At 45.2% G+C, this 121,896-nt stretch overlaps 1 protein-coding gene across 4 annotated transcripts; it reads left to right on the forward strand.

Moving 5' to 3' along the window:
- Positions 1-49,762: 49,762 nt before the first annotated feature.
- On the forward strand, positions 49,763-111,676 carry PRIMA1 (proline rich membrane anchor 1). 4 transcript variants are annotated; one of them, XM_081174547.1, is made up of 6 exons: positions 49,763-50,091; positions 50,950-51,093; positions 74,005-74,152; positions 95,575-95,704; positions 102,123-102,372; positions 106,249-111,676. In XM_081174547.1, exons 2-5 carry the CDS (start codon positions 51,001-51,003, stop codon positions 102,307-102,309), a joined length of 558 nt encoding a protein of 185 aa, XP_081030673.1. In that variant the 5' UTR covers positions 49,763-50,091; positions 50,950-51,000; the 3' UTR covers positions 102,310-102,372; positions 106,249-111,676. The 4 variants fall into 4 exon arrangements, with proteins under 4 accessions (XP_081030673.1, XP_081030676.1, XP_081030674.1 ...); XM_081174548.1 differs by lacking the exon at positions 49,763-50,091 and adding an exon at positions 50,501-50,572; XM_081174549.1 differs by lacking the exon at positions 49,763-50,091 and adding an exon at positions 50,640-50,757.
- Positions 111,677-121,896: the final 10,220 nt, after the last annotated feature.

Genomic DNA, 121,896 nt, shown 5'->3' on the forward strand with positions numbered 1-121,896 from the left:
AGGACTACATGGACAATATAGTCTGATCTGGCATTAGAAAGCTAATATTGGTTAATAACAGCAGCAGCAACAAAAGGTCAAAATGACCTTGCAGAAATGCAGGTTTGATGTTTCCTAAAATGAAAGGTGTTACAGAAAGAAGGATACATACCTTGAGATCTGAATCTACCCTATCATGATGTACTCTGAGATTTCCCCCCATATTCTCTAACTTTTAAATGGTGGAAAGAATTGTTTGACAATGAAGTTGTCTCAAAGTGCTAATGCAAGTTTAATGGCTAGCTAGTAATAGGACATTTTGTTTTGAAAGAAGGGAAAAAAGATGACTCTGTGAGACATCATGAGCCCATAAATATATCTGTGAACTTTGTGTTCACCCATAAAATAAAGACTACATGAATCGTAAACTAAGGAGACAACTGTAAATTGGATGAAAGCGAAATCTGAGCAGTGGGACTGAAAATTATGACTGTATCACAGAATATATATGTGTGATCAAAAGTCACAAGAATGCGCCACTTCCTCGGTGCTGAGACATTCTGAAGAATGTTCTAGAAGAGGTTGCATTTGCCTCGTCCAATATTTCAGGGCTCTACTGAGCCAGTGCCTGATTAAGTGAAGTGTAACCTATCAGTATTTTTTCACTCTGAGAAGATTTGTAGTAGAGCATCATCAGTGTTTTATTGTCATCTCAGGGCAAAAAGCTAAGCTGTTCCAGGAAGAGGAGTGAGACAAGGAAAATGGAGCAACGGCTTTAAATTTTAACACAAGGTACTAGAGGTCCTTACAGGTCACTAAAACCCAATGAATCCACTCACTCTCTGTTTGATGTGCATGAGTCATAGGTGTGCATAAGGTTGGTGTGTATGAGTTATGCTTGCTTTATCTCTCTGCAGCCAGCCTTTGGGAGAATTACATTATTTAAGTCTTCTATAAATAACCAACACTAAATCGCCTTTGTTGGGTAAGAGGTCAATAATGCTCTTTTGAAGTGGAATCTTCCGTTTAGACCAAATAACCACCAGCACGTTGAAACCACAAGGACTGAGTCTATTTGTTGGTGTGTTCCCCTGCAATAAAATAAAATAATAAAATAAAGAATAAAATAAAATAAAATAAAATTGGTGCAATCTAATAATAATAATGAAAAATGGAGCAGCAAAATGGAAAGGCTAAGATATGTAGGGAATAAGAATGGATGTGGAGCAAGCAGAGATCTCTAAATTCCCTAACATAAAAATTGTGACATTTGTGTGTGCTGTTTGCCTAAGCGAAGTGTTGTGATATAGGGGCCCCATCTGCACTGTGTATTTAAAGTAGTATCGTGCCACATTGAACAATCATGGCTTCCTCCAAACAATACAAGGAACTGTAGTTTGTCAAGAATGCTGAGAGTTGTTAGGAAGCCCAATTCCCCTTACAGAGCTACAATTCTCAGTGTTCCCTGGGAAGAGGGGTTGATTGTTAAACCAATTCCCAACACCCTTAACAAATTACAGTTCCCAGGACTCTTTGCGCGAAGCAACGGCTGTTCAAAGTGGTATGGTACTGCTTCGAACGCCTAGTGCAGGTGGAGCCAAGGTTTAGAGGCAATGCATTCTTTATAAAACTTGTCTAGTTGAATGTGTATTGACTAGGCACATCTATATATGCCCCAAGGAGCAGGGCAGGCCCTACCCATGAGGCAAGGTGAGGTGACCACCTCAGGTGGCAGGATCCACAGGGGCAGCAGATCCAGCCTCCAAGGAATTCTATGCCTGTTGCTGCTACTGCAATGCCAGCAACTGCTAAAGCATCCTCCTTGCAGGCCAAATCTGCTGCCTCCTCAGCAGGCCATCCTGCCTCTATAGCGGCCTCTTGTCAAATAGGAAGCACTGCTGGTCTCCTCCCAGCCTTGTTCCCGATGTAGATCTTTATTCCCTTTATTGATTCTAGTGTAAATATTCGTTCATCACTTCTTCCCTGAATAGGGGACGCCATTTTGTTTTTTGCCTCAGGTGCCAACATGTGTTGGGCTGGCCCTGATGAAGGGCCACTATTAAAGTCAACAGAACTGATAATACAGTGGTGCCTCAGGTTAAGAACTTAATTTGTTCTGGAGGTCCGTTCTTAACCTGAAACTGTTCTTAACCTGAGGTGCCACTTTAGCTAATGGGGCCTCCTGCTGCCGATGCCCGATTTCTGTTCTCATCCTGAAGCAAAGTTCTTTTTTTTAATATAAATATTTATTAAGGTTTTTACAATGTTACAAAATGAAAAAGAGAAAAGAAAAAATACAAAATAAAAATAGTTAAAAACAATTCAATCTTTTCATCACTTATCTTTCATTTACTTGTTTCCCGGACCACCTCATACCTCCCCTTTTTGTATTCCAGTTCAATTTATTAGTTCAGCAATTCCTTTCCCTCCTTATTTTATCCTGATCTTTAATCTTGATATATTGTAACCTAAATTTACCTGTTAAGAATCCAATTTTTTTCATATTCTTTTATACCATTACAGCTAGAAATCCCTTAACTTCAATCCAACATCATTCTAACATTCATTAATTTTGCAATATTTCTGTAAATAGTCTTTAAATTTCTTCCAATCTTCTTCCACCGACTCTTCTCCCTGGTCCCGGATTCTGCCAGTCATTTCCGCCAATTCCATATAATCCATCAGTTTCATCTGCCATTCTTCCAGAGTGGGTAGATCTTGTGTCTTCCAATAGTTTGCAATAAGTATTCTTGCTGCTGTTGTAGCATACATAAAGAAAGTTCTGTCCTTCTTTAACACCGATTGGCCGACTATGCCCAGAAGAAAGGCCTCTGGTTTCTTCAAGAAGGTATATTTAAATACCTTTTTTAATTCATTATAAATCATCTCCCAGAAAGCCTTAATCCTTGGGCACGTCCACCATAGGTGAAATAATGTACCTTCAGTTTCCTTACATTTCCAACATTTATTATCGGGCAAATGGTAGATTTTTGCAAGCTTGACTGGGGTCATGTACCACCTGTATATCATTTTCATAATATTCTCTCTTAAGGCATTACATGCCGTAAACTTCATACCTGTGGTCCATAACTGTTCCCAGTCAGCCATCATTATGTTATGTCCAACATCTTGTGCCCATTTAATCATAGCAGATTTCACCGTTTCATCCTGAGTATTCCATTTCAACAGCAGGTTATACATCTTTGACAAAATCTTAGTTTTGGGTTCTAACAATTCTGTTTCTAATTTTGATTTTTCCACCTGGAAGCCGATTTTCTTGTCCAAATTGTATGCCTCCATTATCTGATAATAATGAGGCCAGTCTCGCACTTTGTTTTTTAGTTTTTCAAAACTCTGCAATTTCAATCTATCTCCATCTTGTTCCAAAATTTCCCAATATTTCGGCCATTTGACCTCCATATTGAGTTTTTTCTGAGCTTTCGCTTCCATTGGTGACAGCCACCTTGGAGTTTTATTTTCCAATAAGTCCTTATATCTTATCCAGACATTAAACAGTGCTTTCCTGACAATATGGTTTTTAAATGCTTTATGCGCTTTGACCTTATCATACCACAAATATGCATGCTGTCAGGGAACTGCCATCGGAGCATCAGGCGGTGGAGGGTCTCAGGGAGGAAGAAAGAGACTCAACAGCTGAGGCAGGAACCAGCAGGGGGAGGAGTGGATCTCCGAGGGAATGCGAGCAGGAGGGAGGGCTCAGAGACGCTTCCAGCGAGAACAGTGGGGAGGTATCGGAGTCTCCCATAGGGAGACCCACACCTCGCCGGAAACTGTCACGCCGTGAGTCCAGGAGACGCGTTTCCGTTAAGGAGCTTCTTTGCTGGAAACGCTTCCGCAGACAGCCACTGTCAGACTCTACGAGTGACTAAGAGCAGACATGTTTGTGGAGCTCTGTCACACACAGAGGTTTGTGGAGTCGCACAAACTCTGAGGGAGCACGATTTTACGCACAAGCAGCTAATCATCCCATTACAGCAGTCTGACAGTCTCTGTACGCTGCCTGTGCAGGAGAAAGCATCATGAGCGAACCAGCCGGAACCGGAGGAGCAGGAGTTGGAGCTGGTCCAAGCTTGGAAGAAAGGTACCGAGCGTTGGAAGTCCAACTTGCGCTGCAGACGGCGAGGCTTGAGGAGAGAAGGGCTCAGGATGCAGACAAGAAGGGGAGAGCCACTCAGTTCCCCAGAAAGGTACCAGGATTGGTGCAGAAGTTTGGGGGGGACCCCAAGGATTACCATGCCTTTAGGACAGAGATGCAATATGCCCTTAATGTGCAGTTCGATGAGTTCCCTGATGAGGAATCGCGAGTTGCTTTCGTAATTGGGCATCTTGAGAAAGGGGCGCGGGACTGGGTTCGACCCCTAATGGCAACGCACAATGACGTCCTAAAGGACACGATGAAGTTCTTTAGAGCAATGGATATCATGTTTTCCAGCGATATTGAGGAAGGGGTGGTGCGCAGACAGCTAATGGCTTGCAAGCAGGGAAGCCGATCTGTCCGTGAGTACTGGACTGAGTTTACCATGCTGATTCACAGACTGGGTTGGGATTTATCGGCGGCACCTATTCAGATGCTATTTGAAGAAGGTCTTTCTTCGGCTGTGAAAGACGAGCTGTCCCGGAGCCCCAGGGCGGTGTCTATGGATCAGCTGACCAAATCTGCGCTGACCATAGGAGCGCGTCAGGAGGCAAGAGCCTTGGAGAGGCGGGAAGGGAGAGGGGAACGTTGGAAGGAGTTCCGCATTCCAGACATTCCTGAGCCAGCTTTCCCGCCGGCAGAGCCGATGGAAATCGGAACAGCGCGCGCGCGCGCATTTTCAAAACCCAGTGAGGGGGTTAAGAAGGAGGGAAAAGGCGCCCGGAAATGCTATCTCTGCCAACAGCCAGGCCACTTTGCCAGAGTCTGCCCCCAGAGGAAGGAATGGCAAGGGATGGTGGGAGCTGTTGAGGGAGGAGAGCAGGGAGAAACGGAGCAGGTAAAAGCCAACGCCTGGTTGCCACAGTCAGGGCACTGCAGCCAGGCCAAAGAGCAGTGAACGTGCCCGTGCCAGAAGCTCCTCAACCTGCTCTAGTTATTGATGTGTCGCTAGAGCTGCAAAATGGACACCCCCTAAAAATAAAGGCGCTGTTGGACTCAGGCAGCTCCTGCAATTTTATGAGCAAGGAGTTTGCTGCTGAACACCAGATACAGACTATCCCTTTAAGCAACCCCCTGCAGGTGACCACGATCGATGGCAGGGAGTTGTTGGGAGGAGGAGTCAGCTTGCAGACCGTCCCAATGATAATGAGGGTGGCAAGGCACACAGAACTGATAGCGTTTAATGTGGCCACCTTGGGAGGCGCTCCCATTATTTTGGGAATGAGCTGGCTAGCGCTACATGATCCGCTGGTGGGCTGGCATCAAAGAGTGGTTTCCTTTGGTTCAGCACATTGCTTAGAACACTGCAAAGGGGAAAAGGGGTCAGCAGGGGCCCAAGCCACCCTAGCAGGGACGGAAGTAATGGAGAAGGTGAAGGTACCACCACAGTATGCAGATCTCAGCGACGTGTTCAGCGAGAAGGAAGCTGACCAACTACCCCCTCATAGGCCCTTTGATTGCCAGATCAATTTACTCCCTGGAGCACAGCTTCCTGTGGGCAAGTTGTATGCCATGTCAGACAGAGAAATGCAGGAGTTGCGAGAATTTATTGACAAGAACCTGAAGAGGGGCTTCATCAGAGAGTCCAAAGCAGCGGGGGGTAGCCCAGTGTTTTTTGTGGATAAAAAGCACACGGACAAGCCGAGACTTGTATGTGATTTTAGGAGGTTAAATGCAGTGACTGAACCAGTGACTTTCCCTATGCCCAGGATTGATGATATTTTGACCAGGGTGAGGAAGGGAAAGATTTTTACAAAGCTGGATCTAAGGGGGGCGTACAACCTGATACATATAAGGAAAGGGGATGAATGGAAAACCACCATGTTTACCCCTTTGGGGGCATTTGAATATCTCGTTATGCCTTTTGGATTACAAGCAGGCTCAGCGTGCTTTCAATCTTTTATGAACCACGTACTGGGTCCTTTGCTCTACAAGAATTGCGTTGCCTTCCTAGATGATGTGTTGGTGTATTCGGAGAATGAGGAGCAACATGTGAGAGACGTCAGAGAAGTGTTGAGCAGGCTGCAAGCCAACAGGCTGTGGGTGAAACTGGAGAAGTGTCAGTTTCATACCAAGGAGGTGGAATTCCTGGGGTACCGCCTGTCAGACAAGGGATTGGCCATGGATCCCGGTAAGGTGCAGGCAGTGCTGGACTGGAAAACACCCAAAACCAAGAAGGATGTGCAGAGGTTCCTAGGGTTTGGAAACTTTTATCGTAAGTTCATCCGAAACTTCGCCCACCTGACGGCGCCCATTACGGACTGTCTCAGCAGTAAAAAGAAATTTGTATGGACGGCGGAGGCGGAGCGAGCGTTTGAGGAACTGAAAAGGGCCTTCGCCTCGGAAGAACAACTTCTGCATGTGGACTTACAAAAGAAGCTGAGGGTCGAAACAGACGCATCTGACAGAGCCATAGGGGCGGTGCTTCTTCTGCAGTCGGGGAAGGAGGGGTCAGAATGGCGACCGTGTGCCTTCTTTTCGCGAAAGCTGAACAAATCCGAAAGGAACTACACGGTGTACGACCGGGAACTTCTTGCTATTCATGAGGCTTTCCGGAAATGGAGGCACCTGCTAATTGGTGCACAACATAAGGTGCAAGTGTGCACGGACCATAAGAATCTAGAGTATTGGAGAACTGCTCGAGTGCTCAACCAACGGCAGTTGAGATGGGCCCAGGAGTTCTCCAAATTTAACTTTGAGATTTGTTACGTGCCAGGCCCAGAGAACGTTAGGGCGGACGCTCTCTCACGCAAACCTGAATATTTGGAGGGGGAGGGAGCACCCGAAGAGACCCATGTCATTCCAGAGGACCGCTGGGTGTGTGGGGCGGCATTGGTGGGGCAAAGGGAGTTGGTAGAGGGTACGGTGCATGATGAATACGCCCAGGACAAACTCAGGGGTCTCAGGAGGGAGGGAGACAAACCCGGGGGTTTTGAGGAGAGAAACGGGGCATTGTACTACAAGGGAGCGTTATATATACCCGAAGGGGAATTGAGGGAGAAGGTACTCAAGCAACTGCACGATAGCCCCACAGCAGGGCATTTTGGGCAACACAAAACCATGTGGCTGGTTACCAGGGAATTTTGGTGGCCCAAGGTCAGGGAAGATGTGCGGGAGTATGTGAGAGGGTGTGAACAATGCCAACGAGCCAAGGGGGAGAGGCGGGCACCGGCAGGTTTATTAGAACCACTACCTACACCTGAAAGACCGTGGGAAGCAGTGGCCATAGATTTTATGACTGATCTGCCAAGGTCTAGAGGGAAAACAGCCATCATGGTTGTGGTAGACCTGTTAACTAAAATGGCCCACTTTATAGCCTGCTCACATGCGGTCACAGCAGAAGAAACAGCCAAATTGTTTGTAGAAAATGTGTTTAGGTTGCATGGCGCCCCCTTGAGGGTGGTTTCAGACCGAGGGAAACAATTTACTTCCAGGTTCTGGAGGAAGCTCATGAGCTTACTGCACGTTGAGGTTAATTTCTCAACGGCCCGTCATCCAGAAACCAACGGGCAGGCGGAAAGAGCTAATGGTGTTCTCCAGCAATATTTGAGGTGTTATGTGAATGACAGAGAGAATGATTGGGTAGAGAAGCTGGCGTTGGCAGAATTTGCCTACAACAATGCAGAGAACGTGTCCACGGGGATGAGCCCCTTTTTGGCTAATCACGGGTGCCATCCCAGAGCCTTCCCAGGGGGGGAAGGGGAGAACTGGAGCGTTCCAGCTGCAGAACAGTTCGTTGAAGAAATGGAAGCGATCCATCGCCAGCTCCAACTCAACTTAAACAGGGCTAAGGAGGAATATAAGAGGCAGGCAGACAAAAACAGAAGGGAAGGTGAAAGCCTCAGGGTGGGGGACCAGGTGTGGCTGTCAACCCAAGGGTTGCCATTCAAAGGGGGTTGTAAGAAGTTAAGACCCAAAAGGCTGGGACCATTTGAAGTCATGCAGCAGGTCAACCCAGTGGCTTTCAGACTCCGGTTACCGAACCACATGAAGCTGCACCCAGTTTTCCACAGGTCATTGCTGTCACCGTATAAAGGGGACAGTGAAGGGAGGGTCACTAGGGGACCAGCAATGGAGGAGAAGGAACACAGCTACCATGTAGCGGAGATCCTCGATTCCAGGTGGAAGGGAGATCAAGTTGAGTATTTGGTAATGTGGGAAGGGGAACCGGAGTCGGAAAACACCTGGGTTAGGGCAGAGGATGTCAATGACGAATTTTTAATAGAAACTTTTCATCAGAGGTTCCCACACAAACCTCAGCCTGTAGCGAGGTTCCGAAGGGAATACTTTGCCACCACCGACGAGGAAGAGGAGTTGGAGGGGTTCACAGATTCCGAAGAGGAGGAGGATTCAGCGAGCCAGGACGGCGATCGATGGAGGGAATTGTTCGAGACGTCTGAAGATGAAGAAGATTCTTTTCGGGGTTTTAACCCTTCACCTCCCAGGGAAGAGGAAATGGGAGGGGGTGAGGGGGGCCCTGGAGGGGAGGTGGATGTCAGGGAACTGCCATCGGAGCATCAGGCGGTGGAGGGTCTCAGGGAGGAAGAAAGAGACTCAACAGCTGAGGCAGGAACCAGCAGGGGGAGGAGTGGATCTCCGAGGGAATGCGAGCAGGAGGGAGGGCTCAGAGACGCTTCCAGCGAGAACAGTGGGGAGGTATCGGAGTCTCCCATAGGGAGACCCACACCTCGCCGGAAACTGTCACGCCGTGAGTCCAGGAGACGCGTTTCCGTTAAGGAGCTTCTTTGCTGGAAACGCTTCCGCAGACAGCCACTGTCAGACTCTACGAGTGACTAAGAGCAGACATGTTTGTGGAGCTCTGTCACACACAGAGGTTTGTGGAGTCGCACAAACTCTGAGGGAGCACGATTTTACGCACAAGCAGCTAATCATCCCATTACACATGCCATCCAAATACGTTGTTAAAACCTTCTAAATCCAAAATGTCTGCGTTTTCAAGAAGCAGCCATTCTTTCAACCAGCAAAAAGCTGCTGATTCATAGTAAAGTTTCAAGTCTGGCAGGGCAAATCCACCTCTTTCCTTTGCATCTGTTAGTATTTTAAATTTTATTCTAGGCTTCTTGCCCTGCCAGACAAATCTAGAAATATCTCTCTGCCACTTCTTGAAACAGTCCATTTTGTCCACAATTTGCAATGTTTGAAACAAAAATAACATTCTAGGCAATACATTCATTTTTATCGCAGCAATACGGCCTAGCAGTGAAAGCTTCAAATTTGACCAAATTTCTAAATCTTTTTTCACTTCAACCCAGCATTTTTCATAGTTGTCTTTAAATAAATTCCCATTTTTTGCTGTCATGTTAATCCCCAAGTATTTGACTTTCTTAACCACTGTTAAACCTGTCTCATTCTGAAACCTCTCTCTCTCAATTGGTGTTAATTTTTTCTCTAAAACCTTGGTTTTTGACTTATTCAGTTTAAACCCTGCAACCTGACCAAATTCTTGAATCAGTTCTAAAACTCTTTTAGTACTAGATTCTGGCTCCTGTAACGTCAATACTAAGTCATCTGCAAATGATCTCAATTTGTACTGTTTGGCTCCGACCTGTATACCTTTAACCAACTGGTCCCTTCTTATCATATTCAGCAAAACCTCCAGGACCAATATAAAAAGCAATGGGGAGATTGGGCAACCTTGTCGTGTCCCTTTTTCTATCTTAACTTCCTTCGTCACCACATTATTTACAATCAGTTTAGCCTTTTGTTCAGAATATATTGCACTTATACCATTTTCAAAGCCTTGGCCTACCCCCATACCCTGTAAGTTTTTTTTTCATAAAAATCCAAGAAATGTTGTCAAAGGCTTTCTCCGCGTCCACAAAGATTAAAACTGCCTTAGTGTTTATGTTCACTTGCAGTTTTTCTAAAATATTATTTATGTTTCTCACATTATCAGATAGATGTCTTCCTGGGAGAAAGCCTGCTTGGTCCTTATGTATCTCTTCAACTAGCACTCTTTTTAGTCTTTTAGCCAAAATGTCTGCAAAAATTTTGTAATCCACATTAAGCAGTGATATGGGGTGGTAGTTCTTGAGCTGCGTCTTTTCAGTCTCTGTTTTCGGTACAAGTGTGATATATGCTTCTTTCCACGATTCTGGTGCCCTTTTCCCCTCCATTATTTCGTTACAGACCTCTTTCAAATGTTGTATTAATCATTCTTTTAGGGATCTATAATATCTAGAAGTCAATCCATCCGGTCCTGGAGATTTACCCAATTGCATGTTCTGAATGGCACCTTCTATCTCCTGTTCAGTTATTTTATAATTCAAGATTAATTTATTTTCTTGAGAGATTTTTTGTAATCCATTTGTTTTCAAAAATCGATCTACATCAGTTTCTTTCTGTGGCCCTTGTGTATATAGTTGTTTAAAGTACCTCTGGAAACAATTTCTGATCTCTGCTGGGTTCTGTATATTCCTTCCTTCCACTTCTAAATTTGTAACTGTATTTAATTTTTGTCTTTTTTTCATTTGCCAGGCCAACAGTTTCCCACATTTATTAGCCGACTCGAATGTCTTTTGTCTCATTTGTTTAATTTTCCATTCTATCTCCTGATTCATCATTTTCATATATTGCACTTGATATAATTTTATTTATCTCAAAATCTCTTGCGACTTTGGTTTTGCTCTCAATTTTTTTTCAATTTCCTTTATTTTCTCCAAAATTTTATCCTTCTTCTCATTTTGGGTTCTCTTCTTTAATACATTCTGCTGTATCAAGAACCCTCTCATAACAGCTTTACTTGCGTCCCAGATTACTCTTTTTTCCACATTGGTGCTCATGTTTATCTTGAAATAATCTCTCAAGGTTTTTTGGGCCTTCTTAAGCAGTTCTTCATCTCTAAATAAGGTGTCATTCATCCTCCATCTGAAGGAGCCAGTTGGTGTTAGTTTCATTTCCATCTTAACAGCATTATGGTCGGAGCAGGTTTTTGGGCAGATTTCCACTTTAGAAAGTGCCATTCCTCTAGTTACCCATATTTGGTCAATTCTTGTTGTGATGGGATGATGAGCTGCTTGTGCGTAAAATCGTAGTCCCTCAGAGTTTGTTCAAGTCCACAAACCTCTGTCTGTGACGGAGCCCCTCAGACATGGCTCCTCTAGTCACTAGCAGATTCCGACAGTGGCTGCTTTCGGAATCGCTTCCAACATAAAAGCTCCTTAACCGAAACACGTCTTCTGGACTCACAGCGTGACAGTTTCCGGCAAGGAGTGGGTCTCCCTATGGGAGGTCCAGAACCCTCCCCACTGTTCTCGCTGGAAGTATACCTGAGCCCTCCCTCTTGCTCGCTTTCCCTCAGAGACCCACCTCTCCCCCTGCTGGTTCCTGCTTCAGCGGCTGGGTCTCTCCCAACCTCCGTGAGCCCTTCCACCACCTGTCCCTCCGATGGCAGTTCCCTGACGCTTGTCCATGTCATTTTGGCTTCAGAAAAGAAGGTTCCTTCTTTAACCAAGGGGTTCTTTGTTCTCCAAATATCGACTAAGTCCAAGTTGTCTGTCATCTCAAAAAAAGTTTTCGGTAGTCTACCATCCTTAGTGACTACCTGTCTTTGTGCCTTGTCCATATGTGTAGATACCACTCCATTCATGTCTCCCATCAAAATCACATTATAATCCAAATAGTCCATCAGGATCTCGTGCAACTTTTTTAAAAAATCAGATTTCCCCTCGTTTGGTGCATAAACTCCTACTATCAAAAAATTTTCTCCTTGTATTTGAATTTCTATTGCCACAAATCTTCCTTGGTCATCTTTAAAGATAAATTCGGTAATAATCTCTCCTTTGCATAAATCACTACCCCTCTTTTTTTAACCTTGTCCGATGAAATAAACTCCTGACCAAGTCTTTTATTAATCAATAGTTTCCTGTGTAACCTTGTTATATATGTCTCTTGTAAACAAATCAAGTCCAATTGTTCCCTTTTTAGTAAATGAAACACAGATCTCCTTTTCTGAGGGGAGTTCAAACCATTACAATTCCAACTTAGTAGTTGCAGAGCCATGATGTAGTTACTTTGCTTCTCCTCCAACTGCACCCAGTGTCTGTTCCTGTTCTGTTGGTGGTATTACCTTCTTCAGGCGGTCTTTTAGTTCCGGAGGTAAATCTGGTGTGTCTAGAGTTTCACTTACAAGTGCTCTTAGCTCTCCTGTAACTTTCTTCTGCAGGTCTTCTCCGTGGTCTCTCCAAAATTTGTCTTTGTCGTCCTCTGATCTTATTTTTATCTTCTTCCCTTTATAACTGAAGGATAGGCCTTGGGGGAATTCCCACCTAAAAATAATTCTGTTACTTCTCAGCAGGCCAACCAAATCTCTATAATTTGACCTAAGGTCCAAAAGATGTTTTGGAATATCTTTAAATATCTCCACTCTTGAATGATGTATTTCCAAGGTCTTCTGGAAGTGCAGACTCAAGATTTTGTCTCTCTCCTCTTTTGTTTGGAGGGTGATCAAACAGTCTCTCACCCTGTTCTTCCTCCCTCCTTTTCCAAGCCTAAACGCACTCACTATCTTGAAACTATCCTTCTCCGAATCTGGGTTCCAAAAGTCTGCAAATTCCTGCGTAAGAAATTCAATCAAATTGTCTTTCTCCAGTTCAGGTACGGCCCTGACCCTTAGGTTCACTTGTTTCTCCTTCAACTCAATCATGGACAATATTGACTTATGGTCTTCAAGTTGTTTTTGTAACGGTGGTATCTTCTCTTCTACAACAGTGGCTGTAACAGTTGCAATTTCCTTTGCCTCTTCGGCTATCTCTCGTGTCGAGGTGGATTCCTGTAGTAATTTCTGAATAGTTTCTGTATTAGTATTTACCTTCTGTCCCAAATTATTAATACTTGTGGTGTTTTGATCAATTTTGCCCGATGCCTCGGCTACTTGTTTACTTATTCTTTCCAAAGATTCATTAATTTTAGCTAGTGCCTGAGCCAGGGCATCATCAGCTGCTATACCTTTAGGTTTAGGTTGTGCAGATGGGGTTGCTATTGGTAAACCAGCAGGGCCAGATGTCGATGCTCTTCTTTGCAGCCCACTGTCTGTGCGAAATACTCTGCCAGACCTCGTTGTTTGTGACAAGTCTATCTTCTCTTTTCCATCTGCCATAACCCTCAAGATATAGCCCAAGGTCAATCTCACACTCAAAGCCAAAGTTGTTTTGAAATGGAAAATTCCCTTTGGCCCAGCTGGTGTTGTAACAATTTCAAACTTCCTCTAGGGGGACACAGTAGCAGTCAAAAATGTCTTTAGGTAATTAACTTTCCCCTTTCATCCCCCAATTCACAAAAAGGACAACAGGTTCTATCTCAGTTGTTTCCTGTTACTTTAAAACCAGGAGAAGCCAGTCAGAAATATTGTATCTTACTTGTATCTCAGCTGCAGAGTTAACTGTCAAAAAGTACTTTCAGCAACAGCGCGATTCTCAATACGGCTTTCTTACTGTCACTGGGAACCCGTTCCAGGGTTTTAAGCGGTGGATTTTAGCTCCTCTTCCTCTCTTTTTTGCAGGGAAATAACGTTCAAACCTTTACCCCCCTCCTTCCCTGCAATCAAGGGGGGAAATCACTGTTTTGATGCTCAAATTATAATCCTTTTCCAACGTCATTTAAAGCTTCCGCTTTCAAGTTCATTGCTTTACTCCATTTACAAGAACGGAAGGCAGACTTCCTGTTTATGCCTCTCCGCTTCGGTGCCAAATTATTCATAAAATTTGTAAAGTTCCTTTAATTCCGAAGTTAGCCTACTCACGGATCGTTGTTTTACAGCCAAATTGTCCCAGGAAAAAGGCAGCGCTCTCCGGTAACAGCTACGCGGCTTCGCTCCACGGAAGTAGCAATTGACTCACAGCACTTCCCCGCTCCGCTCCAGAGCCCATTGCCGGGTTCCTTTGCCAATTGGGGGGGGGGCGCAAACGGTGCCCGCCGAGTCCCACGGTCACAGGCTTCCCCCGCCTGTGATTTTTGAAGGGTCCCCGCTGCGCCGTAGCGGTACAGACCCGATTTCCGTAGAGCCAGTTCCCTCCAAGTCAGAGGGAATCCACCATTACCGATGGCGCCACCAAGCTTATTAACTTAGATTGCCATGAATTGATCCTGTGGGTTTTTCTGCAGAGACAAGGAGCAGGTTAACGGATTTCTCAAGGCCAATCTGGAAGACTTTAAAACACATTAATGGCTATCAGTGAAGCAGCAGGAGGAAGAATGGGGTGCTTTTGTTTTGTTTTTAAACTGTCTTTGCTTCTTGAGCTTTTTATATGTTCATTCATTCATTCATTCACTCATTCATTCATACTGCTTCTTGGTTGCCGCTCCAGCCAATAAGTGATGTACAAAAATGTTTAAAAACCAAGATTGCTTTAAAAGCACGGAGCAGAAAACACAACAACTTAAACAACTTAGCTGGGACAAGAATACCATATTAACAGCAAGTATATCCAACACCAGCAGATGTCTGGGAGAAAAGAACATGGGGTGTTTTATTTTTAAGGTATTTATGCTGAAAGCCACCCAGAGAGGCCGGGGCAACCCAGACAGATGGGCGGGGTAGAAATAATAATAATCATATCTGTCAGGGGTTTAGGAGCAGAGGCACGGGCAAGGGAGGAAACAGAGAGCGAAGGGGAGGAGGCAGAAGAAAAGATGAGTGATGACGACGACCCGAGATCTCCTAGTCTTTCCAGTGAATCAGAGGATTCACAGAAAGGAGCACCAGTGGCCAGGGCAAGGGGGGCACCCCAGGAAGATAGAGCCAGAAGGGACTCAGGGGGGAGCAGCTGGAAATCGGGACCAGCGTCACCGCCAGGAAGCAGGGAAGAGGAAGGGAGCCAGGGGGGAAGCGCTGGCAGCTCACCACAGGAGGGAGGGCATGAGTCAGGAGTGGCCACACCTCCATCGGGGAGCGAAGAAACGGTTAAGAGGAAGGTGGAAGGTTGGGCGCGCGCGCCAAGTTCAAATGCAGAGGAAGGCGGCGCAGTAAGCAGCCCCGAAAGGGAACCAGGTCCTAAAGCCCGGCGCAAGGAGGCAGGAGGGTCCGGGTCAGCGTCAGAAGAATCCCGGAAGGAGGAGGCCCCGGGGGGTAGAGGGACCCAGAGGAGGACAGTCAGGCGGAAAAGGTGGAGCAAGGCTAGGATATTAAGCTGGTGCTCACGGGGCGGAGACTCAGACGGAGCTTCGCCGATCTAGCTACTAGACGTAGAGTTTGCGCGCAGCAGCGTGAGAATGGAAACTGTAATTCAATAAAGACTTTTACTTAATGATCGCTGGCTAGCGTGATCCTCTGTGAGCTAGGATCTTCAAGCAGCTCTGACAGTAAGCTCCGTCTCTCCATTGTGGGCATCTACAGCCTCGAGGAGGGGAGAGAAACAGGTGCCTACTAGCGAGCTCACGAACGGCAGACGACATGACGGCTGAGCAGCAGATAGAGGACCTCAGAAAAGCAGTGGCACAACTGAACGCCGAGGTTCTCGCATCCAGGAAGAGAGAGGAGGAGGCAGCTGCCACCTGCAGGGATCTCCAGGTCAGGTTAGACGTGCTGACAAAGCAGACACCCCGGCAGGAGGGAATTGGGTTGGCGAGACGGACAGGCGGGCTGGTCTCTCACTTCGATGGGAACCTGCAACAGTATCCCAACTTTAGAGCCGACGTACTGTGCGCACTGCAACTGCTGCATAAAGACTTTAGAGATGAACAAGAGAGAGTGGGGTTCATCATGTCCCATCTGCATGGGGATGCGAAAGCATGGCTACGCAATTTATGGAGAGATAAGGATCCGGCGCTCCAGAATGCGGATGCCTTTATTAAAGCGATGGATGGGTGCTTTTTATCAAGTATTGACGTGGATCTTGCACGGAAGGAGGTGCATGGGCTGAGACAAGGGAGGGCCAGCGTCAGGCAGTATCATGCCCGCTTTTTCGCCTTGGTCAGTGCCCTGGAATGGGACAGAGATTCGGCTCCTGTAAGTGACCTCTTTTGGGAGGGGCTGCACAACTCGATTAAAGATGAGATCGCGAGGGGGGAGAGACCCCGAACCACCCAGGAGGTCGTTCAGAGGGCACTGGCAGTGGGGGTGAGGCTGGAAGGACGTCCGTGGAGCAAGGACGAAGGGCGTGGAGGGCGCGAACCAGCCGGGGGCCCCTCCTTCCTTCCCAGAGAAGCAGCGCGGGCGCAATCCACGCCTCCGCCAGGAGGAGGAGCCGAACCTATGGAGGTTGGAGGTGCAAGGGCTCAGTCAGCAACCAGAGCCCTAGCACCGGCAGCAGTGAAAGCGAAGCCTCCTAGAGGGAACAGGAAGTGTTACGTCTGTGAGGAACCAGGGCATATGGCAAAAGAGTGTCCCCAGAGGCCCCACAAGCTCACTGCAGCCTCAGCAATGGTGACTGCAGCAACGCAGCAAGGAGGACCACAGCAGGGAAACGACGCGGTCTGGCTGGAGGAAGAGGCACTGGGGCCCAGCCAGACGTGTTAGTGACGCAGTCCCCAGAGATTTTACAGCCCGTGAACCCCCTCCCGCCCAAACCAGTAGTGAGGCTCACAGCATCTCTCCAGCTGCCCAATGGAATCACCATAGACGTGCCAATCACCATTGACTCAGGCAGCAATGCGGACTTTATAGGGCAGGACTTTGTCGACAGGCACGCTGTGCAGTTGCTGCCGGCCACACTGCCCCTGCAGGTTGTCACGGTGGATGGCAGGGAGCTGCTCGGGGGGCAAGTGGTGAAGCAGACGCCACCAATGGTGATGCGACTTGGGAATCACAAAGAAATCATCAGCTTCAACGTCACTCAACTATCTGACACGCCCGTTGTATTGGGCATGAGTTGGCTGGACAAGCACAGCCCAACGATGGCTTGGTACCAGAGGCAGTTGATCTTCGGCTCTTCCTTTTGTGCTGAACACTGCATCGTGCCCAGGCAGGAAGGAGAGGGAGAGGAGTCACAGCTGCTGCTCGGCACGCTGCAAGCGATTCCCCACAAGTACGCTGAATTTTTGGAAGTTTTCTGCGAGAAGGAGGCAGACAGGCTACCCCCTCACAGACCATATGACTGCAAAATTGACCTGCTGCCGGGGGCGGCGCTGCCTAAAGGGAGACTGTATTCCATGTCAGAGGACGAACTGCAAGAACTCAAGGAGTTCATTGATCATAATTTGCAGCGCGGCTTCATCCGGGAGTCCAAGGCAGTGGGGGGCAGTCCCGTATTCTTTGTTAAGAAGCGGGACACGCCCCAAAAGAGACTCGTAGTGGATTACAGGATTTTGAACAGTGTGACTAGGCCATCGGACTTCCCCATGCCCCGAATTGACGACCTCCTCGCAAAGGTACGGAAGGGCAGAGTGTTCACCAAGTTGGACCTGCGGGGGGCGTACAACCTCATTCGCATGCGGGAGGGTGATGAGTGGAAGACAGCCATGTTCACGCCGCTGGGGACCTACGAATATAGAGTTATGCCTTTTGGATTGCAAAATGGCTCCCACGTTTTTCAAGCTTTTATGCATCACGTGTTGGCGGGACTTCTCTACAAGACGTGCGTCTGTTTCTTAGATGACATCCTGATCTTTTCGGAGTCGCAGCAGGAGCATGACAAACACGTCAAGGAAGTGCTGAGCAGGCTAAAGCAACATAGGCTCTACGCCAAGCTGGAGAAGTGCCAATTCGACGTGACGGAGGTGGATTTTCTGGGCTACAAGCTGTCTGACAAGGGGCTCGCCATGGACAGTGCCAAGGTTCGAGCGGTGTTGGATTGGAAGAGCCCGCGCAACCGGAAGGAGGTCCAACGGTTTGTCGGTTTTGCGAACTTCTATCGCAAGTTTATCAAGGGCTTCGCGATGCAGACGGCGGCCATCACTGACACGCTTAGCTCCAAGAAAAAGAAGTTCATTTGGACAGAGCAGGCGGAGCAGTCCTTTCAGGCACTCAAGCGTCTCTTCGCGTCGGAAGAGCAGCTGCTTCATGTCAACCCCAGCAAGCCGATGAGGGTGGAGACAGACGCTTCGGACAGCGCCGTGGGGGCGGTCCTGCTGCAGAAAGACCCGCAGGGGGTGTGGCGACCGGGAGCGTTTTACTCCAGGAAGCTCAGCAAGTCCGAGCAGAACTACACCATATGGGACAGGGAGTTGCTGGCCATTCACGCAGCGTTCAAGGCGTGGAGGCACTTTCTGATCGGCGCCAAGCACACGGTGCAGGTTTGCACGGACCACAAGAATCTAGAGCACTGGCGCACGGCACAGTTCCTGAATCAGAGGCAGATACGTTGGGCTGAGTTCTTTGCGAACTTCGACTTCCGAATAGAGTATGTCCCGGGGGACACCAACATCATGGCAGACGCTCTCTCCCGTAAGCCACAGTATCTGGAGGACGCAACACCAGCAGCCGCCATGCACATCTTCGCACCGACAGTGTGGGCGTGCGCCGCGGCGACCGTGGACCTAGAGGCGGTGCGACGAGCGTTGCAGGGGGACTCCTTCGCACGAGCAAAGATGGCAGAGGTGCAAAGGGGCAAGGCAGCGGCCGACGGTTTCCAGCTAAGAGATGGATTGCTCATCCGTAAAGGGGCCATCTACGTGCCGGGAGACGAACTTCGAGCCAAGGTGCTGCAGCAGCTGCACGACGCGCCCACGGCCGGGCACTTTGGCAAGGAGAAGACGGTGGAATTAGTAGCCAGGGATTTCTGGTGGCCTGGAATGAGAGGGGAGGTCGCAGACTACGTGGCGAGGTGTGACACCTGCCAGAGGGCCAAACCGGTGCACAAACCGCCGGCCGGACTGTTGGAACCGCTGCAAACTCCGGTCGAACCTTGGGAAAGGGTGGCCCTGGACTTTGTCACGGATCTGCCCAGCTCAAGGGGCAAGACGGTAGTGCTGGTGGTGGTGGACCTGTTTTCCAAGATGGCCCATTTCATTCCGTGTGCTAAGGTGGCCACGGCGGAGCACACCGCCAAACTGTTCATAGACCACGTGTTCAAGGTTCACGGTCTGCCACGGTCTATTCTGTCCGACCGGGGGCGGCAGTTCATCTCGAATTTCTGGCAGAAGCTGATGGGCTTCCTGAACGTCAAGATCAACTTGGCGTCGGCGAGACACCCGCAGACCAACGGGCAAGCGGAGCGGGTCAATGCCATCATGCAGCAGTACCTGAGATGTTATGCAAATCAACAGCCTGCGACGTGGGTGGATTACCTGCCGCTTGCCGAATTCGCCTACAACAACACGAAGCACGTGTCCACGGGGGTCACGCCGTTCTTCGCCAACAACGGGAGACACCCCAGAACCTTCCCGGGACTGGAAAGAATGGGGGAGGGGGAGCCGCAGACAGCAGATGCGTTCGCGTCGGAGCTGCAGGAAGTCCACGATCAGCTGAGGCGCCACCTGGAGCTGGCCAAGCACGCATACAAGGTACAAGCAGACAAGCACAGACGGGTTGGAGAAGAGCTCCACGTGGGAGACTGGGTTTGGTTAGCAGCCCATGCAGTGCCGGCCAGGTCGTTGGCCAAGAAGAAACTAGGGCATAAGCAACTGGGGCCCTACCAAGTCGAAGAGCAGGTCAACCCGGTAGCTTTCAGACTGGCACTTCCGGAGGGTTCCAGGATGCATCCAGTATTCCACAGATCGGTGCTCACTCCCTACAAGGCACCGCACAGGTTCCAGGAACCCGGAACGGCGCCGAGTCCGGCCAGAGACAGAACAGGGCACGCGGGAGTGGCACAGAAGGAGCGCATCAACGAAGTCACGGAGATTTTGGACTCCAGATGGGGGGAAGAGGGGGTAGAATACTTTCTCGCCAAGGAGGGCACCCCGGCCAGTGCGAACAGCTGGGTGCCGGGATACGCCTTAGACGAACCTCTGCTCAAAGACGAGTTTCATGCCCTCTTCCCACATAGACCTATGCCAGCAGACTTTTTCGACGACTGGCTTTTCACGCCCACGCTTTCGGCCAGCACGTTCCGGGGGTTCGACTCGGACGAGGAACCGACACGAGACGTCCGTTCCCCGGAGGGGTCACCCTCGGGATCTGCCTCGGAACCCTCGTATTGGTGGGACGATAGGCCAGAGGAGCAGTTCCGCAGAAAGTGGCTGGAATGCTCAGGACGAGCAACGCCGCCAGGAGGAAGTGAGGGAGAGACGGACATGGACATTTTCGGGGACGACCCTGGTTTCGAGCACGGCGGCACAGAGATGGAAGCGGAGGTGACCGTCGTCGACGAGAGCAGGGAGGAAGAACCGGAAGACTTCAGATGGAGGCCCGCCACGGGAAGCGACCGATATCCGACGTTCGTCCCTTTGCAACAGCAGCCCCCAGCTCCAGCACCGGAAGGAGGGGAGGGGGGAATGGGGGGCTTCGAGGGGGGGATGGATGTCAGGGGTTTAGGAGCAGAGGCACGGGCAAGGGAGGAAACAGAGAGCGAAGGGGAGGAGGCAGAAGAAAAGATGAGTGATGACGACGACCCGAGATCTCCTAGTCTTTCCAGTGAATCAGAGGATTCACAGAAAGGAGCACCAGTGGCCAGGGCAAGGGGGGCACCCCAGGAAGATAGAGCCAGAAGGGACTCAGGGGGGAGCAGCTGGAAATCGGGACCAGCGTCACCGCCAGGAAGCAGGGAAGAGGAAGGGAGCCAGGGGGGAAGCGCTGGCAGCTCACCACAGGAGGGAGGGCATGAGTCAGGAGTGGCCACACCTCCATCGGGGAGCGAAGAAACGGTTAAGAGGAAGGTGGAAGGTTGGGCGCGCGCGCCAAGTTCAAATGCAGAGGAAGGCGGCGCAGTAAGCAGCCCCGAAAGGGAACCAGGTCCTAAAGCCCGGCGCAAGGAGGCAGGAGGGTCCGGGTCAGCGTCAGAAGAATCCCGGAAGGAGGAGGCCCCGGGGGGTAGAGGGACCCAGAGGAGGACAGTCAGGCGGAAAAGGTGGAGCAAGGCTAGGATATTAAGCTGGTGCTCACGGGGCGGAGACTCAGACGGAGCTTCGCCGATCTAGCTACTAGACGTAGAGTTTGCGCGCAGCAGCGTGAGAATGGAAACTGTAATTCAATAAAGACTTTTACTTAATGATCGCTGGCTAGCGTGATCCTCTGTGAGCTAGGATCTTCAAGCAGCTCTGACAATATCTATTATTATTATTATTATTATTATTATTATTATTATTATTATTATTATTATTAAATAGGCAGAAAAGAACCCTGAGCTCCTTGGAGGAAAGGTTGGATAGAAATGTAACAATAAATAAAACAATGGGAGCAGGTGATACCATTTGATCCTTAACAACATAACAGAAGCCTAAAGGTAAAGGTAAAGGACCCCTGATAGTTAAGTCCAGTCGCAGATGACTCTGGGGTTGCGGCGCTCATCTCGCTTTACAGGCTGAGGGAGCTGATGTTTGTCTGCAGACAGTTTTTCCGGGTCATGTGGCCAGCATGACTAAGCCGCTTCTGGTGCAACAAAACACCAAAACCAGACCAAAGCAGGGAAACACCGTTTACCTTCCCGCCACAGTGGTGCTTATTTATCTACTTGCACTTTGATGTGCTTTTGAGCTGCTAGGGTTGGCAGCAGCAGGGACTGAACAACGGGAGTTCACCCCGTCACGGGGATTTGAACCCCCGACCTTCTGATCAGTAAGCCCAAGAGGCTCAGTGGTTTAGACCACAGCGCCAACCTGCTCTACAATAACTTGGAGCAGGACTTTGACTGTGGCCCCCTCAGTCTGTGAAACAAAATTCCTGTTGAGATATGACACAAGCCCCACTATCTGCACTTTCTGGAAATAATTGGGAAACTTTTTTTTATTATGATGGGCTTCCTCAGCTGGATAAATGGGTCCTTACCAGGAGTGTCCACTTGTTAATGTTTTGGTCTGTTTTAAATGTATTGTACTTTCCCATGTATTAGACGAGGGTTTTTTTTACTCTAGAATAAAGTAAAAAATGGGGGGGACGTCTTATACATGGGTAGTGCGGGGGGGGGGGGAACGATAGCGGATGATTGGTTGCCTCCGTGAGCAGGATCTAGCGATTGGGTAGCTGAATGGTGTCTGCTGCAAGGGCTGCTTTGTATTTGCTGCTGCTTTGTCAAATGGGCGGGTTATTAGCTGATGTGGCAAGGGCTGCTTTGGATTGGCTGATGTTTCGGCAATTTGGCTTGCGTCGCTTGTGATCATTAGCGTGTGCCAGCTGGATGAGTGATATTTGGTTCAGCATTCCCTCCCCCCAAATTGCTCATTTTCTTAAGTTTGAGCCCCCCAAAATAGGGGGTGTCTAATACATGGGGGCGTCTTATAGACAGAAAAGTACAGTATGTCTTGCTTTTGTGTTTGTAACTGCTTTTAATCTATCTTACCTTGAGATGGTGGTTAAGGAGGCGAGTCATTCATTAATGATTGCGATATTTATTTATTTATTTATTTATTGGTTGGTTGGTTGGTTGGTTGGTTGCATTTACAATGATACCTGGGGTTAAGAACTTAATTCGTTCTGGAGGTCCGTTCTTAACCTGAAACTGTTCTTAACCTGAGGTACCACTTTAGCTAATGGGGCCTCCCACTGCTGCCACTGCACGATTTCTGTTCTCATCCTGAAGCAAAGTTCTTAACCCGAGGTACTATTTCTGGATTAGTGGAGTCTGTAACCTGAAGCATATGTAACCTGAAGCGTCTGTAACCCAAGGTACCACTGTAGATAGATGATAGATAGATAGATAGATAGATATAGATAGATAGATAGATAGATAGATAGATAGATAGATAGATAGATGATAGATAGATGATAGATGATAGATAGATAGATAGATGATAGATAGATAGATAGATAGATAGATAGATAGATAGATAGATAGAGAGATGATGATAGATAGATAGATAGATGATAGATAGATAGATAGATAGATGATAGATGATAGACAGACAGACAGACAGACAGATAGCATTTCTACCACAACTTTCCTCCCAGAGGAGGTGAAGTGATTTTCCCCAATTTGTTCATTCTGACAGGGATGACACAGAACATGTAACGACTGCAACAACTGTATTGTTGTTTTTACAATGGGTTTGATAGCCCCTCTTTTAGCTAATATCTCGCTCAAATATTTGAAACATTACCTTCCTGAAGTTCTGCAGCAGAGACATGGGGAGCTGGTGTATACTAGATCACACTAGGTAGTAACAAGTCATGTCACCTGCTAAATTATCTCCGAGGGGAGAAGCTCTAAACTGAAGATGTCAGGAATTGAACTTGGGACATTCTACATACAAGGCACGTGGTCTGCCAGTGCCATTGAGCTTCAACAACCACAAACAGGATAGCAGAGAGGACAAATATTTTGTACTTCAAAGGTTCTCTGTGAAGGCATCACTCCAACTATCACTAACAGGGAGCCAAGAGGACTTAAAAGTGGCCAGATTTACTCATCTGATTGATCTGAAAGGGACTAGACTAACTAGATGGATGTATTAGTTTTGTCCTATAAGCACTTACCTGGAAATTGCTGAGTCCTATTGGTATGCAAAGGATTGCATCTGTGTTCCCTCTTACTGGTGAAATTTTATTGTGAACATTTTTCAGTTGCCTATTTCCTTACCCAACACTTTAAAAAATGGAGAAGAAACTATCTGAATAAACACATGATATATTATTAGCTTTGCTTCTTTACCTGTTTTGTGTGATTTTTTTTTAATGCTGTGGTGATAGCTAACCAAGCATTTACTTGTCCTTTAGCTGAATCCCATACTCACTTATCTGAGAATAAGCCCCATTAAACTCAATGGGACTTACTCCTGAGTGGATGTGCATAAAATATAATCTGGCCCCCCACAAGGTCTGAGGGACAGTGGACTGGCCCCCTGCTGAAAAAGTTTGCTGACCCCTGGTGTACCAGCTCTCGTGAAAGCCCATTCCACCGTCTAAAAGTTCTTACTGTCAGAAAGAATATGCAAATAACTAATGCACTAATTGTGTGCCATAATAGTGTGTTTTCAGGCAATACTGATAATGCTGATGTGCAATATTATTTGAAAGGCAAACACAGTTGCCGTGGGTGCAGAAAGAAAGCAATTGAGCTCATTTGACTGTGGCAACAGATGAGATGAGAAAATGTATTTGCTTTCTGGAGAAAAATTCTTAGGGCCTGTGAGTGCATGGAACGAGTTGCCCTAATTGGCTACTCATCACTTCCAGGTACTTAACAGGCTCTTGTATAATCAAGCTTGAGAATCTACTGCAACAGCAGCTTAAAAGCAATTGCCATAAGGCTTATAGCACCAATAGAGAGTACTGGGAAGAAATATTATATGTAGATGATATTTTATTATTCATGACTGGGTGGGAAAAAAATCTACTGAAATTTCAAACCTGATCAATCTGCTGTTATTTTAAGTTCTCATGTTATAATGCTTTGCATAAAATGCATATCATCAGAAGACCTTAAAATGCTTAGGACACCCTGGGATAAATGCCAGCATCAAATAGATGATTCAAGCAGCCTTTTGCAGATTTATGGTGAAATCTTTTGCCACTCGACTTCAGTTGAGCAAGGATTTCGTACTCAGACATTAAACATGCAGCTGAGGAGGTGACAAACTGAGAAATCAGAAAGGGACTAACTGAATATATAAACTGACATCTAGTAATCATTAAAGAGTAATTTAGAGTCCCTCTCTGAAACAAAATTGTTCTTTTTTGTTTTTTAATAATTATTATGTAACAGTCAAGATTACAGCCCTGTTTCCTGAGGTTCTGTCAGAAAATTTTGGGCAAACAGAGCCCAGAATCAAATCACAAGTCTAGCATCATGAAGGGAAAAGATTGGCATTTTGCTTGGTAATAAATAGCTCTAGCCTAAAATGATTTATAATGGTGATGGATGATAGCGGCTGGAGAAATTCTATGTTCAATTCTGCTTCTTGGTCACTTTCTGCAGAAAACCATCTTTCAGTCTGAATTTTTTGTATGTTAATGCTTTAATAATTAACTATAATTTAAGACCTTGGCATTTTCAAAGCATACATGTTTTGCTTGTGATGGACACTTGCCCCTTCCACCAAGTGGGTGGCTGTTGCGAATCCTTGCACTTGGTCACCATCCGGGGGCAGAAAAAAGAAAACAGAACACACATGGCTGAGTGGCCATTTATGGAATTCCCCTTGGCTGCCTGGGCAGCTGGCTCAAGTTCCTGAGCTGTCCTGGCAGCCAGCGGGGCATAAACGTCGGCAGTGCCTTCCTACTTCAGGCAATTTCCAAGCATACATGCTTTGCCTGTAATGACACTGCCCACTCATCCTGGTCATAATTTCTTGAAAAATCTATCCCACTTTACAGTGGGAAGTACTCAGAGGGGTTACAGAAGCTCTCAAGAAGCTTTGAGAATGCAAGGGGTTTCTCATGAAAAGATTAAAATATCACAAGAATGCAGATATCACAATACAGAAGTTACTTGTTCATGTAAATGAGAGAAGGATTAAAAGTTTCCAGCTCGCAGTGCATATATACAGAGATCGAAAGAAACCCTGGAGGATTTCAGAGCAGAAATGTTAGAGAAACTGCAATCAGTAAGGCACATATATGCATATGTGATGGCCAGGTCCTGTTGTTCTGGAATATATTTGCAGAATTGGCAAACATTACACACCACACAGTATGTGTTGCACTAGAATTAACTCTTTTAACAATTTGGGAGGAGCAAAATGAGAGAGTGGCATCTAAGGAACTAATAGTATCTTTGTTGATGGCCGCCTACAGGGTAATAAGGAAAAACGGGAAAACTGCAGAACTTCTGACACTGAATTCTTGGTACAGCGAGTTGTGGCAAACAGCTATGGCAGAAAAAATTGACATACCAACTTAATATAGTGTGATATGATTTTATCTCAAATAAAAATCAGGGACATATGGAACAATATTTATTAAAGCCTTTGCGTGCCGAGGTCCCCAAGCCACCCCCCAAATAACTCACAACGCACACTTAATTTTTGTTTTAGGTTTTGGGCATAATTTTGGCCACAACTTTATTTAAATACAAAACCGTGAGTAGTTGTTTAGGCATTGGTTAAGACTATCTGTCCCCCCGCCGGGGGACAGAATTGACTTCCGGGCACCACCGAAAGACAGTGCGGGGGAAAGCAAGTCGGGGAGAAATGGAGCTGAGTCACAGACCTTCAATTCTCATCCGCATGCTCCCCGAAGGCTTGCCGGCCCTAGTCCCATTCCAGGGGTTGGAGGAAAAGATGGCAAGCCCCAGGATTCCTTTAACGGAATTCCCTTTCTGCAGCAACCATGGAGGGGCAGGCCCAGCCTATCCTAACCCCTCCTCCACCAATTTATAACCAATGCCTAACCGCAACCTTACAAGTTGTGACGATTTGCTACGCAGAAGGCAAAAACCAAATGGCCCAGCCAATCAGCCAGATGGACAAAATTCCTACCAGGCCCCTGCCCCAATGGCAGACGACCCCATGACAGGCATAGCAAGGTCAATGCAACAACCCCTTACTCAAGGGCAGGTGATCCGTTGCACGCAGCAAGGAGAAAGCTCCAGGCTGCATGCAGAGTACTTAAACATTTTACCCCTCCCACCAAAATTGCAACATAACTTTTACCCCAGCAACCCAGTGAACCAATCATTGCCCCAGGCCATCTTTAGAGACCCTGCCTGGTAACAGAGGGGTGGCTCAGCAGACCCCACCGCAACACGTGCTCTCCATGAAGGAGAACACGCTTTCTCAGGTTATGGAAAAGAGATTAAATATGAACTGTAATACTATGATGAAGTATGTGGAAAACCTCCAAGTTGCCAGAGGAGCTTACATATATGCATACCTAGATAAAGAGGAAAAAATATGTGAAATGCAATACATAACGTATTTATTACTGCACAGGTTGCAAATTTTGCCTTGGCTGCAAATAAGTTGAGAGCTAGAGACCAAGACAAGTATCATAAGGGGGAGTGTGAGAAGTGGAGTGCTTAACTGATGCAAGTGTGATATTTTTTGCATTTTTGTATGTTTGCTTTGGTGTTGTTGCTGTTCAGTTTTAAATTAATTATTTGTATTTTACGCATTGTGATCAATTGTGACGGCTTATAGCTTTTAGAAATAAAGATTTCATTCATTACATGTTGTCTTCTGTTAGTAATTAAAAGATGTAACTCTGTTTTGTTTTAGTGTTGTTGTTGGTTTTTGCATGTGTGTGTGTTCGTATATATGTGTATGTGTTAATAATAAAGCTTACATTGACCATATTTGCATGTCATGGTAAAACACGGTTTAACATACAGAAATGAAAGGCACCCACTTCATTCCTTCCCACTTGCTCCAGGAGGAAACAAACTAGTTGACGACTTAGTGTTGCATCCAAACCAGAGATTTTGGTTTGCTTCAACCCCCCACCCAGCAAATCATAATCTGTAGTGAAGGTTTGCTATTGACTTACTGATAGTGGATTGTTGGAGAAAAAGAAACTTTGATCACAGGTTTGGAAGCAATGCTAAGCCAGGTATTGTGGTTTGTTCCTTCCATGCGCTAGCAGGAAGGAGACAAACAGCCCAGAAAGGTGTACCATGATGTGTGAATGGGGCCAATATCCCACAGTTATTTTTTGCAAATATTGTAAAAACATATAGTGATAAGTCCTACTCAGAGTAAACCCACTGAAATTAATGAACCTCAGTTAGCCATGTCCAGTAACTTCAATAGGTCTACTCTGAGTAAGACCCTAATATACATATGGGATTGTGACTCTCTTTGCCCTGCTCTCCATAGAACCAAAGAGGTGGAAAATACCTCATGAGCAAACAGGAAGAAATCTAAGACAAAAGAGGGAGGCACTGCCAATGGATGGTGCATGTTACAGAGAACTGCAGAAATTTACTCAGGTGTTTCTCTTTTTCTACCTTAAAAGCAAGAACAAAGTGTCTGACAAAATATACCCTTGAAATGCTGACCGTGGCCAACGAAATTGCAATACATTCTGTTGTGTCAGCACTGGCAACTCCAAGCATAGATCACGCAGTGACTTGTAGAGAGGTAACGCCTTCTGGCAGCTTGCATTACTAACAACTGGAAAACAGATGGGTCTCCCTTCTGGGCTTGCAGACAGATCGGTAATATATTTTCTGAATGGAACAGAAAGCCTTAATATTTCAGAGGCACAACAACAACAATGACAGAACGCCGAGTCACAGAACCAAATTCAGACTGGCTGGGACCAGTGGAAGCAACTGCTCTTCAGATCAGTGAGTCTTCTTCAATTATAACTGCTGGAAGGAGCCAGGACCGGCCCTACTGTTAGGCACAATTGGGCAGATACCTTGAATGGTGGATGCTGGTGGATGCAGGAGGGTGGCAGTGACAGCTCCACAGTCCGTCCTCTCTGTTGAAGAACAGAGCTCTGTGTGCCACATTGTCTAGCCTGCAGTCTTCAACTACAGTGGTGGCCCAATTCCAGTGTGACAGTAGGATACAATGGCAAGTCTGGTCAGCTTCTGTAAGTGGAAATGGGAGAGGCACCACCTTGTCCTTCACTTCTGTAGGACCAGCCTGAGATATTTTGTTGCCTGAGGCAAAGGACAAGATGGGGCTTCCCTATTCCATATTGGAAGCCAACCAGACTGGTGTTGGATTCTTCTTCAACATTGGCCTCAGGATAGTGTCTTTTGTCACAGCTGAAGGCAACAGGCTTGCTTAAAGGTTATCGTGATACACACAGCTCCATACCCTCCAATATTTATCCGATGAAAATAGGGATGTCCTATTCCATAATAATAATAATAATTTTATTATTTATACCCTACCCATGTGACTGGATTGCCCCAGCCACTCTGGGTAACTTCCAAAATCTATAAAACATTAAACGTTAAAAGCAGAGACATCACCTTGCTGACAAAGGTCTGTATAGTTAAACTATGGTTTTCCCAGTAGTGATGTATGGAAGTGAGAGCTGGACCATAAAGAAGGCTGATTGCCAAAGAATTGATGCTTTTGAATTATGGTGCTGGAGGAGACTCTTGAGAGTCCCATGGACTGCAAGAAGATCAAACCTATCCATCCTTTAGGAAATCAGCCCTGAGTGCTCACTGGAAGGACAGATCCTGAAGCTGAGGCTCCAATACTTTGGCCACCTCATGAGAAGAGAAGACTCCCTGGAAAAGACCCTGATGCTGGGAAAGATGAAGGGCACAAGGAGAAGGGGACGACAGAGGATTAGATGGTTGGACAGTGTTCTCGAAACTACTAACATGAGTTTGACCAAACTGTAGGAGGCAGTGGAAGACAGGAGTGCCTGGTGTGCTCTGGTCCATGGGGTCACAAAGAGTCGGACACGACTAAACAACTAAACAACAACAACAACAACAACAACAACAACAACAACAACAACAACAACAACAACAAAGAATACAAAGTTGCTTTCAGATGTCTTCTAAAGATTGTATAGTTACTTATCTCCGTGGTTCAGGGGTCACATAACTTCCAAACACTGATGAAAATAGGGACATCTTAAGGAAAAGCGGGACATTCAGGGATCAAATCAGAAACTGAGACGGCTTCTGTAAATCTGCGACTGTCCCTGGAAAATAGGGACACTTGAAAGGTCTGCAATCCACATAAGACTGAGGCACTGTTAGATAGATGGGAGATTGCCTATTCTTGATGGGGTCTCACATTCTCTCTCTGAAGCAGTGGGTATGCAGTGTGGAGGTCCTTCTGAATCCATTGCTGTCACTTGAGGCTCAGGTGGCCTCAGTGGCATGGAATGCCTTCCATCAGCTTTGGCTGGTGGCCCAGCTGTACCCCATCTGGGCAGGGATAGGCTACTCAGTGGTTCTCAAACGTTATTCCCTGGGCCACACTTTCAGAATAAAAATTTGCCAAAGCATGCCTCTTCTCTCAAGTCTTTAAAACTGTGGGGGAGGACATTGTTTTTGTTTGTTACTATGTTTTGCATTTTTGTGTTTTTATATTGTAAACTGCCCTGTGACCCTTGGATGAAGGGTGTTATAGAAATTTTAATGATGATGATGATCATGTCCCAAACATCTGGAGGGCACCAGCTTGGGGAAAGCCGGTATGGACAAGACTAAGGTAAATGGACCAATGGCTTGACTCAATACAAGGCAGTCTGCTGCATTCCTTGTTGTCACCTACAACATTCCACCTCCATAGAAAAGAGAGACTCTAATATTATCTTTTTTGTTGTGCAAACTTCACTACCTCAGGTTGCCTCCCTCTGGAAAGAAATGCAAACAGTTATTTAAATATTTGACAATGAATGCAAATGTTATTTTCATCCAAATGCCTCTGGTTTTTTTTAATGGAAAAAGATCCATTTTCTCATTTTATTTTCTCAGGCTGTTGCTCCTGTTATTATTGCTTGGAATGAAAAATGTCAAAATATCTTTGCCAGGCATCCTGCACACACATGAATAGTTGTCCTCGCTGTGCACACACATTTGTAGATTTAAGGCTGGTAAGTTGGTGTTTTCACACAACAGTCAACATAACAAGCTTAGCCTGAGGAATAGGTTTATTTGGGCTCATTCACCGATATTTGCTTCATCCTTCAATTATGCAGCAATTGGCTTGGAATCACAGAGATTCAGAAGTAGAATAATACAGGATTGACAGTTCTCACAAACTTGCAATGGGCACCATGAACCCTCTTCTCTCTCAATGACCTCATTTGGTTGCAATGATAAACCACGGTTTAATGTTACAGGAATAAACCATGGTGAACCATGGGCATGCATGCTCCCCCTCCTTCTCCACCCCCAATATGACCATGAGGAGGAGTTTAGAAGCTTTTGCACCTTTCCATTTTAGACTAACTACAGTTATTCATTATGTCCGAACCTGAGCAACATGGTTTTAACTATGGTTAGTTGGAACAAACCAGCTTCAAACCACATTTATGAAGCTGACTTGTTTCAATTAGGCATAGTTAAGACTGACTTCAATTTAGGATTCAGCTACAATGCTGAACTATGGTGCTGGTGAGTAATTGAAATCAGAAGTGAAAACTTCACAAAAGCACCAGAGAAGAAGAGGGAAGGGAGAGTAACAATATGCGTGTAACAATAAACCATTGTTGGTATAAACCAGGCCAACATCTGGCTCCTAATTCTTAACCAAAGATCAATATTACATGGACATTTACCAAGCCTTCATCTTGAATGCTGAATCAAGTCTCAAAACCTTTTAAGTACAAGGACATATGTCCTATCACTACAAACCAGCAATGACGTAATTCTAGTCAGCCATTTTTGGATGCAGAAAAGTTTTGGGACTTGTTTGCAAGAGCTAAGAGAAGTTGATTATGTAGATACATGGATGAAATCAAAATCGTATCACCAAAGTCTTAAGACTGGTTGGTAATAGACTCTGCCGTACTGTGTCTCTCCTCCAGAACTACTTGTATAATAAAATGGCTGCTAGGATCACAAACTAAGACAAGAATGGTTATGAGACGCACACAGTTCCACTGCGCAGTTGCCTATGCCACAGGGGCTGGTATAGCCTATTTCGACTTGATTTTCACATAGCTTTTGCTTGAAGGCTAGAATAGGGGCTGCTTGCAGAACTTTGTTTCCATCCTCCTCTAGACAAATGGATGCCCCACATGATGCCACTGGCATCAACGCAAGGATGTGAGTCACTTCACACATGCAGGGAAAGAAGTGAGAAAATGAGTCATGCTTCTTTCTTTCTTTGCTTCTGTTCAACACAGGAAGTGGGACTCACTGGTGTGAAGCCATCTGGGGTTCATGGCTCTCACAACGGGAAGCATCTTTGAGCGCCATTTTCCATGTTGCACATTGGCCAGGATCTGATGAGCTGCTTTAGACGAGCCCAGTAGGAACTTGGATCATTTATCTTCCAACACCAGGACCTTGTGTCGCATCCCAAACTGTTCTAGAAAGGTCCCCTAGCTTCAAAAGTAGTTTTGCGGCACCTAACTGAGAAACGCAAATCCCAATACACAGAACATTTTCAGCTATCGTAACAATTGATAGCTCTATTCTTGGCAGATTGGTCTAATCTAGGGATAGGGAACCTGTTCCCATCCAGATGCAATCATCTGTGACCATTGGCTTTGAGCTAAGCAACCCTGTCTGGCTTGTCCAGATTGGATTGTTCCTGGTAAATCCCCTTTAAAAGGTAAAGGGACCCATGACCATTAGGTCCAGTCGTGACCGACTCTGGGGTTGTGACACTCATCTCACTTTATTGGCCGAGGGAGCCGGCGTTTGTCCACAGACAGCTTCCGGGTCATGTGGCCAGCATGACTAAGCGGACCAGAGCAGCACACGGAAATGCCGTTTACCTTCCCGCCGGGGCAGTACCTATTTATCTACTTGCACTTTGATGTGCTTTCGAACTGCTAGGTTGGCAGGAGCAGGGACTGAGCAACGGAAGCTCACCCCGTCACGGGGATTTGAACCACCGACCGTCTGATCGGCAAGTCCTAGGCTCTGTGGTTTAACCCACAGAGCCACCCACGTCCCTTAAATCCCCTTTAGTTCCCTCTTAAAAACAATAATAACACAACAGTCTTCTTTTAAAAGCAATGATAAGGTTTACTTACATTCAGTTCACAGTATGGTCCTGAAGGCAGGATTTAGCTTGTAGTTAGAGTTACAGAGAAAAGTTGGGTTCATCCTCTGTGAGGTGAGCCCATGTGCTGCTGGCTGAGAGCCAGCAGACAGCAAAAGGCAACAAGATGGAATAAGGTGGAAAAAGGGAAGATGGCTGCATGCCAGGGTCACACCCATCTACCTGGTCACACACAGGGGGAGGATGCTCCAGATCAGGTGTGACAGGAAGTCCTCATGGCTGGAGCAGCAAACAGGAAATGTTGTATTTGACTGCTTTTGTGATGTTACATCCCACAGGTCCAAGAGTCCAAGAGCATCTGGAGGGCTGCAAGTTCCCCATCCATGGTCTAACCCTTTCAAAAGGATTTGTCTAATGATCCTTTGTCCAACGGTTAGTGCCAATCCCTGCAGCAAGTCCATCATGACTTGACATTAACATGGTCATGCTGGAAATGACATTGCATGGCATCAAGTTGCTTGGAACACTCCTGACTTCCTCATTGTCATGTAGAGAGTTGGCCACTGGAGAGAGAGAACAACACACATCTACAGAGGAAAAATACTTACCTTTGGATTGGAGTGAACACCAGTGGAGGTGGTTTGGAGTAAAGGCCCTATTTGCGTTGTTGTTGTTGTTGTTGTTGTTGTTGTTGTTGTTGTTGTTGTTGTTGTTGTTGTTATATCACCCTTCATCATGAGATCTAAGGGCGGTTCACAGAATAAAATGCAGGGTAAAGGTAAAGGGACCCCTGAGCATTAGGTCCAGTCACGAACGACTCTGGGGTTGTGGCACTCATCTCACTTTATTGGTTGAAGGAGCCGGCGTACAGCTTCCGGGTCATGGGGCCAGCATGACTAAGCCGCTTCTGGCAAACCAGAGCAGCGCACGGAAACGCCATTTACCTTCCCTCCGGAGTGGTACCTATTTATCTACTTGCACTTTGACGTGCTTTCGAACTGGTAGGTGGGCAGGATCAGGGACTGAGGAACGGGAGCTCACCCCGTCGAGGGGATTCGAACTGCCGACCTTCTGATCAGCAAGACCTAGGCTCTGTGGTTTAACCCACAGCGCCACCTGCATCCCTCTAATGCAGGATAAAAACAATACAACAAAACAATAACGCCCCAACTGTGCTACCCAGCCCCCAATACTTTGCTTATGACCCCCAGCCTGGAAGAATGTAGGCTGACTGGAGGAAGAATATGGAAGAGAAATTGTTGGCCTCTGTGTGGAGTGAGAGTGTATGATAGCCCACTATATATTCAAAGCAGTACCATACCAGTCACAGCTTCCCCCAAGAAACCATGGGAATTGTAGTTTGTTAAGGGTGCTGAGAGTTGTTGGGAGAGCTTTATCCCATCCCCACTCCTTTGCTACAATTTCCAGAGTGGCTTAACACTCAATCGCTCTTCCAGGGGGAATTCTGGGAATTGTAGCACTACGAGGGTTTCCTGGGAATAGCAGGTGGAGACAGTAAGTGTTGTTGTGCTCACGTCCTGTTTGTGGGCTACCCATAGTCATCTGGTTGGCCACTGTGAGAACAGAAAGCTGGACTAGATGGGCCCTTGGCCTGATCCTGCAGGATCTTCTCATGTTTATTGTGTATAGGCACTCTGCCTCTTCTTTGCCCTTACCTGAAATGAACGGGTTTCACTGGGTAATGTCAGGTTCCCATGTCTGGAAGAGAAACTGTTTCAAAGCACAGAGTGCATTTTTTCCCACATCTCCTTTTATGCTCGATTCAAAGGCTACAAAATGCAAATAAACACAAGTATTAAAAACAGTCATGCAAAAGCTTGTCTCCAAGGCCGTTATCCCAGCTGAGACTTTCTGATGACTGTTATTAATTATTGAACCATTTCATATATTATTCAAGCTTTTCTCTGCTATTTAAAATAGCATTAAAAAAAAAAACTTTAACCAGTTGAATCAATTGGCTCCCACTCTGGCTTTGCCTCTGAAATGATGTTTGGAAAAGAGAGTCTTTCATTGTGTGTTTGGCCTACCATGTTTTTAGCTCCGTGTTTCCCATACTTTGCTACCTGGGGCATCCTTTCTGCCCAGGTAATATTGCTTCCTGGCATCCTTTTTGCTCAGTTAACCAAGACTCAGGGATAGGAATTTGCAGGGCCAGTCCAAGATATTTTGCTGCCTGAGGCAAAGGACAAGATGGTGCCTCCATGTCCCACATTCCAAAGCCAATCAGACTAGTGGTTCTTCTTCTTCTTCAGCCCTGGCCTCAGGGCACTTTCTTTTGCCACAGCTGAGGGCAGGAGGCTCATTTAAGGGCCACTGTGGCACATAAAGCTCTGCCCCTCAACACCATGCTGCTCTCTACCCCACCCAGCACCAGCTGCCTGAGGCAGTTCATTCTGCCCAATGGTAGGGCTGGCCCTGTGCAGCTTTTTCTGCCACACTGTGATGCTTTGGAGATTTCCCCATACCTGCCAGTTATAGTGGCTGCATCTGAGAAGCTTGGTGTATCCTTCTGTCCAGTGTGGTGTAAGAGCGGTAGACTCGTAATCTGGGGAACCGGGTTCACATCCCCGCTCCTCCACATGCAGCTGCTGGGTGACCTTGGGCTAGTCACGCTTCTCTGAAGTCTCTCAGCCCCACTCACCTCACAGAGTGTTTGTTGTGGGGGAGGAAGGGAAAGGAGATTGTTAGCCGCTTTGAGACTCCTTTGGGTAGTGATAAAGCGGGATATCCAATCCAAACTCTTCTTCCTCTTCTTCTCTACCTTGGAATGATATTGCTCTTCATACAATGGCATAGTGACAAGGATGGGGGGGGGGGCAATTGATAATGCCCACGACATTCATTTCACTTCAAGATGGTAGATTCATTTCTCTGAGAAGGTAAGTAGGGTCAGATTAAAGCATTTAGAGGCCCTACGCACTGAAAAAAATATGATACCCCCTCTATGTAATTTAAAATAAAAACAGCACTAAACGGTTAAATAAAATTTTATTGGTTACATTTCATCCTGCCTTTTATCTTAGTTAACTAAAATAAACAAAAACACCAATTACATAACACACACATTCACAGATACATCCCCAAATCAAGTCTGTATCATTAATACCGTATTGGCCCACATATAAGCCACACTTCCCCCCTCCCCAAATTCCGATTGTGAAAAGTTCAAGTACCGCTTATATTCACGACCTTACGCTGCTGGCAAAGCAGTGCGGCTCCCCCCTCCCCCGAAGCAGCCGAGGAGCACGGGGCGATGATGCCAGCCCACCTGCCGCTCCCAAGCCTCCCCCAAGCTGCCAAATTTTAAAGGTGCAGCTTATTTGCGGGTGTGGCTTTTATTCGGGCCAATATGGTAAAACAGAGATTTACACAGAAGCTGATTTCCTTGCATTTTTAAATCTATGTTAGTAGGATGTCCCCTCAGTCAAGTTTTGGGGTGGGGGGGTTAAGTGAATGTCAAATTCTTATTTTAAATAAATGTATTATTTTAAATAAATGTATTGCTTGTGCCATAAGCATGTGTTTGGGTAGTTCATGCTTATGAGAAGCATGTAAACTACTTAGAGGTTTATATGATATTGAGAGGTCTAGGGTTGTTGTTTTTTAAAAAAATAAGCATAATAAGTAAGGGTGCCATTACAGAGAAGGCCCTCGCACTGGTTTTCACCAGCTAGTCTTGCAAAGGTGCAACATAACCAAGAGGCCATCACCGGCAGATCATAATGTTAGCACTATTCATCATTTGTGTCATGTAGCTCATCTAGGTAAAGGTAAAGGGTAAAGGGACCCCTGACCTTAGGTCCAGTCGCGAACGACTCTGGGGTTGTGGCACTCATCTTGCTTTATTGGCCGAGGGAGCCAGTGTACAGCTTCCGGGTCATGCGGCCGGCATGACTAAGCTGCTTCTGGTGAACCAGAGCAGCGCACGGAAACACTCATCTAAAAACATCCAAACACTATATCCATTTTGAATTATATCCAAATGCTTCTGGACAGTTACATCCCCCCCCCCAAAAAAAACATATTTAATATTACACAATAGAATAGATAAATATCATTGGCAGAAGGCCAAGATTAGGAAAGATTTAACCACTTCTTGGTGAACTGACATCCTTCCTTTGCAGTAGATGCCAAACCACAATCCTAATTTCTAAGCTCTTCATGCTTTGTAAATGTTTAAAGAAGTCCGCGGTGTAATTGGCTTGAGGTTTCACACAAAATTGATGTGGCTATTGTGCTATCACAAATATATGGGCAACCATGCATATTACGTTCCAATTTGGTTCTTAAACTATTGCAAGCTCTGAGAGGGAAATGCAATGGAAATAAGTAATGGGTGGACATACAGTACCGAAAGACTAATATTCTGTTGCTTTTTTCATTTTCGTTTTTCATTTCCACAAGCAATTTGAGATGTGGAATCTTCTTCAGGTGCATTTTAATAATTGATTGCAAAATATTTTCCCTTTGCTTTCATGTATAAATTGTAGTTGATGAGGACAAATGAGCGGGAAACAGCTACACAGAAATCTTCAAAAATGGAAGAACAAACCTGCATGGTTTATAGCTGCGCCACAGGAGACCTTTGTCAGGTACTCATGCTGTGCGACCACACAGATTAAGGCAACAATCACAGCGCATCAAATTTGCATTACCAGAAAGGAGATTTTGACTAAACATTAGGAAGAACTTTTTGACGGTGAGACAGCGGCGTAGCGTGGGTTGTCAGCACCCAGGGCAAGGCAAGTAATTTGCGCCCCCTAACCCGGGGCAAGGCAAGTAATTTGCACCCCGTAACCCCTAACCTTCCGCCGCTGCCAGCTTCTTCTTGCTGCTGCCTGGTCTGGTGTGGTTCTCTCCTGCGCTCAGCGCTGCGCTGGGCAGCCGCTGCACTGTCCCTCCCCCAGATAGTCCCTCGCTCTCTCTCCGCACCGCACGCCTGGCACCCACCCCCTCCACAGTGGGCGGCGACCCAGCGGCTCGGATCGGATTCGCACAGCCAGCACTGCAGTGAGAGAGAGTAAGTGAGCCAGGTAGGGGCAGAGAGCTGCGAGTGCGAGCGCGCCCCCCCCAGATGTTGCGCCCGGTGCGGCCGGGGCCCCCCTGCACCCCCCACGCTACGCCACTGCGGTGAGAGCTATTCAGTATCACCTCAAAAGTTGGGAGACTCTCCTTCATTGAAGGTTTTTAAGCAGAGGTTTGGATGGTCATCTGTCAAGGATTTTAGCTGAGATTCCTACACTGCAAGGGGTTAGACTAGATGACCCATGGTCCCCATTTCAACTCTACAGTTTTATGATTCTATGAATGCAGTTAGCCTCTCTACCTCCTCCTCCTCCCTCAAAACTGAGGTGCAGTAGAGGATCTGGTGGCATTCAGACCACAAACAGAGAATTACTGTTGTTTCGCTGTGATGCCACAGTGGTCAAGAGAGTTACCCTGACCTTTCTAGAAAGGTATGTGGGGTGAGAACTGATCATCATCTCAGCTAAAGCATCCAGGACAGGTGGCCATCCAATCTCTGCTTAAAATCCTCTGCTTAAAAGAGAGCCCACAACCTCTCGTGGGAGTCCATTCTTACTGTCAGAAAGCTTTTCCTGATTTTTAGTCAGAATCTCCTTTCTTGTAAATTGAAGCCAATGGTCCGAGTCCTAGCCTCCAGAGCAGGAGAAAACAAGCTTGTTCCCCCTTCCATCTGACAGCTCTTGAGATGTTTGAAGATGGTTATCATATCTCCTCTCTGTCTCCTCTTTTCCAGACTAACATACCCAGCTCTTTCAACTGTCCCTCACAAGGCTTGGTTTCCAGACCCTTGATCATCTTGGTCACCCTCCAGCTTGCCAACATCCTTCCACACATTTCAGCTTTGCCAACATCCTTCCTAAATTGTGGTACCCAGAACTGGACATAGTATTCCAGGTGTGGTCTGACCAAGGCAGAATAGAGTGGTACTATTACTTCCCTTGAACTGGACACTATACTAGCTTTTTTCGGGTTTCAACCACTTGGTTTCAAAACCTGAATTATAAATCTACTGAAACAGTGCATAGGAACACTGAATTAACTGATACCAGTGTCTTGGCAGTTGTAAAGCAGGTCATGTTTGTCCGAACTCATTCACCTGTGTACCTTAAGCCAGCATCCCTGGCTGCTGTGTTGCCTCTTGTATGAATGTGAGAAGAACGATGACCCTTTCAGTTCCCTGCTGTTGCTTCTTTTGAGTCATAGAAATAGAACAGAGAGCCCCGAAGAAGACTTGGACAATTGCTAGCGGCAAGAAGATCCACAGCCCTTTTGACATTAAGTCACTGTAAACGTTGAAAGAAGAAAATCAGTCCTGTAGTCTTTGACTTAACAGTGCCTAAAGCTTTATTTCTCATTCTGTCAGGAACTAAGAAGAATGTACACAGAGAGCACAATTTACTATTTCTGTGCCGCAACCAAGTGCAAAAATACCTTCAGGAAATCTAAGCTTCTCTTGCATCTCTGGCTCAGTATGACTATAAGTGAATCAACCACAATCTATTAAGTGCTACATGTTGTGGGGCAAACTTGGGGGGATGGAGAGGGGTGGGCTGAAAGAGGCTCACTGTCCCACCTGCCTGCCACAACATCATTATGTATTGCAATCAATAATTATATTCAGGGTCATCAGGCTGACCATTTGCTTGCTCAAAGTCCATTTCTATATTTTGGCTGCACAGCCTCCTTCTGTACCTACACGACATAACATGGTGCTGTGAAAATACTTGTGTTCTCTTATTTCTTTATATTATTTATATTTAATGGTTTTATACCCCGCCTTTCACCAAGATGCCACCGAGCAGCTGACATCAAACAAACAAACAAACAAACAATAAAATTCGAGTGTGAGGAAAAAAAATCCGCAACTCCGACACACAGAAGAGAAAAATGCATTTTATTCCATACAAGATTTATATATCTAACTCTTTCTTTCCATGTGTTTTTACTAATTTGCTATATATATAACATACAGCAAAAATTAAAAAAAAAAAACATTGACAATAATAATGTTGAGAAAATGAGTGATAAGGGTCATGGATTCAAATAACAAGAAAAGAGATTCTGGCTGAACATTGGGAATAATAATAATAATTTATTATTTATACCCCGCCCATCTGGCTGGGTTTCCCCAGCCACTCTGGGTGGCTTTCAACAGAATATTAAAATACAATAGTCTATTAAACATTAAAAGCTTCCCTAAACAGGGCTGCCTTCAGATGTCTTCTAAAAGTTTGGAAGCGAAAGGAAAGTCCAATGCTGTAAAGAAAAATATTGCATAGGAACCTGGAATGTAAGAACCATGAACCTGGGTAAGTTGGATGTGGTCAAAAATGAGATGGCAAGAATAAATATTGACATCCTGGGCATCAGTGAGCTAAAATGGACGGGAATGGGCGAATTCAGTTCGGATGACTATCATATCTACTACTGTGGGCAAGAAACCCGTAAAAGAAATGGAGTGGCCCTCATAGTCAACAAAAGAGTGGCGAAAGCTGTACTGGGATGCAGTCTCAAAAATGATAGAATGATCTCGATACGAATCCAAGGCAGACCTTTTAACATCACAGTAATCCAAGTTTATGCACTAACTACTGGTGCTGAAGAAACTGAAATCGACCAATTCTATGAAGACTTACAAGACCTTATAGAAGTGACACCAAAGAAGGATGTTCTGCTCATTATAGGGGATTGGAATGCTAAAGTAGGGAATCAAGAGATAAAAGGAACAACTGGCAAGTTTGGCCTTGGAGATCAAAACGAAGCAGGGCAAAGGCTAATAGAGTTCTGTCAAGAGAACAAGCTGGTCATCACAAACACGCTTTTCCAACAACACAAGAGACGGCTCTACACATGGACATCCCCAGATGGGCAACATCGAAATCAGATTGATTATATTCTCTGCAGCCAAAGATGGAGAAGCTCTATACAGTCAGCAAAAACAAGACCTGGAGCTGACTGTGGCTCAGATCATCAGCTTCTTATAGCAAAATTCAAGCTTAAACTGAAGAAAGTAGGAAAAACCACTGGACAGGTAAGATACAATCTAAACCAAATCCCTTATGAATACACAGTGGAAGTGAGGAACAGGTTTAAGGATTTAGATTTGCTGGACAGAGTGCCTGAAGAACTATGGGTGGAGGCTCGCAACATTATACAGGAGGCAGCAACTAAAACCATCCCAATGAAAAAGAAATGCAAGAAAGCAAAGTGGCTGTCCAACGAGGCCTTACAAATAGCGGGGGAGAGAAGGCAAGCAAAATGCGAGGGAGATAGTGAAAGATACAGGAAATTGAATGCAGATTTCCAAAGAATAGCAAGGAGAGACAAGAAGGCCTTCTTAAACGAGCAATGCAAAGAAATAGAGGAAAGCAACAGAATGGGAAGAACCAGAGATCTGTTCAAGAAAATCGGAAATATGAAAGGAACATTTCGTACAAAGATTACCATAATAAAGGACAAAAGTGGTAAAGACCTAACTGAAGCAGAAGACATCAAGAAGAGGTGCCAAGAATACACAGAGGAATTATACCAGAAAGATATGGATGTCTCGTACACCCCAGGTAGTGTGGTTGCTGACCTTGAGCCAGACATCCTGGAGAGTGAAGTCAAATGGGCCTTAGAAAGCACTGCAAATAACAAGGCCAGTGGAAGTGATGGTATTCCAGCTGAACTGTTTAAAATTTTAAAAGATGGTGCTGTTAAGGTGCTACACTCAATATGCCAGCAAGTTTGGAAAACTCAGCAGTGGCCAGAGGATTGGAGAAGATCAGTCTACATCCCAATCCCAAAGAAAGGCAGTGCCAAAGAATGCTCCAACTACCGCACAATTGCACTCATTTCACATGCTAGCAAGGTTATGCTTAAAATTCTACAAGGAAGGCTCAAGCAGTATGTGGACCGAGAACTCCCAGAAGTGCAAGCTGGATTTAGAAGAGGCAGAGGAACCAGAGACCAAATTGCAAACATGCGCTGGATTATGGAGAAAGCTAGAGAGTTCCAGAAAGACATCTACTTCTGCTTCATTGACTATGCAAAAGCCTTTGACTGTGTTGACCACAGCAAACTATGGCAAGCTCTTAAAGAAATGGGAGTGCCTGATCACCTCAACTGTCTCCTGAGAAATCTCTATGTGGGACAAGAAGCTACAGTTAGAACTGGATATGGAACAACTGATTGGTTCAAAATTGGGAAAGGAGTACGGCAAGGCTGTATATTGTCTCCCTGCTTATTTAACTTATATGCAGAATTCATCATGCGAAAGGCTGGGCTGGATGAATCCCAAGCCGGAATTAAGATTGCCGGAAGAAATATCAACAACCTCAGATATGCAGATGACACAACCTTGATGGCAGAAAGTGAAGAGGAATTAAAGAACCTTTTAATGAGGGTGAAAGAGGAGAGCACAAAATATGGTCTGAAGCTCAACATCAAAAAAACGAAGATCATGGCCACTGGGCCCATCACCTCCTGGCAAATAGAAGGGGAAGAAATGGAGGCAGTGAGAGATTTTACTTTCTTGGGCTCCATGATCAGTGCAGATGGTGACAGCAGTCACGAAATTAAAAGACGCCTGCTCCTTGGGAGAAAGGTGATGGCAAACCTAGACAACATCTTAAAAAGCAGAGACATCACCTTGCCAACAAAGGTCCGTATAGTAAAAGCCATGGTTTTCCCAGTAGTGATGTATGGAAGTGAGAGCTGGACCATAAAGAAGGCTGATCGCCGAAGAATTGATGCTTTTGAATTATGGTGCTGGAGGAGACTCTTGAGAGTCCCATGGACTGCAAGGAGATCAAACCTCTCCATTCTGAAGGAAATCAGCCCTGAGCGCTCACTGGAAGGACAGATCGTGAAGCTGAGGCTCCAATACTTTGGCCACCTCATGAGAAGAGAAGACTCCCTGGAAAAGACCCTGATGTTGGGAAAGATGGAGGGCACAAGGAGAAGGGGACGACAGAGAATGAGATGGTTGGATGGTGTTCTTGAAGCTACCAGCATGAGTTTGATCAAACTGCGGGAGGCAGTGGAGGACAGGAGTGCCTGGCGTGCTCTGGTCCATGGGGTCACGAAGAGTCGGACACGACTAAACGACTAAACAACAAGTTGTTTTTCTCTTTGACATCTGCTGGGAGGGCGTTCCACAGGGCGGGCGCCACTACCGAGAAGGCCCTCTGCCTGGTTCCCTGTAACCTCACTTCTCGCAATGAGGGAACCACCAGAAGGCCCTCGGAGATGGACCTCAGTGTCCGGGCAGAACGATGGGGGTGGAGACGCTCCTTCGGGTATACTGTTTAGCAGTGCAACAGACTCCCTCAGAAGGTGGACTCTCCTTCATTGGAAGCACTTAAAGAGAGGTTGGGTGGCCATCTGTCAGGCATTTTTTAGCTGTGACTCCTGCATTGCAGGGGGCTGGACTAGATGACCCTCAGAGTCCCTTCCAACTCTGGAGTTTTATGATTCCATGAAAACAACAGATTCTATTACAGTGAGCATGGTCATTTCATCACTATTCAACATTTCTGTGCATCCCATAACAGTTGTCCACAATATCCCATGAGTTAATGGAAGGCCGTACAATTTATTTATTTATTTATTACTGGGACACATATTCAGTAGCTTTATTCAGCACAATATGGAATTCATTTGCTTCTGGGCCTTCCCTTTGTGCTTTAATCTCATAAGGGAGGTTTTCCACGAGTGCAATCTGCCAGACTTCTTGGAACCAAAACCCAAACAAATTAGAACGAGAGGTCTTCCAGCAATTTGCCGTTACCATCCTAGCTGCTGTTAACATAATAAGATATTTGAAAAAGCTATGTTTCGTATTGCATTATCAATATCACCAATAAAGCCTTTTGTGGGCAGATTTATATATCTTAAAAGTCTACAGTTGGAGCCAAAGGCTGCACCAGCAGAAGGCTGCTTACTATCATTTTTATGACACTTCACACATCCAGATGGCTTCATAGTTTTTACATTTCTGCAAACAGGTCTGCGCTAAAGATTGCAGCACACTGTGTTGGAGGAGCCTGGCTGAGCCAGGAGAGCTGAGCTGAGAGGGCACCTCCACTCATTACAATCCTTCCCTTTCCAGCCCAGCGTAAGGGGGAGTTGCACACCCTCCATGATGGAAATAGGGGCATCCTATTCAACAACAACAACGATTTTATTATTTATACCTATCCAGCCACTCTGGGCGACTTCCAACATATATAAAAACAGAACAAAACATTAAAAACTTCCCTATACAGGGCTCCCTTCAGATGTCTGCTAAAGGCTGTATAGTTACTTATCTCCTTGGCTCGGGGGTTGCGTAATGAAAATAGGGAATCATAGAATCATAGAGTTGGAAGAGACCACAAGGGCCATCGATTCCAACCCCCTGCCAAGCAGGAAACACCATCAGAGCACTCCTGACATATGGTTGTCAAGCCTCTGCTTAAAGACCTCCAAAGAAGGAGACTCCACCACACTCCTTGGCAGCAAATTCCACTGTCAAACAGCTCTTACTGTCAGGAAGTTCTTCCTAATGTTTAGGTGGAATCTTCTTTCTTGTAGTTTGGATCCATTGCTCCGTGTCCGCTTCTCTGGAGCAGCAGAAAACAACCTTTCTCCATCCTCTATATGACATCCTTTTATATATTTGAACATGGCTATCATATCACCCCTTAACCTCCTCTTCTCCAGGCTAAACATGCCCAGCTCCCTTAGCCGTTCCTCATAAGGCATCGTTTCCAGACCTTTGACCATTTTGGTTGCCCTCCTCTGGACACGTTCCAGTTTGTCAGTGTCCTTCTTGAACTGTGGTGCCCAGAACTGGACACAGTACTCCAGGTGAGGTCTGACCAGAGCAGAATACAGTGGCACTATTACTTCCCTTGATCTAGATGCTATACTCCTATTGATGCAGCCCAGAATTGTATTGGCTTTTTTAGCTGCCGCGTCACACTGTTGGCTCATGTCAAGTTTGTGGTCAACCAAGACTCCTAGATCCTTTTCACATGTACTGCTCTCAAGCCAGGTGTCCCCCATCTTGTATTTGTGCCTCTCATTTTTTTTTTTTGCCCAAGTGCAATACTTTACATTTCTCCCTGTTAAAGTTCATCTTGTTCATATGGTAGGGACGTCCTACCATACCCTCCGACATTTCTCTGATATAAATAGGGATGTCCTAAGGGAAAGCAGGGCATTCTGGGATCAAATCAGAAACCGAGATGGCTTCTGTAAATCCAGGACTGTCCCTGGAAAATAGGGACACTTGTCGGGTCTGGAGTTGGATTGCTCTGCAATCATTTTGGCTGCAATCTTATACACCAAGCCCACAATTTATGTGGTGGTTACATTCCAGGGATTGTGCCTAAAGCCAAAATCGGGTATAGTCAAAACACATTGGGTTCAATTGTGGGTGGGATTGCAAAAATAAAAATAAAAATCATGGACCTGCTTTACAAATCAATCAATCATGATTGATTGCCAAGCTGAATGCACACAAGTTAAATGTGCATATATTGCAGGCTTACCGTACTCACTTACACTGGAGTAAGTACTATTAAATCCGAGGCTCTCAAGACATCTCCCAGTATTTAGCTTCAACTATGCAACAGCATCAGGGTGTCCTTGGACGATTCATTGGCTCAGATAGATAGGCAGATGTTAGCCAACTGAAAGGAATTATTCTTTACATCTTCTCTGTTTTGTGTCCGTGAAACCAGGATGAAATGGAAAGCCAAGTCCATTTTTCAAAGCCTTTACCTGTCATATTTCTCTGGCATTGGATTTATGAAGCAATTGGTTCCCTAACTCAGCAGCATCTGTGCCAGACAAATTAAATTTGATAATCCCAAATTCCACTTTTCAATATGGTGCATTAGGCCCCAAGTCTTTGATCTCATTCCTAAACACCTTAAGCTCATGAGTGCGCAGCACCAAGGTATTTACACTTTCATAGCAACAGTAACCCCAACCATATATATATATATATATATATCCTCAATCCAAAACTGGATCTGATTGAGACTATATGGCTGAAGTTTGAATCCTATGCCCATCAGGTGGAACAAGTCCCACTGAATTCATTTGGACTTATTTTCGAGGAGGCATAAACAGGATCTGCCAAAACATGACATGTTTAATGTGAGCAGAGAGAGTGACATGAAAGCTGCAACTGCAAGCTGTTTGCTAGCAATCTGTAACGTGAGATAAATTTAACTTGCAGCCGCAGCCTCCATTCACACAAGGAAGGCTTCCCTGCAATTTGCTCATTAACAGGCCAGCTAAAAACTCGGCTTGTTTTCCTTTTTCTACATTTGCTCGGCTTCTGTATTCATAATGAGGCAAGGCTGTGGCAGCACTTTAGTAACAAAAGGCTGCGATTCGCTTCCCTGCAAAGATCAGTTAAATGCTCCCAGTGTTTTCATGATTAAACAAATGAATGTCACAAAGTGTCTTTTTCAGAACTCAGATAAAGGGGTATATTGGGAGGCAGGAAGGAGGGTGGGGAAAGGAGAAGGCTGAAGGAAGGGTGAACACCAATAAACGCCATCTTCTTTGGCAAGCATGTCCAAAGTATCAATCTAGCATCAATCTAGTGCTCATGCTACACCAGTGTGGAGTAGTGGTTAGAGTGTCAGACTAGGACCTGGGAGACAAGGGTTCAAATCCACACTGCCTCTCAGCCTAACCAACCACACAGGGTTGTTGTGGAGATTAAATGAGGATGGAGAAAACCATGTATGCCACATTGAGCTCCTTGGAAGAATCATAGAATCATAGAGTTGGAAGAGACCACAAGGGCCATCGAGTCCAACCCCCTGCCAAGCAGGAAGAAAAAGATGGGCTATAAATGCAATTAATATATAAGCATAATGTAACGCATATGGGGCTCTTATTTTTATATTGGGTTTAATCCAAGCTAAGAACGTCAAACGTGGGTCCCATTGAAATCAATGGGGCATGTTGCTCATGTCTTGTTTTAGTTCCCAGTGGAATGTCACGCTCCGCTAACATAGGCCCCATCTGCACTAAACATTTAAAGCAGTGTTATATCACTTTAAAGAGACATGGCCTCCCCCAATGAATCCTGGGAGCTGCGGTTTGTTAAGGAGGCTATAGTGACCCCATTCCCCTCACATAGCTACAATTCCCACAGATCCCTGGGGAGAGAGATTGACTGTTAAACCACTCAGAACCGTTGTCCTGTCCTACCAAAACCTGTCTCTGGCCCTGCACACACCTGGTTCTGAGGCTTGCTGAACCCTCCCAAAAATGTCTTTTAACATGTGGATGAGGAGACATCCGGCTTGAGGGATCTACTTTTTTTTTGTTTACTAGTACCCTGAGAACCACAAACGGGAACCTAGTGCCAAAGGCATGAGGAAGCAGTTTCATTAGCACAAAGACAGAATTGCCCCTCCGTCTCCCCTCCCTGAGTGCTTCCCACCATTTTTTCCCTGGGTTTACCCCCTCCCAACCCTCTGGAGCAGATCTGGGGAGGGCACAGGGGTGCATGGAGAGGGAAGAGGAACAGATGGAGAACCTTGAGACAATGGAACTACTTTTTTGGATACCCCCTACAGACTAAGAATTAAAGATTTCTGAGATCAGGGAACACCAATATTTGGAACATCAACGCAGTTCACAGCCCTTCCACCCAAAAAGCTACTCCTAGTTACCGTAAGCTTTCTTCACTCCAGTAAAATAATTTAAGGTGCTGTTGGGGCATTTTGTTGTTGCTCGTGTTAAGTGAAGCGAGAAATCCTTGCCAGGAAGTCACTCAGAGACCTACCAGTAGATCCAGATCAACCCATCACTTTTTTAAAAACACACGCACACTCTTCTCAAAGTCATGCCAATCACAGCAGGTAGAGTGGAAATGGATTAGACAATTCCACGGAGGATAAATCTTACAACTATAATAGTTAAATGGAACTTCCATGGACAAGGACAGTGTACCTCTGCGTATTAGAAGCTCTTGAGTATCCAGAGGTTACTGGCTAGTCACTGTTGGAAACAGAATTCTGGATTAGATGGATTTTGGACTAGTGGCAGATAAAATGATGGATGGGAATAAGAGCTGCCTTATTCTTACTCCCCATCCATCATTTTAACCTGGGTAAGGGCTGTAGCAAAGTGGTAGAACACTTGTTTGGGGAACAGAACATCCCAGGTTTGATTCCCTGACATATATGTACAGTGGTACCTTGGGTTACAGGCGCTTCAGGTTACAGACTCCGCTAACCCAGAAACAGTACCTCAGGTTAAGAACTTTGCTTCAGGATAAGAACAAAAATTGTGCTCTGGCAACGCAGCGGCAGCGGGAGGCCCCATTAGCTAAAGTGGTGCTTCAGGTTAAGAACAGTTTCAGGTTAAGAACGGACCTCCGGAACGAATTAAGTTCTTAACCCGAGGTACCACTGTATCTAAAAGCATCCTCTGAAGAGCTCTTCTGGATCCCCTCAGAGGTCTACCTATTGCTGTATCCTCCCCACAACCGCCAACCAGATTCCACAGTCAACTGAACAGCCAAAGTTGTGGTCTCGGGTGCCATCCTTGGCACCATCACCAGGTGGCGCTGAAAAAGATCTTTGCGTACAATCCTGGAGAAGAGCTACCAGGCATCCTCACGGAGCTATTTAGATCAATGGTCTGACTCCATATAAGGCAGCTTCCCCTGTTCCCATGCCCATGGGAAACCCCAAACAGGACAGGAGCACCACAGGAACCCACTCCCACATTCAGTCAGGCCATCAGTCCATCTAGCTCAATATTGCCTCCACTGACTGGCAGCACCTCTCCCAGATTTCAGACAGGGACCTCTTGCCAGACCTACCTGGAGATGCCAGGGGAATGAACTTGGGCCCCCTGGCACGCAAAGCAGATGAGCGAGCCACGGCCCTGGCCCCTCCATCTGGTTAGAACGAGCCCGGATTGATTGCTGCTGCCGGTCAGAACCGACAACACTAGGCTCGCCCAATCGATGGCGTGTCCGGCGTTGGTGGTACAAAGGCAGCTGTGCTGCTTGCGAAGCGCAGCTAGCTGGCCGCTTGCAGAGCGCGGTCCCGAGCAGCCCCTTAGGCCCCGCCACTCCAGCCAGCGCAAACTGGCAGCGTCGGACCGGGACTGGGAAGAGGCTTTCGCTTCCCATCCGAGTTGCTTCGCGGGGCAGGGGGAGGCGGAGAGAGAGGAGGAGGAGAAAAAGAACCGGGGGGAAACAACAACAACAACAACACACCTAACCACAACATGGAGTTTCCTCCAGGAGCCCTCGCTAGGTGGGCATGAAAAATCACTGCAGAAGCGGCGGCACCAGGCAGGATTCAATTCGAAGGCGAGCCGGGGAGCCTCTAACCGGCTTCCCTGCGCCCAGGCTCTTCCCACACTCCGGCGCCCCCTCCCTCCTTTCGCATGCCGCCGCTGCTGCTGCTGCTATCCCGCCGTGCCCTCCCCTCCCCTCCCCATCCCGGGAGTCCTTATCCCCCCCCCTCCCCGTTCATTCTCCTCCCCTCCTCCCTCCTCCCGCCGCCGCCGCTTCCAGGCTCTGCAGGGTTGATGGACAGCTGAGGATCCGCTACTCCGGCGGCGCGCTGGGCAAAAAAACAAACCAACCCCGAGAGACAGAGAGCCAAAGAATCTGGACTACTTGCAGCGGCAAAGGAGGGAAGCTTCGCGCGCCTCGGGAGCACTTCGACCCGCTTTTGGGGCGGCGCGGGGGAGAGATTCGCAGCTTCAAGCGGGAGGGGTGGGGGGAAGGGAGGAGTTGACTCCCCCGCCCTCAATTAGCAACCCTCCCTGGGACTTTTTTTTTTTTTTGGCGTGGTGGTCCTTCTGGTCCTCTTTGAGGAAAGAGGAGCCGGGACTTGGAAGGCAACGACCACCCCCAATTTGGGAGCAAAGGGCCCGCTCTGCAGAAGGAAGCAGTCGATCCGTTTTGTGCTCCTTTACCACAACAAGCCTCGCTCCGCTTCTCTCCTCCTTGTGATCCTGCTTCGATCGTCCCCTCCTTCCCCGATCACCCCCTCTCCGCCCCGCCCCGCCCTCCGTGCCTCTGCCGCCCCCCCCCCCACGCCGCTGCTCTTTCGATCCCGGGATACGTGGGAGGCTCCGCTTCGCGCTGCCACGCGTTGGGTCGCAGGGGATCCCTCATCCCTCCTCCGGAAAGGAGTTTCCCCGCACCGGTTCCTCCGGCGAGCGGGCTCCCTGGGCGCTAGGAGGGAACTTCAGGCGCCTCGGCCGCGTTGGAGCAAGCCGCTTTCCTCGCAAACTTTTTTTTCCTGGGCAAAAGCACCCCGAGCCCTGCCCGCGTCAGCGCAACTCCAGCATGTAAAAGGGAGCGCCAGCGACGGCCTCTTCCTCTGCAGACGTGGCCCCTTCCGTCCCCAAGGGTAAGAGAAAGGCGAGATCCTTGTTGTTTTTGGGTCTTTGGTGAAAGCGACCCAAATTGGAGCGGGCGCTGCTTGCTGCAGCGGCGGCAGTAAACTGGGTTCCGTCTGCTCCGAATAGCGCGCGGCCGCCGTCGCGCAGAGGCTGCAGCATCAGCTGCCTCGCACTACCCTGCTTTCAGGCAGAGGGAGGGGGCGTCCCTCGCCCCCTATACCGGGGTGGGGAAACTCTGGGATCCTATTAATGTTTGGTGGGTGTGCTTGAATCATGGCGGTGGGGGGTTGCTAATAGGAAGTTTCGTTTTGCAGCAAGGCTGGTGGTGGTGTTAGACTTCCCCACAGAAATAAGAGCCCACTCCCAACTGTTTTAGGTTTAGCCCACATCCCAGCTCAGAAGCTGCGTGCAAAAGCTGCCCCCTCCCCGCTTTCTCATCACAACCACCCTGTGAAGTGGAATAAGGGGTGCTCTGATTGATTTCTGCTTGTGGGTGCTCTTCCTGTCCTCCTTTTTTATTTCTCTCCGGGGCTTTTCTGGGGGGGGGGGGAGAGAGACATAGCTGTCAACCTTCCCTTTTCCTGCGGGAAATTCCCCTATTCCAGCGCCGTTTCCCGCTGCTTCCTGCTGCTATCCTGGATTGTTAGATATCCCGTAGACTGTCCCTGGGACAGGTGAGGCTGCTGATCCCTTGTTTTCAAATCTGAAAGTTGACAGCTATGGAGAGAGAGGCTCTCCTAACCAAATCCAATCTGAGTTTTGCCATTGCTGGGGAGAGAACGGGAGTCAGCTGTTTGCACTGGGAAGGGGATGTGATGAGGCACCACAGCTGCCCAAACTCTCTCTCTCTTCTTCTTCTCTGCAAGGTAACACAGGTTGCTGCGAGGAGGAGACATCCCCGCTTCCCCGCAGGAGTGATGCTCATCAGAGAAGTTTTGCTGCTCCTTCAGTGCTGCTGGTCTTCCCTGCTACTGCACTGGACCCTCCATCCCATCTGGGGCTTCATTCAGGTAATGTCAGGAACTCTCTCTACTTTCTTGCCCAGGTAGCCCACACCTGTGCTCTTCAAAGAGCACAAACTTCTGCAGCAAAGTACTTCTGAACTGTCCTTATTGCACGGCGTTTGTGGGCAGCGGAGGGGTGAAGTACAAAAAGAAAGTGCTTTATTGCTAGGGTTACTGCTGTAGCAAAGTACTGTGCTTCTCTTTGAGATGTGAATACCTGGCCCAGGTGTCCCAAAATAAAGCTGGTATGATTGTAGTTAGATTTGAGCTTTTTGCCGTACACAGGACTAAGGCAGGGAGGCAGCAGCAGCAAAGAGCTGCCGTGTGTCAGAAGCAGTTACTACATGGTTTTAGCAATAACAGAATGATTTGTGTTGTGAACACACCCTGAGCAATTCTTAAGCTTTGCAAAGAATTGATACAGGGTATGCTTTTTTGCATTTCGTTGACCCTTGAACCTGCTGTTCACTCCTCTCTGTACCCACGTACAGGATACAAACATGAAGACATATGTACAGGATTCTGTACCTGATCAGGATAGCAAGTCATGCATTTGATGAAGTGGGCTACTTCCATGGAAGCTTATCCCATAATAAACCCATTAGATCTTTAAGGTGCCGTAAGCTCTGTTGCTGCTTTTTTTTCTGCTACAGGCTAATATAGCTACCTCTTTGGAAGTCCTATGTGTGACAGTGGTGAAAAAGAGAGGGAGAGCGCATTTCTGTGTATGATCAATGTTTCTGTTCAGTGTGTTTGGTGTTTCTCTGAGCACAGGAAATAAAGGACCCAAGGTGCTTGCTGATTAGTGGATGTGGTTCGAGGTTATGAATGACCACAATCTTTGGTTCCCGGTTTTCATGCATACTAGTTCTGATGTACGGGAAGTGAGCGCTGCTCCTCATGTAGCCAAATGGCACCACCCATGTGCCACCTGTTATCAGCTGGCTTGACAGAAGGTCAACATTTGCAGCAGTTTTAAAAAATAAAAACTTCAGGAAAAGAATTAAGAGCGGTATCCTGCCCCCCCCACCCCACCCAAAGCCCAGTGAAGACATGAAATCCCAACTGACTGTTGGGGAAAGGGGGAAGAAATAGAAAACTGAGGGGAAGCATGGCATGGATGGGAGGGGCTGGAATTTGGACTAGGGGAGGATTCCATACTGCAGCATTTTGTTGCTGGCTCCTCTTGTTCATTCCATTTATTTTCCAATGTGTCTTAAATCTATATGTAGAAGTATCTCTCTCTGGTTGCTGCGTACCTCATTTGTCCGGTAAAGTAGATGGTTGGGTCCCAATTTCTACGGCGTAAATAAGCAAGCCAGCCTCTGAGGCTCAAGCAGCAGACCCGTTCTTTCCTTGCAGGTCTGCTCCATTCACTTGCAAAGTGGAATAGGGGGAGAGATATCGATGGTCAGACTGAAAGGGCCAAAGGGATTATCTGGAGGGTAGGGTGCTGAATCTTCTCCTGCCCAACCCTAATTTCCCCCTGGCTTGGTCCCACAATCTTACTAAGATTATCAGGCTCAGATGTTGGAAGTGAAACTGCCCAGAAGATGGGATTGGGGAATAGTCTGCAAGAGGAAACATAGGCTGGAGGACGGTTTTGGTCTCTTACCCCTTCCTCCTTTAAATTGCACCCCCACCTGCCACTTTACACTTGGGTGAAAAGACCTTAGTTTCAATATACCTGCCTGCTGCGGTCACAGACAATTTGGGCCTGAGATCCTATGTGTTTTCATGTTCCTTTTTCTACTGCAGTCCAGTATAGCAACTCTTCAGGCTCCTAAACTTAACACGATTTTAAATATATCTTCAGTAGGGTTACAACTGCCTCGTAAAACACTTCTTTAAACACATGGAAGATGTAAAAAGTGTTTTGGAAATATCCAGTGGCGTAGTGTGGAGGGTGCAGGGGGGGCCGGCCGCACCGGGCGCAACATCTGGGGGGTGGCGCGCTCGCACTCGCAGCTCTCTGCCCCTAGGGCAGAGGGGGCGCAAATTACTTGCCTTGCCCCGGGTGCTGACAACCCACGCTATGCCACTGGAAATATCGTTTAGGCTGAGGGCGCTGGATGTTTTCAGTTTAGGGAAGAGATGATTGGCAGCATGTTTACTTCCGAGTAAGTGCCATGAATTTCAGTGACACTTTCAACTAAGTATGCTTAGACTTGCTGCCTACCAGGTTGTGAGGCTGGGGGAGGGAATTTCCTTGTACTGTACCTTCAAATTTTTGTTACACTGCAGCCCTGTGCACACCTGCCTGGCCCAGCTGAATTGAATGGGACTTCATTTGAAGTAAACATTCATAGGATCACACAATACAAGGCTGTTGCTAGACTTCAGCTATTTGCAGAGCAGTGCAATGTTATGTTCAAACAAGGTAACACAAATCAGATCTTGGGTGGCTGTCCAGAAATGTTTCCTAATACTTGTGTTGTGAAGAAAGACTGCCAGGAAAGTGATGGAGTTGCAGTGGCAATGTTTTCTCGAGAGTGGTTTAATTCTGGAAAATCTTAAGTGTTACAGACGGGTCTAAGAAGATTATTTTGATCAAACAGAGGGTGCAGTTTAGAGATTCAAACCACTGCATCAAAAGTCAGAATCTGACTTGCTCTCTCTTTGCTCACTGCTCACTGTGCTTCACTGAAAATGAATGTTTAACTTGGATAAAGGAGCTTGTGTGATTTAGGGGTGGGGTGTCAGCTGAAGGCTGTCTGCGCCTTGTAAAAGTTTTTGTCCTTCCAATACTTTGGATGTGGTGAAGGGAGAAGAGCCATAGCTCAGACGTAGAGCTTTGCTTGCAGAATGTTCCAGGTTCCATCTCCAGATTGAATCTATTTCCCTGAGCTGCTGCTGGTCTGTGTAGACAATACTGAGCTAGGTGGCCCAGTGGTCTGACCCAGTACAGTGGTACCTCGGGTTAAGAACTTAATTCGTTCTGGGGGTCCGTTCTTAACCTGAAACTGTTCTTAACCTGAAGCACAACTTTAGCTAATGGGGCCTCCCACTGCTGCCCCGCCGCTGCTGCACAATTTCTGTTCTCTGAAACCTGAAGCACCTGTAACCTGAAGCGTATGTAACCCAAGGTACCACTGTATAAGGCAGCTTGTTATGAGAGTCTCATATCTGCAACCAAAACAACAACAACAAATAGTTGAATTGCACACTTTTGGTGAATGCTGAAGATGCACGTCTCTATCATGGCCTGTACGCTTGAGATGTATATTTAAGGACCCTCCTTATCTCTGTAGTTTTAAGTTGTTTAAAACTGTTTTCAACATTGTGTTTCAACTGAGACCTTGAGGTGAAGGATGGGTAATTAATAGTAATAGTAATGGTGCTCTTCCCAAACATTGTATTTATTTTTTTACTCAAGTATACATCTGTTCCTAGCACAGTGCCAACATTTCAGGCCTCAGAGACATAAAAAAAGCAGGCCTGCCATGTTTGGGAGAAAGCATAATTGAACACATGAATTCCTACATCAACAGTGGTATAGGATGTGTACTTATGAGTGTTTCGTGTTTATGAGCATTTGGTGCCTGTATGTGTGTTTTTCATAATCCCTTCATGCACTTCACATTTCCACATAGGAAAGTATTTATTATTCACCTCCCGCGCCCCACTCCCCCAAAATTTACAACCTTTGCCATTGTCTTCCATGCCGGGTCTCCTAAATAGAATTTGAACCACAGCAACCATAGCTGCCCTACTGAGAACAGTCCATTTTTGTTTGTGTGCTAAAGGGCTTCATCCTTCTCCAATGCATTTAAGCAATCAACGCCATTGAATTTGGTGCCCGTAGAATTCAGCTTGCTAATTCAGAGCAGGATCTGAGTCTTCCTGAATGTGCTGACAGGGAAGAGGGTTTTCAAAGTCTAATGACTGTAGGTGGCAATGTGTGCAAAACTAGGCCTCTCCAAATAGCCTAATTTCATTAGCAGTTTGGCAAGGCGTCTGTGATGTGGCTGTGAACTCGGAATCCACTGAGTGTAGGCTGAATCAGCTTTCCTGGTTCTCTGGTCCTCTGGTTTGCCATCTAGGTTGACCTCTGTGGATATGTGTGGTGACCAGCGATCAAGCTGCATAGACCCAGAGGACAGGGTTCAATTTATACAGATGAGTTATTTCAACCTTGCAGTGATATATGCAACTGTGATATATGCAACCTAAGTAAGCAGGATTGTGAACATTGAAGCCAAGGGGCATAGGAAGCTGTCTTATACTGAATTAGATGATTGGTGCACCTAGCTAGTATTGTCTACACTGAGTGGCAGAGGCTGCAGGGTTTCGGGAGGCTTTCCCAGCCCAGGAGATGTCGGGCACTGAATCTGAGACTTTCTACATGCACAGCAGATTCTCTAGCAGCAAATTATGTGGTCCCCCCCACTCCCTTTGACATGCTACCTTTTGTGAGTTAACGCCTTGCTTGTAACTTAGATCTTGAGGGAGTAACTGATAACCTCAGTACTGTAAGTACAAAGAAAATGCTGTCCTTTCCCTCTGTTCTAAACTTGGCAGATTCCGCATTTTGCTGTGGATGTTGCTTGACTTAACTTTTTGCCTCTCGTCTTAAGATCTGTCAGCCGTCCAATTGCACAACAAGGATCTTGTGTTGCCGCCGCTGCCGCCTGCCACGCTCTGAAATCCGGGTGGCTAAACAAGCTTGTGTAATTGAAACTGTGCATGCTTTGGAGGCAAATGTAATTATGTGAAAGGATCTGCTGCTTCTTTTTTGAAACCGACACCCTCCAATCAATCAGTCAGTCTCCATGACTTACAAAAGCACCCCTTATGCAAGCTTCATAGGTGATGTATATACAAATCACTAATACATTAAATTAGGTTTGTAAGTATACAAGGGTCCTTATTATGCCTGGGCTTCCCTTTCTAGTTTTACCAGGGGGAAATGATTTTGCCTTATCCATAGATTATGCTAGCATTTTTATCAGCATGAATCTGTTTCATTCCACATTAGACGCATGGGGGGGGGGATCAAACCAGAAGCAATTTGGTTAAATGTAGCAACTTTCTTTAGAATTTCAGCAATAGTACCGTTTCCGTGGGGTGATAAGAACACGAGAAGAGCCTGCAGGATCAGGCCGGTACCTCATCTACTCCAGCATCCTGTTCTCTTAGTTTCCAATCAGATGCCTGTGGGAAACCAGCAATCAGGATTCGAACTCAAGAGCCCTCTCCCCTCCTGCAGTTTCCGGCAATTGCTTTTCAGAAGCATTTAGGCCTCCATCTGTGGAGACAGAGCAGAGCCATTACAGCTAGTGGCCTTAGCCCTCTCCTCCATGAATTTGTCTCAACTCTCTTGCAAGCCATCCAAATTGGTGACCCTCACTGCCTCTTGTGGGAGTGAGTTCCATAGTTTAACTCTGTGTTGCTTGAAGTAGTGCTTCCTTTTATCTGCCCTGACTCTTCCAACATTCCTGTGGCGACAGACCCTTAGGTATAATCAGTGCCACACGAAATTGCCAGGTTCAGCGTGGCACAGTAGAGGGGACGTGGGGTCCTGTGCTTTTAACAGTTTCACAGAAGAAATAGTTTCAGCATGTTCTGCTTCTCCTCTTCCAGCTTTGTAGCAAAACAGAAAGATCAGCTCAAATCTCAAACCTTTCTAAGTAGCTATTCGAAACACAGGAACCTTCTTCCAGATCTAGAAACCTCAGACCTGTCTCCCATAGATACAGTCTCCCATGTCATCAGTGTCAACCAAAATAATCAGTTTTGGCAAACAGCAGAGAAAGTCTTAAATTACTATATTCTTCCACAGAAGTCACAAATCTTAGAGAGAGAGAAAGAGAAAGAGAGAGAAACCACCAGCATTCCCAGGGAGGCAGTAAGTGACTTTTCAAAATGACATCATGTTCGTACTGGGATGTAACACCAATGTCATGATGCATACTTCCTATGTAAAAATGCTCAGTAGGTAGTGAATGTGAAAAAGATGTGTCTACTTGGTCTTTTTGGAACAGGAAGTAAAAAAGCTGAGCCTCGTGGGCTACTAGAAATGAAGGTTGGCTACCACGTTTAGGCGAAATGGGTGTCTTTTGCTCACTGCCAATCCTCGTGGCCATAGGGAATTTCTGCAAAAAAGGATGATGATTGGACACTTCATGATTAGACACAGAAACAAGAAAAAGTGAGTGGAGATTTGTTGGTATCATTTCTTCTTCTTTTATTTGCATTATCCCACTCACTGTCTAGAGACACAGGCATCAGAAAGCTGCAGGTAATTACAGGTGCAGGACCTTAAAGATGTAGCAGAGGCATTAACAAACACCACTCCTTATTCAACTGCTGCTTTGGCAATCTAAGACAAGGGTAGCCACTTGACAAACTTCGTGGAACAGTGGATGCAAGACAAGTTGACTAGGGCCATAAACTATATACAGAGGTACCTCAGGTTACAGACGCTTCAGGTTACAGACTCCGCTAACCCAGAAATAGTACCTCAGGTTAAGGACTTTGCCTCAGGATGACAGCAGAAATTGTGCAGCGGCAGCGGGAGGCCCCATTAGCTAAAGTGGTACCTCAGGTTAAGAACAGTTTCAGGTTAAGAACAGAACTCCGAAATGAATTAAGATTTTATATATATATATATATATATATATATATATATATATATATATATATATATGCAGGTTTTGGTGTCTTCGGGTGTCTTCCCGTGTAAGAGTACTCTTACACGGGAAGACACCCGAAGACACCAAAACCTGCATTCCTGTACCCGTGAAAATCTACGAAAGCATATATATATATATATATATTACTAACATTTCCACATATATTACATATATTTCCACATAACAAATTATCAAACCATATAATCATTTACATAATTCCCCCCTTCCCCCCCCCATGGACTTCCCTCAGCTCCTCTCCCTTATTTCGCTGTACATATTTTCTCTGCATATTATAAAATTGTATATATCTTTACATATCTGTCCATCATGTTATTAACAATAAATTTGTGTATTTTTGTTCAAAACCTGCCAAGGAGTCCAGTTCATTTTGTTGTGTTTTTAGATATTTTGTATAAAGTTCCCATTCCTCCTTGAAGTCGCAGTTGTCCTTGTCTCGCAATTTGTATGTCCATTTCGCCAGTTCTGCATACGGAACGAATTAAGTTCTTAACCCGAGGTACCACTGTACATTATTTTTACTATACTATACAGGCAAAATGCAACTGGTGCAGGGATCACATTCCAGGGATACACACCGTAATTTTCTGTGTATAACACGCTCCCGTGTATAAGGCGCCCACTATTTTGGGGGACTCCAAATTAAGAAAATGTAGGGAGATTGCCCAGAGATGCTGAGTTTTTTGGGGGGAGGGCTGGCACAGAGTTGTTGAGCTTTCTTTAGGGGAGATTGCTGAAAATCATCTGTCCCCTCGCCGACAAAAGCCTCCAATCGCCCGCCCTATTGCCGCAGCAACAGCCAATCAACACCAGCCCTTGACGCAGCCACCAATAACATGCCCAATAGCCGATGACAATCTCCGGCTCGCGGCAGAAACCAATCCCACGCCCCCCCCCCCTATGCACTAACCATGTATAGGATGACCCCCAATTTTTTTCTTAATTTCTTAATAAAAAACCCTTGCCTTATATAAGGAAAAGTATGGTAAATTATGCAAGTGGAGGACTCTGAACAGGAAAATGTTCTGTCATATAATTATCTTAACATATTTTAACCTTATTTTCCATTAAAATTAGAATACTTATTTATACTTAATTCCTAAAAGCATTTCTACTAAAGCCATATAATTTCCTTCCAACATTTTTCTAACATTCATTAATTTTACATTATTTCCATATATAGATTTTAAACTTTTCCCAATATTCTTCCACTGTCTCTTCTCCCTGGTCTCGGATTCTGCCAGTCAATTCCATCAATTCCATATAGTCCATTAACCTGGTGATCTTCTGTCCGAGGCTCTTAACTCTTTTCCAAGTCCCTTCTGCGAGTCTTCTTCATGTTTATACATGCACTTTACTTTGTCTTCTCCTGATCTTGTTCTTATTTTCCTTCCTCTGATGCTGAAAAGTAAATCTCGAGGAAATTCCCACTGAGCAATGTTTTTGTTCCTTCTCGACAAATCAGCCAGATCTCCATAGTTAAAACTAAAATTCACAAGGTATTTCCAGTCATATTTCAAAGTTCCTCCAAATCTAGCAGTCCCCACAACTCCAGTCTCCTCCTGGCCGAAGTCCGAGTCCCAAAAGTCAATGAATCCCTGCATGAAGGGATCTCTCCAACTTTCCTTCTCCAGTCCAAGCGGGGCTCCAATCCTCAAAGTCTGGCTTTCTCTAGATTCCGTCATAAAAGGCCTCCACTTATAGTCATCAAATTGCATCTGTGAGGCTGGAGCTCTAACAACTTTCTCCCCCGCCTTCTCCTCAATTTGCCATGTCAAGGTAGATCCCTGTATCGATTCCTGAATAGTTTCTGTATTAATATTCACTTTTTGTCCAAAATTAGTCACTTTTTGTTCCAAGTTATCAATTTTTATAATCGTCACATCCGTCTTCCTATGGAGCTGTTCCAGTGAGTCATTAATCTTACATAGTGCAACCACTAAGGCTTCTTCTGTCAACATTCTTAACAGTCCAAGGTCAATCCCAGATTCTCACGGTCTTGTCTTACAGCTGGAAATTCCCCACTCAGCTCATGTAACAATTTCAAAGGCTTCCTCTAGGGGGAAACAATTTCTATTTGTATCAATCCTTTTAGGCACAATTCAAACAATAAAGTTAGTTTCAATTTACTCCTTTTTAAACTCAGAAGGAGACATTGGAAACAATGTATTTCTCTTCTTTAACTTACTGTCAACAAACGATCTATTCACAGTCAATGAACATATCCAAAACTTCAGTCCTACTAGCAGCCCGTTTCCAGGTTCAGAGCGGTGGTAATTTGACTTTCTTCACTCTCCTGCAGGCTTGCGCGGTCTAAAAATTCCCCCCTCTCCTCCTGCTTCCAAGGGGGGGTTGATGATTTTAGCCGATGGAAGTTTAATCCTTTATGGAAAGCTTTCCAAGACTTTAGCTTGCAGCTTTTTTGCTCCAGTCTATTTACAAAAGGGGGGGGCGGACTTCCTGTTTGAAACCTCCCCGTTTCGGTACCAAATTAAGACGTTTAAAAATCCAATTTTCCGTTCTACTCACGGGTAGTTGTTTTAAAATCGAATTGTCCACAGGAAAAAGTCAGCACTCTCCGGCAACAGCAATGCGGCTTCACTCCGTGAAAGAAGCAGTCAATTTGCAGCACCGCACCACTCACCCCACATCGCTCCGGATCCCTGAAACCGGGTTTCCCCGCGAGTAGGGGAGGCGCAAAAGGTGCCTGCCGAATCCCACATTCACAGGCTTCACCCGCCTGTGATTTTTTGTGGGTCCCCGCCTTCGCCGTGGCGGTCAGACCCTAATTTCCACGAAGCGAATTCCTCCCAGTCAGAGGAATTCAGCCATTACCGGAGGCGCTAACCCGGAAGTCCCCCAGTGAAATGATTCTCGTTCAAGAGTGCAGCAGCTGCTATGTGCCCTTCCATCCTTTCTTTCTTTCAAAAATGCAGATGAAATGCAAATACATTTTTAACATCACATCTACTCTCGTATACAGATAGAAAAAGAGATTAAGCAGCTGGCTTATACTTCTTGTTGGCTACAATGCTAAGATTTAAAAAGGGTCTTCTCTTAGTTCCAGGTTAGTTTAAGTAGCACAGCTTAGCACTGAGGCAAGAGAATCAGAATCCTGCTGTATTTATGAAAGTATGACACCTTCACAGTTATTTGCAATCACTGGCTGATGCAGACAGCTAGTTTTTCTTTTCGTTTTCCTTTTTTGGGGAATTATTTGTCCTGTCTTTTGTCAGTGCAAAGGAAGCCTTGGTGGTCTGAGATACTGAAGCTTCACTTCTGGTTCCAATGTGTGTTTGTTTTTAAGTACATCTGAAACAACAACAACTCTACTAAAATAATTGCATATCATAATAGTGATTCAGATGCTGCAGTAGATTTGGATGAGCTGTTAAGGTACTTACCGTAATTGTGGATGTACTGAAACAGGGTGTCATATTATGTAGCTTGGCAGAAAGATAGCAATTTTTGGGGAGAAAGAGAAAAGCACAGGAACTTCCTTAAAAAACTGAGTTAAACGCAGTCCTACAGTGTTTGAGACTTCACAGTGCTTTTGACTGAGCTAATCTTAAACTCCAGAACCTCATCAATTTCAGCTGCCTGGACTGGCTTCACTTCTTAAAAAAATGAGCCCGAGTTCCATTTCGATTATGGAACACTATTAAAACTGGAACACTATTAAAAATGGAATATTAAAGTTAGTCTATTGGCTCCAGAGGCTTAGCAACAGAGGTGCTGTTGGTGGGAAGGAGTTCAGAGAAGTGACAAAGGAATACAGAAAACTGCCTTCTAGTGAGCCAGCTTGTTTGTCTAGTCCTGCTGCAGATTTGGAGTTCTCAAGAGGAAACTATCCCTCCAGAAAGTAGCAAGACCTTGTATTCAGCACCAGACTGAAACAGTGATGAATTCAAATTCCACTGCAAATGAACTTTCAGGAGTGCTCTGCCTCCTCTAACTTCCTAACTCCTCTGTGACAATAGCTGATACAATTTTCTGGTTATTTTCATAGACATGCTTCAAGCTTCGTTGTAAATAATAGGATGTTTTTGGAGAGTTCCTACCATCTCAGAAAGCATGTTAACAGAGAAGTTTAAATAGCAACAGAGTTGTATCCAAGTAAGCCATGTTCCGTGTAGTCCCATTGAACTCAGTCAACTTGAGTCCAATTATTTCAGTGCATCTATGAAAGTATGATTTGCTTAGATAAAACTCATAGATTGTCAAAATCCACACTGTTGACAGCTGGAGACATTAAAACGGGTAGCTAATGTGGTGAGTCCTGAGTGCTCACTGGAAGGACAGATCATGAAGCTGAGGCTCCAATACTTTGGCCACCTCATGAGAAGAGAAGACTCCCTGGAAAAGACCCTGATGTTGGGAAAGATGGAGAGCACAAGGACAAGGGGACATCAGAGGATGAGATGGTTGGATAGTGTGTTCGAAGCTACGAGCATGAGTTTGACCAAACTGCGGGAGGCAGTGGAAGACAGAAGTTCCTGGCGTGCTCTGGTCCATGGGGTCATGAAGAGTCGGACACGACTAAACGACTAAACAACAACAAATGTGGTGATATCAAGATGTTGTGGACTGCAACTCCCATTGTCCGATGGGCAAGGACTGATGGGAGTTGTAGTTCACAACATCTTGATATCACCACATTGGGTACCCCTGCATCAAAACATTATGGAATGCAAAGTAGATTCAGGCCAAAGGGTTTCTGTCTCAGACAGACCAGTAAGGAAGTAAGGACAACAGTTTAGCCATTTCCTCTGACAGGAATGTCACTGAGACACCTGACAGTAATATCTTAGCAGCAAAGTCCAGGCAAAACAGCTTATGAATGACTATGGAAAAGAAGTCTCTCTCTCTTTCCCTTAGAAGTAAGCTTGAATGAAAGCCAGTCAGATATTGGTTTGGTTGATCATTAAAAGGCAACATGAAGTGTTAAAATTTGTGACAGATCTATATTTATAGCAGAATCTTTCATTGCAGGGCATAGCTTCGCTGCCTTCTCATCTGCCAACCTAGAGGCAGCTTGTATAGGCATTAGGGAAAGAAAAGAGCAATTACACATCATATGAGTCATCACGCTTTGTGAGAGGAGCAGTCTTCCACACATTTTCTAGTAATATCATGTTCTGTTTTGTTTAAAAGGGGCCCACGTGGAGTCTTTTTCATGGCTGGAAAAAAATAAATTGACAGGAGGTTTCTTCACATTTTGAGGTGATATGTACAGAATTTTGAAGAACCTTGGAAATGATGAAGGTCCAATGTAGGCTTTCATTTGTTGTTGTTTAGTCGTTTAGTCGTGTCCGACTCTCCGTGACCCCATGGACCAGAGCACGCCAGGCCCTCCTGTCTGCCTCCCACAGTTTGGTCAAACTCATGTTAGTAGCTTTGCGAACACTGTCCAACCATCTCATCCTCTGTCGTCCCCTTCTCCTTGTGCCCTCAATCTTTCCCAACATCAGGGTCTTTCCCAGAGAGTCTTCTCTTCTCATGAGGTGGCCAAAGTATTGGAGCCTCAGCTTCAGGATCTGTCCTTCCAGTGAGCACAGGCTTTCATTTAGTCTTTGTTAATGGCAGGGATAGCCAATATGATGCCATCCAGATGTTGTGGACTACAACTGTCATCAACCCCAGTCATCATGGCCAATGGCCAGGGGTGATGGGAGTTGTAGTGCAAGAACATCTGCAGGACACTGTGTTGACTGCCCCGATTGAGGATGTAAACAAGGGGTTTGGGAATCTGCCCTCAGTTCCAGCCTCTCCCTCAAGATTGGTTTGCTGCCATTTCCCCAAGTACCACACATTATCTCTCTTCTCAGTCCTCCCATTTCTAAGAAGATTATGCTGTGAGAGAGACGTTTTTGCACCTTCTTCTGCTACCATTTCTGCAGCAGCTGTTTACACAGAGGAAGGGAATACAGTGGTACCTCTGGTTACGTACTTAATTCGTTCCGGAGTCTATTCTTAACCTGAAACTGTTCTTAACCTGAAGCACCACTTTAGCTAATGGGGCCTCCTGCTGCCGCCTTGCAGTTTCTGTTCTCATCCTGAAGCAAAGTTCTTAACCCAAGGTACTATTTCTGGGTTAGCGGAGTCTGTAACCTGAAGCGTATGTAACCTGAAGCGTATGTAACCCGAGGTACCACTGTATATCGGGCATGGAGAACCTGTGGCCCTTCAGTTGATTTTGGACTCCCATCAGCCCCAGACACAGTGTTAGAAACTGGGATAGAAAAGCTAGGAGCCAAATGGTTTCTGGGATCTGGGTTTTGGGGGGCAAAACAGAATGTCTAGTTATTAGACATGGCTTATTTTTTTGATAAGCATGAACTCATACGCAATTCACATAAGTGACACATTGTTAATATAACATTTTTATCAGAAATTTTTAATACATGTTTAATTTGGTGTTTACAATAAAAATGTTGGTGCTATATTTCAGTTTTCAAATCACTCTACTCTTTATTGTTAAAATCCTTAGTATATTGTCTATCCTTAACATATACTTTGAGGCTGCAGAGCACTTACATTTCAGTAATCCTTGAGTGTCAGCCAGGTGCAAAAAAATGGCACCCAGACTTTTTGAGGTGCTCACAAATGGAGAATCTATAGGCACAAAATGTGCCTGGCGCCCTGCTAATTTCAAACCCTGCCCAAAGAGCATGACCAATGGCCAGGGATTTGAAGTTCAGCATCATCTTGGAGTGCCACAGGTTCCCCATCCCTATTATAATGTATTATTTTATATACTACTTACTTGCAAAAATGCCTTCCAAGAGGTTTGCAGGTATAAAATAGACCATAAAGAATATAGCCACATGTAATTAAAATGCAATAAAGCAATTTCATCAGGACTTTAAACAGCCACAATTAATATGTGCAATAAACAAGCCCATTACAACAACATAGCAATTCACACAGTTTAAACAGCAGTTATAGCAGAAGCTCAAGTCAGGGGGATCAGTAGCAGCGAACATTGTTTCCAGGCAGAAGGTCCAAGGTTAATTCCTGGTGACTTCCATCTAGAATGATCTGAAAGACACTTGTCTGCCTGAAAAATTGGGAGTGCCGCCGCCAGTCAGAGTAGATATTACTTGGGTCAAATGACAACTGCTATAACTTATCATGTCTCCAGTGCAAATCTTGCCTCTGCTATGACTGCATTAGATATTATGGCCTCAGTTGCCTTGCACTTCTTTTATATGGGGGTATCTTACATGTAGGGGACATGGGTGGCACTGTGGGTTAAACCACAGAGCCTAGGACTTGCCGATCAGAAGGTCGGCGGTATAAATAGGTACCACTCTGGCGGGAAGGTAAACGGCATTTCCATGTGCTGCTCTGGTTCGCCAGAAGTGGCTTAGTCATGCTGGCCACATGACCCAGTAGCTGTATGCCAGCTCCCTCGGTCAATAAAGCAAGATGAGCACCGCAACCCCAGAGTCGGCCACGACTGGACCTAATGGTCAGGGTCCCTTTACCTTTTTTATCTTACATGTATCTGAGGAATCTTGAAAGCAATAATCAATGTACTATAAAATAAATAAAACAGTATTGTAGATGATAAAAAAACTTACCTGCACTGATGATAGTCATTGTTTGGACAGGGGTTTTTTAATTCATTTCCGCAGTCTCACAGTCAGTCAATCAGTAGCTGAACTGGGTTCCACACAGTCACAAAAACAAATCACAGTAATCGAAAAAGCCTCAAAAACAAAAATGCAAAATAAATAGCAAAAACAAAAGCGCCAAACTTAATCAGTTCCAGAAGTCCATTTGACTTCCAAAATCTTTGAAAACAAAGGCACAGCTTCTGATTGGTGCAGGTGCCCGGAAACAATAGCCGATAGTCGGATGTTCGGCTTCCAAAAAACGCTTGAAAACTGGAACACTTACTTCTGGGTTTTCAGAGTTTGAGAACCAAGGCATTTGAGAACCAAGGCATTTGAGAACCACTGTACCACTGTAGTCTAGTCTAGGGATAGACAGCCTTTGAGATCTTTATGTTCCTAATTACTGCTGAGGGGGAGTTTTTATTGGCTAAACATGGTAAAGGTAAAGGTACCCCTGACCATTAGGTCCAGTCGCAGATGACTCGGGTTGCGGTGCTCATCTCGCTCTATAGGCCGAGGGAGCTGGCATAAGATGGCGGCGCGTGTAGATGCAGCGGCTGGTTGCTCCTCAACTCAGAATTTGGCTTTTTTGTCCTGCCAAAATAGACTTGTTTATAGTCGGCAGGACATGTTATCTATTCGGCTAAGGAGTGAGTGCTGCACAAATTGTGAGTGTCTCCGCGTCTGTAAGGAAGATTTTTTGACTTCAAAGAACTGGGGAGTAAAGAGACACAGGAGAGACCGTAAACAGAAGAGAGGCTGCAGAGGAGGAAGGCGATTAAGGCAATTAAGGTTGAAGACACAACATTATAACTTACCGCTTCCCAGCATTTTCTATGCGAATGTGAGATCTTTGGTGAATAAGCTGGAGGAGTGGAAATTGTGGATAGCAACGGAGAAAACTGTGAGTGAATGCTGTCTTCTGCTGCTTACAGAAACTTGGCTGACACCAATTATTCCTGACTCAGCCGTAGAACTAACAGGCTATACAGTGTTCCGCCATGATAGAACAGAGGACTCTGGTAAAAGAAGGGGGGGAGGTTTGTGTGCATACGTGAATAACAGCTGGTGCACAAACCACGCTGTGATAGCCAGTCATTGCTCCCCAACTGTGGAATTTATGACGCTTAAATGCAGACCTATATATCTTCCCAGAGAATTTACAGCAGTACTGATAACTATAGTATACATTGCACCTGATGCGAACATCAATGAGGCAATGGGTCTTCTGCATGATGCCATCAGCAGACAACAAGGCAAGTATCCCGAGGCTGCATTTCTTGTATGCGGGGATTTCAACCAGGCAGATTTGAAAGTGGTCCTACCTAAATTCTATCAACACATAAAGTGTGCAACCAGGGGAGAAAGGACTCTGGACAGGCTGTATACAAATGTCAAACAGGCCTATAAGGCCGAACCACTGGCACATCTAGGCCAATCTGATCATGTCTCCCTGCTCCTGACTCCTGAATATATCCCATTGAGGAAACGGACTCCAGCTATAAAGAGGGATATTACAATATGGCCAGCTCAAGCATCCCAACAACTACAAGACTGTTTTCATGACACCGATTGGGAGGTATTCGCCCAACAGGATGTAGAGACTCATACTGAGCAAGTGTTGGACTATATTAGGTTCTGCACTGAAAATGTAACACGGAGGCGCCGGATAAAGATCTACCCAAACAGGAAGCCCTGGATGACAAGGGAGGTTCAGGGGTTGCTAAAGGCAAGAAATACTGCTTTCAGAAGTGGAAATAAGTCTTTGTACAGCTTAGCTAGAGCGGATTTAAAGAGAGGTATCCGTGTAGCAAAGGAGGCGTATAGACAGCGGCTGGAGAATCATCTACAAAGTAACAACACCAGGCAGGTGTGGCAAGGTGTACAAGAATTAACAGGGTATAAATCCAAGGATTCCCTGGCAGACGAGGGAGGGGCATCCCTCGCAGAGGATTTGAATGCCTTTTTTGCCCGTTTTGAAGTAACATCTGTAGCAACACCTGCTGAGGCCTTACCACCACCACCACCACTCCCTGTGAAGGCCTTGCCACCATCACCATCATCAGTGCAAAGGAATGTAGTAGTCTCTGTGGAAAAAGAAGAGATGAGGAAGGTGTTGAAGGGAATCAACCCAAGGAAGGCCACAGGGCCAGATGGGGTAGCTGGAAGGGTATTGAGAGACTGTGCAGATCAACTAGCAGGAGTTTTCACTGGGATCTTAAATCGATCCCTAGCCCAGGCTATTGTTCCATCCTGCCTAAAGTCCTCTACTATCGTTCCAATAGCAAAAAAATCTAACCCGGAAGATCTGAATGACTTTCGTCCAGTAGCACTCACACCTATAATCATGAAGTGCTTTGAAAAGCTGGTACGAAATTATGTCATTGCCTGCCTACCAGAGGGACTGGACACATTCCAATTTGCTTATAAAACGAAAAGATCGACAGAGGATGCTGTGGCGATTGCCCTCCATGCCGTTCTTGCACATTTGGAGCAGCGGGGGGGTTATGCCAGACTGCTTTTTTTAGATTTCAGCTCGGCATTTAATACCATTCTACCACAACGTCTGATGTCTAAACTGGAAGATCTGGGGCTTCCGTTATCACTTTGTGGGTGGATATTGGACTTTTTGTCAGACCGCCCCCAGAGGGTTCGGTTGGGCCCTTATACCTCTAGTATGCTTAGGACTAACACAGGAACACCACAGGGATGCGTACTCAGTCCGCTCCTTTATATTCTCTACACGTACGATTGTGTCGCTGCTCACCCTAGTAATAGGGTTGTCAAATTTGCAGATGACACAACCGTGATTGGGCTCATCTCTGAAAGGGAGGGTGAAACGGACTATAGAGATGAGGTGGAGCGGCTGACAGAGTGGTGCAGAGCTAACAACTTGCTCATAAATACAAGGAAGACAAAGGAGCTTGTGGTGGACTTCAGGAGACAGAAGAGCAATGTCCAGCCACTTTTGATTGATGGGGTCTGTGTGGAGAGGGTAACAACGTTCAGATTTTTGGGCATTGAATTACAAGAGGATCTGTCCTGGAGTGTCAACACAAGGGGGCTTGTGAAGAAGGCGCAGCAGAGACTGTACTTTTTGAGAATTCTAAGGAAAAACCATCTTCCGCAGAAACTGCTGCTTGCCTTCTATCACTGTGCCATTGAGAGCGTGCTCACTTATGGCTTATGTGTGTGGTACGGAAGCTGTACTACCCGGGACAGGTTGGGGTTGTGCAGAGTTGTTAAGGCAGCAGAGAGCATTGTTGGCTGCCCACTCTCCACCTTAGAGCAGATTTATGCCACAAGGTGCCATAGGAAGGCACTGGACATAGTAAAAGATCCATCGCATCCTGGTCACTGTCTCTTCGAGCTCCTGCCGTCGGGACGGAGATACAGGACGATGAAGACAAGAACAAGCCGTCTTAAGAACAGCTTCTTCCCCAGAGCGATCTCGGCCCTGAATGGGAAGCCTGGACTTTGAAAGTCATCTAATCTTCCTTGCTGTTTTATACTGTATTGTTTTAATTAGTGTTTTTATAGTTGATTTGATTTTGTGTGGAGTGCCCTACCTGGGTGGATGGAGCAGCCAAGTAATTTCGTTGTCCCCGAGAGGGGGCAATGACAATAAAGATATTATTATTATTATTATTATTTGTCTGCAGACAGCTTCCGGGTCATGTGTCCAGCATGACTAAGCTGCTTCTGGTGAACCAGAGCAGCGCACGGAAATGCTGTTTACCTTCCCACTGGAGCGATACCTATTTATCTACTTGCACTTTGACATGCTTTCAAACTGCTAGGTGGGCAGGAGCAGGGACCGAGCAACGGGAGCTCACCTCGTCCATCATTAATATAACAGTTTATAAGAGCGGGAACCAGAATGCAACCTTGCTTCACCCTACACAAATCCAGATTCCCTGAGACAGTTGGATGGAACTTTGTATGCCTCCTTCCGGCAACTCCTGCAGCCAATCTGGTGCCAAAGTATTGTTCTGCTTTCCTTTGGACCACATCAGTGAGGCCGAGAGGGGAGTCTTGTCATCTGGGCAGCCTAGGACCTCCATACGCACTGTCTAGGCATGTGGCCCCGGGGAGGTCACTTGTTATGAGAGCATGAGATAGGCCTTGTGCAGATGTAAGTCAGCTAATCTCATGATGGTAAAGGGGCCAGAAACAGACTGACCACTCACAAGCTCCTTGCAGTGTGAATTTCCACTTCTTTGTCTTCTTCCCTTTAACAACGTCTCATCTGCACAGATGCTAAAGAGGGTTGATGCTAACCAGTCCTCCCAACTTAAGAAATATATGAAGCGGGGATTTGAAGGAGGTTTTCCAAACCCTCGTCAAAAGCGACTCAGGCCTACGCAACTTGTGATTTACCAACCACTAGTCATGCGTTCTTAGCCGCCATGGAAGGGGAAGGGCTATAGATCAGGAGGAGAGCATTTGCTTTAAATGCAGAAGGTGCTGGATTCAGTCTCTGACATCTTCAAGTAGGGTGGGGAATGTCTGCTCTCTGAAAGCTTGGAGAGCCACTGCCGGTCAATGTGAATGTTTATTATTATGGCTAAACAGCCAACATAACCGGCCAATGTAAATAAAACCGAGCTAAATGGACCAGTGTTGTGACTCTGTATATGTTTGCGTCTTATACTCCATGTAGCCCTTATAAATCTCTTGTTTTTATTGCCTTTCTGAGACTACACATCCCAAGGGGCTGTCAAATACCTGACAGACCACAGTATGTGGTGAGTGGGTCACAAATTGTGTAGGCATGGTTTGGTGTTAACCATGGTTAGTGCCTGCAGTAGGTGTAACCCTAAACTATGGTTAAAAACCAACAAAGAACAAAAGAACAGCTCCAGTTCTTTTAATTGTGGTTGAGCGATCAACAGTATTTACTATGTTGGCAGCAAAGAATCCTCAGAACTTTTTCCAGGCTTTTTAACACAATAGGGATTTGTTATTCTTTAACCATAAGAGGAATGTTGGCATACTCTCTGTGATTAAATTTGGTCTTTCCTATGTATGGTAATAGACTCTGACAAGCTATTTAAAGTACCGAAAGTTTGTTTACATGTGTTGTTTGGAAATTCTTTGCAGTTCAGCTAAGCATAGCATCTTTCTATATATGTGTGTGTATATTTCTTACCCTCAGGCCTTTGAGGTACAAAATGCTATCTCCAAGGCATCAGAGAAAGAAAGCTTTAAATTTCTGCATCTGGGCATATGATGAACTACATTGTACTCATTCTTTCTTTCCTTCTGTCTTTTTTAAAAACTTTAACTAGAGGAGTGTACATTCTATGTATGTAATTTTGATGCTGATAGCAAAAAGGTTGAAGAAATTTTGGTTCCTTTTTCAAAGGATTAACATTATATAATAACCACATGAATGTTCAACTAAAATGACTTGAGAGGTCACTGCTAATTCCATGCTTCACATATTCCTGCCATGGGTCTGAGTTGTGTGTGTTTTAAAATATAATTTCCTGTTGAGAACTGCACTTAATGGCACACTTGCATTAAATAACATACTAAAGTGCTGCCTTGGAAAGGCATATACATAAATTATCTGAGTTCTTGGGTACAATCCCTAATGTGATAGGTATGCCCAAGGCCCATTGAATTCAAGGAGGCTTGAGCTGCAGTCCTCAGAAGTGCATCCCATCAAATTCAATGGGGCTTACGCCCTAGTAAACAAATACAGGTTTGCAACCTGGAATCTTATCCACAATTACCTAAGAGAAAGTCTCACTGAGCACAATGGGATGTACTTCTGGGTATTTGAAGAATAGCATTGCACTGCAAAGCACTACTGCACACCATTAAGCCTGATTGATTTCAGTGGCATTTAGATACATCTACTGTAAGTTCCTTTGAATCAGGCCTGCATTTTCAGGTAACACAGCAGAAAATACAAACCTATTACTGATGCAACTGTGGTGTCCTTGCCCACCCCCCACCCACCCCCGGTCACAGAATATATCAATTCTAAAACCACCCATCAGTTCCATATACAGTGGTTCCTTGCGTTACATACACTTCAGGTTACATACGTTTCAGGTTACAGATTCCACTAACTCAGAAATATTACCTCAGGTTAAGAACTTTGCTTCAGGATGAGAACAGAAATTGTGCTCCGGCGGCACAGCGGCAGTAGGAGGCCCCATTAGCTAAAGTGGTGCTTCAGGTTAAGAACAGTTTCAGGTTAAGAACGGACCTCCAGAACGAATTAAGTACTTAACCCGAGGTACCACTGTATTTTTATTGTGTAGAGTGCTTTTTTTCCAAGAAAAATAGGTGCCAGAACTCGCCAGGCGACTTGAGGCAGCCCTGAACAGATGCTGGCTTGACAACAGCCACGGTGGGAGGGATTTTTTTTCCAGCTGGAACTTGCCAGATCTGAGTTCTGGCACCTCTCAGGTGGGCACCATTGCCATGATAAGAGAACAGGGGGGCATTCATGGTGAGGTCCAGCACCTCTTTTTCTAGAAAAATAGAAATGCGCGGAGGTGTGGCAAGCTGGTTTGGGGGTCGCCCCTGGTTCTGGTGCAGGTCAAACAAATGTGCCCTGGCCTCCTTTGTTCTCTTAGATTCAGGCAGATGGCTAGGACAGCTCAGAAGGGCCCTCATGCAAATGTGCATGCATATAACAGTAGAGACTGAATGGGATATGGTTTGAAGAAAAAGGAAATATAAATTAGCCCCGCCCTATAGCTTAACCAATCGTGGCTAGGAATAGCTAGGAGCTAGGTGGAGTCATGGATCTAAAAAAAAGTGTTCCATTTAGACTTGAATTGTTTGTTTTCATCTTCTGAGAAGTACATAAAGGCAAGAAGCAGGTGAGGGGCCCGCAATGGCACCCACCTGAGAGGTGTTGGCGCACTCAGGCTGATTATATGTATTTTTGCAACTAGATGAATGTTGAATTGATCTGGTTTGGAAGAGGGGCATCACAGCAAATATCTCTAAAGACCTCTTCTAACAAGGCTGAAACAGATCTCTTGGGCAAAGGTTCATTTTTAAAAAAAAAAAAAAATTATTAGTTTTCAATTACAATTCAATAATAGCCTCATTATAACAATACCAATTTATAATACAATTATTAATACCAATCTTTCAAATACCGAATTATATAATTTAGATAAAGTGCCCCCAGTGTGCTAGATTTAATGGATTAACTATTTGCTTTATTTCTGCATTCCAAAATCTTATTAATTTCCATTACATTCCTGTCATCATAATCATCCCTTATACAACAACTGCAATATTCATAACTTCTTTTCATGTTAACACATTAAATGATTTATAAAGCTACGAGTGAGGAACTCAAACTATATATTTGTTTTTCCTGTGTATGGCAATTATTCTGTCTGTGGTGTTTCTTCCTGTCCTTGTAAGATGTTATGTCTTTATTTCCCCCGGTTGTTGCTGTTATCCATCATGCCTTGGGCTGATATCCCGTTGTTGTTCCAGAAATTTCTCCATCGCTCCATCCTGTGCTTCATTGTTTCAAAAGTCACTCTGTCCCAATAAATAACCTGTTTTCACTATTTTTCCTCTCAGCCTGGGAAGAAGAGTGGTCTGTTCATTTATTAACCATAGGAAAATATCATGGGACAGTTTATGACTTTCACAGAATTGGAAGGGACTCATCTAGTCCAACCTTCTGCAATGCAGGAATCCTGCCCACAGCCGTCTCTGAGTAGGCTCGAAGCCCCAACCTTCTGTTTAACATAAGGTTACCAGACGTCCCTGTTTCCCGGGGACAGTCCCCAGATTTACAAATCAGTCCCCATACAAAATCCATTGAAATCCATTGAAGTTGAAAAGTGTCCCCGAATTCACTGGAAAAAATCTGGTAACCTTAGTTTAACATCCAGATGCACTGACCCATTGTGCCTTCTTTCAGGCTAGTGGATTCCCACCTCAAAGACTCCTTAGTGTTACAGCTTCACCACAGTTGTATTGAATGCAATTACCACAAACAAATTGGGATTCAGCAGAGACAGTCACCATCAGCTCTGTTGAAGAGCCAGTTCCATCAGGCTTCACCCTCCTTCATCTGTTGCCTGACAGCAGCTATTCCATCAAGCTGTGCTACAATTTTTGGCTATTCCTTTCTTCGAAATCTTTCAGTTACACTTGGCTATGCTATTATGCTAACACCAAAAGTAAAAACCTGAATTTGCTCCCCACACATCCCTTTTGTGCCATGTGCCTGAGGGCAAGGAATTCTTATTCCTTATCTTTGCAAGTTGCTGGGGGGGGGGCTTCTTCTTTTTGCTGAAGAGCGGAGTAAAAATTCTCCAACAAGCTACATGGTCGGTCTTTTAAAAGAGGCCGCGTGGAATATGTGTACTCTGTATCCACGGGGCCTCTTTTAAAGGACTCACCCTGTAATAACTAAGAGCTGCTCTGGAATGCTTTAAAGATAAGGACAAGGTGGTTGTACTGACCCCAGAAGGAGCAGGAAGCCAGGGGAGGAATTTGAAGAATCGTATCACATGCATTGCCCATGAACATCCTCTGCAAATATGAGGGATGAATTGCTAGCCTTGGATCCTTGCAGTGTGAATGCTTTAACCCAGGAGTCATGCAACCAGTCAGGATTTTTTTGCTATTTTTTCCCTTTTCAGATCACTCAGGGTGAACCCCAGAAATCATGCGCCAAGCCGGTAACAGAGAAAGTTACAGACAGTTGCCAACAGATCTGCCAATGTAGACCACCTCCGCTACCGCCACCGCCACCGCCTCCTCCACCCCCCAGGTTGCTCGGGGTCCCATGTAAGTAGAATGTGGTTATTTCTATTTGTGTCAAAAAAAGGCACACCTGGGCAAAGTGCATGTGGGAAAGTGAGTGGGCCAGAGCTAATGTGGGGCTGCTTGCGCACTATATTTTTAAAGCATTGTGGTACCACTTTCACAGTCATGCTTTCCCTCAAAGAATCTTGGGACCTGTAGTTTGTTAAGACTGCTTGGAGTTGTTTGGAGACACTGCTGCCTCATAGAGCTACGATTCCTCAAGTTCCCTCAGAAGAGGGAATTCTCTGAACTCTGGGGATTGTAGCTCTAGGAGGGAATAGAGGTCTCCAAACAGGCTCTCAGCACACTACAGTTCCCAGGATTCTTGTGAGGGGGCGGGGGCGGCGGAAGCATTTAAAGTGGTCTGATACTGCTTTAAATGCATCGGGTGGATATGGCCTCACTTTCATTTTTCCATTTAGAGAACTGGAACATGTTCTGACTAAAAGAGGGAGATGTGTTTTGGCTCGTTGAACAGGAATTTCTTCAGCGGAGCCAGACGAATTCCCTCTGTTCCCAACCAGGTGGCTGTTTTCTCAAAGCAGCTCGTTAACGTTGGAGCCACTGAGTCGTTCATTTCCTATGTTGCCTTTTGATTTGCATTAGCATATACTAAATATTTTATGATCCCGCCTTTCGGTGGGTTTATATTTCCCCCCAGATGCATCCTAACAAGCTCACCTCCGCACGCAGCTTTGGAAGTGTAAATAGATGTGTGGGTGTGTAAGACTGCAAAATTTAGTTTGCTTATCTTTACAACCTGCCCTTCCCTGGATGGTCCCAGGGCAGGTTACAAAACAATGCCACAGTCCTAACCAAGCAGTCCACCCCACCTTTACACCTTTAGATTCCTTCATTGCAGAGGGTTGGACTAGATGACCCTCGGGGACCCTTCCAACTCTACAGTTCTTTGATTCTGTGTTGTCTGTGTGTGTTGGATTTGGAAGAGGTGTCCTTCCACTCAGCTCTCCTGGTCGCAAGGGTCACTCCACCAGTGCCACACTCCCCCTTCCACATGCAAATAGGCAACCAGGAGTGTCATTGGTGGGATATGCAGCCGGTTGAAAACTGGCTGGCTGAAGGCAGGCAGGGAGAGATGCCTTGGACTTCAGTGCTGCACTGCTATGGGGAACAAGCCCCTTTTGAGATGACCATGCTGTAATATCTGGACTCTCTCCATATAAATTCAGGTGTAAATATGTGGATACATAACAGCTTCTGCCCTATCTTCAGTCCTCCATAGTCAAGCCCCCTGGAATCCCATGCACAGCTCAGCAGAGATTGGGGTGGCCTATAACAATATTTTCACCAAAATAGGTATTTTTTTTCTGGTGCATTCCCCTGTAGCATAAAATATGGTTTTCACGTGCACTTTTTTTGCACACTAAAATACCACTGCAAAATTCAAAGAATTGCACACTGGAATTGGACCAGATGCAGGCCATTTGTCCTGTTGCTTGCTCCCTCCATGACTTCAATGAAAACACCAATGCGTTTCAGAAGCCCACCAGGCTTCAGCTAGGCGTTAGTCATCTAGACTATTGCTAGACCCCAGTTGTGGAATGTACCTCCTGCAGAACTCCTAGGAAGCTCGTGTCAGGGTGGTTCCAAGGGTTTGAGTATACAGGCAATTCCCCATTTGCACAGGGGTTGCGTCAGGGCCAATGCATGTGTCAGCAGGCGCACACAAGCCCATTTGCTGCCATTCCACTTCCTAAAACGGTGTGCGTGTGTATCCCAAATGCACACAAATGGAGAGTTTCTATAGGTGTTTTTGCCTTTACACAGAACTCCTTGGAACCGAACCGCCGCGTAAGATGCAATCGTACTATATTACATGAACGACTTCAGTTATTTCCGTTTTTCTCAGTAATCCCTCTGCTTCTTTCATGTAATTGTTAACTTGCCATTTGTTCCCATAAGCTTCTAATTATCTCTGTTCCACTAGGGCTTATCTTTCTCTCCCCCGTACGTTTTGTATATACTTACCGTATTTTTCGCACTATAGGACGCACTTTTTCCCCTCCAAAAATGAAGGGGAAATGTGTGTGCGTCCTATGGTGCGAATGCAGGCTTTTGCTGAAGCCTGGAGAGCGAGAGGTGTCCGTGCGCACCGACCCCTCTCGCTCTCCAGGCTTCAGGAAGCTATCCCAAGTCTTGCAATCCCGGTGGGATGTCCCGCGGGCTCGCAAGGCTTGCGGGCAGCAGCCTGCACCCAAAAGCTGGGGACAGCGGGGAGGCGCAGAGCCGCCACCCCGCTATTCCCCGACCTGATCTGGAGGCTGGCGGGGGGAGAAGCAAGCCTGCTTCTCCCCCCCAGCCCCACAAGCTCGGGGGATAGGGGGATGGCGAAGCGCCGCCATCCCGCTATTCCCCGACGTGATCTGGAGGCTGGGGGTGGGATAAGCAAGCCTGCTTCTCCCCCCCCACAACCTCCAGATCAGGTCGGGGAATAGCGGGATGGCAGCGCTCCGCCATCCCGCTATTCCCCGACCTGATCTGGAGGCTGGGGGTGGGAGAAGCAAGCCTGCTTCTCCCCCCCCAGCCCCACAAGCTCGGGGGATAGGGGGATGGCGAAGCGCCGCCATCCCGCTATTCCCCGACCTGATCTGGAGGCTGGCAGGGGGAGAAGCAAGCCTGCTTCTCCCCCCCCCCAGCCCCACAAGCTCGGGGGATAGGGGGATGGCGAAGCGCCGCCATCCCGCTATTCCCCGACCTGATCTGGAGGCTGGCGGGGGGAGAAGCAAGCCTGCTTCTCCCCCCACAAGCTCGGGGGATAGGGGGATGGCGAAGCGCCGCCATCCCGCTATTCCCCGACCTGATCTAGAGGCTGGCGGGGGGAGAAGCAAGCCTGCTTCTCCCCCCCCCCCCCACATCCCGACAACCTCCAGATCAGGTCGGGGAATAGCGGGATGGCAGCGCTCCGCCATCCCGCTATTCCCCAACCTGATCTGGAGGCTGGGGGTGGGAGAAGCAAGCCTGCTTCTCCCCCCCCCACCATCCCCACAACTTCCAGATCAGGTCGGGGAATAGCGGGATGGCAGCGCTCCGCCATCCCGCTATTCCCCGACCTGATCTGAAGGCTGGGGGTGGGAGAAGCAAGCCTGCTTCTCTCCCCCCCCCCCCAGCCCCACAACCTCCAGATCAGGTCGGGGAATAGCGGGATGGCGGCGCTCCTGCTTCTCCCCCCCACCAGCCCCACACCCTTCAGGCTTCAGCGCGCCCTTCCCGCTGTCCCCCGACTTGGTTAGAAGGCTGGGGGGGGAGCCTGCTCCTCCCCGTCGCCAGCCCCGCAAACTCGGGAGACAGCGGGAGAGGCGCAGCGCGCCATTCCCGCTGCCCCCGACTTGGTTAGAAGGCTGGCTGGGGGGGGAGCCTGCTCCTCCCCGTCGCCAGCCCCGCAAACTCGGGAGACAGCGGCAGGGGGCAGCGCGCCTTTGCCGCTGTCCCCCGACTTGGTTAGAAGGCTGGCGGGGGGAGAAGCCTGCTCCTCCCCGTCGCCAGCCCCGCAAACTCGGGAGGCAGGGGCGCAGCGCGCCCTTCCCGCTGTCCCCCGACTTGGTTAGAAGGCTGGCCCAGCCCCGCAAACTCGGGGGACAGCGGGAGAGGCGCAGCGCGCCATCCCGCTGTCTCCCGACATGGTTTGGAGGCTGGCGGAAGGCTTCCTCCTCCCCCAGCCCCGCAAGCTCGGCATGGCTCTGGATCCCGTTCTGGGGGAGGGGGAAGCTCGGGCTTCCCCGCCCCAGCCCCGCGCCTGGCGGGGGGGGATAAATTTTTTTTGCCTTTATTTCCCCCCCCCCCAAAATCTAGGTGCGTCCTATGGACCGGTGCGTCCAATAGTCCGAAAAATACGGTAATATATACAAAATATAATTATACTTGGTGCTGTGGGTTAAAGCACAGAGCCTAGGACTTGCCAATCAGAAGGTCGGCGGTTCGAATCCCCGCAACGGGGTGAGCTGCCGTTGCTCGGTCTCTGCTCCTGCCAACCTAGCAGTTCGAAAGCTTGCAGTGCAAGTAGATAAATCGGTACCGCTCCAGCAGGAAGGTACCGTATTGTTCGCCCTATAGGATGCACTTTTTCCTCTCCAAAAATGAAGGGGAAATGTGTGTGCGTCCTATGGGGCGAATGCAGGCTTTCGCTGAAGCCTGGAGAGCGAGGGGGGTCGGTGCGCATGGACCCCTCTCGCTCTCCAGGCTTCAGGAAGCTTTCTGCAAGCTGTGGGAGAGCTGCGTGCCTGCACCCCGAAACCTGGGGCGCGCTGAGCTCAGCACACCCCAGGCTTCGGGCTTCGCACAGCTCTCCCACGGCTTGCGGATAGCAGCCTGTTCTGGAGGTTGGGGTTGGGGGAAGCTCGGGCTTCCCCCGTCCCAGCCCCGCACCTGGGTGGAAATAAAAATTGTTTTCTTTATCCCCCCCCCCGAAAAACTAGGTGCGCCCTATGGGGCGAAAAATACGGTAAACGGCATTTCTGTGTGCTGCTCTGGTTCGCCAGAAGCGGTTTAGTCATGCTGGCCACATGACCCGGAAGCTGTACGCCGGCTCCCTCGGCCAATAAAGCGAGATGAGCGCCGCAACCCCAGTCGTCCACGACTGGGCTTAATGGTCAGTGGCCCCTTTAATCCTTGCTAAAATTAATGCTATGGAGCTGCAGTTTCCATCATCCCCAACTGACCATTGACCATACTGGCTGAGAGGTTGGGGAAGAGGGCTGTGGCACTGTGGCTCTGATGCTCACGTGGAGTTGCAGGGCAGCGGTGCGTGTGCATCCTCAGTGTGCAAATGGAGCTGTTGCTATTGTGAATGCAGAAACACATGCTCTCTGTTGCTTGAAATTGCACTAATTGTTAATAATAGTTGCGAGATTCTTTGCTCTCAGCTCATTGTGTCATCACACTGTGCACCAGGAGGGGTGCCTACCAGGTTAAAAGTGGTGCCTAGTAAGTGAAGGCCTTCACAGGAAAACCTACTTTTTATTACCGAAAATTGCCCAGTTGCCTGCAATTTGGCATTTCATTCATTTGGAAAGAGAGCTCGTACCATTCATTCCTATCAGCGCTCAACTAAATACCTCTTTATACATCATTATGGGAATGTAATATTTATGAAAGTCTCTCTCTCTCTCTCTCTCTCTCTCTCTCTCTCTCTCTCTCTCTCTCTGTGTTTGTGTGTGTGTGTGTGTGGATAGATAGCACCCATCTATGATTGTGCCATTTTTCAACTCCCCAAATGAAAACCCTGTCAGTGTCCTCATTTGCAAAATTAAAAAAGTTAATACCAGTCCTTGCATTCTTTAGAGAAATATATTAGCAGGATTAGGGCTGGAGGGAATGAAAGAAGCAGATTTGTCTTTCTGCTGCTCTCTGTCTTTGTCTTGGAAATGTTTCTTTGCAAGGGGATATTTGTCTGTATCTGTGCCACACCGCAGGGTGTAAAGCAAGGAGCAAAATAACAGTATTTTGTACCATTTGGCAAAGATACTGTATATTGATAGCTTTAAAAATAAAAAGTCAGTAGATTGAGTTTCAGGAAGAAAAAAAGTGTCAGCGTTTAGGAGGACAGTGTACTGACTGAATCACTTTCTTCCATCCCCGCCCCCAAAATAGAGAAAACAAAGGGTATCTGAGCAGCCAGATCTCTCTGGCTTATCTCTCTGGCTTTGTTTTGGGGCCTGTCCAGTGACTACATTGGGCAGAGAGACCTGTACATGCAAGCAGAAGGTGCTTGGATCCACTTTGGGGAAATTCTCTGTAGCAGTTTATGATTTTAGGTGTTTGACCAAAAGCAGGTTGTTGTTTTTCAGGTTGTTGTTTTTCAGCCTTCAGCTGAAAAACTTTAATTTCTTGGTTATACATATTTTCAGGTTTTTCCCCTGTGCTTCCACTTAGGTGTCAAGTTGTTATTTATTTGTTTTGTCTTGTTGATAAGTTGTTTGATTGCTTTTAGATTTTGGAGGGGTCATGAAGTTGGTATTTATTGCATTTTGTGGATTAGCTTTTATTGTATGTATGCTTTATTGTTTTAGGCTGCTATACTCTTTAAAAGGGATGTGGGTGGCGATGTGGGTTAAACCACAGAGCCTAGGACTTGCTGATCAGAAGGTTGGCGGTTCGAATCCCTGCAATGGGGTGAGCTCCCGTTGCTCGGTCCCTGCTCCTGCCAACCTAGCAGTTCGAAAGCATGTCAAAGTGCAAGTAGATAAATAGGTACCGCTCTGGCGGGAAGGTAAACAGCGTTTCCGTGCACTGCTATTGTTTGCCAGAAGCAGCTTAGTCATGCTGGCCACATGACCCGGAAGCTGTACGCCGGCTCCCTCGGCCAATAAAGCGAGATGAGCGCCGCAACCCCAGAGTCGGTCACGACTAGACCTAATGGTCAGGGGTCCCTTTACCTTTACCTTTACTCTTTAAAAACAAATAAGTACATTTGCCCCTGGAGCTTTCTCTGATATTAAAGTAACCAGGATAGCCCCTGCTCATGCAGAGTCTTTATGTGTACATTGTCATACAATTAAAGACACCTTGGTTGCCTGATTATACGGCTTCTGTTTTAGCCCATTAATTGATGCATTCATTAGGCCTTCAAACATTTGCATGAGCATAAAGCAATATTTCAAAAGCCTATTGTTTCCGTTCTTTGATGATGCTCACACATGCTGCACCAGGCTCTTTCAGATTAACACAGGAAGCTGCATTACACCAGATCAAAGTTTTTGTTCATCTAGCCCTGTAATGTCTACTCTGACCAGCGAAACTGTGCTACCTGAGGCAGGTATTGTGAATGTTGCCTCCCCTTCCTTCTCAGTGCTGCACTCTGGGGAATGGGTCCTTCATCAAGCATTGTGGGCAAGGTCGGTCCAGGCAGCATCTGTGCCACTAGTAATTTCAATAAAAATCACAGTCATAATATAATAATAATAACTAATGTTATTTTTCTAGAAAAAGAGGTGCTGGAACTCAACATGAACACCATTGGTGTAGCCGGGGGGGGCAGGGGGGCAGCTACCACCCTAAATCAGTCAAACTAAATAGAAATCAATACAAATCTGAGGTTTGCCCCCCAACAAAAGTCTGCCCCCCCCCCAACAAAAATCCTGGCTACGCCCATGATGAATGCCCTCTTTCTCTTAGAATGGCAGTGGCACCCACCTGAGAAGTTCCGTAACCCCTGAGAGGTGCTGGAACCGAGTTCCTATGAGTTTCCCCTGAAAAAAGCAATTATTATTATTTGTAGTAGTAGTAGTACTCTGCCCATCTGGCTGTGTTGCTCCAGCCACTCTGGGCGGCTACCAACAACAGCATAATAAAACATCAAACATTAAAAACTTTCTTATACAGTGTTGCCTTCTGGTGTCTTCTAAAAGCTGTATAGTTTTTTATCTCCTTGACATCTGATGGGAGGGCGTTCCACAGGGCGGGCGCCACAACCGAGAAGGCCCTCTGCCTGGTTCCCTGTAACCTCACTGTAACCACCAGAAGGTCCTCGGAGGTGGACCTCAGTGTCCGGGTTGAACGATGGGGGTGGAGACGCTCCTTCAGGTACATAGGGCTGAGGCCATTTAGGGCTTTAACGGTGATGTATACACAGTAACAGTGGTGCATATTATAAACCTAGTTAAAGTTACTTTAACTAGCCATGAACTGCTGGCTGGCTTTTGAGCAGAAGGAGCTGGTTGGCTCTGCAGGCAACTGATGTGGTGGTGCATGATCACATTGCATGAGCCACATAGTTCAAGCTCTGCCTCTAGAAGTGACTCTCCAGGTTCTCATGTAGAGATGTGATCCTCTTTTTTCCTTTTGTTTGTTTTTTAATAAAAAAACCCACTAGAAATGCCAGAGATTGTACTTGGGACCTTCTGCATGCAAAACATGAGCTCTCATACTGAGCTAAGGTCTCCCTCAAATCTTTTTTTTAATTATTATTATTATTATCTCTGGAACTCAAGGTCTTCAATCTCAGCCACGATAATGGCCCCAATTTGTTACTGATTTGTACTTGTACCCATGCCAACATAAAAGAGATGGGGGGAAAAACCTTTCCAAGTAACTACTTGGCAAGTATTCCAGCACAAAGTGTACAGTTCAGTTTGGTGGAACTTGGAATGTTTGTGCAGTTGTCATGAACGGAAACTTAATCGGCATGGTTATCTCAAAGCCTTTTGGGTTGAGGCCTAAAAGATCAGGGACTGGGTTGCTAGATAATAACCTTATCAACTTTGGGGCTACTTTTACATGTGAAGCTTTGGGCATTTTTTCTTGACCTGTTGGTGACCTTTATGCTCATTTAAATTTTGTTGTCTGTTAATTCTTCATATAGCTGTTGATTATTATTATTTTAGGGCTGTCTTGTAGTGATACTAAACTTTTAATTATGCTTTTATATTTAGATGGGACAGTATCCAACTAACTTGTTCCATCAGTGCAAGGATTTCTGCTTGTGCATTGGAATTTGACTCCTCCTCTCCCCATGCACCCCCTAAATCTCTGCTTACCCCCCACCAAGCCTCTGTAGCAGAATTGGGGAAGACACATGGTGGGGAGTTCCATTGCACAAGTAGAAATCCTTGCGCTGACAGGATGAATGAGTTGAATAATGCCTCTGTGTTTCATGTGAAGCACTTTGAGCACAGATGTATTTGTGGGAAATGTGGTATGCAAATAAATTGACTTACGGTGATGATATGTAGCAACAAGAGAGCTGTTGGGCTGCAGCTCTGAAAGATGAGAGAGAGTGTGTGTTGCTCTTTGTCTAATCCACAGTCCTCAGCTATGGGAGCAGCTGTGCTCTTTCTTGTTGTTGTCGTTTAGTCGTTTAGTCATGTCCGACTCTTCGTGACCCCATGGACCAGAGCACGCCAGGCACTTCTGTCTTCCACTGCCTCCCGCAGTTGGGTCAAACTCATGCCGGTAGCTTCGAGAACACTATCCAACCATCTTGTCCTCTGTCGTCCCCTCCTCCTTGTGCCCTCCATCTTTCCCAACATCAGGGTCTTTTCCAGGGAGTCTTCTCTTCTCATGAGGTGGCCAAAGTATTGGAGCCTCAGCTTCAGGATCTGTCCTTCCAGTGAGCACTCAGGGCTTATTTCCTTAAAAATGGATAGGTTTGATCTTCTTGCAGTCCATTGCTCTTTCTTACCAAAGGTAAATTCTTCAGGGGAAGAGATCTCAACTGCCCAGAAACAGCTCGTTGGATGGGGCAGAGCCACTATGCAAGTATCCCAGCGAGTGAGTCTTTGTTGCTTACCATGAATGACAGGGAGGATACAAGTATTTCCTCCTCTCCCTCCTATAAGCAGCAGTGACCCACCTGCTGGGAAACCAGCATAGCAACTCCACTCCACTTAGGACTCAGCTATACAGCTGCAAATATAATGTTTTAAGTGTGTTTTAAGTGCATTATAGAAATGTGATACTAGATGGTGCTGGTGAGCTAATGGCAAGTTCCAAATATATTTTGAAACGTTTTTAAAAAGCACTTTCGTAGCATTTTTAAAAATATATGCGTATGTGTAGATTCAGCCCCAGTGAGCTGCTGCCACTGCAGCTGCCCACAAATACATTTTTGAAGGTCACTTTGCCTTCCTCACCTTCTGCTTCTGTAGGGTTTCAAAGTGTGGACCTCCAGATGTACTTGCAGAGAACTTGTGTTGTTGGGTGGATGGAGGTCAGGGAAGGGACTAGGGAGTACAATGCCTCTCTGCATGTTCAGTATATATGGTCAGTGGAACAAGTGAATTAGATTTTTAATGTTTCTTCATTAGACTTTAGCATGAGAGCTCTTCAGGATGAGACCAAAGGTCTTTTTTGTTGAGCATCTTGGCTGATCAGATACCCATGGGAGACCTGGAAGCTGGATATTAGTGCAATAGCCTCTCTTGCTGTTCCCCAATGACTGGTATTCAGAGCCAATCATTATTAGCAGCCATTGATAGTCGTATCCTTGGTAAATTTATCTAATCACATTTTTATTCACTCTGTGTGTGTGTGTCCATATCCTTCCATCTCCAATGAAATGAGCTCAAGAAAACATCTATGGTTCTTCCTTCTCTCCCTTCATTTGATCCTCACATGTGAGGTATGCTGGGCTCAGAGGGAGTGACTGGCCCATGGCTCAAGGTCAGTGAGTGACTGAGTGGGAGATTTGAACCCCTAGCTCTTTGATCCTAGTCCACGACTCTTATCAACACTACACCATGCTCCTATTATCCTTTAAGCCAGTGGCCATCTCCACATCTTGCAGTCCCAAATTCCATAGTTTTAACTATGGGCTGCGTATTCCTTTCTCATTTGATCTCTGTTAAATAGCTAGTTGAAATCCCTCTGGTTTTGCTGTGAGTCCCTCTCTCTTTTAGCAATATTGTTCCATTTGGGTAAAAACGTTTCAATAAAAAGAAAACCCCAAATGTTAGCCCATTTGTCCATGCCCTTTGCTCTACAGACTGAAGACTCAGATGCTTCAGAGAATGTTATTGATGAGTCAGATGCTGCTGATTTTCATCCAAAGTAATCTCTAGGCTCCCCTGGCAGTGGCGGGAACAGAGCTGTGCTTCGTTCTGACAATTCAATAAATGTATCTTAATTGGCACAAGCCCCAACCTGTTAGAAACAAGATCCAAGCCATTGTCCTGATTGCCTGCACAAGCTCATTGCAGAGAGTCATTATGGTTTCAAGCTGCTGTTGCTTTTTTTTTTTTTTTTTGGATGTTGAAAGGCATTATATTGTCTTAAAATTCACCATGCAGAAAAGAGGTGGAATTAGAATACTTCAGATATCAGAAAGCAAGAGTCCCAATCCCCATACAGCCATGAAACTCACTACGTGACTTAGGGACGGTCACTGTGTCTCAGACTAACCTACTTCACAGGGTTGTTGTGACAATTAAACAAGGAGTGGGAAAAGTATGTACCTTACCTTGAACTCATTGGAGGAAACACATGGTGTAAGTGTAGTAACAATGACAACAGAAACAAAAAATATAAATTCACAGGCAAAACATCTGAGGATTAAAATTTCTGCAAGACAGCAATTAAAAATGAATAATAATAATTCCAAAATGCAGCATCAGAAAAAGATGGTTACGTCTTGTAATGACTAACAGAAGATAGTTTGCAAGTAAGCGTTTATGTAGGGTCCATTGGCAACTTTGAGATCTTCTGTATACTTTTTCATAATATTACAGTTTGTGCTTGATCTCTTTTTTATAATCTGAGGAAAGGCTTTGAAAAACATTGCTGCATGTATCCTGATTTGCATACAAGATAAAATTTTACCACACTATATACAAACCAAACGGTAGCTAATTTTAAGTTGGTAAGTCCAATTTTCTGCGCTGGCTATTGGTCATAACTCACTGGACTGAGAATTCAGTGCCAAAAGTTCTGCTGTTTTCCAGTGAGTTAACTTAAGCTACACCCATCCTGCCTTTTCACTTTGTAATGTCTGCTTACATTGCAAATTTATAATAAAAGACACATAACTTAAGAACCAAGATTCTGAAAGCAGCCAGCCCTAAAATGCAAACTACAATAAACAGAATGAGCTGCAGCATCAAAATAGAACCAGAGGTTCTATTAATGCTTGTTTGAAAGCATGAGAAAATAAAATCTTTTTTTAAAAAAATGTATTCAGAAGATGAGGGAGTAGACGGGCACTGGTGAATGTTTCTGGGAAGGATATTATTCCGTTCTTGCAAGGGAGTGAAGAAATACAGATGCTCCCACTGATTTGAACCATTGGCACATGTAGTCTGGTATGATCTAACTTTGGCAGTGCCTCTGCAAGGATTCAAGGCTAAATTACATTTGACATTAAAATGCATTTTTGCACTCGAAATTTACTTTATTAAAAAATGCAAAAAGCAACCCTCCAGGATGCGGGTGGTTACTGAAAATTATTGGGAACTCAGCAGGCTGGATGTGTTTGTGTTAACCCTTTCCTCCCCTGCTGCAGTCCCAGTGAAAATTGCTTCTTTTTCTATTGGGAGGAAATCCCTCACTGCTGACAACGGCTATTTTAAAGAACACTCACATTTAATGCAAAGACACATTTAAGCACCAGGTCTTCCTAGTTAGGCCCTTTCCCTGAGATCCTTTAGCTGGAGTTGCTGAGAATTGCATCTTGGACCTTATACACTGAGTCCATGCCTGGGCTGATCTTGCTTTAAGGCTAGTACCCTCTAGGTTTGCAGCTGGATCCCTTTAATTCACTTGCCATTTGTAAATTTATGCAAGCCACTATTTTCACACAGACGGTGCTTCGAGGTGCCATCCTCCAAATAAACCTGACCTTGCAGAGTTCTCCCTGAACTTTCCAGTGTTCAGAGAACAGAACGGTCATGACTGTAAATAAAAGAGCTATTAGAACTTCTGGTTCAGGGCCTGACACAGCTGAGGAAAGAAATCATTTCTTGCATTCTTGTTTCTGTAGCCCCAGGGGCCTTGCTGTAGTACATTCCGTTTTGACCTTGGATGAAACCACTTTTTAAGAAAGTGGAAAGCAAGAGTTTATTTGAGGGAAATTGGCACTGTGCCTGCTTCCCTATTAGTCTTTGGAAAAAACGGAGCATTCTGTATATTGCGTATGGCACAGGACACTAGAAACATTTGGTAAGGCTGTACATTCACACTATACATTTAAAGCAGCGCCGTACCGTGTTAAACAGTCACATTTTCTACCAGAGAATCCAGGAAAATGTAGCTAAGAGTGCTGAGAGTTGTTAGGAGGCTCCTTTCCCACACATACAGCTACAATTCTCAGGGTTGCCTGGGGAGAGGAATTGATGGTTAAACCACTCCCTGGGATTTGTAGCTTTGAAACTTAGGCCAGCCTTCCCCAAGCTGGTGCCCACCAGAAGTTGTGGCTGAGGAGTCATCAACAGATGCCTACAGAGGCCTTCCCTGAGTCCTCTCCCCTTACCAATTTTGCTTGAAAGAAGTACTGTGTTGTAACTGAGAGAACAGGTGGATCCCTGTCCACAACACATCCTCTTGTTCACAGATGTGCCCATGGCCCGTCACTTAAATTGGCAATTCCTGCTTTGGGCTGCAGTCCGCCCAAGTGAGCATGGCGCCAGTTTGGGAAAGGCTGACGTAGGCATTTGCCATATTCTGGACCAGAGCAGATAACTGCTTCCCAAAGGCTGCAAATAAAAAGATGACAGCTTCTATCATCCAGCTCGTAAACTGGGCCAAATGAGCTTGCCTCAGCATGTTCAGTAATATGAAGCCTGTTCATTGTCTTCAGCTTGTCAACCTCAATATCGTTCTGCAAATTTCTAAATAATTAGTGTAGAGACAACCCCCGTTTAGAATGTGAGGAGAGTACTTTATAGTCGAACATGACTGAAAGTACTTTTGAAGAAAGCTGTTTCATTTACTGTACTGTGGGATCGTTTTATTTTGTGGAATATTCAAATGGAATATTTGTTTTGTTCAAAATATTTATATCCCACCTTCCACCTGCAGTTTTTGAGGTGGCTTTCAGTGCACAGCTTGTGACTGATTATGCAGGGTGGGGTTGACCTCCCCCCCCCAAGTGTTTCATTCAGGTTGGCACCATGAAGATACAAGGTGCATTCAGATGTGTGGGTTGTTATTCTAGTTTTCCTGGTTATAATGCCAGAACATTTGTCCAGGTTTTGAATGTTCTTTTTACACTGCGTTACCTGTTGTGCTACGGAACTGTGGCTTTCTGATCCGTATACTGGTGGGCGTGTTCTGCTAAATTTCATTCACACCAGTGGGGTTCAACGCAATAGCGGACATCATTGGACAACATCTTGCCACCCTTTATGTGAATGCGCGCTTCTGATCCCTCATGAAAATGGCGGGAAATGCTGGAATACCATCCCAAAGTTTGTCACATGGCGTGATCCATGAAAATGGCAGGGAAATAACTGTGCCTATCTCTCACGATTTTCGAGGTCAACAGGATTGCAAACAGATTTTTGTTGTTGTTGTTGAAGGGAAGCAATTAACAGGGAAATGAATGCTAAGGTTCCAGTTGATTCCACTATATTTCCAAAAATGTCACATAAAAGATTGAATAAAACACAAAAGTTAACAGGCAGCAAAACATTGTGCAAATGGAACAAAGCGCTGTCTGAAAGCATCCACAGTGGTGGAGGGAAAGTATGGCTACTTTGCTCTAATAACCACCACATTGTAGGCCAAATAATGAACTCATATATTTGTTAGGGCGGATTAATTTTTAAAACTACCACCCCTTGAGTTTTAATTGTCTCCTAGACTGCCTCATTCTTTAAAAAAACAAAAGCAGGTTAGGGCTCTGTCAAGTAGGAGAGGGTGCTTAGAAGCTATTGCATTGAGCACCTCAGTTGTGTCTTTATTTCAGAGAGAACAGAGCTTCTGATGAGAGTGGCAGCCATACCAGTTGGAAACATACTGAGGGCAACCCCAAAATTTTGGATACGTTTCTGAGGGGTGGAACGTCCTACTTGGTCAATTTCCTCCGAACTGAGCCTTTTCCTCTAGAAATTAGAATGATGAAGAACATTCTCTGGCACCACCGGAATTTAGAGAGGGTTCACGAGTGACTGGCACAAGGCCAGGACCAGCAGCCTAATTTTAATCTGCCGTAGAAGATGTGTAACTTGTGACTCACAAGTCACTTGTGATTGACTTATCCATAGTGGCTTTGATAACAGAGCTTCCTGCTCCCTGCTACCCAGGCAGTTTCTCTCCTGCAAAAACGGCATGGCTCTTTTTTTCCAAGGCAGTCAGTCTGGCACCTTTTGCAAGCAAAACATTTATCCTTTTAAAATGGTGAGCGCAACTCCCATGTATCATTCATTATATTTATTTTTAGATCTTGCCGTGGGGGCTTCTGCTGACAAAAACAAAAAAGCAAAAAACAGAACCAAGGGAAATGAAAACCGCTACACTGTTGTTGTTTTTTAAATGACTGCAGATTTGTAGCAGCACTGTAGAACTGTATCTCTCTACACATCTGGGAGCTGAGGTGCCAGAATTAACAACGTGGTTATGTGACAGAACGTACAGTTTAATGCCTTCCTGGTTTGTTCCTTTCGGTACAATGGAGTGAATGGTACCCATGGTTTCTATAGGATAATACTCTGTATTGATTCGTACTTAACACGATTTGCAGCTTTCCAGCTTCATGCTGGTGTAGCCTTCGGTTTTCTCCATCCATATATCTGTGCACAGTAATAATACTAATATGTGGCTATCTACAGCACACACCTAGGCATATTTATTCAGAAGTAGGGATGGGCAAATATATCAGTTTTCGTTTCACATTTTTCCAGTCTTACAGTCTGTTCTCCACATTTTCACATCAGTTTGCGATCACTATTATTTGAAAAACGGTTCTAGTGAAGAGCATTTTAGTGTGGATTTTTCCCACTGTCCACACCTTTAGCTGCATAGTTCAGTTGGTTAGAGTGTGGTGCTATTAATGCCAAGATTGCAGGTTCAATCCCCATAAGGACTCCCCATGGATTCTCTCCCATAGGGCAGCTGCTGACAGATGGCCTGGCAGGGGTGGGGGGCAACTAACTGAAGTGAAAACAGTGGCCTTCTTAGCCTCCCTTCATCTCTCTTGCTGCTCAGTTATAATCGGGGTATTACCACTGAATGTATGAACAAAGTACTCCAGTGCCTTTGTTCAATAAATAGTATCTGAAAAGTTCTCAGATTAAGTTCAGTAGAGTGGTACCTCGGGTTACAAACGCTTCAGGTTACAGACTCCGCTAACCCGGAAGTAGTACCTTGGGTTAAGAACTTTGCTTCAGGATGAGAATAGAAATTGTGCGGCGGCAGCACAGTGGCAGCGGGAGGCCCCATTAGCTAAAGTGGTACCTCAGGTTAAGAACAGTTTCAGGTTAAGAACAGACCTCCAGAACGAATTAAGTTCTTAACTAGAGGTACCACTGTATTCCACCTCTTCTATATATTTGGCTTAAAAAGTGGCTTCTGCCTGCCTACCGCCATTCACCTGAGAATCACATAATTATAACAATAAAATTAAGGAACAGAATCTGACTTTTCCCAGAAGAGGGATTCCAATGTTTTATCTACTCTGACTGAGCAATGGGTCCCTGGGGTTTTTAGGCATGAGTTCTCCCCAGTCCTGCCTGGTGACACCACAGGACGATCCCTGGACTTTTTGTGTGCATACTGTGTGCTTTTACTCCTGTTAGTAGGGTGGGTCATTCTAGGGGGTGGGACTTAATTTTTGCAAATTTCTTCAGTGAGGGGTTTGAAAAATATGTTTGTGTGTGAGGAATTCAAATATGCCTTTATTTTTGTGATTGGAGAACATTTAGCTTGGTAAACCTATGTTTGAAGAAGAAGCACGTAAACTGCTTTCAGAAAACCCCAAAATTTTAATTTTACCTTCTAAAAATGTCAGGTAGTGCTAAATAATAATAAAATAATATTGCTATGTAATAAAACTGCAGGCACTTGGCAATCATTTTTAATGATTTCTGTGCAATTTTACGCACATTTACTTACCAAGCAAAACTAAATTCTATTAATTTAACCAAAATATCTTTTGAATTCCCAAGTCACGTTGCAACCTTTTAGCACCCCTTACCTATGGAATTTGAAAGTTGAAAAATTCAACATGGCCTGATATAGTTCTATGCTAGGGCATCTGCTTTGCATGTGGAATATCCCAGATTCTATTCTCTCTGCAAGCAAATCAGGTTAAATGCTCATTAAACAGGAAGCAGCCTATGTATAGTGATGGCCCCCAATTTAGGAGCATAGGAAGCTGCCTCATATTGAGTCAGACCATTGGTTCATTTAGCTCAGTACAGTGGTGCCTCGCAAAACGAAAATAATTCGTTCCGCGAGTCTTTTCGTCTTGCGATGTTTTTCGTCTTGCGAAGCACGGTCCGTCGCAACTGCGCCTCTTCAAGCGGCTTAAAAAAAAAAGCACAAGACGTTTTCGTCTTGCGAAGCAAGCCCATAGGGAAATTCGTCTAGCGAAGCAACGCAAAACCGAAAAACCCTTTCGTCTAGCAAGTTTTTCGTCTTGCAAGGCATTCGTATTGCGGGGCACTACTGTATTGTCTCTGTTGACTGACAGCAGCCCTCTGGGGTTTCAGACATGAAGACATTCCCAGTTCTACCTGGAGATACCAGAGATCAAACCTGGGACCTTCTGCTTGCAAAGCAGATTGCCTACTGTTGAGCTAATGCTCTTCCCCTCCCTCAGTTAGTGGCACACTTAACAGAGAAGAGGCGGGAGAAGGTATATGAGGGACATGGTGGGATGGGTGTTAAAAGAGAGGGAGGAAGGCTTGGTTTGTTTCTGCAATCAGATTCTCAAATCGCTTGCTGATTTGAACTAGCCTGTAGGTCTCCTCTTCTCTCATTGTACATATACCATATTTTTTGCTCTATAAGACGCACCAGACCACAAGAGGAGGAAAACAAGGGAAAAAAATATTCTGAATCTCAGAAGCCAGAACAGCAAGAGGGATTGCTGCACAGCGAAAGCAGCGATCCCTCTTCCTGTTCTGGCTTCTGGGATAGCTGCGCAGCCTGCATTCGCTCCATAAGACACACAAACATTTCCCCTTACTTTTTAGGAGGGAAAAAGTGAGTCTTATAGAGCAAAAAATACGGTGTGTGTGTGTGTGTGTGTGTGTGTGTGTGTGTGTGTGCTTTTGTAATAATAGAGTTCTTGTTCTGCACACTCCACTAGGAATTTCATGAAAATGAATGAGAAGGAATATCATTTACCACATTCATTCCTCTCCATTACAGCTTTCATACTTCATCTGGATTTTATTTAGGACTGAAAAAGCAGGTTTTAGATGTAGCGAGAAGTAAACTTAATTGAGGGAGTTTGAGCCTTGGGTGGTTCTGCAGTGTTTCAGAAAGATTGCTATCATCCTGAAAGAGGCTTCTCTAACTAGAGAGCATAAAACAGTACTTAACAGTTACAAATACGGAAATTTCTTCTTGGCTCACTTTTTCTCTTTTAGGCAGTATACCAAACATACAACATTCGCTACACTGTCACTCCTACAAAACGAGTTGGCTGTTCCCCACCCTGGTTGCCTACCATTCAGCAGAGAATTAAACCATTCTGTCCAATTTCAGCTTTTGCAAGTCATATCTTTAGTCCAGTGGCCTGTGAAGGATTTCAGATTCTGACGCGTCTGTCTAATAACCACATGCTGTTATCAGAATCTCCTCTTGCTCCAAGATTTGATGCAATTTTCCATGTTGCTCGTGGTTGATCAAGCGTTGCCAGATGCATTTCTGGGGGTCAGGAACTGTGAAGCGAAGCTGATATGGTGACATTCTGGATATGCCAAAGAATCACTGAAGTGCATTCATGAATATTTATAAGACGTATAAATTTTGAAAGCCCAGATCTGAAACATATATATATATATATTCTTCAAACACTGAGTGAGTGTTGGAGCACTTCAACTTTTTTCTTAGACTGTAAACATTTAGGTGGGGCCTTGTATTTTTAACTTACTTTGAAAACTGCTGATAAATAACATTGTAAGCCACTTTCAGAAGCCTGCTTTGGAATTCAGCACATATACATAAAATTATAGTAGTAGAAGAAGAAATAAAAATACTAATAAAATCTCAAAGAAAAGAAATCCTTTTTTGTCTCAAGTGGCCAAATAACTTGGGTACAGTGGTACCTCGGGTTACAGACGCTTCAGGTTACAGACTCTGCTAACTCAGAAATAGTACCTCGGGTTAAGAACTTTACCTCAGGATGAGAACAGAAAAAGTGCGGTGGGAGCGGGAGGCCCCATTAGCTAAAGTGGTGCTTCAGGTTAAGAACAGTTTCAGGTTAAGAATGGACCTCCAGAACGAATTAAGTTCTTAACCAGTGGCACCACTGTACTAATAGGTATGTTGGAGAATTTCAGGAGAAACTGGAGTGGAAATTTCCAGTGTTGTTTATTTTTCCCAAATCCAGAGTAAAAAATCAATCTAGCAAATACTATTGGTATTCACTGCTGTCAGTCCACAAATTATATCTAATTGATGACACGCACCCTCACCAATATGCATTGGATTTCCTTTGCCTTGAAGCAAATGGCATGAAATAATATAGTTTACTTAGAAATCCATAACAGCAGACAGCAAAACCTGTAGCATAGGGTTACATGCATTGCTGGTCCTTTTCATAATAGACCCATTGAAGACAATGAGCATGTTTAGCTTAGGTTTGTTAATTTCAGTTCTGAGTAGGACTTAGTTGGGTACAACCCCACTGCTCCCCTTCTTCTAAATCCCCCAGAGCAAATTCAGGGCAGGCATTGGGGTGGGGGGGGGTGGGGAGATGCTATTTTACAAACATAAATTCTTGTTCAATGGATCCCAGCCATACATTTTGCCAGAAGGAGAAGGGAAACAGTACTGCATGTGACAACCACAGGTCAGAATTGGAAATGGATGTGTTCTTCCCACTTTACACACCATGGGTTGTATTCAGCTAACTTTTACTCAGAGTAGAAACACTGAAATTCATGGACCTACGTTAGCCATGCCCATCCATTTCAGTAGGTCTGATCAGATTAAAAGTTAGTTGAATGCAACCCTATGCACCCAGGCTTGGGGAAGGAGTTTAATTACTGCTCTTCCTTAGCCAACAAAAAGTCTTGAGCCTCCAGTGTTTCCAACTAGCACATGTGCAGATTCATTATTTAAGAGCACAAAGCCATATGCCAGTTCCTTGGCATATTAGCACCAGAGGAAGGCATGGGGGTCAGCCCACAAACATACAAGAAGCTCTGAAGCTTCTGGGCCTTTGGACTGACCCAAGAAGTGATCTTGTGTGTCCTGGTGTTCAGTGCTTTCAACATCCTCCCAAACAAATTTCAATTGGCCACCACCCTCTTTACACCATGGTCTTCTCTTGAGCTCTAAGATCTAAAATGACTATGGAGCCAAACGGGGGAAAGTTTGCTATTTGTCCTTTGATGCTGATGCCATCATTATCAGCCACATTATGAACCTGCATTGTTCTCTGGAGCTGTTTTTTGTTCAGGGCTGTTTTTTACTGATATTTTGGCAGTTTTATTCTTTCTGTAAACCGTGTTGAGGTTTTATTGCAAATTTTGTGAAATAAACAAATGATGTGGCTTTGTTGTGGGGGTGCTTGCAGTTTTGCGCAAGGTCACAAATCTGCTAGGGTGGGTTGGCAGACAGAGCCCTGGACCACGGAAAATTGGGGGATCAAATCTAGGTTTCCCTTTGAAGATCACTGGCTGACTTTGGACTAGCTAGACGTCTCACAGAGTTGTGAGAATGTTGAGAGGTTATTTGGGAAGTACATTGCCCTAAGTTCCTTGGAGAAAGGGTGGGATATAAACAATGTGAATACAAGCCTGAGATGCTCTGGTAAAACATGAAGTCTCCATTGCCTTAAGCTTTAAACCCACACTGAAAAGGAATTATATGCGTTTTCACCCAGAGTGGTACTACTATGAAACATTGGGGGCTGCTTTGATTCTTTCACAGTACGTAAATCTTTGGCAAGAGCTCAGTGAATAGCTTTTATTTTCTGAGAAATGAATAGCCATCTTTGTCTGGTCACAATTGTGGGAGGTTGAAAGGCCTTACGCTATTCCCAGCTGGGCTGCTGTGGTCAATGTTTTATGTCTTCTTGGAATATGGAGGAATCAAACTACTCCAGAATAGCCAGTGTGGTAAAGTAGTATGACTGTACCATTTGTGCTTGATAAAACTTCTTTAATAGGGTTTATAACTGGACATGTCATTATGGCAATCTCACCCAACCTAATGCTGCATCTGATGGGCAGCCACCAAAAAATGATGGCGGCCAACCTTGTTGAACCATTTCTGACCCCTGTCTCAGTGGTCTAAGAGTTAGGGGATGAAGTGTAACTCAGTGGTAGAGAATCTGTTTTGCATCTGAAAGGTCCCAGCATCTTTGGATAGAGCTGGGAAAGATACTTTACATACAGAAGACTCCCTTCATTTATGGAAGGTCCAATCCTTAGCATCTCCAGATAGGGTGGAAGAAGACTTTTTGCAAGAGGAAGACCTGGAGTTCAGTCCCTAGCATCTCCAAGTAGGACTGGCAAAGATTCACACCTAAATCCTTGAAAGTCAGCTGCCTATCCATGTAGACATCACTGAATTGTGCGGACCAACAGTTGTTACAAGGAAGCTTCAGTGAGCTGATGTAGCAGAAAGATCTGTTGTCTGCTGCTGTATTGTGGTATTCAGAAGGAAACCACAACACACTCTAGGTAATAGAGTAGGGAAAAGGTGCTTTGGGTTGTAAACTAAATTCCTTGGTCATGTCCCCGGGAGTAAACTCTGGGCCAGTGGAGCTTCCTAGAGCATTAAGGTCTTTTTGATAGGACTCAACTGAATGTGTGTCTTTTCCACATTATCTTTTCCAGCTCCTACCGTTCCAAGTTGCCCTACTCGTGAGACGTGGTGGCCAGGCCCAGTTATAATTATTGCAGCATGCTGTACCACACTAGTGTTCCTCTTTCTAGTTTTCATCATTTGCTACAAAGCCATAAAAAGGTAAGACTGTAAGTGTATTGCAAGATCAGATGCTTTGTGGATGTGCTACCTTATAACTTACAACAAAAGAGCAATGATGAGGAAACTCAAGGAGTTACTAGCCTGGGAATGTTCAGACCACAAGTACTGAGTGAAACATGGGAGACTGAGCAGTTGCCTGTTCTGGGTGGAGTTGCACTCACTCTGAAATAACAGGTTGTTAGTTTGGGGAAGCTTCTGAATCCATCTTTGTCATTGGAGGTCCAGGTAGCCTTAGTGGCGGGGTGTGTGTTTTACCAGCTATGGCTAGTACACCAATTACAGCTGTTTTTGGACAGTGGTAGTCTGGCCATAATGATTCATGCTTTGGTAACCTCAAGATGATTGCTCTCTTTGAAGCTATCCCTGGACTTGGTCCAGAAGCCCCTGCTGTTGCAAAATCACTGCAGCTCTACTGTTGATGGGGACTGACTATTGTCAACAAGCAATTCCAGTGCTCAAAAGCTTGCACTGGCTTCCCATATGCTACCAGGTCATGTTCAAGGTTCTTACAAGGCCTGTAACAATCTGGGTCCAGAATACCTCAAGGACTGAGGACTTCAGGGGAGCCACAGTTAGCAGATCCTGCTGCTCAGATACATGGCTTGTATCCACTAGGAGTTGTGAATTCTGTGTTGGGGGTCCAATCTTGTGGAACTCTCTTTAGGTTGAGATCAGACAGGCACCTCTCCCTGTTGAACTCCTGGCTCCTATTAAAGACTTTATTCCAACAAGTGTTTTAACTGAATTCTGATCTTATAATTTTAACTGGTGTTTATTTTCATCGAATTGAGTTTCTCATTCATCATTAGAGATAACTGTAATTAAGCAGCATATGAATTGTTAAAATGAATGATGCCAGGAAATGCAGGCAGTCCCATACACATCTGACATTTGTTTAAAGTTAAGAAACTCCAGGCAAATTTGTATGCAAAAATTGTGTATGATAGGACAAATTCACTCTAAAATGCTGATGAATTTTCATGTGGACTGTTTTGTTTTTATAAATATAAAAAAAGCACAAACGCATGCAAATTTAAGATTAGAAAAATGAGAAACTGAGCGAGGTCGAAATTGACATAATCACCCATCCTTTCACCCTCATTCATAAGAAATGTGAGACAGCCTTTAATGGAGGTGGTGAGAACCCTGCGAAAAGCTATTCCCATAAACAGTCCAATAATTCGACATGTAACATAAGCATTTGCAACACATAAGGTGGAAATCCCCCCTCTTAAATGAAATCACAAGGAAATGCCATTTTGAAATCTCATTTAGTTCTTTGAAAACTCGCCATATGTCACAAAATCCTGCTGTCTGCCTGCAGGACATTTGTAAATTATCCATCACTTGGATTGTCCTCGCCTCATTTTTTCATTCATGTAGTGCAATGGCATGTCTTATTGCCTAACAGCAACACTTAAAGTTATACTTCCCCCTGCCTAATGCATGGTTAGCTGGTGGCATGAAGGGGGTATCTGAGCTGGGCTTCCTGTTCCTGCAAGGTGGCATAGCAGCTGGATATTGGTAAGTATGCAGTGCCAGGAACATATCTTGCTGGGGCTATATATACAGATCCCTGAATTCACAGCTGCTGAATGCAGAGGATTTTGCACTCATGCAGCATCATAAGTATGCAGGGGGTGCACATAGTTTGTCAGGCTGGCTCAAGGCCTGTTTGCAGGGGGCGGCAGAAGCCATAGGCAATTCTGGAACCCCGTGGTGGTGGGTGCCATGTTGCAGTACAGTACCTTACAGAAGGCACAGAACCTGAAGTTTCTCCATCTCTCTCTTTCTTTGGTCCTTTCACCTGTTCCCTCCCTGCCCCCATATTTCATCATCTGATTTAGTGTTGCTTGGGTTAGCTGTAGTGAAATTGAGGCGCAGGATCTCCTCTGTCCAACAGCATGGCTGCAAAGAGAAGTTTGGATGTTTCTACTTGCATTTTAGATGAGCCACAGTTTAGTGTTACATCTTACCCCTAAACTCTGGCCAGCTTTGTAAATTATGATCTGAAGTTGGCCTGTTTGCACTAATTACAGTTGAGTCTACCATTTGTCTGGTTTCAGATGTTCCTACAAACTTGTCTGTAATAGAACCAAAAAAACTTCTGAACTCCTTCTTGTGGCCGTGCCAGAGGATGAGGCAGGCCCATGCAAGACCAGGACTTATTAAGACTCATTTTTACAACATGCATTCAACATAGATGGAATTTTCATGTGATTGAACTTATCCACACATTTTTTTCCCTAATCCCTCCTTCACTCCTTGACCTTGATGAGAAACAAACTATTTTTTTACTAGTTCTGCTAAAAATGTGAACAGCCAAGTGAGGCATGGATCCACTGGATCTTAAGCCAGGCCATTTCCTAGAGAGGAACTTGATCAAGGACCCTCTTCTGTGCCAGCCTGGGGACAAAACAGTGATATTCCCTATCTTCTGCCTTGGGGTGCAGAACAGCAGATCATTCACTGCATCTGCAGTCTCCTTAGGATTGCTCTGTAAATTCATTGTATTCTAAAACAGCGCTATCTAAGCCATATCCCTTGCAAACATAAATCAGTGCTGGTTCAGGCAGTACAGTGAGACCAATTGGAACAGCAGGTGATCTCATTGTCTCCTAATCTGTTTTCTGAATCCTTTTTTTTTTTTTACAGTGTAAGGACTTAGATCAGAGCAAGATGAAAAGATTTAGGGGGCAAGCTGGCAGTCTGAAGAGGGCTAAGCACCATAGTTAAAATAACATATGGGATGAAAAGATGGGGGCAGGCATTATGTAATATTCTCTCTCTTAATTTTAGTGTCTCTGTGGAATTTTATTGTGATAAGATGCTTATATAAAAAGCAAAAAGAACACAAGCCTTTCTCTCGTTATGTAAAGGCATGAGACAGTAACTGTCTCCAGAGACGTAACGGGAATTGCAAGAACTGTACTTCCCAGGCCCTTGTGCTATTGGCAAAATTTAAAGTCTTAATATACTGCTTTTCATCAGAAAAGATTGCAGAGTGGGTTACAAAGAAGGAGCAAACAACAACATGTAAAACAATAAAAATTAAATTCAGTGTGGAAGACATAAAAAATAATTCAGTATACCCTGCCAGATGGGCAGGGTATAAATAATGAAAGTATATAAGTTATTGTTAATAATGCAATATATCACACATCAGACTCCGTGATGTGGAATTCCATTCACTCAAAAGCCTTGTGCACACTCATTATGAACATCTACTAACACATCTGTACCTCAGTGAATTTAACACCTGACCCATTCACCCACACTCACATATTCTCAACCATTCCAGTTCCAGTAATACAAAGGCCACCTACACCACTGGAAGACTATTGCTATTAGGCAAAAACAACATCTAATCTAGGACTATGCAACATTCATGCAGCAGTACAAATGAGAGTGCATGTCCAGGATAGGTGTAGAAGAAGAAGAAGATAGGAATGTGGAAGGGAAGCAGTTAAAATGCATATGATTAGTACAGGTGAAAGGTTTAATCCTGCAAGGGAGCAACAGACTAGATGGGAGATGTCCCAAATGATTCCCCCCCCCCAATTTAGTATGTGAAAGGGTCTATTAAGAAAAATCAGTGCCAGAACCAAACTTCCAAGGATGGCTTTCTTGGCAGCCTGAGCAAGTGACTTCTTCACCCTCCTGGATTTGTAGCACCATGAGTAACTCCTCTCTGACATCAAAGGAGTTGGGAGTTGCTGATAAATGATGCTGTTGCTGAGTCAGCAGAAGAAGTCAGACTCGTGGTCCCTCGTCACCTGCAAGATGCTCAGAGGTGTGACTCTCAACCCAGAGGAGGAAAGTACTATCAGTTCCTTGGGGTGTCTACGCCCTTGAATGAATAGCAGGTTTTATCACTAGGTGCTAGCTTTAACACAACATAATGCCCTATAAAGAAAACCATACCATAGAGTTCATATTATAAAGTGGCTTACGAGTGGAGAGCAATGGTTCAAATAGTCAGACTAGCAGCCCAACTAGCCAGATAGGGACATGGTAAACTGCCTTCTGTGAGGTCACATTATTTGTCCTTCCAGCTCTGTATTGTCTACTGTTGGTTGTCTCCAGGGTCCTAGCACCTGCTTTCTGATGCTTTTTAAAGAAGAAAAATCCAGGAAATGTTGGGGATTGAATCTGGCACCTCCTTCTGCATGCATGACATGTGCTAAGCTACCGCCCCTTCTGGGTAGCAGGGGCAGCTGAGGCAGATTTTGGATCCCATTAAAAGTCTTCGTCTTCTCGGTTTTATATGTTAGGGGTAACGGGTAGTTCATGTACATAAAACCCAGCCACTGTGCACATTCACCATACCTCCTTGAGAATGTGTGCATAATCCATCCATGAAGGGGGAAATGTGTGTATATCCTGTTCAATATACATCATCTCCTATGAGCCTCGGGGAATGTGCATATGTCAACTGAATTTTCTACATTTTGTGGCCAATATACATTGTATCCAACAGGTCAGATTGCACACATTTGAACTAGAGATATAAAACAAGAGCATGTTTCTTGGAAACTATGCAAACTGACTGGAGAATGTGCATCAGTGAGTCTTCGGGGCCCACAGTAAACTACTCTGAAATCAGAGAAGATGCAGTGAAACTCTTTAAATTAATTTAAGTTACAGAACGGGTCTCTTTTCCTCCTTCAGAAGACTTGGGTTGCAAACTTGGGTACTTTATTCTCATCTTTGCAAGTCAGAAGAGGTTTTAAAGGGTTTTCAGGTGGTTGTTTTTCAATGTGTATACCTGCCTCTTGGAAATCTCATCTGTCACATAAACAGTGAAGGGTTTGTCTGAGGTCAGGGCACAGAAAGGCCGGCTGATAGGAAAGGCGCTTTTAAAGACTATTTGGAAGATCGGTGGAGAGACAAGTTAGGAAATACAGGGGGGGGGCATCAATCAAAGGCATAACTAATGCAGAGACAGGATTCTGAAAGGGCATAGGACTAGCATGGATAGACATGACAGATGATTCCACCTTGAGGGCTGGCAATCCCATTAGGCAGCCTGAGGCAGCCGCCTCAGGAGACAGATGCTGTGAGGCAGGCAGGGAGCAGCAGCAAGGTGTCGAAGGACAGAGTTGTGTGTGTCACGCAGCCTGCCTGCCTGCCCCACAGCTCGTAAACCAGCCAGCTGCCCTAAGATGTGGTGAAGGCAGTGTTGATGTAACTTCTGGCTTCCGGCCAGGTTGCATTACACGCCATCTTGTTCTTCAGTTCAGGTGGCAAAATATCTTTGGGTTGCTGTGCACCTAGTCACCTCCCCACTTACTCTGCTTATGTTCCAAAGAATGAGGAACTTAGCTGTGTCCTGCCTACCATCCAAAACAGAGGCTCTTACATGTAAGTAAGAAAGAGGTCTTCTTCTTTTTCTGGGCAAGCAACAGGATAGTTTAGCAGGCCATAAAGCATGATTCAAAAGTACAGTGGTACCTTGGTTCTCGAACGGCTTAGTTGTCGAAAAATCGGCTCCCGAATGCCGCAAATCTGGAAGTAAGTATTCTGGTTTGTGAACATTTTTTGGAAGCTGAACATCCGACACAGCTTCTGCTTGAGCTCAGGAAGCTCCTGCAGCCAATTGGAAGCCACACCTTTGTTTTCGAATGGTTCCGGGAGTCTAAAGGACTCCCGGAACGGATTAAGTTCGAGAACCAAGGTACCACTGTACAGGAGCAAGGCAAGATATTCAGAATTGAACAGAAGTAGTGGAGATGTCCGAACAGTTGGCACAGCCCTCTTGCCCAGCTTTTAAAGATAAGGTATGGTGAGCTCACTCATGAGAGTCTCTCACCAGACAGGAAGTCCATGAGTGCAGTCCGATCCCATCTGCAGAGGTGGCGTCTTGTTGGCAACAAGACTGCCGCCCTTCCCCATAGCAACCTCTGTCTTCTGCTATGTCCCCACTGGCTGTTCTCAATCTTCCACCTCCCTCCACAATGAGGCTCTGCTCTCTCTGGGGAGAGTCAGCAGATCAGCTTCCCACTCTGCAACAACTGGAATCACAAGGCTACTGACAGAGTCGAGGGGCCCATGACACCCCAAGAGTGACTTTCAACGAGCGAAGACTCACAGTCAATATGGAAAGTGAGCCTAGTTGCTTTATTTAATTGGACAGAACCAATTAAGGCACTTACTTTGTTCAATTTATCTTCAGTTTCAGTGTTATAGAAACCAGCACCAGATGAATAGGTGTCAAGGAAAATGGACACGATTCACTAAAAGTTGCTTTCACTGTAGCCGCAATGACCTTTTGATGATTGTGCTCCATATTTGTCTGTCTCCATAAATTATCTTTATGTTGGTATCACTGGCTCTTAAATAAGAACTGGGTATATTTAATTAAAATAACTTCTAAGTGATATTCTCTTGATTCTAGGCGTTATGAAAATGCGTACATGCAAGCCATGGAGAGGTTGGCAGATGCTGAAGCCCCGTTTTATAACTTTGCTGGGAACCATGCAGAACGGTTTTCATTTATCCGGAGCTGGAATGCTCTGTTCCTTTTAAACCAATTTTTTCAAAGAGGTCAATGTGTGATATGTAGCTCTGCTACATATATGTAGCCATCTTTTAAACAGGTGGATGAAATACCTTTTAAAGAACTGCCTGTATTTTCTGGCCATAGAGTGAGTATTACGGATTTCAAAAGTACTTAACACTCAAGAGATACTAATTTGAATAACTGCTGCTTAAAAGATGTACTGGAGTAGGCAGGAAAGCCAAGTGGAACTGGAGTGGTTGAGAGAAGGATCTTGGTAGGCCAAAAGGAAAAGACAGAGAAAACGAAATGAAGTAAAAGGTATAGAAAACATATAATTGGCTTTGTATGCATTCTGTAAAATCAGAAAAATGAAAACTTTCAAATGAAAAACTGCTTTCCTCAGCAGACAGATCACCTATAATTTTAGGCTATATTTTGCAATTCCATAAAGTACAGTTTTTAAAAACGCAATCATTTTTTAAAAAATCATGCATATTCTGCAAATGTTCAGATTTTGAATATTTTAATTTTTTCTTGCGTGGAACAGTCTTCCACACAAAGAACAGGACTTTCTCTCACTCTCCTCTGTGCAGCCCCTCATATGCCAACAAGATCGGAAGCAGATTTGGGGAGACCTGCATGGGAGGGTAGAGGCATAACCAAAAGCCCACTTGCGTAATAATGGATTCCACCCATAAGGCATCAGCATCAACACTTCTTATAAGCTGAGCATGTTTTGTCATTTGCCTCCTCCAGTACTATTCTGAAACCACCACTAACTTCTGTTAAACTTGAGTACTTATCTGCTTCCAAGTGAAAATGGCGACGAGCAAGGCTGCCTAGTCCTTGAGCTCTGCGATCTGTTTTAGTTTTAAACTGTTTTTATCTTGAATAGTAGCTGGTTGGCTTTCAGCAGTTAATGTTAATTGCTATAAAACAGGCAAGGAGCATATCTCTTTTATCTCTTTTACTTCTATGTGGACTTAAAAGCCGTATATTTTAATTGGACGACAGGAACTGGGAGAGCAGTTGTTTTGGTTCAGCATTTTAAACTGATAAGAAACACTTAGAAGACCATCTTGAGCAAAGGATACTCTGCAGATTTAACAGTTTTAATATGGCTATTACACAGACACAGACCCGTAGTGAGTGCTTCAGTTAAAACGTCCACAACTCCATTGCCAAATTTAGTCCAGAAATCTATGCTGGACTGTTGTGACTCAGCAAGTGAGGCAGAGGCAACCGCAAAGTGATTGCGGCAAAATGAAATTAATATATCTTGCATGGACAGCCCTGGACCTTTACAAATGTGCAAGTAATGGGGTTGAAGAAGCCTTATCCCAAGTAGGAGGTTTTGCTACATATTCCTTTAGGGTCATTCCAAATCAAATCAACGCAAAAAGCAAGGGTTTCGCCACCCACCGTCTCGGATTTTGATGAAACTTGGTGTACACCCTTCCCTTATGGTTGAAGGAAACCCCCTTAAATTTTTTCCCTCTATCTCAAACGGTTTAAATTTTATAGCACTTCAAAGTTCCGGGAAATCTGTGTTTCTGTCCCTGTTGAGATCCTCAGTCTTGTGTGCATTTTATTTTTTTTCTCTCCATAACCAATGATCAGATCCCTTTGAAATTTTACACAGAGATCAATAACATGATGAGGATTTCAGGAAAAAATACACCAGCACTTAAAAGATTTTATAAATGCCTAAAAATGTATAAATGTAGCTTTTTACATGGAAAAACTAGGTTTAGGAAACTTAAATTTTCAGCGTTAGGGCACAATGCAATCAAAAGCTTTTGATGGCGAAAATTATTGCAAAGACATGCTCTTTCTCAACAAAGAATAGAATTTATGGGTCTCTTAATGTCTTGTAACAAAATTTTACGTTTTTGGGACATTGTGGGGGGGAAATGGCTACTGGGTACAACTTTCCTACAATCCATAGCTGTCAAAGAAAAAAATTAATGAAACAAAGTTGTTCCTCTTAAAATCTAAAATAATATTGATTACAGGTTTTTGTGTTTTTTTCAAAAGTGCAGACTTGTTTTTCAGTTTTGGGGTACTTAAAACTATGAAAAATGGCTATATCGTGAAATCAATCTAAAAAAAAAATCGGTCAGAAACTTTAAATGGCTTCTTTTCTCTCCAAACTGGTCTTTTCTTCTAAACTTATATCTTCAGGTTGAACGCAACTGCCTTCAACATCACCTTGATCTACATCGTTGCTATAAATAATTTGTCTACATCTTCTGCACAATTTATCGCCTGGCTTTACTTTAATTCCTTTCTCTAGCAAATCTTTAGACTGCTGTAATGTTATGGGGCATAGATAATTTTTGACTGGTCCTTTGTGCTTTTTAAAAGGATCCCTGCAGGTTTTTTTTGAAGAGATTCAAATTTCTTCAGGTATACACTTTGTGATGCAAGCAAATAGTTTCTAAGTCTTCAGCTTTAGCTTCAGTTCTTAAATGCAACAGCTCTCTGTCCTCTTCACTTAAACTGTTAACATTCTCAATCTCTTTTCTGTGACTGAAAGTTAGCTGATGGCATTCACTAGAAGTTAACTCTCCCACACTACATATTGAATCTTCCATCTTATTCCAGTTGAAAAACACAGCAAGAACTTGCACCCAAAAAATCAAAGATTGGATAAATTATAAGAGTGCACCACACGGCTTTGCTCACAGATACCAGAAGTAGATTGACTGCAAGGTGGAAGAAGGCCTTGCATGATGGAGTCTCTCCCCTCACAGGTCTTCCTCCAGGCACAGCTTCCTTATGAGGAGTCCCAGGGCTGGGGGGTGGGGCAAGGCAGGTGGAAGAAGGCCATGGCTCTCCCCTCACCTCATAATAGCATACACATCTAGCATATACGAAAGACTTCTCTGAACTGCAACCTGAGAAAACATTTTTAAATGTCTCATATTTTTAATATTTCTGAAATGAATATTTTTTTTATTAATTTAAGCCTAATTTGATTTACTCATAATTGAATATAATGCATGGTTTTACATTCTTTTAATCCTTTTCTTGCTAGGTCTTATTTCCTTACATGTCAGCATTTAAAGTTTCTGACCGATTTTTTCTTTTTTATATTTATTAATACTATTGCCTATTGTAAGGGATGCGGGTGGCGCTGTGGGTAAAACCTCAGTGCCTAGGACTTGCTGATCGTATGGTCGGCGGTTCGAATCCCTCTGGCAGGAGCTGGGACCGAACGACGGGAGCTCACCCTGCCGGGGGGATTCGAACCGCTGGCAGGGTGAGCTCCCGTCGTTCGGTCCCAGCTCCTGCCCACCTAGCAGTTCGAAAGCACTCTTAAGTGCAAGTAGATAAATAGGGACTGCTATCTAGTGGGAAGGTAAACGGTGTTTCCGTGTGCTGCACTGGTGCTGGCTCGCCAGAGCAGCTTCGTCACGCTGGCCACATGACCCGGAAGTGTCTTCGGACGGTGCCGGCTCACGGCCTCTAGAGCAAGATGAGCACGCAACCCTAGAGTCGGACACGACTGGCCCGTACGGGCAGGGGTACCTTTACCTTTTACCTTTACCTTTTTATTGCCTATTGTAAGTTTGTCCTGATCTTTGGCCAGAACAATAAACTAATGAACTTGAGTACTTATCTGCCAGGAAATGCCAACCAGGTTTTGTGAAGATGGAAATTCTTCTGAGTACATTGGTATATATAATCATGTTTTCATCCATCATTAACCTTCCTAAATCATCATATGCCTTTGGATTATTGACATTACTTATCCCCTGTGCAGGGGTACCTTTACCTGTATGGGCAGGGGTACCTTTACCTTTACCTTTTATCCCCTGTGCAGACCAACATTCCCGAACCAAGGTTTGAAGGGGTGTTTGCAACCCCATAAGCTATGGTTAGCACTGTTTGCTAATTAATCTCTTTATCCTCTTTCTCTCCCTTCTCCCACTCTCTCTCTCTCTCTCTCTCTCTCTCTATATATATATATATATATATATATATATATCCTTACTCTTACTGGACCTCAACAAAGGAAACCGCTGAGGAAAGAAGAGAATGGAACAAGTCGAGCTGAATATGCAATGACCTCCTCCCAAAACAAGACAGTTGATGCTAACAATGCGGTGGTATAATTTTTGAGGCTCCTCTTGAGTAGTAAACATTCAAAAGCACATGCGGCGTCTGCAAGTTGGGTGGAACGAGAGCATCGAGAGAAGCCCTGTGGCCCAGGACTTCATTTCAGAAATTGTGCACGTATCAGTTATTCTGAGAAGAAAAGCAGACGAGACTCCTCTTTGTCTAGTTGATTGTCACAAAGGGAGGGATGAACTTGCCAGTCAGGGCTACTCTGAGAAAAGACCTCACAAAAAGGCACACACTCACTGCATGCCGCGTTAGAACAAAGCAACATCATTCCGCTCCTTTCCTTTCCTTCTTATTTTTGATTGACAGTTCATTTTTTAAAAAAATGCTTCAGTAGGATCCTTTGATGGCAAAGGTGATCCATCTGTGGCAGCAGCCAATGGTAATTGGGTCTGAAATCTCAAGTTTTGCTTGCATGGCTTTGCACTTTTCTTTATCTTTTACCAGCCACATCCATCCCCATTCTGAATTGTTATTGCATTGTTAAGTGGCAGAGTTTCCATTGACCCCCAAGGCAGCCTCCCGACAAATTGCATGATGTCATGAAATACACAACCACATCTACAGCCTGGTGACTATGCAATTTCCACAGCTGGAGACTTTTCAGACCGAAAGTAGTCACAGTAGGATCCGTAGCACTTAGCGCTGCTGATAAAAGAGAAAATTATTATAGGTAATAACATTCAAAGGTGCTTTGAATACTGTTTAACCCACAATCAGTCTTATTTCCCCATTTTGTTACCATGTAGCATTTTCTCCCTGGGTTTTGAGAAGTTCCAAATTTTTGTGTTGCTCAGTTAACAGTTTTGCACAATTTTGCACATGTATTTACACCACACAGATCTGTAGGAAGGATCTCTCTAGAATGGCTTTAAAAGAATCAGGTTTATGCGTGGAGGGAGACTGGCTGCAGTGAAAATTGAAGTCCTCCTAGCCCTCCTTGCAAGCTCAGATCTCTGGTTTCCTGGGGGACTTCTTCTGAATAAAGGACTCTCTGCTTTAGGGAGAAAGCTGTGAAAGCTCAGTCCTCTCTCTTGATAAGGGACTGCCAACTGTGCCAAAATTATATGTGATAGCTCGTGTGTTGTACCACTTTGTGATCAGGACTGCAAATGACTTAGAAGCTGAACCCTCCAAACCCATTTTTGCGCGATACCTTATTAGGCTCAGTCACTTTAATTTCTTTAAAGAAACAGTTGCTGTTCAGACACTGGTATCCGCCCACACCTGGATTAAGATGGTTAAAAAAAACAACCCACGAAAAGATTTTCTGTCTTTCCTCTTGTACGCCTTCATTTGCCTCTGTTCCGAGAGCCGCATCCACAAAAACCAAAATGTGCTTCTTGTCTTGCTGTCAGGCTTCAGTGATATTCCGTCTTTGTGTCTTCAAGCAATCCAAACCAAGCCGTCATAGCCCTGTTTGTATAGAATCACTGCATTTCGTCAGTACAGCCTATTAGTGCTGAGAAGCTGGTGTTCTGGCCCATTTCATCCAAGGATGGGCCCAGTCTACGAAACCTCTAGTGAGACTCCAAAGAGCTGAACCTTCATCCAGAACCTTGTATCTGTGCCAACAAAGGAGGTATGGGTAAATTCCTATTAGCAGGTGGTGGGGTACAGGGGTGCCAACTTGAATAAAATATTGGGGAACCAGGTAGGCCCCACCTCACATAATCAATCACAAGATGCAGCTCACACGCCATTTAAATGGCAGTGGCCATCACATTTGGGGGACTGTCCCCTCAAATATTTCAGTGGGGGAGCCAAAAGGACCTCAGCGCCTAGGAGTTGGCTTCTTTGGTGCTCTCAATGATCACTACCACCATATTCATCTCTGGTAAGGTCACTGGCTCATGGTGTCAAAGTTAATTGTCAACTAGGTGATACTCACAGCCAAGCAGAAATGGATCTGCTCTGATATGACTAACATGAAGCATCTGTGATATTTGGAGACGTGAGGGTTTGGTTAACCATTATTTTCTTTTCAGAGGAAAAACACGGTTTTAGTAACAGAAGAGATGGTGCTAGGTGTGTCCACACAGCATCTCTCTATGTAGACTGTCTCTCACGTAATGTTCTGCATCTCAACACCTTTCTTAAAAGATAAAAGGTGATGGCGAGAGAGAGAGAGAGAGAGGGGGGACACAGGGAAACTCAAGGTTAACCCCCATTGTTATTTCTTATTATCATTATTAATAATTAGATTTCTTACCTGACCTTCACCATAAGACGCTAGGGCAGATTATAGCCATTTCTTAAGATTAAATGTTTAAAAATCAGTTTACAAGAAATTACAATAACAGGAAAAATGTGGGTCCTGGAAATATATCCCTCAGGTGTCAAGGAAAGGAAATGAGTCTTCAGCATTTGACAAAAACTGTGCAATGAAGGTGCACCTCTGTGGGGAAGAAATTCCACAACCTCAGCGGTGCCACAGAGAATGCCTTCCCCCCCCCAAATTCTGAGAGTTGTAGAACTACCAAGAGCCCCCACCCCACTGATTTCAGCACCCAAGAGGTCGGTAAGGAAGGGGGCCATCTTTCAGATGTTTGAGACCTAAGTCATTTTGGCCTAAACATTTGAATCTTTGAGCCCAGAATGGTACCACATGGAGTTCCTCTATACAAAAGTACCTTCTGACTGGGCCCTTAGACCTATCCTCCATGAAATATTTGAGATTTGGGTTTTTACGAAAGTGTTATGTGTAAATATATCTGGGAAAACAAAACAAAAAAGCTGCTATTTACCCTTACGAAAGAATTCAGTGGAAATTCGTTCACTTCCCTGACTGACCTTTCTTCCCTGTCTGAGAATATAGCTAGAAAGGTGGTTGTGTGTTTTGGGGGTTTTTTGTTTTTTTTTACCCTTTATATCCTTTTAAATGTCAAGACTTGCTGAATGAAAAAAGAAAGAGTCATTCATTCCATACTCCTTCCAGTTAGTTTGGTGCACAGCTTCTGTGTTCTTGGAGCATAGAGTTGCTCAAAAACAGTTGCCATTTTTTGGCCTAGGGTTGTTTTGATTGACATATTTTCAATGGAATCCACTGTCACTTAATATTTATAATTGCACTTTCCCCCTTAATGCTGCAACAATTGTTATCTGGGTCGGTTTGCTTTTTCTACACTGCCAAGCTATTTTCAGTGTAGTTGACACCCTCCCCCCGATCCTTTCTATTTTATTGTGTCATAGGTATGACATAGTGCAGGAATAAAAGATAAAGAGATAGATGATAGATAGATAGATAGATAGATAGATAGATAGATAGATAGATAGATTTTGAAATACGTTTATTTTAATTCAATGTGATATGCTTTATATCAGGCATCCCCAAACTCGGCCCTCCAGCTGTTTTGGGACTACAACTCCCACCATCCCTAGCTAACAGGACCAGTGGTCAGGGATGATGGGAGTTGTAGTCCCAAAACAGCTGGAGGGCCGAGTTTGGGGATGCCTGCTTTATATGTGCTGTACACACAACCAGTCATTTAGGAGAGATGTGCTGGGGCAAGAACATCTGCCTTGAGGTCCCAAGTTCAGTCCACAGCATCTCCCCCATCTGAAGGTCCGGTGTAAACCAGGGTTTCCCAAACTTGGGTCTCTAGCTTATCTTTGCACCCTGGCGCCACATATGCTTAAGATAGCCCTGGGTCCAACCCCCTGCAATGCAGAAATCTTTTGCTCAACGTGGGGCACTTTAAGAGTCTGTCCTAATCTCCAACTGAGCTAAAAATCAGAACATAAAGATATGAATGAGGTAGAGCCCTAATACTATACCACTGAAGAGGGCAGATGGAGGGACTCATGTCTATATGACACACCCAAAAAACTTGTAACTGGGAGCAGGGAGGAGCTAGCGTGCCAGATACCTTTTTGCGTCCCCTACATTTTGTATGCGGAGAAATCCTATTTTATTTTTTACAATGGGGAGTAAAACTATGTACGTGCTTAGAGGATGGTACCATATGATTCTTTTGAGCATATGGCTCGGTCCTCAATCTTCAGAGCTGAAGGGCAAGTTAAGCAATGCTTTCAGGAGCTGACTCCCAGAGCTTTGAAATATAACCAGGGTTTTGTTCAAAACTCTACCAGTTGCTTGCAAAAAAACAAAAAAAAAAAACCTTTCCATTAAATACCAGTGAAATGTACAAGTCTTGACAGATAAAAGCTTCTTTACAATGGGGACCCATTACACTGAAAAGATAGCAATTTACAGGGATTTAAAGTTTATTTTTTATTCTCTAAAATTAGATGCTGAAATGCTCTACATACCTAGGGGGCATGTAGTCAGCAAGCTTTTCAGCTGGGTGTATCCTAGCATTGCCCTGCCTAAGACTAGCAGATTGTGTGCCATAATTTGACCCAAAGAGCTAAGATTTCCCTATTTTGCAACTTTGTTCCATAATAAAAAAGATTTATGGCATAGATACTGTATACAGAGAGGGCATGATCCAGCATCATTCAAGCACTTCTGAATCCCATTTATTTCAGTGGGTGAGTAGAAGAAAGCACGTTTTCTTAATTTAAAAAAAATAATGAATGAAATAATCCCCTTGAAATGGAGCTTAAAAGTGCTTAAATTTGTCTGGATGCTAGCCATATATTATATAGCTATGAACCTGAATTTCCATTGTCTCGCACTTTGCAGTTTGGTTTATACCATGCAGGACTGAGTATAAACCTGTCCCTGTACCCATTTTGTACTCGCTCTGCACAGGTATATAAAACAACTCATAGTCCAAGACAATGGAGAATCGTGACTGTTATAAATATATTTTTATATATTCTTCACAACCCCTCCCCTGCATCTCTACAAACAAATATATGATTTTTAAACTGCAAAGATAGTGTGTTAAAAACCAATGCATGAATGTAAATACTCTTAAGACCTGCCTTCTTGACTGTGTACCAGGTGTACAGATTAAAACAGCTACTACTGTTCATTGGAAATCTGTACCAGTGGTTAAATGACTACGGAGTATGGCCATGATTCACAGAGTTCCTTTGCAGGGAGGCGCACAAGCGCTTCTTGGACGCACCAAGGTGGCTGCTTTAGGAAGGGGAGGCCCAGAAGCTTTGCGTGGAGCTCCTTGGATCATGGCCAAAATCAGTTTCAAAATTAATGTTGTCATGTTTCTAAGACAAGCCATTAATGTATATTTAGCATTTAAGGATATTGCTCAATACATATGTTCTGTACCAAAAAAACAAAAAACAAAAAAAACCAAACCTGTGTCGCATATACAGATTGTGCAGTACCCTATTTAAAAAGGCACCATAACTAATTTTTATTTTAAATAAAAATGTACTTATAAAAAGTTTCCCGTCTTGTTCTTTTTATGTGTATAGCTATGAACACTTTGCTTGCTGTGTGCTGTGAAGGTGACATGTCGAAATGCTTTTAATTGTTCCTAGCGTGGGGATCAACAGCCTGATTCGTTTTACTTGGAAAGAAGTTAAAAGTCAGTTTAATGAGGCCACCTCCCATATAAGTGTGCACAGCCTGAGTAACTTGTGCCTGGATCTGGGAATATATTGAGCTCCATTCAACAAGTTTCACTGTTCATACCCTATTCTGCCGCCAAGACCTTATAACACCGGTCCTGAAAGACCTACATTGGCTCCCAGTATGTTTCTGAGCACAATTCAAAGTTTTGGTGCTGACCTTTAAATCCCTAAACGGCCTTGGTCCAGTATATCTGAAGGAGTGTCTCCACCCCCATCGTTCAGCCCAGACACTGAGGTCCAGCTCCAAGGGCCTTCTGGCGGTTCCCTCACTGCAAGAAACCAAGTTACAGGGAACCAGGCAAAGGGCCTTCTCAGTAGTGGTGCCCGCCCTGTGGAATGCCCTCCCACCTGATGTCAAGGAGATAAAGAATTACCCAACTTTTAGAAGACATCTGAAAGCAGCCCTGTTTAGGGACGTTTTTCATGTTTGATGTTTTATCGTGTTTTTAATATTCTGTTGAGAACTGCCAGGGACACGGGTGGCGCTGTGGGTTAAACCACAGAGCCTAGGACTTGCCGATCAGGTTCGAATCCCTGCGACGGGGTGAGCTCCCATTGCTCAGTCCCTGCTCCTGCCAACCCAGGAGTTCGAAAGCACGTCAAAGTGCAAGTAGATAAATAGGTACTGCTCCAGCGGGAAGGTAAACGGCGTTTCCGTGTGCTGCTCTGGTTCTCCAGAAGTGGCTTAGTCATGCTGGCCACACGACCCAGAAGCTGTACGCCGGCTCCCTCGGCCAGTAAAGCGAGATGAGCGCCGCAACCCCAGAGTCGGCCATGACTGGACCTAATGGTCAGGGGTCCCTTTACCTTTACCTGGGAGCTGCCAACCAGTTGCTTGGAATTGAGAGCTCTGGTCTCTCATGCTTGAGTCCTGCTTGTGGATTTCCTACAGGCATCTGAGGGGCCACTGTGAGAACAGAATGCTGGACTAGGTGGACCACTGGCCTGAGCCAGCAGGGCTCTTCTTATGGTGGAATATGAAATAGGCAATAATCATAATTGAAAACATGCTTCTTGTGAAACTTTGAAGGCATCCACCAGGGGTCAGCAAATTTGCCGCGCCTCGGGCTGGTGTCTCCAGCGCCAATCATGCAGTGGGCCAGAGGGCGGGGGAGCGCGCGCCCATATGCTATTTCCAGTGCTCCTCCGACCTGGCAGTGGGCAGCCATGCAGCGCAGCACCGGTAAGAGCGGGCAGTGGCAGCGGGAGGCGGGGGTTGCCGTGAGGCCGAATAAACAAGTCCCTCAGGTCTTTTCCGGCCCATGGGCCTTAGTTTGGGGACCCCTGGCATCCACAATCCAGCCTTTGGACTTGCTGAATCATATATTTCCCCTGTTATAGTCGCTTTGCTCTTCTCCCTTCCAGCATCTGAAGTGATGTTTCTGAACCATACTCAAGTCTATTTTGAATAGCCAAAATTAGACCGCATCCTATCGTCATTTAAGATCTCTTTTCACACAATCAAAGGAGAGCGAGGGGGAAAGGCAGCAACACAGCAGACACATCCGAGTGAGCGAGCCTGTGAGTCGGAGACAGCCTTTCCCATTTTTGATTTGCAATTTGAAGGTAATTCAATTAGACATTTCAAGCAATTTAAACATTTGTGCATTGTCCAGTGCCAAAGCATTATCATTTCTGCAGACTTGACAGCCTTAGCAAGCTGAGTAAAATCCCAATGCTTCAAACCTGGGGAATGGGGAGAGAGAGAGAGAGAGATTACTAACAGAACAGTCCTACATGTCTACTCAAAAGAAAAGTCCAGTACATTCAGTGGGACTTTACCTCATGGAAGAGGGCATCGGATTGCAGCCTTAGGTCGCATCCACAATATCCATTTAAAGCACATGGCTTCCCCTATAGAATCCTGGGAATTATAGTTCACCACTCAGAGTTACAATCCCTAGCACCCTAAACCAACAGCAGTTCCTAAGTTTCCTTGCAGAAGCCATGACTTTAAAAGTGTGTGGTGTGGTTGTGTTAGGCTGAGTATAGGATCACAAACTAACACAACATCACCATACATTTAAAGCACTCTTATTCCACTTCAAACAGTCATGGGCTTCCCCCAAATATTTCTGGGAACTGTCATGACACTGAGAGTTCTTGGGAGACCCCTACTCCCATTGCAGAGTTACAATTTACCAAATTCTCTTTGAAGAAGAATTGATTGCTAATCTACTCTGTGCGTTGCGTGGAGCTCCCATAACAACTCTCAGCACACACAACAAACTACGATTGCCATAATTCTTTCGTGAAAGCCATGACTGTTTAAAGTAGTATCATATTTTTTCAGTGTATGGTGTGAAGCGGCCCGAGAGTAAGTCCCACCAGATTTATAGGGGTTATTGCTGAATGGACATGGTTAGCATAGTGCTGTTGATGACTCCTTTCTGTTGATGAATAGGCCCGGGCTTGCTAACCTCCAACTATCCAGATATTGTTGGACTCTATCTCCCATCAGTTCCAGCCAGCACAGCCAACGGTTAGGAATGATGGGAGTTGTAGTCCAACAACATCTGGAGTGCCACCAATTAGCCAACCCTCCAATAGACCACAGCTGTTCATCTCTGACCTTTAATTCCAGTTAGTCAATTCACATCACTTTTGAAGTCATTCATTTAAGTCATGGGCTAGCAAGTCCAGTTTTAAAATCAGAATATCCCTGATATTCTGACAATAGGATAAAAATAATAATTCTCTTTTCACTTCACAAGGAAAACTCAACTTCTCTTTGAAGCCTATGGTTTAATCAGCCTTTAGCCTTGATTCCTACCTGAAACAAAACATAAGTACCATATTTTTCCATGTATAACACGACCCCATGTATAAGACGATCCCTATTTTGGGGAGCCCTCAACAGTTGTTGAGCTTCTTTTGTAAGCTTCTTTTGTGAGCTGTTGAGCAGCTTTTCGATGATCCCCCACTCTGGCTGACGGAACTGGTGCCGTAATACACTCATATTGGCACTCACCAAATACTCTTCCTAAACTGGGAAGAGCGGGTAAGCAGCCTCCCCTTCGACATTTCCCTGCTTCCGCCGCAGCACCAGCCCTCGCTTACTTAGCATATTAACCCGTGTATAAGACGACCCTCAAATTATCACAAAAAATCAGAAAAAATGTCATCTTATACATGGGAAAATATGGCATATATAACTGTCTCTGCACATATTCATGCCTTGTCACTCTATCCTTCCTTTCCTTCTCTGTCTTTCGTTGCTGCACTGTTAAAATGCAGATATTGTAATCTCCTGCTCTGGTGGCATGGCATAAATAAATACACAAGTTGAATACAAAACTAAAATAAATGGACCCAGAACTGCTTGTTACAGTCTGCCCATGCAAACTGTCTGTGGGTGCTGAGTCAAACAGGGCTTTCAGCACAAATGTGAGCACCTTGTATTGGACCCCGAAACAAACTGACAAGCAAGGTAGCTGTTTTATAACAACACAGGAGCCTGCTGGATCAGACCAATAGCCCATCTTGTCCAGCATCCTGTTCTCACAGTGGCTTGCCAGTTTCTAAAGTAGCTTAGGATATGCCAGGCGGCAGAATGTTTGAAAATGTAACATTGCATATAAAAAGTAAAGGTACCCCTGACCGTTAGGTCCAGTCGCAGGAGACTCTGGGGTTGTGCTCTCATCTCGCTCTATAGGCCGAGGGAGCAGGAGTTTGTCCACAGACAGCTTCCGGGTCATGTGGCCAGCATGACTAAGCTGCTTCTGGCGAACCAGAGCAACGCATGGAAACACCGTTTACCTTCCTGCTGGAGCGGTACCTATTTATCTACTTTCACTTGACGTGCTTTTGAACTGCTAGGTGGGCAGGAGCTGGGACCGAACAACGGGAGCTCACCCCGTCATGGGGATTTGAACTGCTGACCTTCCAATCGGCAAGCCATAGGCTCTGTGGTTTAGACCACAGCGCCATCCACGTCCCTAACACTGCATATAGAAAACCATAAATCTCATGTATAAAATAAATTATAACTACCACATCAGAGGTAGGCTAGCCTGCAAACGTACATGCATGTGCTATTTGCTGAGTGCAAGGGTTTATTTTATTATTTTATTTCATTGGAACAATTTAAGCATCCTACCAACCTATCAACCTTTGTACCTGCAGCTCAAAGCATTGCAGTGCAGGCAAAGCTTTGCCCCTTGGTTCTGCTGAATATATCACAAGCCTGTTCAATAGCCTGAGTGCACTCTGAAGGCATTTGTCTCATATATGATAGAGTATATCATTTGTTCATGCTGTCTGGCTCCTTGCCATAGAGGAGAATAATCTTGGATGCCTGAAAAAGCCAACTCATCTGTTTTGATGGCTGCAGTCTAGCAGCATGTTCTGGAAACAAATGGCCTTTTATCTAATAAAGAAACCAAGCTGGGCTTTTTATCTAATAAAGAAATCAAGCTGGTGGAAACAACATGGGGTTCTGTGAAATTCCAAAAATTTGAAGGCATTTAGCAAGGACATTTTCTCTGGAGCAAATCACAATCTCTCCCTCCCTCTCCCCCCCCTCTCTTAACCACTACAGCATCTTTCCAAAATATTACTGTGCACTTTCAGACCCTTCAAATGTCCCTATTTTCCAGGGACATCCCTGATTTAGAGAAGCTGTCTCAGTTTCTTATTTGATCCCGGAATGTCCCACTTTGGAGAAATGTTGGAGGGTATGGAGTTATACCACCCCCGAGCCGTCTGAAGGCAAACCTGTATAGAGAAGTTTTTTAAATGTTTAATGTTTTATTATGTTATTTTATATGTTGGAAGCTACCCAGAGTGGCTGGGGCAACCCAGTAAGATGCAAAAAAAATCATGATGGAATGGGACTTCTCTATTTTCATCAGAGAAATGTTGGACGGTATGCACTTTCCCCCAAAAAAGTTGCAGCTTGACATGATTTGCATCATCGCTTCAAGTCCAAAACTTTCTGACTCCCCAAACTATTCTCAAACACAAGGCACTGTTAACAGATTTATTACGACCGCAGTCCTAAGCATTACTACATGGAAGTAAACCCTGTTGGTCTGGATGGAGGCAGAAGTGTCAGAGGTGGCTGCTTGTCACCTTCATTTTGGATGAACACAGCTTGATTTCCTGGAGAATGTTGACAGGCTGTTTGAGGTCAGGAAGGCCACTACATGAAGCTTAGATCACTGTCCTTCCTGGCTTGTTAAACCCAGACAGCTAGAGTGAAACCTTTGCTGGGGGGGGCTCTGTGACTAAACAAAACTAAGTGATATTCACAGTACTGTATAACTTGTGGGATATTTACAATGCAGTTTGCTAGACAGGCACATGGTAGGAGCTGAAGCTCAGAGCTTTCCTGTAGGTTTGCTGGAGAGAATTCTCACCAACAGCAGCAGAGCAAGCCGATCAGGTGCCTGGGGCAGTGTGCGCACCCTGTGCCATGGGGCGGGGCCAACCGAGGCAAGACGTTCCGCGGGGCCTCCGAGGAGTCTGCCTGCCTCCTCCCACTCAGCCGCCCTACAGCTGAGGGGCAGGCAGCAGGCAGACTGTTTGGGGCAGTGCAGAGTCTACAGGCACCCAAGCCACCGCGTCACTCCCAGGAGAGACGCATGGCTCGGGTGTGCTGCAGGCCCCACAGTAAGTGCCGCCCGCCATTTTGTCCCATCCCCCAGTAGTGACACCTGGAGTGGCCCGCCCCCACCACACACCCCTTCCTCTACCCTTGGCTCCCACTGTGCCCTGACAGGGGAAAGGCATCTCCTCACCTGGCCAACCACATCCTCTTGGCTCGTTGACCTCATTCCAGCAATGTGAGAACATCTACATGTCTGAGCTCCAACAAGGCTGTTTGTGTGATTATTGTTGTTGCTTTTTTTTGGAGGGGGGGGAATACCAGGAGAATCCAGCCTGCCTTAAAGCATCCCCAATTCCTTAAACTAAAAGGCTAAAACTAGCCTATCTAAGCTTCTCTTGTAAGCTGCAAAACGATGCACTCTGCTGATCTCACAGATAATATCTAGGAAATATATCTTTTCCTAGCATCTGTGCACATCCCTACATAACTAACTGCCATGATATCCTTTCCCCTCAATGCTGTTTTGTGGGAATGCTTTGGTAATTGTTAATGAGTTTAAAAGAAGGAGCGATGAAATTCCCCGCTATCTTAAGAAACCATCATTTTGTAATGGTAACCTGAGGGCCATGAGGCAAGGTGGAGCAGTGTTGAAGTATTCCGGCAAGTTTTGGCTGGAAACTGCTGTTGCTTATCTGCTGATGGCAGGGCGGAGAGGGCCCTGGAGAGGAGCACTGCTTCCTTAGCTTCCCAGGTAAGGGTGGCATGGCAACATGTTCCTGTTTTGCCTTGAGCAGCAAAATGGGACACAGCACCCCTCGACAACCCTATTAACTATGGGTCAGTTTCCAACCTCCCGTTTCTGAGGGAGATGGGTCTCTGCCTCCACAGTTGGAGGCAGTCATGCTTTTGATATCAGTTGCTGGAAGCCATGGGAGGGGAGGATGCTCTTGTGATCGGGTCCTCCTTGCCTTTTTCCTGCACGCATCATCCTGGCCACTGTGAGACGAGGATGCTGAACTAGATGGCCTTATGGGACAGTTTAGGGGGGGGGGTGAGATTTCAGTAGGAAAATAATGCCTGCAGAAAGGGTTGGAGCTCTTCCCCCACAGTGGCAGAGGTTAGTACAATTTTTAAAAGAAACAGGCGATCCAATTACAAAGTCCCTGTAATCTCTTTTTAAATTTTTTATTATGATTATAAATTCATTAAGGTGTACAGAGGAACCCAAGGAGAAGGAAAAAGAAGAAAGGCCATCACCTCACATTGACAATACGTTTAAACATAAATGCACCCATTGTAGCTTATAGAAAGACAGCCGTTTATGTCACCCAAATGTCCAAACAAATTGGTGCTTGTAGAAAGGATGCTCAAATGTAGCAAGGTCTTCAGACCATGGCATAATAGATGGCGCTTATTTATCCTTCCATGCTCTATCAGTCTCTTAGTGACCATTAGGCACATAAGATCCAGTCTCATTGTCCCCATACAACAGAAATATAATTCAAAAGTATGCGAATTGCTCTGTAATCTCAGCTAGAGTGGCCCATAAGCATTTGCATGAAATCAATGGTGTTTGAAAGTCCTTAACTCAGGCTGAATCTTGCCTGGTTTTGCATGTTTCGCAATAGCCTCACAAGAAGATCAAACCTCTCCATTCTGAAGGAATCAGCCCTGAGTGCTCACTGGAAGGACAGATCCTGAAGCTGAGGCTCCAATACTTTGGCTACCTCATGAGAAGAGAAGACTCCCTGGAAAATACCCTGATGTTGGGAAAGATTGAGGGCACAAGGAGAAGGGGACGACTGAGGACGAGATGGTTGGACAGTGTTCTCGAAGCTACCAGCATGAGTTTGACCAAATTGCAGGAGGCAGTGGAAGACAGGAGCGCCTGGCGTGCTCTGGTCCATGGGGTCACGAAGAGTCGGACATGACTAAACGTCTAGACAACAACAACAACATTGGGCCAAATGCATGAACCTCAGTTGTGCTAAATTGTTTATAAAAAATAATTATTTATAACGGAATTTCCAGACAAATTAACCCAAGTTCACTTCCAGCAGTGTTTCCCGTCTAACATGCATCTCATTCACTTGACTCTCTGCTAATTAAATGTGATTTTCTCAGTAGAAACCATTTTTCCCACTCAATTGGACATTTTGACTCGGCGGGCATGAAAAATGGGCCCTCCCATTCTCAATGCTAGCTTTCCATCTCTGTCCCACACACTAGCATGCGCCGTGTGTCATAATGAAAGGCAGAGCTTTATCAGTTCCCCAGAGGGAAGATACACCACATTGTTTTGAAGCTTATAGTCCACAGACTATCCACAGAGCTAGATTGATGGCCTTATGTATCCTACCCTGTGTATTCTTGATAACCAGATTTAAGGAAATCAATCTCACAAATATGATACAAGTAATGGCCACCAGAGGCTGAAGGAAACACACAATTAAATTAGGCTCAAAAGGATGAATCTTGTGGTGGTTATGGGTTGCAGTAGCAGCTCTTACACAGTTTGTGTACCTACTGTGGGCCTGAAAGCAGTTCACACTGGTTCAACAGCAGTGTAGTGGTCTGGGGTCAGGGGGTGGGGGGCGGGAGTGTCAAGGATTCATTACTGTTTCTGCAACAGGGTCACTGTCTCCAGGCTCCCACAGCTGCCCAATCAGCTCTATAGCCGCTGCATGCTCCAAAGCTAAGCATTTAGGAACAATGAAAGCACAAGGTGCTTCAGTTTAAAGAGAATGGTAAATTAGCTCTCTTACATGCTATTGAACTTCAGGGAAAACACAAAATTCAGTCCAAAAGGTGGTATTGGCACATTCTGAATCCTTTTGCCTCTGCACGCGCACAGAAAATAGCAGATATAGTTAAAAGCAACACACAGAGATTGCAATGCCTTCCTAATTATTTTTGTTGTATAAGGCTATTGTATAATCTTAGAAGCAGTGCAGCTTAGGAGGCATGGATGTGGCTCTCCTGAAGGGGCTCTGCACTTCTGAATTTGCCATTGCACTACTGAGGTTCACACATCCATATTCCTCACTTGATCACTGCACCTGCCTGTGTGTCATAGAAGCTCGAAGAGCGATGTGAATACGGCAGGCAATGCAAGGAAACCCACCAGTGTAGAATGGAGCCCATTTCGACGTTTTGCTGAAGGTCCCCTCAAGTATGAAGCTATCCCATCTCTTAATTTCACAACAGATTCGACACAAGCAAAATTACTTCTTCACACAGCACATAATTAAACCATGGAATTTGTTCTGATAGCAACCAGTGATGGCCATCAACTTGGAAGACTTTAAAAAGGGATTCAACCAAGGCGTAGTGGACAAGGCTGTTAATGGCTATTAGATAGCTATTTTCTACTTCCGCTGTCAAGGCAATACTCCTCTGAAAATTGGTTTCTGGAGAACAAAAGTAGGAAGAGCATGCTAAAGTTCTGCTTATGGGCTTTCCACAACCATCTTTTTAGCAACTCTGAGAACAGGATCATAGAGTCATAGAATTATAGAATTGTAGAGTTGGAAGATATCTCAAGGGTCATTTAGTCCAACCCCCTGCAATGCAGGAATCTCAGCTACAGCATCCATGTCAGATAGGCACCCAACCTCTGCTTAAAAAACTCCAAGGAAGGAGAGTCCATCACCTCTTGTGGGAGTCTGTTCCACTGCCAAACAGCTCTTGCTGTCAGAAAGTTTTTTCTGAATGTTTAGTCGGATTCTCCTTTCTTGTAACTTGAAGCCACTGGTTCGAGTCCTACCCTCCAAAGTGGGAGAAAACAAGCTTGTTCCCTCTTCCATGTCATGGCCCTTGAGATATTTGAAGGTGGCTATCTTATCTTTGTCAGTATTTTCTTCCCTCCCATTGCAAGGATCACCTGATCCTATTGTTTACTTTCATATTGTGAGAAAGGAAGGGGAGGAAGCCACTCTTCGAGACTTCCGTCATTGGTACTGTTGTACTTTTTCTTTGATCTGTCTTGCAAAGAGACAGGATGTCTGTATGAGAGCTGCTCCTCTCGTACATGTTTGTTATGTTCTTTTATTTGACTAATTGGTAGAAATAAATTAGGTATGCTGCAAAACCTCCATAGCTTTGCTTCTGTTTACTCCGCTGAGTTTGGGTGCTCACATGAGCAGATGTGAGTCCACAGCACCAGGACCTGCTCCTCAGGAATGCTGCGTTGGTGTTCCTATGTTCCTGTGACTGGAGGGTTGGTGAACGTGCTCCGGTTGCCCAGCCCATGCAGGCGCTGAAGAGGCGGGCTAATGGGCGTACCAAAAATCTTGTCTCAGTTTCCTCTTTTCCAGGCTAAACATACCTAGTTCCTTCAGCCATTCCTTGTCAAGCTTGGTTTCCAGACCCCTGATCATCTTGGTTGCCTTCCTCTTAACACAAATGTTGTTGGTCCTCAGTTCTCTTCATCCCTAGCCCATGAGATATTCAAAGATGGCTACCTCAGTCACTCAGGAT

The sequence above is a fragment of the Podarcis bocagei genome (genome assembly GCF_964188305.1).
Source record: "Podarcis bocagei genome assembly, chromosome: 1".
Classification (NCBI taxonomy): Eukaryota; Metazoa; Chordata; class Lepidosauria; order Squamata; family Lacertidae; genus Podarcis; species Podarcis bocagei.

Bases quoted from the DNA above. Each gene is read 5' to 3' on its own strand.
- PRIMA1 (XM_081174547.1), top strand. From the start codon at position 51,001: ATGCTCATCAGAGAAGTTTTGCTGCTCCTTCAGTGCTGCTGGTCTTCC. The intron at 74,153-95,574 runs GTAAGTAGAATG...TATCTTTTCCAG, and splicing joins CAGGTTGCTCGGGGTCCCAT to CTCCTACCGTTCCAAGTTGC. The intron at 95,705-102,122 runs GTAAGACTGTAA...TCTTGATTCTAG, and splicing joins TGCTACAAAGCCATAAAAAG to GCGTTATGAAAATGCGTACA.